Source organism: Phoenix dactylifera, unplaced genomic scaffold, assembly GCF_009389715.1.
Source record: "Phoenix dactylifera cultivar Barhee BC4 unplaced genomic scaffold, palm_55x_up_171113_PBpolish2nd_filt_p 000188F, whole genome shotgun sequence".
NCBI lineage: Eukaryota > Viridiplantae > Streptophyta > Magnoliopsida > Arecales > Arecaceae > Phoenix > Phoenix dactylifera.
The window spans coordinates 313,288-457,031 of NW_024067715.1; the positions used below are offsets into that span (position 1 = coordinate 313,288).

General features: G+C 43.0%; 4 protein-coding genes, 4 long non-coding RNA genes and 2 other non-coding genes across 14 annotated transcripts; 4 read left to right on the forward strand and 6 right to left on the reverse strand.

The window, feature by feature from the left end:
- The first annotated feature begins 14,495 nt into the window (after positions 1-14,495).
- Positions 14,496-35,462, forward strand: LOC103698458 (protein WVD2-like 1). 3 transcript variants are annotated; one of them, XM_039117163.1, is made up of 7 exons: positions 14,496-14,591; positions 15,947-16,516; positions 17,290-17,378; positions 17,486-17,579; positions 17,685-17,756; positions 34,221-34,331; positions 34,943-35,462. In XM_039117163.1, the coding sequence occupies exons 2-7, from the start codon at positions 15,950-15,952 to the stop codon at positions 35,201-35,203; spliced, it is 1,194 nt and encodes a 397-aa protein (XP_038973091.1). In that variant the 5' UTR covers positions 14,496-14,591; positions 15,947-15,949; the 3' UTR covers positions 35,204-35,462. The 3 variants fall into 3 exon arrangements, with proteins under 3 accessions (XP_038973091.1, XP_038973093.1, XP_038973092.1); XM_039117165.1 differs by having other exon boundaries at positions 34,888-34,966; XM_039117164.1 differs by lacking the exon at positions 17,685-17,756 and having other exon boundaries at positions 34,943-35,336.
- A 1,322-nt stretch (positions 35,463-36,784) lies between these two features.
- On the reverse strand, positions 36,785-75,707 carry LOC120105082 (65-kDa microtubule-associated protein 3-like). The gene is made up of 8 exons (XM_039117167.1): positions 75,204-75,707; positions 74,848-74,999; positions 59,080-59,167; positions 53,886-53,960; positions 53,730-53,804; positions 53,309-53,595; positions 53,189-53,231; positions 36,785-37,380 (listed from the first exon to the last, which is right to left on the reverse strand). Exons 4-8 carry the CDS (start codon positions 53,895-53,897, stop codon positions 37,288-37,290), a joined length of 510 nt encoding a protein of 169 aa, XP_038973095.1. The 5' UTR covers positions 53,898-53,960; positions 59,080-59,167; positions 74,848-74,999; positions 75,204-75,707; the 3' UTR covers positions 36,785-37,287.
- Positions 44,491-81,432, reverse strand: LOC113461992 (kinesin-like protein KIN-10B). Of its 2 annotated transcripts, XM_039117166.1 has the most exons (8): positions 80,265-80,469; positions 80,077-80,167; positions 79,782-79,972; positions 79,645-79,691; positions 78,759-78,780; positions 78,606-78,674; positions 78,459-78,497; positions 77,788-78,299 (listed from the first exon to the last, which is right to left on the reverse strand). In XM_039117166.1, the coding sequence occupies exons 1-8, from the start codon at positions 80,319-80,321 to the stop codon at positions 78,261-78,263; spliced, it is 555 nt and encodes a 184-aa protein (XP_038973094.1). In that variant the 5' UTR covers positions 80,322-80,469; the 3' UTR covers positions 77,788-78,260. The 2 variants fall into 2 exon arrangements, 1 of the variants encoding a protein (XP_038973094.1); XR_005507472.1 differs by lacking the exons at positions 77,788-78,299; positions 78,459-78,497; positions 78,606-78,674; ... (2 more) ...; positions 79,782-79,972; positions 80,077-80,167 and adding exons at positions 44,491-52,389; positions 81,050-81,432 and having other exon boundaries at positions 80,265-80,315.
- On the forward strand, positions 61,049-74,375 carry LOC120105083. The gene is made up of 2 exons (XR_005507473.1): positions 61,049-62,260; positions 73,437-74,375. It is a non-coding gene; the product is annotated as an uncharacterized LOC120105083 (long non-coding RNA).
- A 157-nt stretch (positions 81,433-81,589) lies between the features above and the next one.
- Positions 81,590-89,694, reverse strand: LOC120105084. Of its 2 annotated transcripts, XR_005507474.1 has the most exons (4): positions 89,621-89,694; positions 86,933-86,998; positions 81,747-81,821; positions 81,590-81,665 (listed from the first exon to the last, which is right to left on the reverse strand). It is a non-coding gene; the product is annotated as an uncharacterized LOC120105084 (long non-coding RNA). The 2 variants fall into 2 exon arrangements; XR_005507475.1 differs by lacking the exon at positions 86,933-86,998 and having other exon boundaries at positions 89,621-89,691.
- Positions 89,695-91,371: 1,677 nt separating this feature from the next.
- On the forward strand, positions 91,372-92,743 carry LOC103698725 (lysosomal beta glucosidase-like). The gene is made up of 3 exons (XM_008780772.4): positions 91,372-91,621; positions 92,075-92,257; positions 92,393-92,743. The coding sequence occupies exons 1-3, from the start codon at positions 91,499-91,501 to the stop codon at positions 92,573-92,575; spliced, it is 489 nt and encodes a 162-aa protein (XP_008778994.1). The 5' UTR covers positions 91,372-91,498; the 3' UTR covers positions 92,576-92,743.
- On the reverse strand, positions 92,559-93,127 carry LOC113461572. The gene is made up of 2 exons (XR_003383850.2): positions 93,077-93,127; positions 92,559-92,911 (listed from the first exon to the last, which is right to left on the reverse strand). It is a non-coding gene; the product is annotated as an uncharacterized LOC113461572 (long non-coding RNA).
- An 800-nt stretch (positions 93,128-93,927) lies between these two features.
- LOC113461573 lies at positions 93,928-98,007 on the reverse strand. The gene is made up of 4 exons (XR_003383851.2): positions 97,628-98,007; positions 96,837-96,996; positions 94,881-95,004; positions 93,928-94,584 (listed from the first exon to the last, which is right to left on the reverse strand). It is a non-coding gene; the product is annotated as an uncharacterized LOC113461573 (long non-coding RNA).
- Positions 98,008-103,329: 5,322 nt separating this feature from the next.
- On the reverse strand, positions 103,330-103,435 carry LOC120105091. The gene has a single exon (XR_005507485.1). It is a non-coding gene; the product is annotated as a small nucleolar RNA R71 (small nucleolar RNA).
- A 28,341-nt stretch (positions 103,436-131,776) lies between these two features.
- Positions 131,777-131,882, forward strand: LOC120105088. Its single transcript, XR_005507482.1, has one exon. It is a non-coding gene; the product is annotated as a small nucleolar RNA R71 (small nucleolar RNA).
- Positions 131,883-143,744: the final 11,862 nt, after the last annotated feature.

Below are 143,744 nucleotides of genomic sequence, written 5' to 3' on the forward strand. Positions count from 1 at the left end.
CTTCACTTTCGCCGGCGCCCGAAACCTCATCGAGACGGTGCTGCTGGAGAGGGACCGTAGGCAGGTCCAGCAGATGAGCATCTCTGAAGTCGGAGCTGCCAGCTGCGTCTGTCTCATGTCGGTGAGTGTTCTTTTGGTCGCTTTCGTCATTTATAAGCTCTGTTGATCCCCGTCTGACGCTCTCATTTTTCCTATCTCTTAGCTCGCCCAGTACATGATCCGCCTGGAGGAGAGCCACGAGGAACAGGCGAGGCTTCTGGCGAGGACCGAGAGCCGACTGAAAGCTGTAGAGGAGGGAGGCCAGGCTGCGGCGGGGAGGACGACCAGGGACCTCGAAACGAGGCTCCAGGTGGCCGAAGAGCGGGCACTCGGCTTCGCCGTCCTCGAGAGGCAACTGTTGGATGCTCAGGAGCAACTCAAGGTTGCCTCGGGTCTCGAAAGCGAGATCAGGAAGGCGGAGGAGCGGGCCGAAAAGCAGTCCCGGAAGGCTGCCGACTTCCGGGAGAGGTGGGAGAAGGCCCAGCAGTCGGCCGACAACGCCCGCAACCGAACCCGATCTCTTGAAGCCAAGCTGGCCGAATTGGAGTCGGCCTTGGAGGGGACTCGTGCGAGCAACCAGGAGCTTCATTCGCGCCTGGAGGAGGCTGAGGCTGCTCGCGTCGCTGCCGAGGCGAGGCACATGGAGGCTCGGGCCGATCTGCTGAGGGTCTCCTCCGAGGCGGACGACCGGATTGTGGCGAAGGTCATGGAAGCGAAAGCTCAGATTACGGAGCGAGCGGAGGCTGCGCTGGCCGAGAAGAGCGCGGAGATCGGGCGTCAGGCGGTACAGGCCTATCGTCAGTCCGCCGAGTTCATCCGTGACATGTCGGACGCGGGGTCCGACTCCTTTGCCTTAGGCTTCGATGAAGGCCTGGCAAGAGTGTCCGCTAAATACCCCGGAATTGACCTGAGTGGGGTCTCCCTCCTCGACTCCCCTCCGATGCCATTGCCTGCCGATTCTCCAACCGTCTCCCCACCCTTCGTGGACGTGCTCGCCGTTCCCGACTCAGGGGTTCCTCCAAACTGACTCTCTGTACTTTTCTTTGTATGTTGGCGTTTTGCCATGTTGTATGGGTCTCGGCCCTGATGCAACGAAAGTTAATGCAAACAGAGTGTTTCCTCATTTCACTTTCGTCCTTCCTCTTCTTAACTCTTGGTAGCGTCTCGCCGACTCCTGACTCTTGAAGTTCTTCCGGCGCTAGGCCAGGCATCCGAGGGTTAGGCCTCAGGAAATTCTTCCGGCGCTAGGCCAGGCATCCGAGGATTGGGCCTCAGGAAATTCATCCGGCGCTAGGCCAGGCATCTGAGGGTTGGGCCTCAGGAAATTCTTCCGCTGGTCGGCCAAGGCTGGCGCAAGCCGAGGCGACCGGTCGGGGCTTCAGGCTAGTCTGCTCCCGGGATGATCATCGGGTTAGCCTGGCATCCGAGGGCCGAGCCTCGGGGAATTCCGCTCGTTGGTCGGCCAAGGCTGGCGCAAGCCGAGGCGACCGGTCGGGGCTTCAGGCTAGTCTGCTCCCGGGATGATCATCGGGTTAGCCTGGCATCCGAGGGCCGAGCCTCGGAAAATTCCGCTCGTTGGTCGGCCAAGGCTGGCGCAAGCCGAGGCGACCGGTCGGGGCTTCAGGCTAGTCTGCTCCCGGGATGATCATCGGGTTAGCCTGGCATCCGAGGGCCGAGCCTCGGGGAATTCCGCTCGTTGGTCGGCCAAGGCTGGCGCAAGCCGAGGCGATCGGTCGGGGCTTCAGGCTAGTCTGCTCCCGGGATGATCATCGGGTTAGCCTGGCATCCGAGGGCCGAGCCTCGGGAAATTCCGCTCGTTGGTCGGCCAAGGCTGGCGCAAGCCGAGGCGACCGGTCGGGGCTTCAGGCTAGTCTGCTCCCGGGATGATCATCGGGTTAGCCTGGCATCCGAGGGCCGAGCCTCGGGGAATTTCGCTCGTTGGTCGGCCAAGGCTGGCGCAAGCCGAGGCGACCGGTCGGGGCTTCAGGCTAGTCTGCTCCCGGGATGATCATCGGGTTAGCCTGGCATCCGAGGGCCGAGCCTCGGGGAATTCCGCTCGTTGGTCGGCCAAGGCTGGCGCAAGCCGAGGCGACCGGTCGGGGCTTCAGGCTAGTCTGCTCCCGGGATGATCATCGGGTTAGCCTGGCATCCGAGGGCCGAGCCTCGGGGAATTCTGCTCGTTGGTCGGCCAAGGCTGGCGCAAGCCGAGACGACCGGTCGGGGCTTCAGGCTAGTCTGCTCCCGGGATGATCATCGGGTTAGCCTGGCATCCGAGGGCCGAGCCTCGGAGAATTCCGCTCGTTGGTCGGCCAAGGCTGGCGCAAGCCGAGGCGACCGGTCGGGGCTTCAGGCTAGTCTGCTCCCGGGATGATCATCGGGTTAGCCTGGCATCCGAGGGCCGAGCCTCGGAAAATTCCGCTCGTTGGCCACGCGCCTGTCACTTGCCGCTCGACGGGGTTTCTCCATGGCCAGCTGCGATCGTGTTTCTCCCCCTCTCGAAGCGTCGCCTGGGGAACACTAGAAGGCCATTAAATGCTAATTGAGGCGTTACCTGGGAAATCGGACCGGCCAGTTGCTGCTTGCGAGGAGTGCCAGTTAAGCGGCCGCGATACGCGCGTTCTTCGAGGCGGATGCGGCCTGGGCGCGTGCGGAGATACGTGGGCCGCGGGATACACGCCGTCCGGAGTGTCCTGCACGAAGAATGCAATTAAGGAGAATGATGCCTAGGAGATCATGGGGGGATAAACCTCGAGAGCCGGAACGGCTCCGGATTCGATGTGCCCGCATTTATTGGAGCCACCCGCATCGGAACGACCGGGGGGCCACAGTTTGGCTATAAATATAAGCGCAGGTGCGGTGGAGCCTGCCAAGCCGGAGCTGTTCAGGTTGCCATGGATCGTGGACCTCCTCTCCGGCGCGTGGCTGGGAAATCCCAGCCGGAGGAACGGGAGGCGCGCCCCTCGCGACTTCCACCAACTAGCCGTTTCATCTGGGATCAACGGGAGGATTCTCCCCGGTGGAACTCCGCTCTAGGCGTTTCATCCAGGATCACGCCTCCTCGCGCTCTTCTCCCTTATATTCCTTTCCTCCCCTTCTCCTGGGGAGGACCGGAATTTCTCTTGGAGGTGGCGTTCCTCTAGAAGCAGTGTGAACTTCTTCTTCGTCCGCGCCGGCTCTTCGTCTTTTGCGTGAGGCGTCGATGGCGCCTCCGGGGGGAAGCACCCACGGCCAGTGGGATTGCAGCTGCTTCGTGCGGAGGGTTCGGGATCCCAGATCTTCAGCTCCACGGAGTCCCCACCTCTTCCTTAGTTTCTTTACTCCCCAATCCCCCTCTGGGAATTCTTTGTAATCACACGAACACGCCATTGTAACCAGGAATTATTGAAATGAAAAGAACTATATATTTTTTGAGCTGTCTTTCTGGCTTTGTCTTTCTACTGGTAATATACTCGCATGTTAGCGAAATTCCAGCTCCTTGGAATTTCTCGACCATCTAGTGCCTCCAACTGGTAGGAGCCAGGTCGGTTTACCCAGCGAACCCTATACGGGCCTTCCCAATTCGGCGCCAGCTTCCCACCTTCCGCGGGTTGAGATGCTTTGGCCCGCCTTAGCACCAGATCTCCGATTCTGAAAAGTTTTGGTCGGACCTTGGAGTTATAATACCGGGCCACCCTCCGCTGATACATCGCCATCCGGACCTGCGCCATTTCCCTCGCTTCTTCCAAGAGGTCCAGGTTTCCTCGGAGCTGCTCCGAATTGGCCTCGGGTCGGTGCGCGGCCACCCGGGGCGAGGGGAGTCCGAGCTCCACGGGGACGACCGCTTCCGTGCCATAGGTTAGGCCGAAAGGCGTCTCCCCGGTAGGGGTCCGATGCGTGGTCCGATACGCCCAAAGGACGTTCTCGAGTTCTTCGACCCAAGCTTGCCTCGTCCGACTGATTCGCGCCTTAATTCCTTGGAGGATTGTCCGATTTGTCACTTCGGCCTCACCGTTGGTTTGGGGATGCGACACAGATGTGAACCGATGCTCGATCCCGAACTCCTCGCAGAAGTCACGGAAATGCTTGTTGTCGAACTGTCGACCATTATCCGAGATGAGGACCCGGGGTACCCCAAATCGGACAATGATGTTTTTCTTTACGAACTTCCGGACTTGCGCCTCCGTGATAGTGGCCAGCGGCTCCGCCTCCACCCACTTGGTGAAGTAGTCGATTGCAACAATCAAGAATTTCCGCTGGGCGGAAGCGACGGGGAACGGTCCGAGGATATCCATTCCCCACTGTGAGAAGGGCCAGGGTGCGGTGATTGGTGCCAAGGGGACAGAAGGAACTCTCTGGACGTTGGCGTGGCACTGGCAGGCGTCGCATTTCCGTACGTAATCCTTTGAGTCCTCCAACAAGGTAGGCCAATAATAGCCTTGCCTCATGATCTTGTGCGCCAAGGACCTAGCCCCCGAGTGCAATCCGCAGACGCCCTCGTGGACTTCGCCGAGGACGTAGGCCGCCTCCAAGGGGCGGAGGCACCTTAAGAGGGGGGCGGTGAACGAGGTCTGATACAGCCTCCCTTCATAGAGTACGTAGTGGGCGGACTTCCTGACAAGTCGCCGAGCTTGATCTTCGTCTTCAGGGAGGATCCCTTCGGCGAGGTAGGCGACGAGCGGGTCCATCCAAGACGGCTCCGGGTCAATCGCCATCACCGCCCCAGCCTCGCCGATGCTCGGGGCATCCAGGGTCTCCAGGTAGATTGCCCTCGACAGGTTGCGCGCCTCTGCGCCCACCAAGCGGGACAACCTGTCGGCCCTGGCATTTTCGCTTCTGGGGACCTGCTGGAGGTCGACGCTGCCGAGGTCGGGAATGAGTGCTTGCACCTTCCGGACGTAGTTCTGCATGGTCGGGCTCCGGGCCTCGAACTCCCCACGGACCTGCCCGACCACCAGCTGGGAGTCGGTGAAGACCTTCAAACGCCGGATGCCGAGCTCCCCGGCGAGTTTGAGTCCCGCGACTAGGGCCTCGTACTCCGCCTCGTTGTTGGCCACTGGAAATCCAAATCTCAAGGCATACTCGGCTATCACTCCATCAGGACTGGTAAGGACCAGCCCGGCCCCTCCACCCTCGGGGTTCGACGACCCATCGATGTGAAGCGTCCAGGTCGGGAGGTCGAGGCTGGGCGTTTCCAGCGGTCTAGGTTCCGCCACCTGCACCGTGCACTCAGCGAGGAAGTCCGCGAGCACCTGGGCCTTGATGGCGGGCCGAGGCTGGTAGCGGATGTCGAACTCACCGAGTTCTATTGCCCACTTCACCAGCCGTCCCGCATTCTCGGGGTTGCTGAGGATCTGTCGTAGTGGTTGATCAGTTAAGAGGGTGACAGAATGGGCCTGGAAATAGGGGCGGAGCCTCCTGGTCGCGGTCAGCAACGCGAAGGCGATCTTTTCAGCCTTCGTATACCGCGCCTCGGCATCCCGTAGGACCCGGCTGATGTAGTACATGGGCTTCTGGAGCTTTGCCTCTTCCCGAACCAGCACCGCACTGACCGCGGTTGGGGAGACCGCCAGATAGAGGTAGAGCATCTCCCCTTCTTGCGGCTTGGACAGCAGGGGAGGAGACGCCAGGTATTCCTTGAGCTGGTCGAATGCTGCTTGACATTCGGCCGTCCAGAGGAAGTCTTTCGGGCGTTTTAACACCTTGAAGAATGGTTGGCAGTGTTCGGCCGATTTTGCCACAAATCGTCCGAGCGCGGCGACCCTTCTAGCGAGCTCCTGAACCTCCTTCACTTTGGTCGGAGGGGACATACCTTGGATGGCCTTGATTTTGTCCGGGTTGGCTTCGATACCCCGCTGGTTGACAATGAAACCGAGGAACCTCCCGGCCGAAGCGCCAAAGGCGCACTTCGCTGGGTTCAGCTTCATGCGAAACTTCCGCAAGGTGGTGAAAGTCTCCTCCAGATCCACGATGTGCTGGTCTGCCTGGCGGCTCTTCACCAGCATATCGTCCACGTACACCTCCATATTTCGGCCGATTTGCTCTTTGAAGATTTTGTTGACGAGGCGCTGGTAAGTGGCGCCAGCATTCTTCAGACCGAAGGGCATTACCTTGTAGCAGTACAGCCCCCGGTCTATTATAAAGGCAGTTTTCTCCTCGTCCTGTGGGGCCATCATTATCTGGTTGTAACCGGAGAAGGCGTCCATGAAAGACAGCAGCTGATGTCCGGAAGTCGCGTCGACCAGTTGGTCTATCCGCGGAAGCGGAAAGCTATCCTTGGGGCACGCCTTGTTCAGGTCGGTATAGTCGACGCACATCCTCCACTTCCCGCTCGCCTTCCGGACAAGTACGACATTTGCCAGCCACTCGGGGTAACTTACCTCCCTTATGAATCCTGCCTCCAAGAGTTTGTCTACCTCCTGGTCGATCACCCGGATCCGATCCGGGGCACAGTGTCTCTTCTTCTGCTTCACTGGCCGGTGGGTCGGGTCGACGTTGAGGGCGTGAGAGATGACCTCCGGGTCGATCCCAGGTACATCGGCCGCCGACCAGGCAAATACATCGGCATTGGCTCGGAGGAATTCCACCAACCGGCCCGAGCTCCCGGGTCGAGATTGGCGCCGACCCGGACCGCCCGGTCCCGGCGGCCTTCCTCGAGGGGAACTTCGACCACACCCTAGGCCGGCTCCCCCTGCCGCAAGGCCACCTCGTCTCTGGCATCAAGGGACTCGACGCTTAGGGCTTCTGCGGGCTTCTTCCCTTTGAGGGTCGCTAAGAAACATTGCCGTGCGGTCGGTTGGTCACCTCGGACCTCCCCGATCCCGACCGTCGTGGGGAACCGCATGAGCAAGTGGTACGTGGAGACCACCGCACGAAGGGCGTTCAGCCCGGGTCGTCCGAGGATAGCGTTGTAAGCCGAGGGAACACGGACGACCAAGAGCCCGAGTCGCACCGTGGCTTCTGCGGGTGCGACGCCCGCAGTCACAGGCAGCTCAACGACACCTTCCACCGGGACAGCGTCACCGGTGAATCCTACGAGGGGGGTGGACATTTTGTGCAACAATTGTCTGGACAAGCCCAGCTTTTGGAAGGCCTCGTAAAACAAGATATCAGCTGAGCTTCCACTATCCACAAGAACACGCCTTACATCATAGTTTGCCATGGTGAGGGAGATTACCATGGCGTCATCGTGGGGGGTCTGAACCCCCTTTACATCCTCATCACAAAAAGTGATTACGTTGCTGACCCTCTGCCTCTTTGCGACGGCCGCCCCCGACGCCTCCGTCGAGCCCCCTGCGTTCCTCACGGGTCGGGGGCAGCCCCCAGTGATAGTGTGGATCACGCCCGCAACGGGTCGATTCTGCTTCCGAGGCCCCGGAGGAGGCGGGTCGGCCGGACGCGGGTCTGCGGGGGGACGTCGGTCGCTCACATATCGACCGAGACGCCCCCGGCGGATGAGAGCCTCGATCTCGTCCCGAAGCTGGAAGCAGTCTTCCGTGTCGTGGCCGTGGTCTCGGTGGTACTCACAGTACGCCCGGGAGGGCCTCTTCCCAGGGATCTTCCGCATCTGTCTCGGGGCCGGGAGGTCCTCCCGCCCCTTGATCTCCATAAGGATCTTGGCCCGGGGAGTCAGGAGAGGGGTGTACCGGTTGAAACGTCGGGGCAGAGAACGAGGGCGTGGGGCGCCGTGGTTCTTCGCCAGCGACGGGCTTCTGCGCCGACGCTGGGGCGTCGGGCTCCTCCTCTGGCGTGCCTCTTTCCGCCTTTTCTTCCCAAGCTTTGGAGGGATCTCGGCGGCCTCCTTGCTCCAGTGGGCGGCCGCCTCCTCGGCATCCGCATACTGGTTCGCTCGGGACAACAGCTCTGGGAAGCTCCGCGGCAGGCGTTTGTCCAGGGAGAAGGTGAGTCTGCCCTTTCGGAAGCCACGCTTCAGGGCTGAAAGAGCTACCTCCTGACTCAGGCTCCGGACCTCCAGCGTAGCCCTGTTGAAGCGGGTAAGATAATCCCGCAGGCTTTCTCCCTCGTTTTGCCGGACATCAAAGAGGGAGTCGGAGACCAGTCGCCGCCGGCTACTGACGGCGAAATGAGTGACGAAGAGGCGAGTGAACTGGTCGAAGGACCGGATTGAGTCAGCCTCCAGCCCGGCGAACCATGCCCTCGCCGGGCCACGGAGGGTTGCCGGGAAAGCCTTGCAGAGAAGGGGATCTGATGCTCCGTGGAGGAGCATAAGGGTCCTGAAACTCTCGACGTGATCCCGCGGTTCCGCCGCCCCGTCATAGGGCTCGATCGCCGGCATTTTGAACCCCGGCGGATTCGGGGTCCGCAGGATCCTCGAGGCAAGCGCCGGCTGGGAGGAGATCTCTAAGTCGGCGAAGGGATCTTTGGAATGGCCCTTCAGGACCTGGAGTTGTCGGTGGAGATCGTCCACCCGCCGGTCCAGGGAGCGCGACCGGTGGGTGGGAGACAAGGAGCGGCGAGAGGGGGACCGACTGGAGCGCGGGTTCCTCGAGGATTGGGGGGTCTGGGAACGCGCCCGGGCCCGCCTCTCGGACCCCGCGCGGCTCCGGTGGGAGGGTCCCGGCAGAATGGAGCGTGCTCGAGAATCCTCCTCGCGCCGGCGCTCATCCCCATGGGAGAGGAAGGAGCGCGGGTTGAGGAGGACAGGCGAATGCTCAAGCCGCGGCGGCTCCTGAGCCCGCTGCGGCACCCGGGAAATCGCACCCTGCAGATTCTGCACCGCCTCCGCGAGGGTGCGAACCTGCTGGGTTAGTTGGTCGAACTGGGCGGCTTCGACCGTCTGAACGGGCGGTGGGGAGGTGGAGTGTTGCTAAGAGTGTGTTGGAGATGCAGCGGCCTTCCGGCCAGAGGCGTGAGAGGCCCCGCGACCGGAAGCATTGGAAGCTCCACGACCACCTCGCCGTGCCATTACGATCGCTCTGAGATCCGGGCCCCTCCTTCTAGCGCCAACTGTTGCTGGGGGTTCAAACCGAGAACGATTGGCACAGCGGTGTGAACGGGGTTCCCTTGGAATTGCTTCGGTTGCGCTCCACCTTCCGCCGGAAAACCTGCAAGCAAGCCTCGCACCACCACCGGGGTAGTGGGGGCCCTCTGATGATCAAGTTAGGGAAGATCGAAGGAGAAGGAGAGGTAGCAGGTAAGATGATACTCTGGAAAATCTTGCTTACCCTCCCCCTTCCCCCCCAGCCGCATATATACCAGGCTGGGGGGTTCTTTTGGGGATTGGTCATCGTGTGGCGCGAAGGGGTTGCCACTGACATGGCCGTTACAGGGCGTCGTGGGGCAGCGCTGGGTACGGCTATGGCAGGGCGTAGTGGAGTTCCGCTTTGTACGGCTGTTACAGGGGATCGTGAAACAGCGTCGGATACGGCCGTTGCAGGGAGTAGTGGAGCAGGGGGGCCGCGGCGTGCCTCAGGGGAACAGTCTGTTGTTGTCAGAGATTGCCGACTCGGGGTCGGATTGCTGGATCAAGGGGCAGCCGACTCGGGGTCGGGCTGCGGAGCCGAAGATATCCGACCCATGGTCAGATTGCTGGATCAAGGGGCAGCCGACTCGGGGTCGGGCTGCGGAGCCGAAGATATCCGACCCAAGGTCGGATTGCTGGATCAAGGGGCAGCCGACTCGGGGTCGGGCTGCGGAGCCGAAGATATCCGACCCGAGGTCGGATTGCTGGATCAAGGGGCAGCCGTAGTCTTTCCGGGCGCGCGTGCCGGTCACGTGAGGCATGGTGGCTAAGTTCCCCCGTAACAATACCTTTTTATTTTGAGGATTTTGATGATGCCTTGATCACCTTCTGTAGCCGTACATGCGTCCGGCCTCTACGGATAGTTCACGCGAAGCTCTAGGATGATCTACAACTGCAGAAGTGTTAGCTCGCACAGAGGTGCTGCAGTGGCTGAATTTTTCTCCCTCGAAGCACTCAACTTTTGATTCTTCTTTGAAAGGATAAAGGATGGAGATGAAGGAGAAGAAGGATCAGAGAAGGCGGCTGGCTCTCAGAATTTTTCCAGAATTTAGAACCCTTTCTAAAGACCATATTACTTAAACCCTAGGTGTGGGGGTCTTTTTATAGCCAAAAGACCACCCATGCCTTACACTTATTTTAGCCAATGAATTTGGCTGATAAAATTCTTAAAAAATTTTGATGAACCGGAAGCTAAGAGATGAACAAGTTCTCTTTTAATTTTGTGCATGAATCCCTAAAAATCAGGGGGTTCATGTGCCCCAAACTTCAGCCGCACGCCACCCTACTTCATGCGCCATGCTGTCCCTACAAATTAGGGATTTGATTCCAATCTTTTTAGGAAGATTTGAGGTGCCATATTTTTCTGAAAAATAGCCCACACCTTCTCTTTCCTCATGCCAAAAATTAGCCAAAAATAAAGAGGATAGGCACCACTAATTTTAGGGATAAGGATGAGATGTCTTTATTCTCCAAGAAAAAAAGCTACAGTCCTAAAATTTAGGAATTCTTCTTCTTATCAATTTCTAAATTTTTGAACTTAGAATCTGTATCAAATAAGGACTTTTAATAGGCTCGGATCAAGCCCAATCCAATTGGGTCAAGTCCGATTAATTGGGTCGAGCCTAATCAACTCAAATCGAACCCAATCCAATTAGGTCAAACCCTGATGTAGCCTAAATTGAATTTTATCTAATTTGGCTTAACCTAAGTTCAATCATTCAATCAATTGAGTTTATTAGCAATCTAATTTCTAAGTAATCCTTCATTAATTCAATAATTATTTTACTGCAACTTTTGCTTAGGATAATTTGTTAATTGAATTGACCGATGTACCCCTGAATGATTCTTAATCGTCGATCAGCCATTTGATCAACCTAGAAACTTCTATGCATGTAACCCCATAGGTTCGAATCTAAACCGGTAGCATAAGAACGACTTTCTGTACTAATCGAAGTGACTATCTAGCAATGGTATCCGACGTCCGGATAGGCCGAATAATCGCAAAGCAATATTCTGGAACCCTTGAACTATGGTTACCGTATAATTAATCCCTATGACTTTAAATGCCTAGGATGATTTTAGAGTTCTGTCAACTCTTTAATCAGTGCCTCCAAAATGTGTTTCAACTTTACAAATATTGTGACTCCTCACAAGAATTACCCTGGCCAAGGTTTTGCTAAATTGAACATAAGGGCATTATCTCCTGTCACCAAGAGGGGTCAATTCCATCTTGACTCACGCACCGACTTCGCAAGTACTTAATTGCACCCAATAACCTTCCATCACTGAATTAGAAATTCAGATAGTCTGGTACCAAAGTTCAGTGAGTTGCTTGCAAGTCACCGTGGTGATCTCAGGTCTGAGGGATACTTATACTCATATCCACTTGGAACGTCTGTTGACAGCAGAGCGTTTCGGAACTAGTAATGTTCAGTGAAGTTTACTCCTATACTTCACTTGTATGACATATCAGTGTCTCTACACTATTTGGTTAAGAAAACAACCAACGTATATGGGACACAACGACCTATTCTTGATAATGCTATTGTCCTAGTGATAGCATATCGTTTGGTCGCGAACTAGTTTAAGGACTCGTAGATAAATCCTCCTTTATCATTTAATAGTCCTAAAGACTTCATTACATTACTTGAGTTCACGAAGATGCAAAATATGTAATGAAACATTGCCAAATAATTTTATTAATTCATTAATTCATATACAATTCAATCATCAACAGGCTGACGATTGTCTTTCAGGACACAATTTCCAACATCATGGCCTATTGAAGTTTTTCCTACACATTGATGTAGCCTAGTCCGATGATGGCATTTTGCTTAGTTGGGAAAAAAATACACTCTTGATAATTTTTGGGGGACTAGGCTTATTGGCTCCAAACTAATAAGATTTTTCATTCAGTTGCACCATCGTCTAGTCGATTACATTGGACAATTGTTATTTGATTCTAGCCCATATCATCGACTTGTTGGATGACCAATCTATTTCACAATTACTTTTCCAAACAATAACCTATATAGTCTATATCTTAAGTCAATTTATGCACTAGCCTCATACTACACATTTTGGTGCTTCTCATCAAGTCTTGCGATGCTTGATGGGTTCGTCATCTTAAAAGATCTTAGTATTTTCAAATTTGTATTTACAATTTTTTGCTTATAAAATTTTAGATTGGACTAGCTATCCTATGAGTAGGCATTCAATGTCCGGTTATATTATCCTTTTTTTGGCAACAATCCCATCTTATGGAAAACTAAGAAATATAGCATCTTTTCAATTTTTCACCTTGGTGAAACGGACACTACCTCGCCGATAGATTCTTGTCATCTAAAGAGTATCCACCTCTAGAGTAGTGGTGCATGCACAACTTTTTTTTTTTCTTATTTTTTTGAGCAACCATGCACAAAATGGTTCTTCCTTAAAATCGCTAACCAAAAACCCAACTCCAGTTTTCCTTTTACTAAATCATCTTTGAAGTTGACATTGAAGTTTTTAATTAGTGGATACCTTTCTTGAAGTAACAAAGACTTGTCAACTTCGAAGTCCTCATGAGCTTTTCTTCCCACTTAGCCTAAAGTTCCTTAGATGTTTGATCTTCTTATTTGTGTGATGATTACCATCAAAAGGATAATTAGAATAATAACATTTATAGTCTTGGTACATATCCAATTTGACCAAATATCAGCTTGGGACATGTTAATCCAAACCCAGTGGATATCTTGATTAGATTGACTTATAACCAACTCTGCTTTACATGACCCAACTCTATCATTTTACTCAATTGACTGAAGCTGACCAAAGCCATTCAGTCTTCACCCCACTATTAGTGTTTTCCAAGATAAATAAATAACTAATAATAAAAAATCTAAAAATACCTAACCACTAATTAAACCTGATCTTAGTGGTTTAATCCAATCCAATCTAAACCAAGCCCAATATGATAGATTTAACCTATACAACAACTAATTTGTATGGTAAATCATATAATGCGAATGCTCAAGTTACAACTCCGCTTGAGCATTTGACACTATTTATCTTATTCCTTGTTTTAGGAGAGAGCCCTGCAGCACCTTGATTTCTTCCTCCACGTAATAATATGCATAAAACATGCAAAAATCTAGTACAATATAAATTGAAGATATAAAATTGGAAAGATTTTAATTTGGCAATTCGGATTTGATCTGATTCTAAAACCATATGGTAAGAACCTAGATTGTTTAGATTGCAAATCCCATACTAACCTACTTTTACATTATTTTTATAAAAATTGACCTATCCTGGTTCTAACCAAACCAGAAGGCCATGTAATGAGGACCAGATTGGTGGAATCTACATATGCAGCTTCTTTCCCTTTTGAATTTCAAAATCTCTCTCTTTGCTTTGTTCTTTTTTTTTCCGTTTTTCCCCTACAAGGTTGAGTAGATCTCTCATTCAGACAGTCATAATAGTGTTGCCATCCTCATCTTTGGACTACTTGATAAAACAACCATTCTAGGGTGATTGGAGTGGTTCATTGCTCTTGATGCAATTAAACAAAGATGCCACAGACAAGGTAAGATAAGGAAAGAATGACCTCCAATATCCAACACTCAAGACTCAAGTCCAGGGTGGGCAAGTAAGGCCGCCGTCAGAGAGCACGCTGCCAAGGAGGTAACACGACACCCACCAAAATATTGGGAGCGAGAAGAAGTTTCTGAGCAGGATGGCGATACATGCAAGGGAGGTTATTGCGGCTGCCGTTGTGTTTTCTTCTTAGATGGCTAGGGAGTACTCTTCACACTGTTTCAGTGCCCCAGTTTGTTCTTGTTTCTTGGGTACCCCCACTTCTTAGCTATATCAAAGTAAACTTCGACAGTAGTAGGTCAGTGGATGGTGTGATTGGATGGGTTGGTTTTATGATCAGAAACCACCTTAATAGGATGATAGCAGTAGGAGGACAGCGCACGCCAGGTCTTACAGTAGTTGGGGCAGAGCTGCGGGCAGCCTGGGAGGGTATGTCCTATGCGAGATTGGTCTTGGTGCCAAGCGAGTGTACCTCGAGGGAGACTCATCTATGATGATCGATTGGATCCAGGAGACGGATAGGTATGGTGATGGTCATCTTCTTATCCGGAAAACTTGCAGGATGGCTCAGATGATGGGCTTTCAGGCAGCACACGTATTTAGGAAGACGAACAGGGCAGCAGACTGGGTCGTCTTCTTTATCGTCTAGCACTCCGGAGATTTTCTCTGGACGTCTGCTTCAGATGTTTCTCTTCTTTTATATTTCTTACTTTTTCATGATTTGACAGGATGTACTCACGTTAGGGTTATATGATATAAGTAGCCGCTTTTATCAAAAAAAAAAAAAAGAAAAAGAAAAAAGAAAACAAGAAGGAGACTCCGAGAGAAATAAATCGAACGGCTCTGTTTACCTAACGCACGTCTGAAAATCGCCGTCATATGACGCCGTTGGTGGGCGGCCGGCTATAAAGACCGTAACGGCTATTAATTCCGTAACCGAGACCACCCTGAGAGCGACGAGTGGAGAGAGAGAGAGGAAGCGAGTCCTCTCGGATCGAAATTTGGCTGGAAGAGCGTAAGGAATCGCCAGCACTCCTCTCTACTTTTCCCGTTCTTTCTTTTATTTTTAGTTCTTGATCTCATTGTTGTTTTGGTACTGTAATGTGGGAGAAATTTCTCAGAGAAAGTTGGTGATTTGTGTCGGTTTTCGGGGATCGATCGATGGGGTTGTGAGATTTGCTGTCTTTTCTTAAATTTCATGTGAATCTGGCCGAAAGCTTGGTTTTCCTGTGGTTTTGGTTGGGGTTTCGGTTAAGGGATTGTCCATCAGTGTATTTTCGCCATTAGAATCTTGCATTCTCTGCACTTGGTTTACGTTTTAAGAAAGATTATTTGTGGCTCGAGCGATTGATGGTCGATGTTCTTGATCAGTTTTTTTCCTCTTCTATTAGTAGAATCTTGTGTGTGACGGTTCATGTTCTTCTCTTTTTTATCTTTTCGATATTTTCAGTGAAAATGAAATGTGCATTATTTCTTGACTGTTACAAAATTGCTAATTTCTCTGTTTTTATGTAATGTCATACATTTTTGTAAAAAATAAAAGTGAGATTTCCATTTCACTTCATTAGTCTGTTTCTTCTGGTAGAACCTTACATATATTTTGAAACTCCAGGTGTATGTTTAATCTGATTAGAAATGATGGAGCTTCACTTTTTTGGTTACTTGTGCCTCCAACAAAAGAAAGATTTTCGATTCTCTAGTGAAAGTGCCTTGTTTATTTGCATTCATTCCTTTGGTAGGATTGCTGTCTTATATCCACAGCGTGTTTGATATGCATGCTGCAAACTCATTACTCTTCATGATTTGCTTATGTCATTGTAATGCTTAATGATGCATTCCGAAGTAATGTTAGTGAATCTAGTTGTTGACATTTCTAGTTAGTTATGTTCTTTACAGTGAACAGTTTTGTCCACTTTATTTATTTTTTTTTGTTCTATGATTCTGAACATATAGTGATTGGACTGTGTGAATTGATTGTTAAGGAATTGTCATTTCTTTGAATCATTAAAAATCTGATAAAAAAATCATTATGGATCAAATCAAAACATGGACGAATTCGAACATCATCGGCTTTAGTGATTGCTTACTTTAGCCCAACAGGCTGGTGTTCATCATTGAATGGTACAGATTAAAAGTTGTGTAACTGGGGCACATATAGGTGATGTTGGTTTCCAGTATCATGCTTTATTACTTTATGCATGCATGCTTTGTATATCTCTATGTATGTGCCCCATGTATAAGTTTATTTTCTGAAAACATTAGTCTTGCTGCAAGAGTAACTCTACATGCTGAAATAGTTTTGGCACTGTCTCTCCATACCAAGGCATTTGATCTGCAGACAATATGATATTTCTGTAATGTTCCTTGTAGTTAATGGGAAAGAAAATTTTAGATGTTTGTACTGCTGAAGAGTCAGAAGGCTTTGTCATATGTTCAACCAGAGATGATCCTGGGAACCCTGACGACCATCCTAATAAACATCTGGAACCTTCTACATTTGATGAAACTAGAAAGGACATTCCTGATCCTCAAGATTCTCATGCAAATGGACAAATAAAAGAACACAGAGTACATGGGGATATGATAGATGTTTTTGTTGAGAATTCCTTTGTCTATCAAGATGCGGATTCTCCCAAGGAAGACAAAATGCCCTGTTATAAATACTCAATTTTAGATGCTGTCACATTGAAGAAGGAAAAAGCGAACTGTGTAGATCAGAAGCCAGGTAATCACAAGAAAATTGATTCTCCCATTAAAACAGTCAAATCTGCTAATGTTGGAGCAATACATTCCAAACACACTTCTCGTCAACCATTGGCTCTTGCAACCAATAAGCGTGCTTCTGGTGGGAATGATTTTGCCGGTAATATTGCTGGGAATGGGAATGGATCTGCTAATTTGAACAATCAAGATACCCGTAACATGCCAAAGAAGATTCAGGTAATTCTGAATATTCAGATTTTTCTTCCATGTTCTAGTCAATCATTTCTTATGTCCATATGAAAATATACTCCTAGGAGATTATCAATGTTATATAATGCAACAATTCCAGTTTATGCATCGATGATTTAATGAGTTTAGTCTTAATCTATCTTGCTTAAAGTTATCAAGTTATTATGCTTACTTATGTTGATAGGTGATACTGATCATACAAACAGATAATTATTGTGGCATGTTTTGATTTTATTCTAGTCTTGCTCCTGCAAAAAATAATTTTTTGTCTGTTTCTTGATTTTGTGGCAGAAAAGTATCCTTTATGTTGAGGCTCCCTTTTAATTTCTTGTTGATTCTATTCTGGGTTGTGGCCATCATTTATTGCATACTCCCAATCAATGATGATTGTGAAATGAGCATTTCTGAATCGTATAGGAAGGCTGCCAGTTGCCACTTAAGAATTTTTGTGTATGAGGATATGTAATATTTGTAGATAAGTGCTACCACAACTCAAAAATGTCATCCTCCCATGTTGGGCACTGATTTGATATAATTTAGAGCTCTTCTTTGAACTGAAATGATACAAGCTGTCTGTGATAGGGGCAAACGTTTGGTATCATGCCAGTTTGACATTTTTCAGACACATCCTTAATTTACTGATTATCACCAATATGATTATATATTTTTGAACTTTAGTTCTCAGATTTATAGAAACTCATAAGTTTACTGCAAATAGAGAAGATTCTGAATTTATGATAGTTTTCTCTAATATGTTACAGACTGACTCAACTCTCACATCAAGGAAGCCTCTGCAACCTGATAATACAAAGCACCCAGATGAGGAGGATGCTTGCTCTGTTGCCTCTTCGTATCCTCTTGATATTTCTGTTTGGTTTTTGTCTGATGATTTTTTTATTTTTATTTTTCTTTTTTTTCCTTGTAAGGATTGGTATGAGCTTCTTAAATAGTATACAGAACTTCTGCATCAGTGAGAACATTAAAAGGCAGGTTTACTGTGGCATCTGTGCCTGTTTTCAGATGCAGTGAGCGTGCAGAGAGGCGGAAAGAGGTAGTCATTTTCTCATCTCCTAGTATCTGAGCATTTGAATATTTGTAGTGGGCCTAGTGGCTATGAAGAAAAACCTTATGTGTTATTTTTCCTCGTTCTTTTTAGTTTTATTCAAAGTTAGAAGAAAAACACCAAGCTTTGGAGGCCGAGAAAAACCAGCGTGAAGCTAGGACCAAGGTTTTTTCTTTTTTCTTTTGTATCTTTGAAAGAAAGCTGTATCCCAAGGTTTAACTTATGTTCCCTTTACCTAGACCCCTTGTATGTTTTTTCTTTGATAAATTAACAATTTTTATGTTGTCTGTGTTTGGGAGTAACACAATCTTTACTAAACTTCTGATCTTACAGATTCACAACTTTCTTTTTTACCATGTTTGCATTTAGAAAAATCTTAAAATATTTAATTTGTGGAGTATCAATATACCTGAATTTTTGATAGAACTCTGCGACAACTTGTTTATCATGAATACAATTAGATGAAGTATAGGTTTCTGTATTCTAGTGCTGTAGATGTTGATGTTATCACCAATCCCAGGTGTTATCTTTTAGTATTGACTTATATTTTGACTTTTGGAACTGATGTTTTGTATGACCTTTTGCTCTAGAAGTTCAAGTACAGTCTTGTTCATTCTACATCATTTTTCCAATTCCGTGATTAACAATGAGATGATGTTTTTTGGGTCATATATGAGGTCATTGGTTGTTTAGGTTGTCTTTAGCAGAAAGTCTATGATGAGTTACGCCCCGTTCGATGCGACGTTCACAACGGAATTCGAACGGGACATCGTTCATCGTATGAACGCATCTCGGATCGGAGAATTCAAAAATTTTTCTGGATCCAAATCCAGAGGATCTTTGAACTCATTAGGGAGGGGAGATTAGGATCTGAGGAGGGTTGATTAAGATTTATAAAACTAAAACAAAAATCAAAAGTTTTAGATTTGAAGATTTCATCTTCAAAAATTCTGCAGGTGTAGAACACCGTAGCCTGATGATCTATTCTAGGTTCCTGTTTGAGCCGCACAATTGTCCGGTCTCTACAGGTATCCACACGAGAATTTAATCATCTGAGAATAGGTTTTATCGGAGTGCTAGCTCCTTGTAAAGACCTCTCATGACTATCATAAGTTGGAATAAGAATCTGCAATTTAGCTCCTTAAAATAGAACCTTTTCTTCTTCAACCTTGCTTGCGATGGAGGAAGAGGAAGGAGGAACCTTGCATGTGGATCTTCCTTGCCTTGCTACTGTGGAAGTAGAGGAGGATGAAGACCCCTTGCTGCCGTGGAGGAGGAAGAAGAAGGGCTATGTGGTGTGAGGAAGAACTCCTTCTTCCTTGCTGCCGTGTGGTCTTTCTTTTCTTCTCAAACTTCCAACACCTTGGTAGAGGAAGAAGGGAACTCCTTTGCTGCCCTGGAGGAAGAGGATGAAGGCTCCTCTTGCTGCCGTGGGAAGGAGGAAGAAAGGAAGAGGAGGCGTGGAGAGGAAGAGGAGAGAATTTTTTTTAATCCATAACGTCTCCCTTGCTACCCTTTTATAGATTGGGTTTAGGGCTTCTCCTAATCTTATTAGGAGTATGTGACTATAACCCACCTTTGGATTTATGCCAAGTGTCCAATCCTTGTGCTCAGAGATGCATGACATGTGTCCACTTAATCAATTGATTAATTCCTAATCACATTAGGACTCCTAATCTCATTAGGAGAATTAATTTATTTGGGAGCATGCATCCAATGACGCCATGTGGACTTTAAAGTCCGCATAGTGTGAATACAACTTAAGTCATTACATCCTACGATGACATAAGAACTTTAAAATCCGCATAAATCCTGGTTTAATCCTATTGACCAAATCATGAACCCAAATCAATTTGGATCAAACCCAATTTGATTTGGCTCATTAAATCAGCCCAATTGCAATCCAATTGCAATCAATTTCACTTAATTCTTCTTCCATTAACTTACGAACACTTGGTGGGTTAATTCAATCACCAATTATATTGATGATTGATTTATATTGTGATTCCAAATCACAATAATGATAGTCTGACTAATTAAATTCTCTATGTGTGTGATCCCGTAGGTTCTATTCTGACTGGTAGTGAGACATATTGAGATCTCCATCTCAATATCACTGAAACTCCTTTCAGTGGACTGAAACAATTTCAGTTCTACTCTTAGGATTCACTGATCACCAAGTGAATGCCTTCGAGTCTCACAATCCACTAGTGACACTTAGCAGTATATGATAGCAACCCAGCAGAATGGAATGTCTAAATCTCTAGGTGCAGTTAGCGTATGATACAGTTCCTCTATCATGGATCCCGACGTGACGGAGATTATGGATATCTCGTCAAACCCCTTCTTCCGTCATATGTTAAATTTATTCGACTTCCAGTTCGAGATATGGAAAACTCTTTTTCCAAAATACCTGGCCAGTAATTTATCGAACTCAGTCTCATAAATCACATTGGATCACTTCTAATCTATCAAGGTCGATAGATCCCATCTAGATGCAACCTCATTCCAAAATGAACCTACTACATCCAATCCGCACTACAAGGACCCGAATGGCTAGGGCCTAAGTTCACATTCTCGTCAAAGTACAACAACCTCACAGTGAATAGCTGAGGCATCGCAGGTCAAAGGATCGGTCATACAACTGCAGCATAAGTAGTCACTGACGAGTGGATAAACATTCATGTGACTACTATCTTTGGTCACGCTCAGCACCTTGTTCTCTAACAAATACTCGCATAATGACTCCAGTGTCTCTACACTGTGGACTCGAGACTCGTCCATCTGACTAAGTGATCTGTGCACTAATCTTAGTGGATCAATTACCGTCCCTTGTGATGGATCCATCGATCAGGAGCATTTAGAAATTAATCTCTAATGACACATGCCTCAAATTCTCAACTCCTTAAGAATATGTGTCATCATATATTAATTCTTGGACGATTCATGAACACATACAAACATGAATGAAAAACAAATTGCCCAATCTTATTTATTGATAAGAATCAATTATAAATTTGTGCTCCAGATTACAAATATGCGTCAGCCACGTTAGCTTTTAGGGCATACTTCTAACAATCTTCCACTTGCACTAAAGCCAATCAGACATATATTTAAGTCCCATTTTCTCAAGATGGACTTTTAATTTCTTCTGACTCAGCTGCTTAGTGAATGGGTCCGCCATGTTATCAGTGGAGTCTACTCTCTGCACCTCTACAACTTGTTTTCGGGGTAGTCGCGAATTAGATGAAATCGCCGTTCTATGTGCTTGGACTTCTGGTGAGACATCGGCTCCTTAGCCAGTGCTATGGCGCCGTTGTTGTCGCATAAAAGGGTTATGGCATCTGATGACATGACTCCTAGTTCTTTGAAAACTTCTTGTACCAGAACGCTTCCTTCGCAGCATCCAATATAGCAATGTACTCTGCTTCCATGGTAGAATCTGCAATAATCGGTTGCTTGGAACTTTTCCAATTTACCAATCCTCCATTGCATAAGAATATGTATCCTGATGTAGACTTTCTATCATCAGGGTTAGTCATGAAGTCTGAATCAGTATATCCTTCTACTTTTAACTCTATGCCTCCCCCAAAGATCAAAAACATATCCTTGGTCCTTCTCAAGTACTTAAGGATATTTTTCACAGCTATCCAGTGTTCCTCGTCAGGATTCGACTGATATCTGCTCGTGACACTCACAGCATGTGCTATATCAGGTCGAGTACATAGCATGGCATACATGAGGCTCCCTATTGCCGATGCATAAGGGATCCTACTCATGCGCTGAATCTCTTCAGATATTTTGGGGTACATTTTCTTGGAGAGATTTATCCCATGCCTTAGGGGTAACAATCCCCTCTTAGAGTTTTCCATGCTGAACCTCTTCAGCACTTCCTCTATGTACATTTTCTGTGATAGGCCAAGCATCCTCTTAGATCTATTTCTATAGACCTTAATCCCCAAAATATAAGATGCTTCACCTAGGTTTTTCATGGAGAACTTTTTAGACAACCATAACTTGACCGATGTGAGCATAGGAATATCATTCCCAATCAGGAGTATATCATCCACATATAATACGAGAAATTTAATAGCCCTTCCACTGACCTTTTTGTACACACATGGTTTCTCTTTGTTCTTGATGAAATCAAACGATTTGATTACATCGTTGAAACAAGTGTTCCAACTTCAAGATACTTGTTTTAATCCATAAATAGATCTTTGCAGCTTGCTGACCTTGTGATCACTATCACTGGAAGTGAAACCCTGAGGCCATGGTCTGCCGTACCGGTCCGGCCTGGGACCGGTACCGGATCAGCGTAAAATTCGGTACCGGTAATCTATTGTTGAAGAACCGGTACGGACCGGTACGGGACCGGTTCGGACCGGTATGGGACCGGTACGGACCGGTACGCCACCGGTACGGACCGATACGGGACCGGTACGGGACCGGTTTCGTACTGGTCCGGGCCGCCACCGGTACGCCGATCGGTACCGGTACGGCGGACCTTGCCTGAGGCTGTTCCATATAGATATTTTTCTCAAGATATCAATTAAGAAATGCAGTTTTCACATTCATCTGCTATATCTCATAATCATGATAAGCTGAAATGGCAAGCAACGTTCGAATGGACTTCAGCATGGCTACCGGTGAAAAGGTATCCTGATAGTCAATGCCTTCGCGCTGACTATAACATTTTGCCACCAACCTTGCCTTATAGGTCTCTACCTTGCCATCCGAACCCATTTTTCTTTTGTAGATCCATTTACACCCAATAGGTACTATACCTTCAGGCGGATCTACTAAGGTCCATACTTGGCTGGAATGCATGAAGTCTATTTCTGACTTCATCGCATCCATCCATTTTTTGGAGTCAATGTCTAACATTGCTTCGTTGTAGGTCTTGGGATCATCACTATAATCTCTTTCTCCCATGAGGAACTCTTCCTCTATTTTCTCTGTAAGCATGCCTAAGTATCTTTCAGGAGGATGGGAGATTCTACTGGATCTATGAAGTGGACGAGGTTCTTCATGTATTGGCTCAATGTGAATAGGTTCACTAGGCTCAATTGCTCGTTGCTCTTCAGAGATTTTTTTTTCGAGCTCAATTTTTCTTCCACTGCCTCTATCAAGGATAAACTGTTTTTCCAAGAAGATGGCATGTCGGCTCACAAACACTTTGTGATCTTTTGGGATGTAAAAATTGTATCCTAACAACTCTTTAGGATATCCAATGAAACGAGCACCAATTGTCCTAGACTCTAACTTGTCCGCCTGTTGTCGCTTGACTTGGGCTGGACATCCCCAAATCTTGAGATAACCAAGACTTGATTTCTTACCATGCCATATCTCATACGGTGTAGTAGGATCCGACTTAGAGGGAACTCTATTCAATACGTAGATAGCTGTAAGTAGGGCATCTCCCCACAAGAATAAAGGTAAGTCAATGAAACTCATCATGGACCTGACCATATCAAATAGGGTCCGATTCCTCCTTTCTGACACTCCGTTGAGTTAAGGTATTCTAGGAGGTGCCCATTGTGAAACTATACCATTTTGTTTGAGATAATCGCGAAACTCTCCACTAAGGTATTCTCCTCCTCGATCTGATCGAAGAACCTTAATGAGTTTTTCTGTCTGTTTTTCTACTTCAAATCTGAATTCTTTGAACCTTTCAAATGCTTCAGATTTATGTCTCATAAGATAGACATAGCCATACCGTGAGTAATCATCGGTAAAAGTAATAAAGTAGAAAAATTGATCCCTAGTCTGCACATCGAATGGGCCACATAAATCAGTGTGTACTAGGGCAAGTATTTCAGTGGACCTCTCCTCGTGTCCAACAAAGGGTAATTTGGCCATTTTTCCTTGAAGGCAGGATTCACAAATCGGATATGACTCAGAAGTTAATGAACTCAAAAGCCCATGTTTCTTCAGTTTGTTAATTCTGTCTTCTCCTATATGACCAAGTCTGAGGTGCCACAAATACTTTTGATTTATCTCATCTTTAGATCTTTTAGATCCTATGGTACTCACTGTATGCTCAGATATGTTCACAAATACATCCATATGTAAGTGATAGAGACCGTCAATCATAAAACCACGTCCAAACAGTTTATTTCAAAAATAAATGAAAATGTAGTCTTTATTGAAATTGAATTCATAATGTTTCTGTGCTAAACAAGATACAGAAATTAGATTTCTGCTAGCACTAGGTACGAAATAACAATCTCTAAGTATCAAACTAAATTCCGATGGTAAATGCAAAGAAAATGTGCCCACAGCAACAACAACAACTCTTGCTTCATTGTCAATCCGTAGGGTTACCGCACCTTCCGTAAGCCTTCTACTTTCCTTTAGACCCTGCATGGTAGTGCACAAGTGAACACTAGAACCAGAGTCTATAACCCAACTGAAAATAGAAAAAATCATTAGATTAGTTTCAATAATGAGCATATTAGACATATCTTCAGAAGGCGTGTCACTCTTCTTGCTCTTTATGTTTCTCATATAGATAGGACAATTCCTCTTCCAATGCCCGTCTTCATTGCAATGGAAACATTTTCCTTTGGATTCGGCCTTCTTCTTAGGAACTTCCTTCTTCAGCTTTTTCTCGATCTTCTGCTTCTTCGCAGGCTTCTTCTTCTTCTTCCCAGTAGACTTTCTCTTAGAAGTAAAAGCTAGCTCAGCAGCGAGAACTGTGCCCCTTGAACCTTTCAAGGCTCCCTCATTTGTCACTAACTGTTGGGGGAAAACCCAAGTCGCGTCGACCAGAAGGCGCCTGACCAGGGAGCGCTGACCAAAATGCGCCGACCTAGCGACGTTTGAGTTCAAGGCGCCCAACTGGGCAACTGGCTTGGCTCGGCACCCGGCCAACCCCAAAATGCCTTGTCCAAATATTCGACCCCGGCCTGATTCCTTAGAGAGAACCTGACAACTAGATATCTAACTCCACCGTACTCTGCTACCGTCGTCAAGCCATTAAGGCACATGGCCTTCGCAGGCCTCCGGCACACCCGATCATTAATGCGTGTGGCCTCTGCAGGCCTTCAGTGCACTCAACCATTAATGAACACGGCTCAAGATGATCTCCGGATCACTTGACCATCAAAACGTATGGCTTTTCCTGATCACCGGTTCCCTCAACAATTAATGCGCTTGTTATCTACGGACCCCAGGCCCTCCACAGCAGGCGGTTGAACCACTCCACCAGGTCCGATCAACCACGACAATTCGCTGACTTCGGTCTGATCCGGTCTCATCCTCCACAACGCCATTAATGAACATGATCGTGCTCAATTATCACGAAGAGGACAATCTGCCCTGTCACCTCCCAGGTAATATCATATCCTTCTATAAAAGGAAAACCCGGGGGGGAGGGACGACAAGAACAACAGAAAATAAGAAGAGAAATATTCTCCTCCTATTCTCCCATCTACTGCTATCTCCACTCATATACTGCCCCCCTTCTGACTTAAGCGTCGGAGGGCCGGCGCCGGGAACCCCGACCACCGGCTTCTTGCAGGTCTCGAGGAGGACGCCACCAGCCGACGTACCGCCACCCACCGTTCCAGCAGCGGAGCTCCTCCCCCCTCAGCCGACGGTCGCCCCCGGGTCCAATTTCCAGCAACACTAACATATTCAACAATTCAAGATTGGTGCATTTAATTTTATTCATATGGTAGTTTACAATAAACTGCCCATATGAAGATGGCAACGATTGTAGGATCAAATCCGTTTGCAAATTCTTGTGCATGGTCATGCCAAGCTTCTCAAGTTTCTCAAGATCCTTGATCATGGTCAAACCATGTTCATGGACGGACTGCCCATCACGCATCTTGGCTTTGAAGAGTCGCTTGGACACTTCAAACCTCGCTGCGCGATTCTGTTCACCATATAACTCTTGTAGGTGATCAAGTATGTCCTTAGCAGTCTTCATGCTCTCATGCTGGCATTGCAATTCGTTGGACATGGATGTCAAAATGTAGCACCTAACCTTATTATCGTCATCCAACTATTTTGCATGCGTCTCACGCTGCTCATTGGTTGCACGGGCTGGTAACATCGGAAGTTCATGGTCAAAAACATAAGCTATCTTCTCGCAACTCAAGACGATCTTCAAGTTGTGGAGCCAATCTTTGTAGTTTGGTTTGGTCAACCTATTGTTACCTAGAATTCGAACTATCAGGTTGGAAACCATTGACATCTGCAGAGAGTAAAGATTCTAATTAAAAATTTGTATTTGACATTAATTTGTTTTAGGAACTTTTAAAACAAAATTGGAATAAATCTCGGATCTCTCACACTCCCCTGGTAAAGATATGGAAACCTGCGACTTAGGGTTTCGAGTGGGGTGTTGCGGTCCCACCAATCTACATGTCACCTCACCTAACAGTTACTAGCCCACTGTATCCAGCTGAGACTAATCAACGCCGGAAAGATCTTAGCAATTCTACTATGGTGGAAGACCAATCGACTTATTATTGGATAATCAGATCTTAGTGATTCCAACTTTGAGCTTTCCATAGAAGGTAGTCGATCAATTGGCCAGGTAAGCAGGTGGGAGGCTCTCCTTACTCAGAGAGTAAGGTCCTAATTAAGTAACCACCTTTAAGCTTTTCTAGACACCAATTAGATCAATTAATCAAATATGGCTAGCTCAATGTATCATTCACTCTCGATTGATTTAGGAAGGTTTTAGGTTTCTTGGGATTTACATCTAATGTAACCATCTACCCCATACCATATGTTATTCGATTTACATCTTATGTAAATGTCACATTAGTTCAAATTTACATCTTATGTAATTATGAAACCCTTTCATATATTATGTGATTACATCTTATGTAACGTGACCTACAGCTCGGTCTTCGCTTTTTGAGACTTCCTCTACCCACATCTCTATGTGCCCGCAGCACTTCCATATGGAGAAAGATGGGCTTACCATGTTCCATCAATAGCACCTAACCTATGCCGACATAATTGTTTCAGTTTACATCTTATGTAAATGTCCTATTGTTTAAGGGTTTTATTTACATCTCATGCAAATAAATTTTGTTTAACTAATACATACATCTCATGCATACATTGTTTTAAACATATCCTTAAACAAGTATGAACATTATGATTACCACATGCATCTCATGTATATTTTCAGATCTGAAACTTTAAACCTATTATGCTATTCTCTAGATTTTAGATCATGCATTACTTGATTTCAAACATTGTAATCTAACTGCAATTCTAAAATAATTTGCAAGATCAAAGCAAATAAAAAATCTGCATGCTGAAAATTTCAGCAACTTGAAATTTCAGCACGCAGAAAATCCAACAAGCATAATTGTTTTAAACATATCCTTAAACAAGTATGAACATTATGATTACCATCTAGATTTTAGATCATGCATTACTTGATTTCAAACATTGTAATCTAACTGCAATTCTAAAATAATTTGCAAGATCAAAGCAAATAAAAAATCTGCATGCTGAAAATTTCAGCAACCTGAAATTTCAGCACGCAGAAAATCCAACAAGCATAATTGTTTTAAACATATCCTTAAACAAGTATGAACATTATGATTACCACATGCATCTCATGTATATTTTCAGATCTGAAACTTTAAACCTATTATGCTATTCTCTAGATTTTAGATCATGCATTACTTGATTTCAAACATTGTAATCTAACTGCAATTCTAAAATAATTTGCAAGATCAAAGCAAATAAAAAATCTGCATGCTGAAAATTTCAGCAACCTGAAATTTCAGCACGCAGAAAATCTAACAAGCATAATTTCTTTAAAAATTAGATTAAAAATGTGGTAATCAATCCTTAAGTCCTAATCATGCTCCCTAGAATCATAGCTCTGATACCATTGATGAGTTATGCCCCGTTCGATGCGACGTTCGCAGCGGAATTCGAATGGGATGTCGTTCATCGTATGAACGCGCCTCGGATCGTAGAATTCAAAATTTTTTTTGATCCAAATCTAGAGGATCTTTGAACTCATTAGGGAGGGGAGATTAGGATTTGAGGAGGGTTGATTAAGATTTATAAAACTGAAACAAAAATCAAAAGTTTTAGATTTGAAGATTTCATCTTCAAAAATTCTGCAGGTGTAGAACACCGTAGCCTGATGATCTATTCTAGGTTTCTGTTTGAGCCGCACAATTGTCCGGCCTCTACAGGTATCCACACGAGAATTTAATCATCTGAGAATAGGTTTTACCGGAGTGCTAGCTCCTTGCAAAGACCTCTCATGACTATCATAAGTTGGAATAAGAATCTGCAATTTAGCTCCTTAAAATAGAACCTTTTCTTCTTCAACCTTGCTTGCGATGGAGGAAGAGGAAGAAGGAACCTTGCATGTGGATCTTCCTTGCCTTGCTACTGTGGAAGTAGAGAGGATGAAGACCCCTTGCTGCCGTGGAGGAGGAAGAAAAAGGGCTATGTGGCGTGAGGAAGAACTCCTTCCTTGCTACCGTGTGGTCTTTCTTTCTTTCTTCTCTTCTCAAACTTCCAACGCCTTGGAAGAGGAAGAAGGGAACTCCTTTGCTGCCGTGGAAGAAGAGGATGAAGGCTCCTCTTGCTGCCGTGTGAAGGAGGAAGAAAGGAAGAGGAGGCGTGGAGAGGAAGAGGAGAGAATTTTTTTTAATCCATAACGTCTCCCTTACTACCCTTTTATAGTTTGGGTTTAGGGCTTCTCCTAATCTTATTAGGAGTATGGGACTATAACCCATCTTTGGATTAATGCCAAGTGTCCAATCCTTGTGCTCAGAGATGTATGACATGTGTCCACTTAATCAATTGATTAATTCCTAATCACATTAGGACTCCTAATCTCATTAGAAGAATTAATTGATTTGGGAGCATGCATCCAATGATGCCATGTGGACTTTAAAGTCCGCATAGTGTGAATACGACTTAAGTCATTTTCATCCTACGACGACATGTGGACTTTAAAATCCGCATAAATTCTGGTTTAATCCAATTGACCCAATCATGAACCCAAATCAATTTGGATCAAATCCAATTTGATTTGGCTCATTAAATCAGCCCAATTGCTATCCAATTGCAATCAATTCCACTTAATTCTTCTTCGATTAACTCACTGACACTTAGTGGGTTAATTCAATCACCAATCATATTGATGATTGATTTCTATTGTGATTCCAAATCACAATTATGATAGTCTGACTAATTAAATCCTCTATGTGTGTGACCTCGTAGGTTATATTTTTCTTCCATTAACTCACTAACACCTAGCAGTATGTGGTGGCAACTTAGTAGAATGGAATGTCTAAACCTCTAGGTGCAGTTAGCGTATGATACAGTTCCTCTATCATGGATTCCGACGTGACGGAGGTTGTAGATATCTCGTCAAACCCCATTGTCCGTCATATGTTAAATTTATTCGACTTCCGGTTCGAGATATGGAAAACTCTTTTTCCAAAATATCTGATCAGGAATTTATCGAACTCAGTCTCATAAATCACATATGATCACTCCTAATCTATCAAGGTCGATAGATCCCATCTAGATGCAACCCTATTCCAAACCTACTGTAGCCAATCTGCACTACAAAGATCCGAATGGCTAGGGCCCAAGTTCACATGCTCGTCAAAGTACAACAACCTCACAGTGAATAGCTGAGGCATCGTAGGTCAAAGGATCGGTCATACAACTGCAGCATAAGTAGTCACTGACGAGTGGATAGACATCCATGTGACTACTATCTTTCGTCACACTCAGTACCTTGTTCTCTAACAAGTACTCGCATAATCACTCCAGTGTCTCTACACTGTGGACTCGAGACTCGTCCATCTGACTAAGTGATCCGTGCACTAATCTCAGCGGATCAATCACTGTCCCTCGTGATGGATCCATCGATCAGGAGCATTTAGAAATTCATCTCTAATGACACATGCTTCAAATTCTCAACTTCTTGAGAATATGTGTCATCATCTATTAATTTCTTGGACGATTCATGGACATATACAAACATGAATGAAAAGCAAATTGCCCAATCTTATTTATTGATAAGAGTCAAATTACAAATTTGTGCCACAGATTACAAATATGCGTCAGCTACGTTGGCTTGTAGGGCATACTTCTAACAATCTATGCTTCATTCTGTGAATTATTTGTACCTTTCTTCTTCTACTTCTTTTATTGGATCATCTATGAGGTCATTGGTTGTTTAGGTTGTCTTTAACAGAAAATCTTTGCTTCATTCTGTGAATTATTTGTACTTTTCTTCTTCTTCTTCTTCTTCTTCTTCTTCTTCTTCTTCTTCTTCTTCTTCTTCTGCTAAGCTGGATATATTATACATTCCATGTTGCCACCCAATCGGCTGCACTGTTTTCCTCTTCTTCTTCTTCTTCTTCTTCTTCTTCTTCTTCTTCTTCTGCTAAGCTGGATATATTATACATTCCATGTTGCCACCCAATCGGCTGCACTGTTTTCCTCTTTGTATGTGTGGACCACCTCAATGAATTCTAGGCCTATCAGCATTTGCCAATAGTCCTAAAGCAGGGAGTGAGCGCAGCCATCACTAGATGCTAAAGTTGGACAGCCATTTGATCACCATTCTATGTGTAGACCACCTCAATGCATTCTAGGCCCGTCAACATTCGCCGATGGTCCTAAAGTAGGGAGTGAGTGCAACCATCACTAGATGCCTAAGTTTGACAGCCATTTGATCACCATTCTAGAGTCCCATGTTAGCAAAATGTTGGATGCCCCCAAGACCTTGGTTGCATAAGTCACCCCTTCTCAAGCTCCATGAACTTCGGCCCATTGGAATAGATGTATCGGAGATATGTGAGTCACCTGCATGAAGGAAGGAGTAGCTGTGACACTTGACAACAAAATCGGCTCCACCAAAGGCTCCTTTCTTGTGCACACTGCTATCAAAGTTAATCTTGAGGAAGCAAGGGGGTGCTGGCTCCCATAAAAAGTAATTTTGGTAACCTGTATCTTTCTTTTTTAGGATAGAGTTTTATAGCATTACTAATTTGCATGAAGCCATGGTTGTATGCCAAGCACCTCATCCATTTTATTAACCATTAATGTCCATCATTGTCATTAACTTGTTTTGGACATACTGCAAATTCTATTTCTATTCAAGATATGGCAAGCGGGTGCTCTATTTAATTGTTCTTTTAAACTGAAAGTGATCTTTTCTTTTTATTAACTTTTTAATGCATATACCTAAATGACTCTGTAGTAGTAACTCCAACAGCATATACAAAGCTTAATTTTAAAAATATCTAATGCAACAAAAGTATTCCGAGCATCTGTCATCTCAGAAATGCTAAATTATGATCTTCAAGTTATGGCTTACATATGAAGTGAATGATAAAGAAGACTTGGTTAAGCTAACTTCAAAGAATTGAAATACGTTCTTAACCTAGGAAGAAACTACTCAACGTTGGATGTGTATATGGAAGCTCTTTTTTGTTGCTGTATAGGGAATCTAAAGTTAACATTCACGTCTCCCCTTGGAGAGTGTGAATTACAGTGGGTGCAGGAAATTGCAAAATCCTCTGAAAAAGGAGCCATTATCTCTATTTGTGGAACAACCTTGACTTTTCTGTTACAGAAAGTACCATCTCGGTATCTTAGATCTGAGAAAGATTGCATCTTACATGCTTTTATCCACATCTGTAATGCTGGGCGTGCTCCAGACCATTCAATAGTAAGCTGCCGTAATACTGGGCATAATTGGAGTTTTTTTTTCACTTGTATATTTTAGTTGCTACTTGCAATAGGCTACAAACATCCAAGCTTCTTTACTGCTTTCATCAGTAACTAGTAAGTGTTTTCTTTTGTGACCTTTCATAATGTCAAGCTTAACAAGCCTTGTCCTGTTGATACAGGATCCACTTTAATGGTCAATGTATGATCCATTAAAGTTCAAGAAAGCTTAATCACTGGCTTGCAGCTCATATTAAACTTGCTTAACACATTAAATTAGAGTTGAATTCTGGAAAAGGTGGCTGCTTGCTTTGAAAGATAAAGGCCATTTGTAAAGTAGAGAAATATGCCTACTTGGTGTGACAAATTAATATGATGCAATTAGGAAACAACCATCTGGGATTGCACAGCTAGGATAGAGCTCTGAGAGGGATGAAGGCTGGTTTAATGTTGGAAACAACTTTCACTGCTAAGGCACGGATAGCTAGTATTGACCCTGCTATAACATTTGCTCTAGTATCATATTACCCATCCATACCATAATGCACAATTGGAGTTTTCACTTGTATATTCATATTTTAGTTACTGCTTACGATAGGCTACAAAAAATCCAGGCCTCTTTACTGTTTTCATTAGTAACTACTAAGTGTTTTCTTGACCGGCTATTGACCTTTCATAGCGTCAATCTTAACAAGCCTTGCCCCATTGATAAGGGATGCACTTTAATGATCAATATATGATCCATTAAAGTTCAAGAGAGCTTTAGTACTGGCTTGTGACTCATATTGAACTTCCTTAACACATTAATTTAGTGTTGAATTCTGGAAATGACAAATTAAAATCATGCAATTAGGAAACAGCCATCTGGTATTGCACAACCAGGATAGTTGCTCTAAGAGGGATGAAGACATGTTTAATGTGGGGAACTGCAGTCATTGCTAAGGCACAGACAGCTAGTATTGTGACCCAGCTCTAGTATCATATTGCATGTGCTACTGTCTCAAGACATGCAGCCTGTATGCAAAGTTTGAAAAACAAGGTTTCAGTTTTGACAAAATGAGAAATATCTCGATCAAAATCAATCTAGAACTGATGTTGATTTCAGGTTTTTTGGTTTTGACTGAAAGCAACCATTATGAGTCCCTTTTATCTGTTTTAGCAGCAGAAGCTAATAGAAATTGATGAACATCTAAATAGCATCACAAGTTTGCGTGTTTTCCTATTTTATTTGTGCATGCATGCTCCTGCTCACGTGTGTTGGCTGGGTGTGATTTTTTGTAGTTTGTGGTTAATCAGCCTGTGGGAATATATTTGCAAGATCAAACTTAATTTTTGCCAAGTTAAGATTAGGTTCTAAAATTTCTGGAAACGGCAAAACTTTTCTTAAACTTGTCTCTGTTAATGGGCATATATATGCAATTTAAGCAAGATCTCGTGGATATTATATGGCAAGGATTTCATAAAATTCTCAACTACTTTGTAGGAAAAAAATGCTAAGATTCAAGAATAAATACATTTTTTAATCCAAAGTTTGCTGTACCGGTCGGTACTATATCATACTGGGTATATTGTATCGTACTAGTTCCAAAATGGTATGCAGTCTCGTATACCTCTCTATCTCGTACCGTACCATGTACCGATATTGCAATAGGATGGTACTGGTACGGGATCCGATACCGAGACGGCGAACCTTATTCTAATCATTATCATTCTAATTTTCATGAAGAAAACTTTTGTTACATCTGTAGAATTTGTTGGTTATGTGACAGAAATCAAATAAAAATGATGTCACAGGTTTGCAAACCAGCTTGAAGAATAAACTGAGTACAAAATGGGTTAGGTGGTAAAGAGTGATTTAAAGACTACAAGGAGATTTGAGTCTCGTGAAAGAGATTCAGGGTCTGTAAGAATTCATAAATACAAATAGAATGACCATGCATAACGTGATGAAAAGGAAAAAAAGATATCTTGCAAGAGTTTGGAGGATGATACTACAAACTAAATAAATAAAATATTAGATCAGTAAGGTATCAAGACCTGATGGATCCTCCAAATAGGGACATCAGAAATCTGAAGTGGTAATTTATTGTGCATTTGATGGAGAAAATTTGGGAAGTTAAGGGACAACAGTGGGGCCGACGATGTTACAAAAAGTACTGGTAATTGAGACTGAGACAATCTTACAATATTCATAAGATGTTAGTTTTGGATAAAAATGCCGAGGCTGAACCTGTAGTAAATCAGGAAGGAAAAAGTATCAACAAGTACATTTAGAAGATGCTTTGAAATTGCATGTACAGAGAAAATAATGACTGCATTGTAGGATTTGCACATGCTCGGTGCTTTATGGAAGGGTCAATAAAGTAGAAAATTTACCTATAAAAATGGGGTTGACAGTTATAATAAAACCTATGAAAGATTGGGTAACAGACGATGGTTTATAAAGCTGATACCAAATATATTAAATTGGCTAGTTGATGTTTCACTTAAAACCTTGTCCTTATGTTTACTTTTTGTACCATTATCTGACCATCGTAAGTGAGATTGTTTTTTCTTTTTTCCTGGGCGGGGGGCGCAGAGGTGGGCGGTGTTCTAATGAATTGAAAATAAGTAGCATAAATGGTTTGAATATCTTAAATTTGATTGAGATAAGTGAGGAGAAAATAAGATCAGTTGTGCCATAAAAGTTCTATTGTGTATAACTTAATCCATTTAATGATATCTAGTAGCTGTGTACATTACTTTTCCTTGCTTAATTCATAATATTGGAACTGTTGTTTATGAGCTTTTCATCAGAACTGTATTAAATATGAGATTGGGAATATTCAGGGCCTATGATTTCTGTATTAATCTTGGTACATAAAATCAACTGAAGCTGGATTTGATAAGAACTTTTTATTCACCTTAGTATTAAGTGTGCCTTGTTTTCAGGAAGAACGAGAGGCAGCACTTAAGCAACTTAGAAAGAGCCTGACTTTCAAAGCTATGCCTATGCCGAGCTTCTACCGTGAAGGTCCTCTACCAAAGGTTGAGCTTAAAAAGGTACTAATCTAAACTAACTGCTTCTATGCAACCATTTGTCTAGTCCATTAGAAAGAGATATATGCTGGCTCTGTACTATGTAACAGATTTTGAAGCTTTCATTATTCATGGATATGGTTCTCAACAGGCCATGATTTGGCTGCTGTAGATGTCTAACCTCTATGACTTTTTATCAGTGAATTTGTCCAATAAATGCACAGGTTATACATCTGTAGCATAATTAAGGTTTGTCAGATTGTAGTTCTTGAGTGGCTACAGCATACTGAAGTCTTTGAGAGCTCTAGGTGTTGCAGTTGAATTTTTTGCCATGATGGGCTATGGTAAAAACGAAAAACATGCTTCTTAGTAGCTTGCTGCTTGACTTGTTATAATTCAGATATATGCTCTTCCACCCAACCCACTTGAAAACCTGTTTAAACTTGGAAAATTAATTTATGAACTGTTAAACTCAAGTTCAATATAGACTTTAGTGATGATCGGGTGGCTTTCGGGCTACAAATTATGTTGACATATGTGGTCATAGTCCCTTATATTGAATTGCTATGCAACCGTTCAGATTTTAATGCTAGATAAATAAGGCTGTTCTACTTCATTTCCTACTTCATTTGAAGCTACCTACAACTCGTCCAAAGTCACCAAAACTTGGTCGAAGGCAAAGCTGTAGTGATGTGAACAATCCATCCAATGGAGATAACAATGATGGAGCATGCGGTCGAGTGAACCGTCACAGCTCAGGGAGTTTCAAGGAAGAGACCAACAAACTGCAGAGTGGTGTGAAGTATGGAAATGCTAAAGATAAAGAAGAGACCAAACTGGTGAGGGAGAGTTCCAAGCCCCTTTCTCAGAAGGCTGATATCACTGTGCATTCCTAGCATGTGAATTTCTCCTATATTCTGTTAATTTGTCTTACGTGACATAAACGGACCCTTTTTCTGGAAGATGTAGTGTCGTTATGAGAACTTGTTGCTAGAATTTGTGAGATTTATGATGGGGTAGATTTTGTAAGTCATACAGAAAGATGCTGATATCATTTTTGAAGCCGTCTGAGTAGCAATGATTTTGGTTGTAACTTGCGACAGTTATGTAGTATATGTTGTTATCATTATAATTATAGTTGTGATTGCTGTTATAGTGGTAGTAGTTGTTCTTTTGTTGTTATTGCCTTGGTTATTATTGCACATTTTAGATTATTACTCATTAGAGCATATGAGAATTAGATTATCGGTGCAATCACCTTTTACTTTTGCTTTGCTTATTAAATATACTTTCTTTCTAAGTAAACCTTGATATTTCTTTAAGTTGCCATTGAAGAACATCACGTGTGATCTTATCAACATTAAACTTGGACTGTCTGAAGTTCCCTTCAGTCTTGGCTTTTGTACCCATGATAGATTCATGCTTGGTCCTTTTCTTGTTTTAATTTTGGGAGATGCCATGCTTGGTCTGCTTAAGATGGATCGGACTGTCTATGCGCCACCTATTCTGCAGCTTGATCTGTCAAATCTTCCAATTTTGCAGCCATTCAATCCCATTATAACTCAGTCAAATTCCTTTCTCTACTTCCTATCATTGACCCTCCTGTAAATTTACTGCAAGAATTATGTTAATTTTCATTTTTCCTCATCTGTGATGGTACCTCTGTACTGTACCAACTTTATCAGATGTCTCCCAAGAGAGAATTTATGATGGTGATTTTAACATTCTCTTCATTTTAATTGCTGGCCAGTTTGGAATGTGGGCTCAGATGTGGAGATTCATCACTAGTTTGTCGCCCGTTTTATTATCTATCCAATGGTTGAACATCTAGATAATCCTTCTTGATCAGGTTCCTGGATTATCTTGATTGAAGAAATCAATTCTATCCATATTATGCTCCTTTCTTCTGAATAAGCCTTAGCCACGTGCATTCTAGTGGGACGGCTTTCTAGTCTACTTTTATACTTGATGAAGTTATTGTGGCTTGCTTCGCATTAATATCTGGTGCTAATGATAGCCCAAAAGAGGTCATTTGGTAGATGGATCACTCATCCGATCCATGTTGCCAAAACCTATTTAGTGAATAATGGAAATAGTTGTATACAAGCTAAAATATGGTAGTGATAACAAGTATTCCTTTTTTTTTTGCGGGTGCGTGTTTTCAAGACAAGACTTTCTAAACTTTTTGGATTAATTGATTTATCAGCTAAATGAGAAATAAGATATTTGTTTTACTAATGGTTAAGTAAAGCAAATCCTAACAAGCATTCAAGAGACATCACCATCTGAGTTCTTTTTCGTTGCTTGCTTCTTGATGAGAGATTATTTGGGTACCAATGGTCTGGCAATATATTATGTTGAACTTTTCAAGAATTTTCCTTTAGTATACTATTCTTGAGATAGAAGCATGTTTTCCTTGCAGACCTTCTAATCTAGTAAAGTTATTGAGCTTACTAAGGTGTTTTTTTCCAAAATAAATTGCATGTGTATCTTTTAACCTACCAACTTCTTGCTTATTGTCTCCTATAATTGTCATATCATCCACATATGACAATATTTTATACCAAATTTGTCTCATTACTGAATGGTTTAGCATTGGCATTTGAGGCAGCATAACACCAGTACCAAAGGGGCCAAGTTCTAGCTATTTTATCATACTATGTCTGTGGCTCTTGATTGAGTACATAAAAAGCATTTTTCAATAGGAGTATATAATGGGGAATCTCCATGCATGAACCCGGGTGGCATAGGAGGGTGGGTGAGACAGGGTTCGAAGATGGTTTAGCCAGAAAGGATGGCGCTTTGGCTAGAGTTAGGCCGAGCTATTCGAGCGGATTTGGCTTGATTAATAGCCTTGAAGAGCCAAATAGTAAATTTGAATGCCTTCGTCCTCCTCTCTAGGGTTTCTTGGATTGGAGGAGATACCATCTTCAGCATGGTGGATGTGGTGCCGCCGTAAATCATTCGAGGGAGATCGACCCTAGGGTCCATTCCAAAAATTCCCATTTGTATATTCCTCCTTGCTTTTGATCGTTTTGAGGGCTAGAGGAGTCTTCAAATCGGGGAGCTTGCTCTGAAATATAATTAGCAGATATTAGAACCGAATAGGTGAATAAACTAATAGCTACACTAACGTCTTCTAGGATGTTTTTGAGCTGTTCGTAGAAGAAAACCACATCCAAGCGAAGAACCGAGGGTCCTGCAGCACATGAATCTGAGACCTGGTACCTAGCTACCATATAAATTGGAATTGATTATGTGAAGCAGCAGCCACTATTTTCCAACCATATGATGGAACTTTGTTGGGGCTGTTGGTAGTTGTACCATGAGCTTGCAAAGTGGCATTTAGCAGCCTCTAGTTTAGCCCACAATGATTCCGATTTAAATACTAATTGGCTAGCAAACTTACGCATGAATGCTTGCTACCGGACTCGAAGTGACTTGAGGCCTAGTCCTCCTTTTGATTTAGGAAATTAGGAGAGCACATCACATTCCAAGAAATCAGGTGGAACCCTCTCTTGTCAACTTCGTGGCCCCACAAGAAGTCTTTAAGGTCCTTCTTGCAGCCGCTGAAGTATACTGGTGGGGACATGCACGGCAGCCATTAGTATATATACAGGCGATGATGACGAAACTGAGTGCGGCAAAGTTGCTGCGCTCGCAAAGGATAGATAGAGCGTCCCATTGCCGCACCCCTTCTTTTATCGGAACTTGGAATGGTCGCAAATTTGAAATTTTAGATGTGTTACGAGTGAGAGACTTGAACTTGATGTAGGATTTTGAGGCATTAATGGCCTGCTTCAATAGGTTGCACTACAGGCTAAGCAACATCTTCAAACACAGAGTCCCTGATTGTTGCTCTAGCCACCAATAAGCAGTTATCACGCCAAAAAAAAAATAAGGGAAATTGAAGGCCCCATCCAGCCTAGCATATAAACTTGAAGAGCATTTGCTTCTACTGCAAACTGCGTCAATCTAGACAAGATTTCAGAGTAGACAATAAATAGATATGGCGAGAGAGAGCAACCTTGTCATAGGGCCCATTGATAGGTTGAACCGGAGGGCAGGTGTGCCATTAATTAATAGTGCAAACCTAAGAGCACACATTTCTGGATCCACTTAATAAATCTTGGATGAAAGCCGATATTGGTTAACACTAGGAAGAGGAATTGCTAATTTCTACGATCATATGCCTTTACCATATCTACCTCGATGGTCATAAGGCTTCTAAAACTAGGTGCTTTCATCAAAGAATGCATAAGCTTTTGTACAAGCAATATATTTTTTGGGCGACAAAGATATGATTTTGATGCCACTTCAATGTAGGGACTGATGAAGAAATTTGATATTTGTATTGCCCTCCTTAGGCCAAGGTCATCCTGGATTTCTATCTCCAGAAAGTTTTCTGCATTATTAGGTTCTTATGATAGACTCGAAGGACCTTTAGTAGCTGCATGTCCTCTTGTTTTTTTGACCCTCCAGGCTTGGCCTCCTTAATGCTTCATAGAAGGCCCCGCCATTTCGGAAGATATGTCTTCTATTCCATCTCCAAAGTCCGGCCCTTGTATTCCATAGCTTGAGCGAACCCTTGGAAAGTGGTCACCTGCACATGTCCATGCTTGTCGAACCACTTCACGGGTACCTTCACATACTAACCAGAACTTTTCAAATTGAAATGGCTTAAAGCCTAGTATTGTATGATCCATTATAGATAACAACACTGGGCAAGGCCTATAGTCGGCACCATATAGATGTGCCACAAAGGGCCAAGCACACATTGTACTCAGGGTATTGACCCTTGTGACAATCATATCTCCAAAAAGAAACAGATAATTGGGTTATGAGTACGTAACACATTTTTAGTGTAACTTACAAAGGAGTGTTTGGTAGCTCCTCTATATTTCTAAAACAGCCCCTTCATATTTGCAGATCGGTGGTTTGCCTTGGGCGACTCATGACCCACTCTATTATCATAGGTTTTGCTTGCTCAATAGGCCCAAGGGCCTTTTTTTTGAGGCTCACTAGACCCAAATACTCGTTGTGAACCATACATTGCGCACCCCTAAATAGATAACTGATCTAAGTACATGGATGCATGTCAGAAACATTACCCTCGTAGTTGACTCGCCATGGGGAGCTTGGAGATATAGTGGCCCCATTTGTGATCTTCTGCTGAGTCAATGAGTTCCTTTCTTGGCCAGCGGGGGAGGCTATGGTCCCTTCTTGCTCTGTCGTTGGTTTGGAACCCTTCATTGTTGTCGTAGCAGCAGAGCTGCAGAGGTAACCTCAACCAAGGATGATGGCTGCACACCTGCCTGGTTTTTACACTCCTCCAAAATGAGAACATTGGCTTGTGGGAAGGATTTGAAACCTCGCATGCGCACAGCCCCCAAAGATTTAACCTCTTTTTCTTTACCCTTGCCTGCCATTTGAAATCTAGACCCTTGCAATAGCTGTAATAATCCAGAATCTCATCCAAAATTGCTAGTCGGAAGGTATTATTTGAATTAGGACATATTTGATTTTAGTCCTAATTCAATTAGGACTCTATTTGAATCCGAAGTCCTAATCCGATTAGGACTCTAGGAATCCTACTCCAAGTAGGAATCCAATTTTGATTCAAAACTCCTAATCTCATTAGGATTGCAGGAATCCTATTCCAAGTAGGAATCCCAGTCCTACTCCAACTAGGATTCCCAGTCCTAATCCAATTAGGACTCTAGGAATCCTACTCGAAGTAGGACTCTTGTTTCAAGTCCAATTAATTAATTCCCTTTCCTTCTTCAACTTCTTATCAATCGAATTGATTACTCGTGATTCATAATCACTTTTCAACCATCGGATCGGTCAATACTTCTAGTGTGTGTGACCCCATAGGTTCTATTCTGACTGGTAGTGAGATATATTGTGATCTCTATCACTATATCATTGAAAACTCCTTTCAATGGGTTGGAACGATTCCAACTCAACTCGTTAGGGTTTATCGATCATCGAGATAATCCCTGTGAGTCCCACCATCCACCAGTGACACCTAGCAGCATGTAGTGGCTACCCAGTAGAATGGAATGATGAACCTCTAGGTGCAGTTAACGTGTGATACAGTCCTACTATCGTGGATCCCTACAGGACGGAGGTCATGGACAACTCGTCAAACCCCATCGTCTGTCATATGTCAAGATTTATTTGACTCGAGTTCGATAGTGGAAAACTCTTTCTCCACTTTATATTACTGCCCTGGCCAAGGTCTTAGAACTCAGTCTAACAAATCACATAGGATCACTCCTCTTCTATCAAGGTCGATAGATTCCTTGTAGGTGCATACCCTACTCCTACAGTGAACCTACTGCAGCCAATCTACACTGCATGGACCCATATGGCTAGAGACCATGTATATGTGCAGTCAAACTACAATAACCTCACTGTGAGTAGCCGAAGCACCGCAGGTCAAAGGACCAGTCACACTACTGCAACATCAAGCAAGTCACTGACGAGTGAATAGACATCCAAGCGACTTCTTGTCTTGGTCACGCTCAGTACCCTTGTTCTCTAACAAGCACCTGCACTATTACTTCAGTGTCCCTACACTGTGGACTCAAGTCTCGTCCATCCAGAAGGAAAGTGAACTGTGCACTGATCGGATCAATCACCGTCCTCGTGATGATCCATTGATCAGGAGCATTTAGAAATTAATCACCAATGATACATGGCTCAAATTCTCAACTCTTGAGAATATGCATCATTTTATTAATTTCTTGGACGATTCATAGACACATAAATAATATGAATGAAAAGATGCCTTTTATTTATTCAATAATAAATAGTCAAGTACAAAATTATGTCCCTAGAATTAATAATGTGTCAGCCAGATTGGCTTCTAGGACATACATCTAACAAAAGGCACCCCTCGGCCGCAGTCGCCGGAGCGGTTGCAGGCCGAGGAAGCGTCGGCCTCCCCAGGGGAGCTCCCAGGGGCTCGGCCCCACCTCGGGGACCCCGTTCGACTCCTCCGGCACCACTTCGGAGGAGGTCCAGGACCTTCCCTTCTGCCGCTCCGAGGTGGGAGCATCTCCCAGAGGAGGCTCACCCCATGGTGGCACGGCGAGAGGGAGAAGAGGAGGGGGGAAGCAAAAAGAGAGGAAGGATGGGAGAAGGGCTCGGCCGGAGGTGAAAGAAGAAGAAAGAAAGGGGCTAGGGCTTCCGGTGGAGACGCAGGGGGAGAGAGAGAGAGAGGAGAATGGAGACGAAGAGGCGAGAAATCACTTGTACTACTAAAAAATGGAATGTCTACAGACAATCCACTGTTGCCTCTTCCTAAGAAGGCCAAGAAGATCCTTGTAGCTGGGAGCCATGCCGACAACTTGGGCTGTCAGTGTGGAGGATGGACTATCACTTGGCAAGGACGCAGTGGAAACAATCTAACAATTGGTAAACATTCTGAACACCTTAGATTGACTTTGTTTCTTATTTCTTTCAGACATTGCAGAGCATGGTAATGTTTTGAACTTCGAGCGATCCTTTGCAACAGGAACCACAATGCTTGATGCCATCAAGGCCATTGTTGACACCACCACCAAGGTTGTCTACTCTGGAAAATTATCGAAGTGGAATCTAGATTAAGCTACAAGACCTAACAAGTGTTCACGTATGAGAAGGAAAACACAAGCAACAGTGCACTTTTCTATTTTTCCCTTTTTTATTGAGGTTAACAAGAAATGTCACTAACATCTCTTTTCTTCGTTAGAATCATAAAGTATAAATTCGACTGTCTAACAAATGTCTGTCCTTTATATAATCAAACAAATCGATCTGATTTTTCTTTCCCCCTTTAATGGTAAAACACCAAAAATACTGTGTTCAACAAGAATGTCAAATATAGGAGATAGTAGATATGATACTACCATAAAGTTTTCCTCCGAATAAAAAAAGAAAGATAGTACCATAAACTAGAAAGCATGAAAAAAATAATTAGCTGTCACTTCAAATACTTACTAGAAGCCCTAATTGTGAGAGAAACTTGAATACGAAGAGCATTTTAAGCCCTTTCAATCTAATTATTTCAACACAAATTTCTTATCTTATTTCAGACTATAAACATGCAGCGAAGGGGAAAAATATATAAGACTGCCTGTTGCTTTCGCATTCAAATGAAAAATAAAAATGTAAGGTCTCGCAGGCCTGAATGAGGCGAAGGTTAATAGAGTCTTCTCGTGGGTTGCTCAAAAAACAAAAAGAAAAAAGAAAAAAACTAAGGTGGTTCATAGGAGGAGGCTTGCAGGTTTACTTTCCATGTCAATTGCCCAGTGATTTGTCATTTAACTATAACTAGCCTATGCACAAGGTTGATACAGTGGCAGTTCACTTAATATCCCGCATGCACACATATGGCAGCAGATATCAGGAGGTATTCCCATAGACTGTAGGAGTGACATCATTGTTGATTTCTGAACTAATTCGGCCAAAGATTGAAAAGTCAGCTATATCTTTTTATATGATTCGTGAGTGCCATTAATTATTCGATTACTGTTAAAACTATTCACAAATCACAATCAGCACAACATTTTAGAATGGGGCTGTCTCGTAAAAATATCAGCTCAATGTGCTATAGATGGCCCTGTCCAGATTGGGTTGAAAAGTTTTTGTTCACATGAAACAGACATCCCTCTAACATTCTAGTTTTCTCTAACTGTTCCACTATCATATCTAAATATTATGGCGTTATAAATGCGAAAGATCTTAACATTAGCATTTCTTATTCGTCAGTGTCAAAGTCCCTCATAGTTGTATGGCCTCATCTAGCATATATCGGTAGAAACAAATTTGACATTTTCTTTGTTGTTCAATTTAAAGCCCTTCTTGGGTCCTAAATCTTAGATACAGAAACCAGCTTTGTAGCAAACCAGTGTCCTTTTAGCCTAAATGGCTTCTCCCCTCTATTTCAATGGTGAAACAGAGGGAGAAAAGAAAGGAGAAGCCGAGCCCAACCAGGCCCGTCCCAGGCCCAGTGGCCAATCCGGGCTCGGCCTGCAGGAACCCAGGGCACCGCAGGCTCAGCCGCGGTTGCCCTAGGATACCCCAACGCGACCGCAAGGCCGTCAGGCCCTGGCCGAGTCCAACCTCCCTCCGGTGAGGAGGTGGTGGCGCCACCACAGAGGGAAGAGGTGAAAAAGAAAATAAAGAAAGAAAAAGACGAGGGCAAAAAAAAGGGAGGATCGTACCTGGGTCTTTCGCGCCTCCTTCTCAGTCACGGTGGTTCTCCTCCTCCGCCGTGGTCGGATCGGGGTAAGGGAGGTTCCCGGAGGCTAAAACTCACTCCGACATCACTTCGGAGGAGGTTTAGCCCCTCCCTCTCCCACTACTCCCACCCTGGAGAAGGGCACCCCTCGGCCGCAGTCGCCGGAGCGGCTGCAGGCCGAGGAAGAGTCGGCCTCCTCAGGGGATCTCCCAGGGGCTCGGCCCCACCTCGGGGACCCCGTTCGACTCCTCCGGCACCACTTCAGAAAAGGTCCAGGGCCTTCCCTTCTGCCGCTCCGAGGTGGGAGCATCTCCCAGAGGAGGCTCACCCCACGGTGGCACGGCGAGAGGGAGAAGAGGAGGAGGGGAAGCAAAGAGAGAGGAAGGACGGGAGAAGGGCTCGGCCGGAGGTGAAAGAAGAAGAAAGAAAGGGGCTAGGGCTTCCGGTGGAGACGGAGGGGGGGAGAGAGAGAGAGGATAATGGAGACGAAGAGGCGAGAAATCACTTGTACTACAAAAAAAATGGAAAGTCTACGGACAATCCACTGTTGCCTCTTCCTAAGAAGGCCAAGAAGATCCTTGTAGCTGGGAGCCATGCCGACAACTTGGGCTGTCCGTGTGGAGGATGGACTATTACTTGGCAAGGACGCAGTGGAAACAATCTAACTATTCGTAAACATTCTAAACACCTTAGATTGACTTTGTTTCTTATTTCTTTCAGACATTGCAGAGCATGGTAATGTTTTGAACTTCGAGCGATCCTTTACAAATGGAACCACAATCCTTGATGCCATCAAGGCCATTGTTGACACCACCACCAAGGTTGTCTACTCTGGAAAATTATCGAAGTGGAATCTAGATTAAGCTACAAGACCTAACAAGTGTTCACGTATGAGAAGGAAAACACAAGCAACAGTGCACTTTTCTATTTTTCCCTTTTTTATTGAGGTTAACAAGAAATGTTACTAACATCTCTTTTCTTCGTTAGATCATAAAGTATAAATTCGACTGTCTAACAAATGTCTGTCCTTTACATAATCAAACAAATCAATCTGATTTTTCTTTTCCCCCTTTAATGGTAAAACACCAAAAATACTGTGTTCAACAAGAATGTCAAATATAGGAGATAGTAGATACGATACTACCATAAAGTTTTCCTCAGAACAAAAAAAGAAAGATAGTACCATAAACTAGAAAGCATGAAAAAAATAATTAGCTGTCACTTCAAATACTTACTAGAAGCCCTAATTGTGAGAGAAACTTGAATACGAAGAGCATTTTAAGCCCTTTCAATCTAATTATTTCAACACAAATTTCTTATCTTATTTCAGACTATAAACATGCAGCGAAGGGGGAAAATATATAAGACTGCCTGTTGCTTTCGCATTCAAATGAAAAATAAAAATGTAAGGTCTCGCAGGCCTGAATGAGGTGAAGGTTAATAGGGTCTTCTCGTGGGTTGCTCAAAAAACAAAAAGAAAAAAGAAAAAAACTAAGGTGGTTCATAGAAGGAGGCTTGCATGTTTACTTTCCATGTCAAATGCCCAGTGATTTGTCATTTAACTATAACTAGCTATGCACAAGGTTGACACAGTGGCAGTACACTTAATATCCTGCACGCACATATATGGCAGCAGATATCAGGAGGTATTCCCATAGACTGTAGGAGTGACATCATTGTTGATTTCTGAACCAATTCGGCCAAAGATTGAAAAGTCAGCTATATCTTTTTATATGATTCGTGAGTGCCATTAATTATTGGATTACTGTTAAAACTATTGACAAATCACAATCAGCACAACATTCTAGAATGGGGCAGTCTCGTAAAAATATCAGCTCAACGTGCTATAGATGGCCCTGTCCAGATTGGGTTGAAAAGTTTTTGTTCACATGAAACAGACATCCCTCTAACATTCTAGTTTTCTCTAACTGTTCCACTATCATAAATAAATATTATGGCGTTATAAATGCAAAAGATCTTAACATTAGCATTTCTTATTCGTCAGTGTCAAAGTTCCTCATAGTTGTATGGCCTCATCTAGCATATATCGGTAGAGCCAAATTTGTCATTTTCTTTGTTGTTCAATTTAAAGCCCTTCTTGGGTCCTAAATCTTAGATATAGAAACCAGCTTTGTAGCAAACCAGTGTCCTTTTAGCCTAAATGGCTTCTCCCCTCTGTTTCAATGGTGAAACAGAGGGAGAAAAGAAAGGAGAAGCCGAGCCCAACCAGGCCCGTACCAGGCCCAGTAGCCAATCCGGGCTCGGCCTGCAGGCACCCAGGTCACCGCAGGCTCAGCCGCGGTTGCCCTAGGACACCCCGATGCGGCCGCAGGCCGTCAGGCCCTGGCCGAGTCCCACCTCCCTCCGGTGAGGAGGTGGTGGCGCCACCACATAGGGAGGAGGTGAAAAAGAAAATAAAGAAAGAAAAAGACGGGGGCAAAAAAAAGGGAGGATCGTACCTGGATCTCTCTCGCCTCCTTCTCGGTCACGGTGGTTCTCCTCCTCCGCCATGGTCGGATCGGGGTAAGGGAGGTCCCCGGAGACTAAAACTCACTCCGGCATCACTTCGGAGGAGGTTTAGCCCCACCCTCTCCCACTGCTCCCACCCTGGAGAAGGGCACCCCTCGACAGCAGTCGCCGGAGCGGCTGCAAGCCGAGGAAGCGTCGGCCTCCTCAGGGGAGCTCCCAGGGGCTCGGCCCCACCTCGGGGACCCCGTTCGACTCCTCCGGCACCACTTCAGAGGAGGTCCAGGGCCTTTCCTTCTGCCGCTCCGAGGTGGGAGCATCTCCCAGAGGAGGCTCACCCCACGGTGGCACGGCGAGAGGGAGAAGAGGAGGAGGGGAAGCAAAGAGAGAGGAAGGACGGGACAAGGGCTCGGCCGGAGGTGAAAGAAGAAGGAAAGGGGCTAGGGCTTCCGGTGGAGACGGAGGGGGGGAGAGAGAGAGGAGAATGGAGACGAAGAGGCGAGAAATCACTTGTACTACAAAAAAAAATGGAAAGTCTACGGACAATCCACTGTTGCCTCTTCCTAAGAAGGCCAAGAAGATCCTTGTAGCTGGGAGCCATGCCGACAACTTGGGCTGTCAGTGTGGAGGACGGACTATCACTTGGCAAGGACGCAGTGGGAACAATCTAACAATTGGTAAACATTCTAAACACCTTAGATTGACTTTGTTTCTTATTTCTTTCAGACATTGCAGAGCATGGTAATGTTTTGAACTTCGAGCGATCCTTTGCAACAGGAACCACAATCCTTGATGCCATCAAGGCCATTGTTGACACCACCACCAAGGTTGTCTACTCTGGAAAATTACCGAAGTGGAATCTAGATTAAGCTACAAGACCTAACAAGTGTTCACGTATGAGAAGGAAAACACAAGCAACAGTGCACTTTTCTATTTTTCCCTTTGTTATTGAGGTTAACAAGAAATATTACTAACATCTCTTTTCTTCGTTAGAATCATAAAGTATAAATTCGACTGTCTAACAAATGTCTGTCCTTTACATAATCAAACAAATTGATCTGATTTTTCTTTCCCCCTTTAATGGTAAAACACCAAAAATGCTGTGTTCAACAAGAATGTCAAATATAGGAGATAGTAGATATGTTACTACCATAAAGTTTTCCTCCGAAAAAAAAAAGAAAGATAGTACCATAAACTAGAAAGCATGAAAAAAATAATTAGCTGTCACTTCAAATACTTACTAGAAGCCCTAATTGTGAGAGAAACTTGAATACGAAGAGTATTTTAAGCCCTTTCAATCTAATTATTTCAACACAAATTTCTTATCTTATTTCAGACTATAAACATGCAGCGAAGGGGAAAAATATATAAGACTGCATGTTGCTTTCGCATTCAAATGAAAAATAAAAATGTAAGGTCTCGCAGGCCTGAATGAGGTGAAGGTTAATAGGGTCTTCCCGTGGGTTGCTCAAAAAACAAAAAGAAAAAAGAAAAAAACTAAGGTGGTTCATAGAAGGAGGCTTGCAGGTTTACTTTCCATGTCAAATGCCCAGTGATTTGTCATTTAACTATAACTAGCTATGCACAAGGTTGACACAGTGGCAGTACACTTAATGTCCTGCACGCACATATATGGCAGCAGATATCAGGAGGTATTCCCATAGACTGTAGGAGTGACATCATTATTGATTTCTGAACCAATTCAGCCAAAGATTGAAAGGCAGCTATATCTTTTTATATGATTCGTGAGTGCCATTAATTATTGGATTACTGTTAAAACTATTGACAAATCACAATCAGCACAACATTCTAGAATAGGGCAGTCTCGTAAAAATATCAGCTCAACGTGCTATAGATGGCCCTGTCCAGATTGGGTTGAAAAGTTTTTGTTCACATGAAACAGACATCCCTCTAACATTCTAGTTTTCTCTAACTGTTCTACTATCATATCTAAATATTATGGCGTTATAAATGCGAAAGATCTTAGCATTAGCATTTCTTATTCGTCAGTGTCAAAGTTCCTCAAAGTTGTATGGCCTCATCTAGCATATATCGGTAGAGCCAAATTTGTCATTTTCTTTGTTGTTCGATTTAAAGCCCTTCTTGGGTCCTAAATCTTAGATACAGAATCCATCTTTGCAGCAAACCAGTGTCCTTTTAGCCTAAATGGCTTCTCCCCTCTGTTTCAATGGTAAAACAGAGGGAGAAAAGAAAGGAGAAGCCGAGCCCAACCAAGCCTGGCCCAGGACAAGTGGCCAATCCGGGCCGAGCCCATTTAGGCTCGGCCTGCGGGCACCCAGGGCACCGCAAGCTCAGCCGCAGTTGCCCAAGGGTACCCCAACGCGACCGCAGGGCCGTCAGGCCCTGGCCAAGTCCCACCTCCCTCAGGTGAGTAGGTGGTGGCACCACCACAGAGGGAGGAGGCGAACAAGAAAATAACAGAAAATAAAGAAAGAAAAAGTGGGGAAAAAAAAAGGAGGATCGTACCTGGGTCTCTCGCGCCTCCTCGGTCACGGTGGTTCTCCTCTTCCGCCGTGGTCGGATCGGGGTAAAGGAGGTCCCCGGAGACTAAAACTCACTCCGGCATCACTTCGGAGGAGGTTTAGCCCCTCCCTCTCCCACAGCTCCCACCCTGGAGAAGGGCACCCCTCGGCCGCAGTCGCCGAAGCGGCTGCAGGCCGAGGAAGCGTCGGCCTCCTCAAGGGAGCACCCAGTGGCTCGGCCCCACCTCGGAGACCCCGTTCGACTCCTCCGGCACCACTTCGGTGGAGGTCCAGGGCCTTCCCTTCTGCCACTCCGAGGTGGGAGCATCTCCCGGAGGAGGCTCACCCCATGATGGCACGGCGAGAGGGAGAAGAGGAGGGGGGAAGCAAAGAGAGAGGAAGGACAGGAGAAGGGCTCGGCGGACGTGAAAGAAGAAGAAAGAAAGGGGCTAGGGCTTCCGGTGGAGACAGAGGGGGAAAGAGAGAGAGAGGAGAATGGAGACGAAGAGGCGAGAAATCACTTGTACTACTAAAAAATGGAAAGTCTACGGACAATCCACTGCTACCTCTTCCTAAGAAGGCCAAGAAGATCCTTGTAGCTGGGAGCCATGCCGACAACTTGGGCTGCCAGTGTGGAAGATGGACTACCACTTGGCAAGGACGCAGTGGGAACAATCTTACAATTGGTAAACATTCTAAACACCTTAGATTGACTTTGTTTCTTATTTCTTTCAGACAGAGCAGAGCATGGTAATCTTTTGAACTTCGAGCGATCCTTTGCAACAGGAACCACAATCCTTGATGCCATCAAGGCCATTGTTGACACCACCAAGGTTGTCTACTCTGGAAAATTATCGAAGTGGAATCTAGATTAAGCTACAAGACCTAACAAGTGTTCACGTATGAGAAGGAAAACAGTGCACTATTCTATTTTTCCCTTTTTTATTGAGGTTAACAAGAAATGTTACTAACATCTCTTTTCTTCGTTAGTGCCATTAATTATTGGATTACTGTTAAAACAATTGACAAATCACAATCAGCACAACATTCTAGAATGGGGCTGTCTCGTAAAAATATCAGCTCAACGTGCTATAGATGGCCCTGTCCAGATTGGGTTGAAAAGTTTTTGTTCGCATGAAACAGACATCCCTCTAACATTCTAGTTTTCTCCAACTGTTCCACTATCATATCTAAATATTATGAAGTTATAAATGAGAAAGATCTTAACATTAGCATTTCTTATTCGTCAGTGTCAAAGTTCTGCATAGTTGTATGGCCTCATCTAGCATATATCGGTAGAGCCAAATTTGTCATTTTTCTTTGTTGTTCAATTTAAAGCCCTTCTTGGGTCCTAAATCTTAAATACGGAAACAAGCTTTGTAGCAAACTAGTGCCCTTTTAGCCTAAATGGCTTCTCCCCTCTGCTTCAATGGTAAAACAGAGGGAGAAAAGAAAGGAGAAGCCGAGCCCAACCAGGCCCATCCCAAGCCCAGTTGCCAATCCGGGCCGAGCCCAGATGGGCTCGGCCTACAGGCACCGCAGGCTCAGCCGCGGTTGCCCTAGGGTACCCCGACGCGACCGCAGGGCTGTCAAGCCCTGGCCGAGTCCCACCCCCCTCCGGTGAGGAGGTGGTGGCACCACCACAGAGGGAGGAGGCGAAAAAGAAAATAAAAGAAAATAAAGAAAGAAAAAAAGCGGAAAAAAAAGGGAGGATCGTACCTGTATCTCTCGCGCCTCCTCGGTCACGGTGGTTCTCCTCCTCCGCCGTGGTCGGATCGGGGTAAGGGAGATGCCCGGAGACTAAAACTCACTCCGGCATCACTTCGAAGGAGGTTTAGCCCCTCCCTGTCACACTGCTCCCACCCTGGAGAAGGGCACCCCTCGGCCGCAGTCGCCGGAGCGGCTGCAGGCCGAGGAAGCGTCGGCCTCCCCAGGGGAGCTCCCAGGGGCTCGGCCCCACCTCGGGGACCCCGTTCGACTCCTCCGGCACCACTTCGGAGGAGGTCCAGGGCCTTCCCTTCTGCCGCTCCGAGGTGGGAGCATCTCCCGGAGGAGGCCCACCCCACGGTGGCACGGCGAGAGGGAGAAGAGGAGGGGGAAAGCAAAATGAGAGGAAGGACAGGAGAAGGGCTCGGCCGGAGGTGAAAGAAGAAGAAAGAAAGGGGCTAGGGGTTCCGGTGGAGACGGAAAGAGAGAGAGAGAGAGAGAGAGAGAGAGGAGAATGGAGATGAAGAGACGAGAAATCACTTGTACTACAAAAAAATGGAATGTCTACGGACAATCCACTGTTGCCTATTCCTAAGAAGGCCAAGAAGATCCTTGTAGCTGGAAGCCATGCCGACAACTTGGGCTGTCGGTGTGGAGGACGGACTATCACTTGGCAAGGACGCAGTGGGAACAATCTAACAATTGGTAAACATTCTAAACACCTTAGATTGACTTTGTTTCTTATTTCTTTCAGGCATTGCAGAGCATGGTAATGTTTTGAACTTCGAGCGATCCTTTGCAACAGGAACCACAATCCTTGATGCCATCAAAGCCATTGTTGACACCACCACCAAGGTTGTCTACTCTGGAAAATTATCGAAGTGGAATCTAGATTAAGCTACAAGACCTAACAAGTGTTCACGTATGAGAAGGAAAACACAAGCAACAGTGCACTTTTCTATTTTTCCCTTTTTTATTGAGGTTAACAAGAAATGTTACTAACATCTCTTTTCTTCGTTAGAATCATAAAGTATAAATTCGACTGTCTAACAAATGTCTGTCCTTTACATAATCAAACAAATAGATCTGATTTTTCTTTTCCCCCTTTAATGGTAAAACACCAAAAATACTGTGTTCAACAAGAATGTCAAATATAGGAGATAGTAGATATGATACTACCATAAAGTTTTCCTCAAAATAAAAAAAGAAAGATAGTACCATAAAGCATGAAAAAAATAATTAGCTGTCACTTCAAATACTTACTAGAAGCCCTAATTGTGAGAGAAACTTGAATACGAAGAGCATTTTAAGCCCTTTCAATCTAATTATTTTCAACACAAATTTCTTATCTTATTTCAGACCATAAACATGCAGCGAAGGGGAAAAATATATAAGATTTGCATGTTGCTTTCGCATTCAAATGAAAAATAAAAATGTACGGTCTCGCAGGCCTGAATGTGGTGAAGGTTAATAGGGTCTTCTCGTGGGTTGCTCAAAAAACAAAAAGAAAAAAGAAAAAAACTAAGGTGGTTCATAGGAGGAGGCTTGCAGGTTTACTTTCCATGTCAATTGCCCAGTGATTTGTCATTTAACTATAACTAGTCTATGCACAAGGTTGACACAGTGGCAGTTCACTTATTATCCTGCATGCACACATATGGCAGCAGATATCAGGAGGTATTCCTATAGACTGTAGGAGTGACATCATTGTTGATTTCAGAACCAATTCGGCCAAAGATTGAAAAGTCAATTATATCTTTTTATATGATTCGTGAGTGCCATTAATTATTGGATTACTATTAAAACTATTCACAAATCACAATCAGCACAACATTCTAGAATGGGGCTGTCTCGTAAAAATATCAGCTCAATGTGCTATAGATGGACCTGTCCAGATTGGGTTGAAAAGTTTTTGTTCACATGAAACAGACATCCCTCTAACATTCTAGTTTTCTCTAACTGCGAAAGATCTTAACATTAGCATTTCTTATTCTTCAGTGTCAAAGATCTTAGCATATATCGGTAGAGCCAAATTTGTCATTTTCTTTGTTGTTCAATTTAAAGCCCTTCTTGGGTCCTAAATCTTAGATACAGAAACCAGCTTTGTAGCAAACGAGTGTCCTTTTAGCCTAAATGGCTTCTCCCCTCTGCTTCAATGGTGAAACAGAGGGAGAAAAGAAAGGTGGCTTCTCCCCTCTAGAATCTTAGATTCTGCATTAGTAGCAATGGGTGACACGGAAGTTTCCTGCATAAAATTCTTTCAGAAATTGCCAGCAGTTGAAGAAAAACTATGCATGTAGAAAAGTGCAATGCTCAATACATATTTGGAAACTTAACCACTAATTTGAAATAACAAAATAGTATCAAATATACGTCACTTTGTGTAGAAGTGTCGCCACATGTAGAATCACTTAAAGCATTCTTCTGGGGAAAAGAAAAATCAATGGGCATGCAATGTTAAACAAAATTTCCTCTCTAACAAGCTGGTTTTATCCATACCGCACTTAAAAAGCTGGTTTCACACAAAAAAAAATATATGGATTGACCACATCTAATGTATCCACATTCATAGCAGCATTTGATAAGACATCATCCTTCATTACAATTTTATAAATTATTCAATTAAAATATGGATCCTAAAATATAAGAGAACACATACTCTCCAAAAAATTATTTTTGAAATACATTCTCCCTGCAGCATTAAGGTTGTTCTAAGTCATGAATTCCAACTCAGTAAAGTTATGCCTCTATATAGTTTATTTGTCTCGATAATATAGATCAAAGGAATTTGTTGCACAAAATTTGTTTAAATCAAATTAAAAATAAGCATATAAATACTACTGCAACTTCAATTTTATTGTGGTAAGGTAATTCATTTAATGTGCAGAATTACCATGTCTAAATATCTGCAGATTTTCAAAAAAAAAAAAAAGGCACACCTATTTTCCGTATAGCATGAAAGAACTAATTTGAGAATTAAGTGGGTTTATTACCTTGATAGATTTGGTGCTAGGACTTGTAGCATTGAACGGCTTCCTAAGAGCATGGCAAAACCAAAAGTTACTTCTGATGGATCATGTGAAAGGACAAATTAAATAACTCTAAACACATACCTTCCTTTTGTCAGAGATGTACTATTCTTTGTTTTCTTCTCAAATGAGCTAAATTGGGAGGGTCCAGGTTTCTTCATAGAATTGCTCAACGGTTGGGGCCTGTGTGTATAAGGGTAGCCGAGCCAAGGTGTTGAGACACAACGAGAAGTCAATGTCCCAGTTACCATGTTCGCGTTGGAGCTCTGACCCAAAGGCTTCTTCCCTGTTACCTGCTGCATTGGGCTGGGCTTACTCCCAAATAGTGCTTCGTGCTTGGCAGCAAACTGCTCCCGCAGTCTCTTTTGTTCCTACATAAAATGATGGCCGAAGGAGTAAGCACAGATATTTCTTGGCACTAGCAGATAAAATACATAAAATACAAAATATAGAGCATCTAGCAGATAGACACTGGAAGCAAGAAAAACAGAAAATGAAAGCCCACCCATATTCGCCGCTTCTCCTCCTCTCTCTGATGCCTGAGCACAGTATGTTCTTCCAAGGTCTCTAGCAATCTTACCTGAAATATCAAAAGGACAGGCTTTAAATAAATCATAAGCTGTCACTAATTTGGCATATGTTTCCGGAGATCAAATTCTACCTTGTCATACATGAACGGGATTCCTTTTTCCTTTTCCCAGGCTTTTATTTTTTGCAGAGAGGTTCTCTATCAAGGCTACACAATGATAGGGTTAGTTTGTCAGAGAACTAACACTGCAGGAAAAGACAAGACAGAAAACAAACATATGAATTAAAAAACAAAAGATGTACAAATATTACAGCCCTCTTTGCTAGCATTTTGTGAAAATGGAATGGTCGAGTAGCAGCTCTCTTTGCCTAATTAATAGATAGTAGTAATAACCTTGAATCATGGCATGAACATTACTTCATTGAAGGCATTGCATCTGGAAGGCTTTTAAAACTGAAGTATGCAAACAAATTATTAGCTTTTAGAGATTCTATACAGTGACAAATCATCCCCTCGGCCTCTTTGTATATGCCATTAATGGATATGAAGCGTGTTGGGAGCCAAAGATAAGCTTGATGATACACTCTAAAAAAGTAAATTTGTTCTGTACTAGCTCACTAGAGATGATTGCTCCATGGATGTCCAAATAACCATGCATCATTCTACCCTATGGAGTTTCTCAGCTAGTTAAGGATGATGCCTGTGCCTTGGATATAGACTTTTTAAGACAAATGGAACAGCCATTCGCATACATTAATCTTCTTAAAAGAAAGTTCTAAAGAGAGACACATTGGGAAATCATATGCTATACCATATCTAGAAGGGCAAAAAATTAATAAATATCTATATGAGATGGAAATACCATTATAACAATACTGCATAATAAAAAGGAAAAAAAATAGACTACTACTATATGTGTGTGGACATATGTAAGTTCTAATATTAAACATAAACTCGAGTGTCCGTGAGGCATTATCTCATATGATTGTCTCCACACTCCTAACAGCACTCCCATCTCAAATTAACATAACCCCACTTAGTACATTTGTTACTTTTCGGAAAAGGTACAAGAGAGGTGAACCTATAAAAGTTGCGGGAATATGTATCGAACTAAAATAGTAAACTAGGATTGGAGGATGATCGTTATCCGCAGAACCTCGCACATGCATAGCATGTGCCAAACTCTAATGCATGGAAATATGTTCTAACAGCCTCATTTCCCCATTCTTGCTGCCATGCTGGCTTCTCTACCTTCTCCACCCCTATCTTCCTATTTCTAATTTTAATGGTCTATTGCCAATTTTCTACTCATTGATATCTATTATATCGTTTCTTATTTTATAAATAATGATTGATTACAAACAATGTGGTGCCTGCCAAACCCCATGTCATATCCCAGCCCCCTCCATATCACAACTGCTATTTAGAACCTTGATTGTATTCTACTTATCCTTTATAACAAAAGATAAGTAGCTAATAACTTTTAAACCAATCAATCATTTTTTAAGATATTTTCATTAATTTAATTTGCTATGGAAATTAAACTAAATTATGCTGGATTATGTAATACTACATTACCATGAATCACTTGAAGCTATCTATCTATGTGTAAAGCAAAAGGCTTTGGAGCCCAAATGCATATTTGGACTCAAAATCCTTCCACTTTCCTTAATAAACATTGTACCTTGAAAAGAATCTTTAAGAAATCTGGTATGCTTATATTCTGCAAGTTGCCAATTCTCATATAAACTAGCATTTATACAAATATATTAATAAACTAGGTGTTTGTGCATGTCTACATACATGTATACACATAAGTATGTATGTACATTAACATAACAAATTCATGACTTAGACATATTTGACAATAAAAACAACATAAACAAACACATCACAAAATCCACACACAATAAATAACTTCAGCCACATATGCACATAGTGACAAAAATGTAAACACAACACACTTGCACAATAACAAAATCCAATACAACATGAAAATCTGCATATGAACATAATAAAAAATTTCAGCCACACCCAACAAAAAGATATAAAATTGAAAATACAAGCACACAAAATAGTTATACAAACAAAACAATCATCATATACACAATATATTTGCTACAATCCACAGTCAAAACAAACAATCATAAAGGCACTTTTTTGTGCCTTGGTTCATAAGCAAGGTGCGCGCAATGCTCGCGTTTATGTGCCTAGATGAAGTCACCCTGCTTGAGGTAGGCAAAGTGCCGAGGTTGATCCTAGGTATGCCTTGTGTGACGGACCGTGCATTTCATCAAACAATTGGCACACACTTTCCTCTCTTGAGCACATGTACCAAAAGGAATCCTAAAAACTAAATTTCTGGAGACTCATGGAATTCACTTGAAGCTTATGGATTTAGCTAGAAGCTAGATATTTTTTAGTATGTTTCTAGGTATTTCTGGTCAAGGAGGTGGGAAAGTTCTAAAGAGTGATCTTGAATGATCATAGCTGTTAGATTTGTGATAAATGTAGATAATCCTAACCATTCATTGTACATGGTAGTGCCTATAAAGAGGAACGCCTTATTTCGCCAAACCACCAAACAAAGAATAAGCAAACAAGAAAAGAAGCCTTGTAGAGAGTTCTCTAGTGCCATACAACTCTCCATTCACTCAATCTCTCTCTCTCTCTCTCTCTCTCATGTGCTCTCCCTAGCTTTCTAGTATTCTAGCTTGTGGGGCTAGCTTGGCAAGTTGACTAAGAGGCAAGTGTAGACCAAGATTCGCCGTCTCGGTATCGGACCTCGTACCGGTGCCACACTAGTGCGCCCGGTACCATCCGGTTCAGGATGGTACAGCATACCATGGTGTAGACTAGCAAAGCTTCCATGTGTCGTATGGTGTATTTGAGGAAAAGCAAGCCCATGACAAGTCATACAAGAGAAAGGCAAGCCTACTTAGCTTGTTGTGGGAAAAGGTGGAGCATGATGGCTTCAAAAGTTGTCAAGGTGCAACATGATGTGGTGGAAGAAAACACCAACATGGTCTAAAAAGGGGAAAGGGAAGTCAAGACAAGTCTTACAACAAGGTGAGAAATACATAGGCAAAGATCGCGAAGGTAGAGCTGGTCATGGCCAATATGAGGGATCGGTTTAATGAGTTCAAGCAAGGCATGGAGCTTGATGAAAACTTCGGTAGGCAAGTCGAGGAACTCCGCTAGGACATGCTTAGTGTCATCAACCACGTGGGGGAAGCTCAACATCAAGAACATCTCACATTCCAAGCCTAATTACTAGAAGCCTTGATCAACCTTCAAGCTCCATTTGATGAGCTGAAGAAGAGCATAGAGACCAAAGCCAATTGGGCCACATGCAAGAGTACTGTGGTTAGTGGGTTATTGTTGCACCTACCATGGGTATCAATCCAGGGGTTGAAGCTCCTGAGCCTAAGGAGTATGATGGCAAGAGGGATGCTGCAGCATATTGAGAGGAGCTTTGAGGCACTCAACTATAACGATGAAAAGTGCAAGATGAGGATTGCTACCCTTTTCCTGATTGCTACTATACTGTGGCAGAGGAAAAATGCAGAGATGGAGAAGGGTATTTGCTCAATTTGACACTTAGGATGAGCTAAAATGGGAAATTAAGAAGCGGTTCTATCCTAAGAATATCACCCATGAGGCACGAAAGAGAATGAAGGAGTTGCAAAAAAACAAGTTCGATTAGGAACTATAGGAAGGAATTCTCCTCCCATATGCTTCAAATCCCTAACATAGGGAAGGGGGACCAGCTGTTCAACTTCATGGATGATCTCAAACCACGGGCTGCCATTGAATTGCAAAGGCGTTGTATGAAGCGTATCTTAACTGCCCTCAACCAAGGTGAAGTTTAAAAGGCCAAAGTCTTCTAAGGGTCCAAAGGGTGATCATGCCAAAGGTAGAGGAGCAAAGGGGTTTAAGCCCTCTCTCATGGCAAGGAAGATGGCCATTCTAACACTGAACACCCAAGGGTGGAGGCAAGCCACCAAATGGCAAGAAGGTTGATAAGGAAGCCTTGAGGTAATAGTTTTCTATATGACAGTCCACATTGGACTAGATATTGTCCTAACAGGGGTGCACTCAATGATATGTTTGAGGAGCAAGAGCTAAGATAGTGCTCCAATGAGTTGTCTGACTACTAAACACCTTGAAAGGCTAATCCGATGCCCGAAACTACAAAGTTCAAACCTTGATGTATATCAAGACCTGGAAAGTCCACCCATGTGATGGTGGACACAGATGTGTCACCATTCTATCAAATTAGATGAGGTAAAGCAGCTTGGGCTTAAGGTGGGCAAGGGGAAGGGCTGGGTAAAGATGTGGGGTAGCCCATTGATGGTGTAGAGTTGCACCTAGGCTCGTGGAGTAGATTTGCGCCTAGGCACATGGACCGATAAGGTTGATTTCTTGTAGATGCCCATCAATAACTTTGAAACGGTTGTAGGCATGGAGTCCCTAAAGCAATTCAATGAGATGTCCTTGCCTCATTACAACTCAATGTCCACTTGAGGGAGGACGCACCATCGTGCCAACAATGGCCAAGCTTAGTCCTAGTGCAAAGCTTCACTTTGCAATGCAAGTAACCAAGGGTTAAGTGGAAGCGGAAGTGGAAGTCACTTATTTGGCTACATTGAGAGGTCATAGTATGATGGTGCTAATGAGAACTCCATGGAGCTTCTAAGCAAACTAAGGGAGTTCCATGATCTAGTTCAACAGCTTTCAAGGAGGCAAAATCTTGGCATAAGCAAGCAAATGCCGCACGCTCCTACCTTGACAAAGCTACAAAGAAGACAACCATCACTTGGGCTATATCTTTGTACCTTTTGACAGTTAATTATGACTTTCAACAGATTAGATTCTTCGCATTTGAGATTTTTTTGTCGTTTTTTATTACTTTCAGTAGTTAAGGTTAATTTTAAGCAACCATCATGCAACTCTACTATGGTATAGAAATTTTTGCCATTAACAACAAGAGAAACTTGTTTCATCTGATATACAATTAATTCGAAGTTAACACAAAGTTATCAAATAAAGATTCAAGACCATAAAACTACTCCAATGTTAGATAGTTGGATTATGAACTAAGATTATTCCAAAAACTAGGTTTAAATATCTCAATTAAAACAATTTATAGCATAAGCAAGTTTAAATGGTTGCCCCTCATGCCTACAAAACTAATACTAGTGAACCAATTACCATACAGTCCATGTGGATTAAAATGTAAAAATCAAACAAAAAGAGAATATATAATCTACTAGGAGTCAAATAAAATTTAACTAATTCACTTCATGAAATAGATAACACTCACAGGGTATTTTGCTAACAAGTACCCGAGCTTTTTCTGCGTGCTTCAGATTCTTATATGCTCCTCGACAAGCATTATAACGATTTTGATCCTACAAAAGCATTGAAATGAGGGCTCAAAATAAAGAAAAGAAAAGAAATTCCATAAGCTTCACCTATCATTCCTAAAATAACTAAGATGAGTCCAATTGTGGAGTGATCGATTAAAACCCCGTTTGATTTTGATGAGCTCAAAGCATTTGAGTATATCTTGTGATTACTAATGAATTCAATTGAGTGTTTCAGTGAAAATCCTGTCCAAGTGTCTCTAGACTTGGTTCATAGCATTTTGGATAAGTTAAGAAGTCTGCATGAACCAATGTCTGAGATACGAGTCGACTCCCGAGTTTCACGAGTCGACTCCAAGCGTATCAAGGTCACTGGCACGAGCTCGAGTCGACTCCTGATCAGTACGAGTCGACTCCGACTGAAAACAGACAGAAGGACAGAAGAGCAGTTTTTCAGGTCTGAGATTCGAGTCGACTCCAGTGGAATGCGAGTCGACTCCCAGCGGTACACACAGAAAAAGTCAGAGAGCGTTTTATGGACTCTGAGATTCGAGTCGACTCCAGTGGAACGCGAGTCGACTCCCAGCGGTATACAAAGAAAAAGTCAGAGAGCGTTTTATGGACTCTAAGATTCGAGTCGACTCCCGCAGTACGCGAGTCGACTCCGAGACTGTGCGACCATCGACAGACAGAAGACCATGTTACTGCCTCTGAGATTCGAGTCGACTCCCAGACAGCTCGAGTCGACTCCAAGACAAGCTTCACGTCAAAAGGCAGAAGACCAACTTTCGGAAACTGAGAGCCGAGTCGACTCCAAGGAAGTTCGAGTCGACTCCAAGACTGGATGAGCCAAAAGACAGAGAATCGGGAGTTCGGGCTCTGAGATTCGAGTCGACTCCCAGGACAGTCGAGTCGACTCGAGTGGACAAAATTCAAATTTGGATCCACGGACTACAGAGGATGAGCCGACTCCAAAATTGCCAGGTCAGCGCCAGAAGTTGGCGAGTCGACTCCGGGTCAAGACGAGTCGACTCCCAGTCAAGACGGCAACTTTAATTCAAACTGGGAACAGTTGCCGAGTCGACTCCGGAAAAGCTCGAGTCGACTCCTGCTACAGCCGAGTCGACTCCTGATCGCGCGAGTCGACTCCAACCCACCAACGGTCACATTGTCAGGCTGCGCAGAGTGTGCAGAACGGCCAGAAAAAGCAGAGTAACGGCTAGTTTCCGTGGGGGTTGACTTAAATAGCCACAGAAGACTGTAGCAAGGTAGAGAACACATATTCCACTCCTAGCATTCAAGTCTTCAAGCTCTCTAAGTGCTCTTCAACGAGAAAAAGGAAAGATCTGCATTTACTACTCCACCAACATCTTCCCAGCATTCAAAGCTTCCTCCTCCTGCTTTCAAGTCGATCACTCTTTCAAGAGGAGACCGGAGTTCCAGAAGCCACACCTCTTCACCATCTTAAAAGCGTTTGAGGGCTTCTAACTCCTTTACGATTATATTGTTTTAAATCTGCTTTTTGAGAAGCTATTTTCTGTTTTCTTCTATCTCGTGTATTTACTTGATTCAATCGGGGGATTGAATCAAGGGGATTAAGGTTGGTTGGTGAGCCAGTTTAAAACCAACGAGTGTAAGGGTTTGATTGTGAGCCCGGAAAAACAATCGGGGTTGGTTCTAGTCGGTGAGCCTGGGAAAACCGACCGAGTTCGTTGTGAGCTCGTAAAACAACAAGTTCGGTTGTGAGCTTGCAAAACAACCGGCTGTAATCCAAGGGGGTTATAGTGAAATTTCCAAGTGAGACTTGGGGAGTGGACGTAGGAGCAAGGGTTAGCTCCGAACCACTATAAAACTTTGTGTTTGTAGTGCATTGTCTCTCATCTTCTTCCCCACACATTACTCACAGCACTTAGCTTTAATTAAATAACTGGCTATAGTATTTCGTTAATCATCCACAAAGTTTTAATTAGCTAAGTTAATTTAAAAACCCAATTCACCCCCCCTCTTGGGTTGTCTATCTGGGCAACACCAATATCTAACTGATTAAAGATTGTTGTTAGGGGAGCATACAAAAGTTCAAACTAATAGATTTCTATTTGATACCAAGATATTCTATACATAGGTCACATATATTTTTTAAATCTCTAAAATTTTGTATATGTACATTATATGGCATTTTGCTTATTGAAGTACTAACTTGACTTATCGGGCATTTTAGTATATATGTTTGCATGGAAGGCTCGGGTTCTCTTTTTTGTATTCGCATGGCATGTAATTGAGATGTGACCAAGGTTTTATCCTCAACAGCCTATCTCATGACAAGAAAAGAATTTATTCAAAGAACTCATGACGAACTAGTAGCAATCATCTATCTGACTATCTCCACACAACATGGATTATTTCATGGGCAGCATAGTTTGTGCCTATGGCAATGAGAACTCGCAGTATATTGACAATTTTCGGAAGACATTTGTTTGCCTCATTTACAAAAATTACTGGCAATAAGCCTACTTCTGATAACAATTCTGTATCATTTTAAGAGAAATATTCCAAAAACATGTGTCCCATTAAGCTAGGCAAAGGCTCCTACTTCCTATTAACCATAAAGCCTCTTAGACATACTACCTCTTTCAAGAGATAAAAACCTCTTGGTCCTATTTCATAGAATAACTTTAACAGAGAATAATGCCAAAATAAGGATTTGAAAAAGAGCAGGGTGTTGACAATTGTGAAAAAAATATAATTTAAGAAATAAGAAGCATAAAGCATTGTCCGAACTATATATGCATCAAAACTATCCAAAATTTACCTGGTTAAGAAGATCATAATCATCCAATAAATAAACATAGATTTAAACTAAACTGGAGAAATCCAGCATCATAAATCATTCTAGACTGTCTTGTTGTTTGTTATTTAACATGTCGACTTCAGAGTTCCAACTTCCAAGTAACTCATCATGCAAACTAGTATTTCACAACTAATTTTACACATTAACAGCATAAGTAAATAAATTTCATGGCGAAACCTAGAAGGGACACAATAAAAACATATCTTAAACTCCATCCGTGGGGCCCTACAGTGTTTATTATATATTTCTTGTTCATTTGAAAAAGCATATTTCATATAAACATTTAATAGGTAAAAAGGACTTGGGGAGTGGACGTAGGAGCAAGGGTTAGCTCCGAACCACTATAAAACTTTGTGTTTGTAGTGCATTGTCTCTCATCTTCTTCCCCACACATTACTCACAGCACTTAGCTTTAATTAAATAACTGGCTATAGTATTTCGTTAATCATCCACAAAGTTTTAATTAGCTAAGTTAATTTAAAAACCCAATTCACCCCCCCCTCTTGGGTTGTCTATCTGGGCAACAAGTGGTATCAGAGCCAAAAACTCTTCCACTCAAGAGTTAAAAGATCAAAATAACAACCCCATTTGGATCTTCTCACATTGAGGGTCAGTCCACCCAAAGACCTCCTTTCTTCAATGGATCCGACTACTCATACTGGAAGGCTAGGATGAGAATATTCATCCAAGCCCAAGACTATGAGATGTGGACCATTGTAGTGAATGGCCCATACATCCCATCCACATATGTAGAGGGTGTTAAGGTACCCAAACTAGAAACGGATTGGGATGAACATGACATGAGGAAGGCATAACTAAACTCTAAAGCAATGAATGTGTTTTATTGTGCCTTAGACCGTAATGAATTCAATAGAGTTTCAACTTGTAATTCTGCAAAAGAAATTTGGGACAGACTTGAAGTGACCCATGAGGGCACGAATCAAGTCAAGGAATCCAAAATAAACATCTTGGTTCATAAATATGAACTATTTAAAATGGATTCAAATGAAACAATCACAAGCATGTTCACTAGGTTTACTGATATTGTCAATGGCCTAAAAAGCCTTGGCAAGAACTATACTAACAGTGAACTTGTCAGGAAAATCCTTCGGTGTCTACCAAGGTTGTGGGAAGCCAAGGTGACGGCGATCCAAGAAGCTAAAGACTTGAACAAGCTTCAACTTGAAGAGCTCCTTGGATCCCTGATGACGCATGAGCTTACCATGAAACAACACAACGAGGAAGAGTCCTCCCATAAGAAAAAGGTAATAGCTTTAAAATCTACTTCTTCTAACAAGGACCTGTCTTGCAGCAGCAGCAGTGAAGAGGAAGAAGATGAGGAAGATGGTGGTGAGGCACTTCTTGTGCGCAAGTTCAAGAAGTTTATCAACCACAAGAAGACGTATCATCAAAGGAGAGGTCCCTCAAATTCCTACCGCAGAGACAAAGGTAAGGAAAGGGAAAATGAGGGGATTGGGTGTTACGAGTGCAAGAAGCCGGGACACATAAGAGCAGAGTGCCCCTTATTGAAGAAGGGGAGTAAGTACAAGAAGAAGAAGGCACTTGTCACCACCCTATCGGACTCCGACACATCATCTTCATCATCGGATGAAGAACAAGAAGAGAAGGCCAATTTCTGTTTCATGGCCAACGAAAATGAGGTAATTTCCGATACGCATTTTGATTTTACATTTGATGAACTTTATGATGCGTTCAATGAATTAATGATTGAGTATAAGAATATAAATGTTAAAAACAGAGAACTAAAAGTAACTAACCAAAGTTATATTCATAAGCATGATTCATTAATTAAGGATAAAGATAATCTCACCAAAGAAAATCTAGAACTTAAGACAAGCAACCAACTCCTAATTAAGAAGACTAACACCTTAACGAAAGATATTGAGAAACTAACAAAGGAATTTTCAGATCTCAAAAACCATAAACAAGTCTTAAACAAGGATCTAACTAAAGAGCTAAATGATCTAAAAACCGAAAATCAGACATTAACTAAAGAACTAAACAAATACAAACCCTTAGTTGAAAAATTCACATATAGTTCTGAAAAGTTAAACATGATACTTAATAATCAACGAGCCGTATTTAATAAAGCGGGTTTAGGGTATAAACCAAGGAATAAGCAAAAACTTCTTAGTAACTTCTTTGTTAAAGCTGGGGAAACTAAAATTAAGAAAATAACTTGCTTTTGTTGTGGAATAGTAGGACATAAAGCAAATGTATGTAATTTTAGGAAAAAGTAAAACTAAAAGAAAAAATAAAAGGGTATGGGTTCCAAAAGGAACCAACTTGACTAACCATGAAGGACCCAAGAAAACTTAGGTACCTAAGATGACATGATTTGCTTGTGTAGGAGTGTCTTGCAGCCAAGGTCAACAAAAACTGCTGGTATTTGGATAGTGGCTGTTCAAGGCACATGACGGGTGATAAAGATCAATTTTTCACCCTTGAAGCTAAGAAGGGAGGTGCTGTGACTTTTGGAGACAACAACCAAGGTCACATCATTGGTATTGGTAAAGTTCAAATCACCCCTTCTACCTTTATAGATAATGTTAGATATGTTGATGGTCTTAAGCATAACTTGTTAAGCATTAGTCAATTATGTGATAAAGGATATGATGTTATGTTTAAACCATCACTATGTATTATAACAAATCCTAATGATAATAGTTTAGTTTTTAAAGGGATGAGACGTAGAAATGTATATGTGGTAGATCTAGAAGACCTTACAAAACATAACCAATGTTTAGTTGTTAATGAAACTAAAGAAAATGATGCTAGTTGGTTATGGCACCGTAAGTTAGGTCATGCAAGCATGGACACAATAACTAAACTAGTTAAAAGAGACTCCGTGATAGGTTTGCCAAAATTAAAATTTGAAAAGAACAAAATATGTGAAGCATGTCAATTTGGCAAACAATCTAGAAACTCTTTTAAATCCATAAAATGTGTCTCTACTTCTAGGCCTCTAGAATTACTACACATGGACCTATTTGGTCCAACTAGAACAACAAGCCTAGGTGGAAATAAATATGGTCTAGTTATAGTAGATGATTACTCTAGGTACACATGGGTCATGTTTCTAGCGCATAAGGATCAAGCATTTTCTATGTTTAAGAAGTTCCATAAGGAAGTAACAAATGCTAGAGAGTCCTCAGTTATAGCTATTAGAAGTGACCATGGTACCGAATTCGAAAATCAATTATTTGATGAATTTTGTAGTAAAAAGGGGATAACCCATAATTTCTCAGCACCAAGGACACCACAACAAAATGGAGTTGTGGAAAGGAAAAATAGAACCCTAGAGGAAATGGCTAGAACGATGTTATGTGAAAGTAACCTCCCTAAGTACTTTTGGGGAGAAGCCATTAATACTTCTTGCCATGTATTAAATAGAGTTCTATTAAGACCCATCATAAAGAAAACACCATATGAACTGTGGAAAAACAGAAAACCAAAGGTTAACTATTTTCATGTTTTCGGATGTAGGTGTTTTGTACATAATAATGGGAAAGATAATCTAGGGAAATTTGATCCAAAATCTGATGAAGGAATATTCCTAGGTTATTCTACAACTAGTAAAGCCTATAGAATCTTTAATAAAGAACCCTAGTTATAGAAGAATCTATACATGTTGTTTTTGATGACTCTAGTGACATCTCATCTAGTAAGAAGGTTAATTTTGATGATGATATTGAAATACTTGAAGAAAAGATAGATGAGATGGATTACAAGATGATAATCAAAAGTTGATTGAAGGAGAATCATCAAACCAAGAGCCTATAGTGGATCATGGCTAACTAAAGCTTGGAGGTATGCTCATGGGCATCCTAAGGAACTAATTCTAGATGATCCATCCCAACCCGTTAGGACTAGAGCATCCCTTAGAAATTTGAATAACCATCTAGCTTTTGTTTCACACTTTGAGCCCAAACATATAGAAGAAGCCGAAAATGATGTAAATTGGATAAATGCAATGCAAGAAGAACTAAACCAATTTACTAGAAACAAAGTGTGGGATCTAGTAGAGAGACCTTCTGAATATCCAATTATAGGTACAAAATGGATATATAAAATAAGCTAGATGAAAATGGAATTGTTATAAGGAATAAGGCTAGACTAGTAGCAAAGGGTTATAATCAAGAAGAAGGTATAGACTTTGATGAAACCTTTGCTCCCGTAGCTAGACTTGAGGCTATTAGACTATTATTAGCATATGCCATGCTCTAAGGACTTCAAGCTATATCAAATGGATGTAAAAGTGCTTTTCTAAATGGGTTTATTAATGAGGAGGTATATGTGGAACAACCTCCTGGTTTTGAAAATCATCAATACCCCAATCATGTGTATAAACTGAACAAAGCACTTTATAGTCTAAAACAAGCACCTAGAGCATGGTATGAGAGACTTAGTAAATTTCTATTAGAACATGAATTCTCTAGGGGAAATGTAGATACAACATTATTTCTGAAAAGAAAATAAGGATATGTTATTAGTACAGATTATGTTGATGATATCATTTTCGGTGCTACTAACAATCGCCTCTGCGAGGAATTTGCTGATTTGATGCAGAGTGAGTTTGAGATGAGCATGATGGGAGAGCTGAACTACTTCCTCGGGCTTCAAATCAACAATCTGAAGGAGGCATCTTCATCAATCAAGCCAAATATATCAAGGAGATGCTCAAGAAGTTTGATATGGAGGGAAACAAGTCAATCAGCACCCCCATGAGCTCATCATGGAAGTTAGACCAAGATGAATCAGGTAAATCTGTAGATCAAAAACTTTATAGAGGTATGATAGGTTCTTTACTGTATCTTACTGCAAGTAGGCCTGATATTATGTTTAGTGTGTGCATGTGTGCTAGATATCAGGCTAATCCTAAAGAATCACACCTAGCTGCAGTTAAGAGAATCTTTAAATACTTAATAGGAACTAAGAACATAGAGCTGTGGTACTCTAAAGAATCTAGCCTAAACTTAATAGGGTACACAGATTCAGACTTCGCTGGATGTAAGCTTGATAGAAAAAGTACCAGCGGGTCTTGTCAATTTCTAGGAGAAAACCTAATCTCATGGTTTAGCAAGAAACAAAACTCGGTTGCATTATCCACTGCAGAAGCTGAATATGTTGCAGCCGGGAGTTGTTGTGCTCAAATCTTGTGGATTAAACAACAATTAGAAGATTATGGCATTAAACAAGATAAAATCCCCATTAATTGTGATAATACAAGGTGCCATAAACCTAACTAAAAATCCAATTCAACACTCAAGAACTAAACACATTGAGATAAGACATCACTTCATAAGAGATCATGTATTGAATGGTGATGTGACTCTCCAATTTGTTTGTACTGATAATCAATTAGCAGATATTTTCACAAAACCCCTAAGTGAAGAGAGGTTCAGTGTACTTAGGAGGGGATTAGGAGTGATTGACCCATCCTAGTGGGAGTTTCCACTAGATTAATTGATTTTGATGGTTAAAATGAGGTTAAAATAGAGTTTCTATTCAATGATCATCAAATCAGATCCCAACTAGGTGATTTTCCCTCATTTGGCACGGTTATAGCATGATTTTTAAGTGCGTGCCAAGGTTAGAGACGACTCGAGTAAGTTTCAGAGCCGGCTCCTAAGGGGGAGTCGACTCGCGCATTTGGGGAGTCGACTCGCAAAGTTGGCAGCTGAGGGGGAGTCGACTCGCACATTGTCGGGAGTCGACTCGAAGTCTACAGGCGCATAAGGAGAGTCGACTCGCGCATTTTCTGGAGTCGACTCGAGGTCGAGTCGACTCGCGACTCAGGGGGAGTCGACTCGCAGTCGGGATCCGACTTTTTAACCCTAGGTTTGTCGTTTCGCAAACACTTTTTCTCAAGCCGCCACTGTTCACAAAGCCCTAGAGCCGACTCCTAGGTCATCCTCGATCGTCTCCAAGCCCTTTTTCCGTCGATTCTTCGCCGGACATTGAGTTTCCGTCCGTTCCTAGGTCTTTTCAGGTCAGTCCCAAGCTTCCTCTATCGATCCTCCTTCGTTCTCTAGGTTTTCATCTCGTTTAGGTCAAGATGCCTCGCAAGGGAGTTGTTAGAAAGAGGTCCCGTCCCGTGGCCGGTCCCGAGCGGCGCTCCAAGGCGCGGCACGATCCCGCGAGGCAACCTCCTCCGGATCGTTCCCCGCCTAGGGTGGTTCATGTTAGGCCGTTGGCCAGGAAGGCCGTCACCTCCGGGAGGTGTCACTTTCGACTATCTCTCCCGGGAAGGATTCACCATAGGCGATAGGCTTAGAGCCCAGGGTCTAGAGTACTTCCTCACCTTGGACCTTCCCACCTATCCTGGCCTAGTTCAAGAGTTCTACAGTACCGTCCATCGGGGAGATGGAGGTATTGAGGGCACGGTATTAGGTGTCCCATTGCGTGTCACAGAGGACCTCATTGCCCATATCCTCCACCTTCCATTAGTAGGGGTGGCTCCTGCACATCCTGAGGATAGATTTGAGGCCCTTACGATCGTCTTAGGGCATCCACCTCAGTCTCCCCTAGATGAGGTATCTGCTAGCTCACTTCCTATTGAAGTGAGAATCCTTTTGAGCATTTTGTCCAGGTCCATCTTCCCTAAGACAGGGAGATTTGATTTTGTGAATGAGAGGGACCTAGCTATTATGTCTTACATTCTTCAGGACACCCCGGTCAACTTCCCCAAGCTCATTTATAGGTATATGTGTGAGCCCCTGGATAGACCTAGGCTCTCCCTCCCATATGGAATGTTATTCACTCTTCTCTTTAGGCAGTACGAAATTTCCATTCCTGAGAAGGAACCCTCTCGTGCCTTGCGATGGACTGATCGCTTGGGTACGGGGACCATGCACAGGATGGGATTTCAGAAGAGAGAAGGGATCTGGGTTAGGAAGTCCACTCTCACCGCTCAGACCACCAGACCATCACCCAGTCCTGAGCCAGATTCTGACTACCCAGAGTCCCAGACCATCCAGACCTTCCATCCACTCCTCCTGCTCCTACCACCTCTGCCGACCTTCCTCCTCAGCTCCACCATCTATGGAGGTCCGTATTGATCCAGAGCAGCTCCGGGAGCTGCGGCAGGAGATCGTCCGAGATTTGAGGGACGAGCTGCTCCGGGAGCTCCGAGGTTCCGTGCCAGCTCCCACTCCTGCACCCACTCCATCCTCAGCACTGGTCCCATCCTTGACAGCCGTGACAGACATGACGGCTGAGGTGCGGCAGGAGATCTACAACATTAGGACCCTGGTGCAGGCCCCCACAGCATGAGCGAGGTCACGAGCACCACGAGGAGGATGCGGGATGACATCCGCCGTGACATGCACACCACCACCGAGGGGGCCGAGCGCTTGTCGAATGTGCTCATCGACAAGCTGGACGCACTTCAGACCTCGGTGACTGGGCTTCAGACGTCGGTGACTGAGCTCTCCACTACACATAGCAGAGCCACCACGTCTATTATCACGCAGCTGGGCCATGTTACAGAGGCAGTCGCCCTCCTCATGGAGCAGAGCCGATTGAGAGGAGGAGTCACATCCTCGAGAGGAGGAGCTACATCCTCCAAAGGAGGAGATGTATCCTCGAGAGGAGGAGCTACATCCTCCAGAGGAGGAGATGTATCCTCGAGAGGGGGAGGCACATCCTCGAGGAGGTCATAGATGATTTTGAGTTGTGTTTTGTCTTCTTTTGTATTGTTCTTGCTTTACCTATTGTATGCTCAAATGTATTCACCTTCATATCAATACAATGAGTAGACATCTTATCTTCATTTCTGTGCCATTTGATGATTGACTGTGCCATTTGTGCCATTGATTGTGTGTGATTACCTCCTTTTTGGTATGATGACAAAAAGGGGGAGAAATGTGTAAAATATGTAAATGGGGAGAAATATTAAAAAATATGTAAAAGAAATCAATGGAAATAAATAAAACGATAAACTCTTAAAAACACACATAAATTTGTTCTAAGTGGATTCGGTACCTCGAGGCTCATTATCTCTCTTTTGGGGCTCCTAATGGAGTAATCTCCAGAATCTATTCAAGGGATATTCGGAGATTAGCTGAATCCTACTCAAGAACAAATTGACAGATTTTCCCTCTAAAAACAAAAATTTTAGTTCAAAAATTTCAAAGCATTAAAAGGAAATTCAGAAAATCAAAACATAGTTGAATGCATATGTTGAGGGGAGAATCTGAATTTTAATCAAGCTAAATCATTAATGTCATATAAGCCAAACAATTGATTGCAGAATATGAAGGCTTATATAATTCCAAATGAAAGGGGGAACTTTAACTCCGAAATTTAATGTTTCACTCCTTTCAAACTTGGATAAATTAAATTATCAAGACATTTGAATTCATTTATGGAGTTTATTTCATTATTTACTGAGCAACTCATTTTACATATACTCAAAGTTTTGTCATCATCAAAAAGGGGGAGATTGTGGAGTGATCGATTAAAACCCCGTTTGATTTTGATGAGCTCAAAGCATTTGAGTATATCTTGTGATTACTAATGAATTCAATTGAGTGTTTCAGTGAAAATCCTGTCCAAGTGTCTCTAGACTTGGTTCATAGCATTTTGGATAAGTTAAGAAGTCTGCATGAACCAATGTCTGAGATACGAGTCGACTCCCGAGTTTCACGAGTCGACTCCAAGCGTATCAAGGTCACTGGCACGAGCTCGAGTCGACTCCTGATCAGTACGAGTCGACTCCGACTGAAAACAGACAGAAGGACAGAAGAGCAGTTTTTCAGGTCTGAGATTCGAGTCGACTCCAGTGGAATGCGAGTCGACTCCCAGCGGTACACACAGAAAAAGTCAGAGAGCGTTTTATGGACTCTGAGATTCGAGTCGACTCCAGTGGAACGCGAGTCGACTCCCAGCGGTACACAAAGAAAAAGTCAGAGAGCGTTTTATGGACTCTAAGATTCGAGTCGACTCCCGCAGTACGCGAGTCGACTCCGAGACTGTGCGACCATCGACAGACAGAAGACCATGTTACTGCCTCTGAGATTCGAGTCGACTCCCAGACAGCTCGAGTCGACTCCAAGACAAGCTTCACGTCAAAAGGCAGAAGACCAACTTTCGGAAACTGAGAGCCGAGTCGACTCCAAGGAAGTTCGAGTCGACTCCAAGACTGGATGAGCCAAAAGACAGAGAATCGGGAGTTCGGGCTCTGAGATTCGAGTCGACTCCCAGGACAGTCGAGTCGACTCGAGTGGACAAAATTCAAATTTGGATCCACGGACTACAGAGGATGAGCCGACTCCAAAATTGCCAGGTCAGCGCCAGAAGTTGGCGAGTCGACTCCGGGTCAAGACGAGTCGACTCCCAGTCAAGACGGCAACTTTAATTCAAACTGGGAACAGTTGCCGAGTCGACTCCGGAAAAGCTCGAGTCGACTCCTGCTACAGCCGAGTCGACTCCTGATCGCGCGAGTCGACTCCAACCCACCAACGGTCACATTGTCAGGCTGCGCAGAGTGTGCAGAACGGCCAGAAAAAGCAGAGTAACGGCTAGTTTCCGTGGGGGTTGACTTAAATAGCCACAGAAGACTGTAGCAAGGTAGAGAACACATATTCCACTCCTAGCATTCAAGTCTTCAAGCTCTCTAAGTGCTCTTCAACGAGAAAAAGGAAAGATCTGCATTTACTGCTCCACCAACATCTTCCCAGCATTCAAAGCTTCCTCCTCCTGCTTTCAAGTCGATCACTCTTTCAAGAGGAGACCGGAGTTCCAGAAGCCACACCTCTTCACCATCTTAAAAGCGTTTGAGGGCTTCTAACTCCTTTACGATTATATTGTTTTAAATCTGCTTTTTGAGAAGCTATTTTCTGTTTTCTTCTATCTCGTGTATTTACTTGATTCAATCGGGGGATTGAATCAAGGGGATTAAGGTTGGTTGGTGAGCCAGTTTAAAACCAACGAGTGTAAGGGTTTGATTGTGAGCCCGGAAAAACAATCGGGGTTGGTTCTAGTCGGTGAGCCTGGGAAAACCGACCGAGTTCGTTGTGAGCTCGTAAAACAACAAGTTCGGTTGTGAGCTTGCAAAACAACCGGCTGTAATCCAAGGGGGTTATAGTGAAATTTCCAAGTGAGACTTGGGGAGTGGACGTAGGAGCAAGGGTTAGCTCCGAACCACTATAAAACTTTGTGTTTGTAGTGCATTGTCTCTCATCTTCTTCCCCACACATTACTCACAGCACTTAGCTTTAATTAAATAACTGGCTATAGTATTTCGTTAATCATCCACAAAGTTTTAATTAGCTAAGTTAATTTAAAAACCCAATTCACCCCCCCCTCTTGGGTTGTCTATCTGGGCAACACCAATATCTAACTGATTAAAGATTGTTGTTAGGGGAGCATACAAAAGTTCAAACTAATAGATTTCTATTTGATACCAAGATATTCTATACATAGGCGACATATATTTTTTTAAATCTCTAAAATTTTGTATATGTACATTATATGGCATTTTGCTTATTGAAGTACTAACTTGACTTATCGAGCATTTTAGTATATATGTTTGCATGGAAGGCTCGGGTTCTCTTTTTTGTATTCGCATGGCATGTAATTGAGATGTGACCAAGGTTTTATCCTCAACAGCCTATCTCGTGACAAGAAAAGAATTTATTCAAAGAACTCATGACGAACTAGTAGCAATCATCTATCTGACTATCTCCACACAACATGGATTGTTTCATGGGCAGCATAGTTTGTGCCTATGGCAATGAGAACTCGCAGTATATTGACAATTTTCGGAAGACATTTGTTTGCCTCATTTACAAAATTACTGGCAATAAGCCTACTTCTGATAACAATTCTGTATCATTTTTAAGAGAAATATTCCAAAAACATGTGTCCCATTAAGCTAGGCAAAGGCTCCTACTTCCTATTAACCATAAAGCCTCTTAGACATACTACCTCTTTCAAGAGATAAAAACCTCTTGGTCCTATTTCATAGAAAAACTTTAACAGAGAATAATGCCAAAATAAGGATTTGAAAAAGAGCAGGGTGTTGACAATTGTGAAAAAAATATAATTTAAGAAATAAGAAGCATAAAGCATTGTCCGAACTATATATGCATCAAAACTATCCAAAATTTACCTGGTTAAGAAGATCATAATCATCCAATAAATAAACATAGATTTAAACTAAACTGGAGAAATCCAGCATCATAAATCATTCTAGATTGTCTTGTTGTTTGTTATTTAACATGTCGACTTCAGAGTTCCAACTTCCAAGTAACTCATCATGCAAACTAGTATTTCACAACTAATTTTACACATTAACAGCATAAGTAAATAAATTTCATGGCGAAACCTAGAAGGGACACAATAAAAACATATCTTAAACTCCATCCGTGGAGCCCTACAGTGTTTATTATATATTTCTTGTTCATTTGAAAAAGCATATTTCATATAAACATTTAATAGGTAAAAAGGAAACTACTTTAAGGTTACATCTGACACCAACTAAAGCAAAAAATGAACCTAACTAGCATTGATATAAGAATATGCCCCTTCATACAATAATCTATCCTTTCAAATTCTATGTCTTTTCTTGGTCATTTTTTTTTTTTTAATTCAATCCGTATGATTAAATCCAATTAACATGAGACAGCTAAGAGTGCAAACCATATACCAGCCATGACAAGAAAATATTTGTTATCTTGGCTCAAACAACTCCGATCGAAAAATTTAATGACTACAACTTGCAAAAAGAAAACAAGGGAAAAATTCTGATCCTTTTCCTAGAACATACTAAGATTGGTAATTCATTATTCCGGGGGTTCCCAAAATATATTGTACCTAGCTCCCTATCACCAGCTAATTTTTTTTAAGATGAAAAGCCAATCAAGTGCTTACAAGCCTTCCTGGTCAAATAAGATAATATTCACCTTACATGCAACTTGATGATAATGTGGTGTGACATTATGTGGAAGTTTGGCATGTCCTTGACACACAATGGTTTGTGGCTGACATGGAAAACTTTGAGCATGAAAAAATATTTATACCATCAAGGTTGAGAGGGCAAAAACATACTCTACAATGTATGAGACTTGCAAGGCCAAAAAACACAAGTAGATGTAGGGTCTTATGCCCTTACCAAAAAGCTAGAAATATAATTTAGTGAAACCCATTCGTTTTAGGTCGAGTCTTGCAACACAAGAATAAAAATGAGAAGCACACATTAGCAAAAAAGCAAGATTGAGGCACAATTTGTTTGCTATTCTCTTCTACAGGTATGAGAAGAGAAGAACATGTAGGTAAATAAAAACTTCTAGACAAGAATTTGGGAGCCAAACAGCAGGAAAAACTGGCTGCTAACAGATAATCTGCAGCTTGAAAAGAACATGTAGGTAAATAAAAAAAAATACGGATCTTGTCCAGCTATCCCCATTATTCCATGTCTCATATGCTTAATTTAATTTCTTTCATTAGGTGTAATTAATTAGCTTTACTTTCAACTAACTGTTATGTAAAAGATTAACCTAATAGATAAGTAAACAGAAATAAAAATATGTTATGTAATTGAATGCATTAGTGTAATGTATGGCAATAGAATATAAAGCCAAACTATGAATTTGTGGGTTATACAACCATAAACTAAGACAACATGACATTGAACTAGCAATACCAGTAGGAGGCAGTAAAGCTAGATAACATAGCTAGAATATTATCATGGCTGATGAAAGAACATATATGAAGAGATTTTTGTCCTCAGGGAGAGCCAAAAGGCCTACCTCTTCACATATGTTCTGGTGAGATTAGAAAAACCATTCTGCAGAATCCCTACTACATTTTAATTCACCACAATCAAGGTATGAAAATAATGCAAGGTTACCCTCTCATGGTCATCAAGCCATTTCTCTTCCTCTGATGCGAACACCCATTTCTCCACCTTCTCCAAAATGTCTTTCCTGCTAAGGGCTTGCTCTTTGGCCTTTGCAATCTGATCATCCATGTCTGATAAAAGCTCAGAGAGATCTACTTTCCCTAGAATTCCATTAAAAAATAAATGTTACTCATTTTTAAACTATATAGTGATTATTTGGTTAGGAAATATGTTATTAATCTGATCAATAACCGTAAGATCAATATCGACAAAAGAAAAAAGAAGAAGAACAAGAAATAAGTCTAGGTTATGAAAAAGAAAATAAAGAAAGAAAAGAGGGGGGCAAAAAAAAGGGAGGATCGTACCTGGGTCTCTCGCGCCTCCTTCTCGGTCACGGTGGTTCTCCTCCTCCGCCGTGGTCGGATCGGGGTAAGGGAGGTCCCCGGAGACTAAAACTCACTCCGGCATCACTTCGGAGGAGGTTTAGCCCCTCCCTCTCCCACTGCTCCCACCCTGGAGAAGGGCACCCCTCGCCCGCAGTCGCCGGAGCGGCTGCAGGCCGAGGAAGCGTCGGCCTCCTCAGGGGAGCTCCCAGGGGCTCGGCCCCACCTCGGGGACCCCGTTCGACTCCTCCGGCACCACTTCGGAGGAGGTCCAGGGCCTTCCCTTCTGCCGCTCCGAGGTGGGAGCATCTCCCGGAGGAGGCTCACCCCACGGTGGCACGGCGAGAGGGAGAAGAGGAGGGGGGGAAGCAAAGAGAGAGGAAGGACGGGAGAAGGGCTCGGCCGGAGGTGAAAGAAGAAGAAAGAAAGGGGCTAGGGCTTCCGGTGGAGACGAAGGAAGGAAGGAGAGAGAGAGAGAGAGAGAGAGAGAGAGAGGAGAATGGAGGCGAGGAGGCGAAGAGGCGAGAAAATTCTGGAAGAAAGACCCTTAACGGGTCCGGCATAACGGGGCGGATCCTGGTTCGGGTCCGAAACCCGTTAATCGCAATAAAAAGTAATTGGCTTAGCCAAATCTGACTAAGCCCAATCCCAATCAGATTGGGCTAAAACTGGACGAGCCCAAATTGCAGACCAGGTTAAGTCCGAATTAAATCAAGCCCGAATTCAGTTGGGTCCGAACCCAATTAAACTGAGCTAGTCCCAGCAGGCCCAATTCAATCTGAATCAATCCCAATTCAACTAATTAGAGACCAAATTGGCCTCGGGCCGACCCTAATTCAAGCCCAAATGATTTAAAATGATCCTGGACCAAGGTTAGACCCAATTAGACCTTGAGCCTAATGACCCAATCAGAAGAACAATTTGACAAATAGTCTACATTTTGCGCCAAAACTGTAAATGAATTATTTAGCAATGAAATCTTATCCTTGCCAAAAAATCAAAATCTGTTTGCAATGAAAATTATTTAGTCACCATATATAAAAAAGATCGGTGATGAAACTAATTTGTCACCAAAAAATTGTAGATTTTTTTTTTTTTTCGTTTTTGCATCCACATATAAACATTTGGGAACAATTCGTTTTGCTTTGCAAGTCTTGCAGCCATGCGCCATATTTTAAGACCTGTCAAAGTAATGGGCCAAATAATGTACTTTGTCTGCAGATGCACCTTTTTTTCCCCTCACAACCAGCTTAATGTGTTGCGAGTGGCCCTGCAGGAACTTCAGAAGAGGGAACAATCTACACCAGCAGTGGTGCCATACATCTGCAAATAAACTGAAAAGAGCATCTCTAAATCTTACTGAGTTGCACCCCCAATTGATTGAGCCACCCTTATATTTATTTATATAAATAAAGACATAGTATATATCCTCTATGTAGATCATAGGATCACTCTATGAATAGGTCAATTCTATAAGGCCTTCGCATTCCTAATCCTGTAGGGCCGGACGGCTTTGTTTGCCCCAGCTTAGCGAATCGTATCCCACCCCTGCTTTTCGACGACTTTCCGTTTTCCTTCCTATTTTCTTCCTATTTGACTGATTGGACTCCCTCGTCACAGTCTTCTTTTTTCGGAGTAAGAATTGCTTGCCTCGACTAGTGTGAAAGAGTGAGACAAACGAGACCAAGGCCATATAGAGTAACAGCCGATAAAAGAAGCTATCATGTCCATTCGGAAATCAATGGTCGCTTAATTGCTAAATTGACTCAAATCGAGCAAAGAAAGATAGGATCCCAAGTAAGTTTAGAAAAAAATATTTTAATAGTATTTTAGTCATTTTGAAAAGGCAATACCTGCACCACTGCTTGCTATCATCAAATAGTGTCAAAAACTTCTCATGGTTGTAAGGCCGTATCCAGCATATGTACTGGTAGCACTGAACTTACAGTTGCTACTTGTTCACACTGTGGATGAAATGACTTGAAACAATCAGTGCATTGTTGCCAGTTCAGCATTTTGGCAGCTCAAGTGGTTCTAGATATTTTCTTTCCTAAAGTACAGCTTAATTTAGTGGTCAGAATAGTTACAAAGGATAATCAAATTAAGTAAAGCTGCTTTTATTCCATAGCGTTTTCTTTATATGTTCATAATCTTTGTGCTCTCGTTAAAAATGTATTTTTTTTTTTTCTATTAGAGAACCAGCACTTGTGGAGAGAATTGGGGCTGCAACTGCTGTTGAAGTGAGAGCAACGGGCATTCCTTATGTTTTTGCTCCATGTGTTGCGGTAACAATGACATAAAACCATCCTGTTGCTGTGAATTTTGGTTCTTACAGAAAAGATATTCGAGTCTACTTAGAAGGGCTAGCTATGGCTGACAATGTCCAACACTATGTTTGTGCTCACCCATTTGGCCAGCTAGCAATAACAGGGGCAAATCCATCTTGGAAGTTCTACCAACAGATTATTGATAAATTTGGGAATTATTCAACACTGATGACATTTGAGAGTGCATCTAACTAATGGTGACCAAATGAGAAATAGGAACTGATTTGTAAGTAGGCATCTAGTCTTTATCAACTGAACTTCTTGCTTTACCAATGCTTAATCTAATAGACTTTATTGATTTTTACAGGCTGTGATTGTTCTCACCCCAGCCAACAGTAAAAGCATTATTGTATCAAGCCAGACGATTGATCATCAAGCCAGACATCTGATTTTGCAGTTTGACGTCCGTGCTGCAATCAGTAGAATTAAAATCACACTGCAACTTTGCGGTCTCCAATGCATCTTCATCCTTGTAAGTCAGCTGACCATTAGCTCTTGACTTATCGATACTGCAATCTTGTGCAAGGCCTGAAGCATCAAGCACCATTTGTCCAATCACATCTGTATCCGTCCTTTTGTTACCAATGCCATTGCTCAATATCCGATTATAAATAGGATTAAAGCTATGGTTCTGTTTCTGATCCTCCAATTTCTGTTCAGATTTGTCTGAGCTTCCAAAGTCTGAGAACTTTGGGTCTTTTTCAACATCATTCTAAAAAGTTGTGAGTATTCCTGGCATCATTTCATTGATCTGTAAAAGTAGAACCATAAGTAGCTGGAGTCATATCACTGTTTAACGATTAGTATCAAATAAACTTAATAAAAGATGATAAGAATCTTCTGAGAATACAGGATGATTTATCTTGACAAATTCCATAAGGTGTGAATCTATCTAAAATGGTATAATTACCTGCTTCGAAGATAGTCCTAGTTCCTTAAGATCTTCTATCTGCCCATCAAAACAGTCCATCTGATTAAATTGCTCCAATAACAGGGAAAAGGAGAATTAAATTGAAATGGTTTTCTTTTCAATGATAATGGTTTTCACTTTGCTTACTTCCTTAAAGGGCTCTGGAGTTTCCTCGCGAAGTTCGAGTATGTAGGTAGCTCTCTTCTCTCCAATCCACTGAACAAAGAACAGGAATTAGCATACATCAAGCCAAAATTAGGAGCAACAGACAGAAGTACAATCTAAGATCTTGAAACTGACCTTCAATTGTTTAAGTTCCTCCCTATAAGAAAAAGGAAAAAGAAAAGGAATAGATTAGAGAGAAAAAGGAATATATTAGAGAGACATTGTTTCCTATAAAAAAATCATCTAACTCTAAATAAAAGCAATTAAGGGAATTGTAGATCTTAACCATTTCATGATAATTTGTGTTCATCTGATGGCTTGCAGATCTTATACAAAAGGGGTGGTTGATAAATAACCTATGTATCTGACAATACAGCCTTGTGAATTTTTTTAATGCAGCTTTCTAGGTTTGCAAATATTAGGTCTTGAAATATAAAAGAATGAACAAGATGACACCCTCTAACTGTAGTTACATTGATGTTATCCACATTTCTTGTTGAAATAACTATCGCAAGTAAACAAGGATAAATTAGTTTTCTAAAGAAAGTCAAGGTTAATCAGTTCTTAACTTCCATGTGAGAATTGAAATCAATAAAACCTTCGGCAATGTTTTCTTGAAGTGATAAGTTGTGAAAATGGTTAACTAGTTAACCACATACGTGACCCAGACCAAATTTTTACATGGCAAGAAATACCAAAACAATCCACCATTTCATGCAAAAGAAGGAATTCCTAACATGCTGCCAAATGTTCCGTCTGATCCAGCATCATGTCATGCAAAACTAATGCTAAACCCCAACTTATAAGTGTTAATATAACTAGACCATTTTTTTGTTGCATCTCCTGAAGAGGATGATTTTTCACTGTATATACGAAGATGCTCCATGCAACCGCTTGCAACATCCAAACTTGTACTTCCCCACTAAGTGTACCCCATGCCTTTTGGACTCCACATTGCAAAAAGAGGATATAAGGGTTCTGGACTTACTTATTTCTCCTTGAGAGGAAGAAAGCGACTTACTTATTAGCCCTGTTAAGGAAAGATAGACATGCCTCGACCAACGATTTCTGTAACCATGAATAAGGAAAAAAGTTACGCATAATCAAAATGACAATACTCATTAACAACTTGCCATAAAAAAATGAAAAATACAAAACCTTGTCCCCTATACTATGAGTTCTGAAGATCTCTTGTGGAGGTTTGGTATGATCGAATGTTCCTATTCTTATCTCTCGAGTACTTAAAGATTTCAAGTCGTTCGATATCTTTCTCAACTGTTCACTTAGCAGTGGAGAGGAGGACTCAGCCATATCGACAAGAGAGTCATGGCTCTCCTTCATAATGCTTTCTGCAAAAATCAAAAAAATAGAAACCAAAAAAACAACTCTGGTAAGAAACTGTCCTCCACCTCTGTAAAGATACTTAGAAACTTTGCAGCCATATGATATATACCTTCTAAATCTACAGTTGAACCAATATCAGGTCCAGTCTCACTTTCATAAATATCATTGTGCTCATCTGGAACAGAAACATCCTTGGGAGACTGGATAAAAAGTTTAATATAAATTTAAATGGCATCCCTTATGATGTAATAATATATCATAATCATATAAAGCTTCCGACTCAGAAAAAAAACCAACCTCTGGAATCTTAGATTCTGCATCAGTAGCAATGGGTGACACGCAAGTTTCCTGCATAAAATTCTTTCAGAAATTGCCAGCAGTTGAAGAAAAACTATGCATGTAGAAAAGTGCAATGCTCAATACATATTTGGAAACTTAACCACTAATTTGAAATAACAAAATAGTATCAAATATACGTCACTTTCTGTACATGTAGAATCACTTAAAGCATTCTCCTGGGGAAAAGAAAAATCAATAGGCATGCAGTGTTAAACAAAATCTCCCCTCTCACAAGCTGGTTTTATCCATACCGCACTTAAAAAGCTGGTTTCACACAAAAAAAAAAAATGGATTGACCTCATTTGATGTATCCACATTCATAGCAGCATTTGATAAGACATCATCCTTCATTACAATTTTATAAATTATTCAATTAAAATATGGATCCTAAAATATAAGAGAACACATACTCTCCAAAAAATTATTTTGGAAAAACATTCTCCCTGCAGCATTAAGGTTGTTCTAAGTCATGAATTCCAACTCAATATAGTTATGCCTCTATATAGTTTATTTGTCTCGATAATATAGATCAAAGGAATTTGTTGCACAAAATTTGTTTACATCAAATTAAAAATAAGCATATAAATACTACTGCAACTTCAATTTTATTGTGGTAAGGTAATTCATTTAATGTACAGAATTACCATGTCTAAATATCTGCAGATTTTCAAAAAAAAAAAAAGGCGCACCTATTTTCCGTATGGCATGAAAGAATTAATTTGAGAATTGAGTGGGTTTATTACCTTGATAGATTTGGTGCTAGGACTTGTAGCATTGGACGGCTTCCTAAGAGCATGGCAAAAGCAAAAGTTACTTCTGATGGATCATGTGAAAGGACAAATTAAATAACTCTAAACACATACTTTCCTTTTGTCGGAGATGTACTATTCTTTGTTTTCTTCTCAATTGAGCTAAATTGGGAGGGTCCAGGTTTCTTCATAGAACTGCTCAACGGTTGGGGCCTGTGTGTAGAAGGGTTGCTGAGCCAAGGTGTTGAGACACAGCGAGAAGTCAGTGTCCTAGTTACCATGTTCGCGTTGGAGCTCTGACCCAAAGGCTTCTTCCCTGTTAACTGCTGCATTGGGCTGGGCTTACTCCCAAATAGTGCTTCCTGCTTTGCAGCAAACTGCTCCTGCAGTCTCTTTCATTCCTACATAAAATGATGGCCGAAGGAGTAAGCACAGATATGTCTTGGCACTAGCAGATAAAATACACAAAATACAAAATATAGAGCATCTAGCAGATAGACACTGGAAGCAAGAAAAACAGAAAATGAAAGCCCACCCATATTCGCCGCTTCTCCTCCTCTCTCTGATGCCTGAGCACAGTATGTTCTTCCAAGGTCTCTAGCAATCTTACCTGAAATATCAAAAGGACAGGCTTTAAATAAATCATAAGCTGTCACTAATTTGGCATATGTTTCCGGAGATCAAATTCTACCTTGTCATACATGAACGGGATTCCTTTTTCCTTTTCCCAGGCTTTTATTTTTTGCAGAGAGGTTCTCTATCAAGGCTACACAATGATAGGGTTAGTTTGTCAGAGAACTAACACTGCAGGAAAAGACAAGACAGAAAACAAACATATGAATTAAAAAACAAAAGATGTACAAATATTACAGCCCTCTTTGCTAGCATTTTGTGAAAATGGAATGGTCGAGTAGCAGCTCTCTTTGCCTAATTAATAGATAGTAGTAATAACCTTGAATCATGGCATGAACATTACTTCATTGAAGGCATTGCATCTGGAAGGCTTTTAAAACTGAAGTATGCAAACAAATTATTAGCTTTTAGAGATTCTATACAGTGACAAATCATCCCCTTGGCCTCTTGTATATGCCATTAATGGATATGAAGCGTGTTGGGAGCCAAAGATAAGCTTGATGATACACTCTAAAAAAGTAAATTTGTTCTGTACTAGCTCACTAGAGATGATTGTTCCATGGATGTCCAAATAACTATGCATCATTCTACCCTATGGAGTTTCTCAGCGAGTTAAGGATGATGCCTGTGCCTTGGATATAGACTTTTTAAGACAAATGGAACAGCCATTCGCATACATTAATCTTCTTAAAAGAAAGTTCTAAAGAGAGCCACATTGGGAAATTATATGCTATACCATATCTAGAAGGGCAAAAAATTAATAAATATCTATATGAGATGGAAATACCATTATAACAAAACTGCAAAATAAAAAGGAAAAAAAATAGACTACTACTATATGTGTGTGAGCATATGTAAGTTCTAATATTAAACATAAACTCGAGTGTCTGTGAGACAGTATCTTATATGATTGTCTCCACACTCCTAACAGCACTCCCATCTCAAATTAACATAACCCCACTTAGTACATTTGTTACTTTTCGGAAAAGGTACAAGAGAGGTGAACCTATAAAAGTTGGGGGAATATGTATTAAACTAAAATAGTAAACTAAGATTGGAGGATGATCGTTATCCGCAGAACCTCGCACATGCATAGCATGTGCCAAACTCTAATGCATGGAAATATGTTCTTACAGCCTCACTTCCCCATTCTTGCTGCCATGCTGGCTTCTCTACCTTCTCCACCCCTATCTTCCTATTTCTAATTTTAATGGTCTATTGCCAATTTTCTACTCATTGATATCTATTATATCGTTTCTTATTTTATGAATAACGATTGATTACAAACAATGTGGTGCCTGCCAAACCCCATGTCATATCCCAGCCCCCTGCATAGCACAACTGCTATTTAGAACCTTGATTGTATTCTACTTATCCTTTATAACAAAAGATAAGTAGCTAATAACTTTTAAACCAATCAATCATTAATTTAATTTGCTATGGAAATTAAACTAAATTATGCTGGATTATGTAATACTACATTACCATGAATCACTTGAAGCTATCTATCTACGTGTAAAGCAAAAGGCTTTGGAGCCCAAATGCATATTTGGACTCAAAATCCTTCCACTTTCCTTAATAAACATTGTACCTTGAAAAAAATCTTTAAGAAATCTGGTATGCTTATTTTCTGCAAGTTGCCAATTCTCATATAAACTAGCATTTATACAAACATATTAATAAACTAGGTGTTTGTGCATGTATACACATAAGTATGTATGTACATGAACATAACAAATTCATAACTTAGACATATTTGACAATAAAAACAACATAAACAAACACATCACAAAATCCACACACAATAAATAACTTCAGCCACATACGCGCATAGTGACAAAAATGTAAACACAACACACTTGCACAATAACAAAATCCAATACAACATGAAAATCTGCATATGAACATAATAAATAATTTCAGCCACACCCAAATAAAAGATATAAAATTGAAAATACAAGCACACAAAATAGTTATACAAACAAAACAATCATCATATACACAATATGTTTGCTACAATCCGCAGTCAAAACAAACAATCATAAAGGCACTTTTTTGTGCCTTGGTTCATAAGCAAGGCGCGCACAATGCTCGCATTTATGTGCTTAGATGAAGTCACCCTGCTTGAGGTAGGCAAAGTGCCGAGGTTGATCCTAGGTATGCCTTGTGTGACGGACCATGCATTTCATCAAACAATTGGCACACACTTTCCTCTCTTGAGCACATGTACCAAAAGGAATCCTAAAAACTAAATTTATGGAGACTCATGGAATTCACTTGAAGCTTATGGATTTAGCTAGAAGCTAGATATTTTTTAGTATGTTTCTAGGTGTTTCTGGTCAAGGAGGTGGGAAAGTTCTAAAGAGTGATCTTGAATGATCCTAGCTGTTAGATTTGTGATAAATGTAGATAATCCTATTCATTGTACATGGTAGTGCCTATAAAGAGGAACGCCTTATTTGGCCAAACCACCAAACAAAGAATAAGCAAACAAGAAAAGAAGCCTTGTAGAGAGTTCTCTAGTGCCATACAACTCTCCATTCACTCAAACTCTCTCTCTCTCTCTCATGTGCTCTCCCTAGCTTTCTAGTATTCTAGCTTGTGGGGCTAGCTTGGCAAGTTGACTTAGAGGCAAGTGTAGACCAAGATTCGCCGTCTCGGTATCGGACCTCATACCGGTGCCACACTAGTACACCCAGTACCATCCGATTCAGGATGGTACGGCATACCACGGTGTAGACTAGCAAAGCTTCCATGTGTCGTATGGTGTACTTGAGGAAAAGCAAGCCCATGACAAGTCATATCAGAGAAAGGCAAGTCTACTTAGCTTGTTGTGGGAAAAGGTGGAGCATGATGGCTTCAAAAGTTGTCAAGGTGCAACATGATGTGGTGGAAGAAAACACCAACATGGTCTAAAAAGGGGAAAGGGAAGTCAAGACAAGTCTTACAACAAGGTGAGAAATATATAGGCAAAGATTGTGAAGGTGGAGCTGGTCATGGCCAATATGAGGGATCGGTTTAATGAGTTCGAGCAAGGCATGGAGCTTGATGAAAACTTCGGCAGGCAAGTCAAGGAACTCCACTAGGACATGCTTAGTGTCATCAGCCACGTGAGGGAAGCTCAACATCAAGAACATCTCACACATGGTATGCTGTACCGGTCGGTACCAGACGTACCGTACCTATGCCAATGGATACCGGTATCGGTACGCCTAGCGTACCGCATACCGTACCGCACCATACTGACACTCGGTACGCCTATGCTAGTGCGGCACCGGTACGGGGTTCGGTACCGGTACGGCGAACCTTGATCTCACATTTCAAGCCTAATTACTAGAAGCCTTGATCAACCTTCAAGATCCATTTGATGAGCTGAAGAAGAGCATGGAGACCAAAGCCGATTGGGCCATGTGCAAGAGTATCGTGGCTAGTGGGTTGTTGCTGCACCTACCATGGGTATCAATCCAGGGATTGAAGCTCCTAAGCCTAAGGAGTATGATGGCAAGAGGGATGCTGCAGCACATTGAGAGGAACTTCGAGGCACTCAACTATAACGATGAAAAGTGCAAAATGAGGATTGCTACCCTTTTCGATTAGGAACTATAGGAAGGAATTCTCCTCCCATATGCTTCAAATCCCTAATATAGGGAAGGGGGACCAGCTGTTCAACTTCATGGATGATCGCAAACCACGGGCTGCCACTGAATTGCAAAGGCGTTGTACGAAGCGCATCTTAACTGCCCTCAACCAAGGTGAAGTTTAAAAGGCCAAAGTCTTCTAAGGGTCCAAAGGGTGATCATGCCAAAGGTAGAGGAGCAAAGGGGTTTAAGCCCTCTCTCATGGCAAGGAAGATGGCCATTCTAACACTGAACACCCAAGGGTGGAGGCAAGCCACCAAATGGCAAGAAGGTTGACAAGGAAGCCTTAAGGTAATAGTTTTCTATGTGACAGTCCACATTGGACTAGATATTGTCCTAACAGGGGTGCACTCAATGATATGATTGAGGAGCAAGAGCTAAGATAGTGCCCCAATGAGTTGTCTGACTACTCAACACCTCGAAAGGCTAATCCGATGCCCGAAACTACAAGGTTCAAACCTTGATGTATATCAAGACCTGGAAAGTCTACCCATGTGATGGCAGACACAGATGTGTCACCATTCTATCAAGTTAGATGAGGTAAAGCAGCTTGGGCTTAAGGTGGGCAAGGGGAAGGGTTGGGTAAAGATGTTGGGTAGCCCATTGATGGTGTAGAGTTGCACCTAGGCTCGTGGACTAGATTTGCTCCTAGGCACTTGGACCGATAAGGTTGATTTTTTGTAGATGCCCATCAATAACTTTGATATGGTTGTAGGCATGGAGTCCCTAAAGCAATTCAATGGGGTGTCCTTGCCACATTACAACTCAATGTCCACTTGAGGGAGGACACACCATCATGCCAACAGGGGCCAAGCTTAGTTCTAGTGCAAAGCTTCTCTTTGCAATGCAAGTCCCAAGGGTTAAGTGGAAGTGGAAGTGGAAGTAGAAGTTACTTCTTTGGCTACATTGAGAGGTCATAGTATGATGGTGCTAATGAAAACTCCATGGAGCTTCTAAGCAAACTAAGGGAGTTCCATGATCTAGTTCAACAGCTTTCAAGGTGGCTAAATCTTGGCATAAGCAAGCAAATGCCGCACGCTCCTACCTTGACAAAGCTACAAAGAAGACAACCATCACTTGGGCCATATCTTTGTACCTTTTGACAGTTAATTATAACTTTCAACAGATTAGATTCTTCGCATTTGAGATTTTTTTGTCGTTTTTTATTACTTTCAGTAGTTAAGGTTAATTTTAAGCAACCATCATGCAACTCTACTATGGTATAGAAATCTTTACCATTAACAACAAGAGAAACTTGTTTCATCTGATATACAATTAATTCGAAGTTAACACAATGTTATCAAATAAAGATTCAAGGCCATAAAACTACTCCAATGTTAGATAGTTGGATTATGAACTAAGATTATTCTAAAAACTAGGTTTAAATATCTCAATTAAAACAATTTATAGCTTGAGCAAGTTTAAATGGTTGCCCCTCATGCCTACAAAACTAATACCAGTGAACCAATTACCATACAGTCCATGTGAATTAAAATGTAAAAATCAAACAAAAAGAGAACATATAATCTACTAGGAGTCAAATAAAATTTAACTAATTCACTTCATGAAATAGATAACACTCATAGGGTATTTTGCTAACAAGTACCCGAGCTTTTTCTGCGCGCTTCAGATTCTTATATGCTCCTCGACAAGCATTGTAACGATTTTGATCCTACAAAAGCATTGAAATGAGGGATCAAAATAAAGAAAAGAAAAGAAATTCCATAAGCTTCACCTATCATTCCTAAAATAACTAAGATGAGTCCAATATCTAACTGATTATAGATTGTTGTTAGGGGAGCATACAAAAGTTCAAACTAATAGATTTCTATTTGATACCAAGATATTCTATATATAGGTGACATATTTTTTAAATCTCTAAAATTCTGTATATGTACATTATATGGCATTTTGCTTATTGAAGTACTAACTTGACTTATCGGGCATTTTAGTATATATGTTTGCATGGAAGGCTCGGGTTCTCTTGTTTGTATTCGCATGGCATGTAATTGAGATGTGACCAAAGTTTTATCCTCAACAGCCTATCTCGTGACAAGAAAAGAATTTATTCAAAGAACTCATGACGAACTAGTAGCAATCATCTATCTGACTATCTCCACACAACATGGATTGTTTCATGGGCAGCATAGTTTGTGCCTATGGCAATGAGAACTCGCAGTATATTGACAATTTTCGGAAGACATTTGTTTGCCTCATTTAGAAAATTACTGGCAATAAGCCTACTTCTGATAACAATTCTGTATCATTTTTAAGAAAAATATTCCAAAAACATGGGTCTCATTAAAATAGGCAAAGGCTCCTACTTCCTATTAACCATAAAGCCTCTTAGACATACTACCTCTTTCAAGAGATAAAAACCTCTTGGTCCTATTTCATAGAATAACTTCAACAGAGAATAATGCCAAAATAAGGATTTGAAAAAGAGCAGGGTGTTGACAATTGCGAAAAAAATATAATTTAAGAAATAAATAGCATAAAGCATTCTCCGAACTATATATGCATCAAAACTATCCAAAATTTACCTGGTTAAGAAGATCATATTCATCCAATAAATAAACATAGATTTAAACTAAACTGGAGAAATCCAGCATCATAAATCATTCTAGATTGTCTTGTTGTTTGTTATTTAACATGTAGACTCCAGAGTTCCAACTTTCAAGTAACTCATCATGCAAACTAGTATTTCACAACTAATTTTACGCATTAACAGCATAAGTAAATAAATTTCATGGAGAAACCTAGAAGGGACACAATAAAAACATATTTTAAACTCCATCCGTGGGGCCCTACAGTGTTTATTATATATTTCTTGTTCATTTGAAAAAGCATATTTCATATAAACATTTAATAGGTAAAAGGGAAACTACTTTAAGGTTAGATCCGACTCCAACTAAAGCAAAAAATGAACCTAACTAGCATTGATATAAGAATATGCCCCTTAATACAATAATCTATCTTTTCAAATTCTAAGTCTTTTCTTGGTCATTTTTTTATTTTTTTTAATTCAATCCGTATGATTAAATCCAATTAACATGTGACAGCTAAGAGTGCAAACCATATACCAGCCATGACAAGAAAATATTTGTTATCTTGGCTCAAACAACTCCGACCGAAAAATTTAATGACTACAACTTGCAAAAAGGAAAAAAAGGAAAAATTCTGATCCTTTTCCTAGAACATACTAAGATTGGTAATTCATTATTCCAGGGGTTCCCAAAATATATTGTACCTATCACCCTATCACCCGCTAATTTTTTTTAAGATGAAAAGCCAACCAAGTGCTTACAGGCCTTCCCGGTTAAATAAGATAATATTCACCTTACATGCAACTTGATGATAATGTGGTGTGACATTATGTGGAAGTTTGGCATATCCTTGACGCACAATGGTTTGTGGCTGCCATGGAAAACTTTGAGCATGAAAAAATATTTATACCATCAAGGTTGAGAGGGCAAAAACATACTCTACATTGTATGAGACTTGCAAGGCCAAAAAACACAAGTAGATGCAGGGTCTTATGCCCTTACCAAAAAGCTAGAAATATAATTTAGTGAAACCCATTGGTTTTAGGGCGAGTCTTGCAACACAAGAATAAAAATGAGAAGCACACATTAGCAAAAAAGCAAGATTGAGGCACAATTTGTTTGCTGTTCTCTTCTACAGGTATGAGGAGAGAAGAACATGTAGGTAAATAAAAACTTCTAGACAAGAATTTGGGAGCCAAACAACAGGAAAAACTGGCTGCTAACAAATAATCTGCAGCTTGAAAAGAACATGTAGGTAAATAAAAAAAAAAATACGGATCTTGTCCAGCTATCCCCATTATTCCATGTCTCATATGCTTAATTTAATTTCTTTCATTACAACAGGTGTAATTAATTAGCTTTACTTTCAACTAACTGTTATGTAAAAGATTAACCTAATAGATAAGTAAACAGAAATAAAAATATGTTATGTAATTGAATGCATTAGTGTAATGTATGACAATAGAATATAAAGCCAAACTATGAATTTGTGGGTTATACAACCATAAACTAAGACAACACGACATTGAACTAGCAATACCAGTAGGAGGCAGTAAAGCTAGATAACATAGCTAGAATATTATCATGGCTGATGAAAGAACATATATGAAGAGATTTTTGTCCTCAGGGAGAGCCAAAAGGCCTACCTCTTCACAGATGTTCTGGTGAGATTAGAAAAACCATATCTGCAGAATCCCTACTACATTTTAATTCACCACAATCAAGGTATGAAAATAATGCAAGGTTACCCTCTCATGGTCATCAAGCCATTTCTCTTCCTCTGATGCGAACACCCATTTCTCGACATTCTTTAATATGTCTTTCTTGCTAAGGGCTTGCTCTTTGGCCTTTGCAATCTGATCATCCATGTCTGATAAAAGCTCAGAGAGATCTGCTTTCCCTAGAATTCCATTAAAAAATAAATGTTACTCATTTTTAAACTATATACTGATTATTTGGTTAGGAAATATGTTATTAATCTGATCAATAACCGTAAGATCAATATCGACAAAAGAAAAAAGAAGAAGAACAAGAAATAGGTCTAGGTTATGAAGCTTTCTGGGAGAAGTGCTCAATGGGAAATAACAAGATGTCATATCTTCATGAGTAAAATGTCCATAGCATGGGTCCCTATGTTCGGGAAACTTGCAAGTTTCAAGAAACAATAGAATACTATTGGTTTATGAGCATCCTGGCTTTAGTTAAAAGAACTAATGCCTCATGATAAATTATGATTTCATTAACACTTGCCGAGTGACTGTAACGAATTTCTAACACCTGCATCCATGTGGATGGATCAACATTTTTTGCTCAGGCATGATTGTTGTTGTTTTGTTGGAAGGGTGCTAGGAAAGTCCTATTTTATTATCGTCAAAGAGAACTTAAAGTTCCTTACGAAATCAGAGTGTACTTTCCAACGATCATGCATTGCTCATGACAATGACAGCTTTCTTATAAATCATGATTAGACTTGTTCAATAGGCGGGCCAGGATCAACTAAAGATATAACTGAAATTAGATTCCAACGGCCGTCCTCCCTCCTCGGAGCTCCAAAAAGAGATAAGAGCCAGCAATGCATGAATGAAACACTAAATCTAACTAAAACCAATGCTTCCAGACAGTTCTGGCATTCAAATACATTAACGGTTTCAAAATCTTGAAAAATAAAGACCCGCGGAAGAGAAAGATCAGAAGATGGAAACTATGAGGGAAGCCAACTTCCTTCCCTTCATTCAGTTCTCAATACATCCAATCAATTCGAAAACCCAAAAAAAATGATAAAAGAATCCATCATCTACAGATAATCACAAGAAGAAAATGATCGGCGCTATAGCTTCCAATCTCTTCCAATCTCCAAGATCATCAACACAGACTATATCGCATCAAAGAAACAATAGATGCAGAGGAAATCAAGATTCTTACTCGGTTGTTGCGATCAAAAAATCAAGATCAGCGCGAGAGAAAGATCGGGGAAAGAAGATGGAGAGGAAGACAGAAATCTGGCCTCCTTTGCTCTGTTCTCGATGAATCTGACGAGAAAACTGGATCTGTCTCCTCCACCGCCTCCGTCCTCCACCTCTCGTCTTTCTTTCGGAGCACCTGAACTGGCCACGGAGCAAACGCGCGCCACTGAGAGCGGTATTTATAGAGCCGTTTCCCACCTCGGTGGGGATGCGTGAGAACTAGGGATGCCGTGCACGTAGAACTTTGAGGTTTGTGCTTGAAAGATAAAACTGGATCAGAAAGTTGACGAAGCACCAATACAGTTTCCCAGACATAGTCCATTTCTCAGTTATCATCACAAGGCATTTCCAGGGCCGGCTCAACCCTTAGGCGACTGAGGCGGTCGCCTAAGGCCCCGGCCCCCCGGCCTGAATCCCTCTCCCCCCGTCTCAGGGCCTTCGAGTCCAGCGTCGGCCTCAGCCGCAAGGTCCACAGCGCCAACTTCCTGGTGGCCTGCCCCGCTGCCTCCTCTATCGGGGCTGCCAGGCCCCACCCCATGGAGAGCCTTTTGGAGAATAAATGTTCACTAAATATTATGATATTAGTCTAGCCAATTCCAATTTTGATCATTTCTTGCATTAACTTTTAATATTAATGTTACATTACTGAATGCTGAATGTTGAATGTTGATAAAATTTCAGGGCTTTGTCATATCAGATTGGCAGGGCATTGATAGGATTACTACTCCACCTGGTGCAAATTATACTTACTCTGTCCTGACTGGCGTCAATGCTGGTATTGATATGGTCAGTATTTCTTTCATCCGCTATAGAAAGTTAATAGCTGTTGTTACCATATTGCTGTTGACGGATAAAGAAAATATTACCACAATAGCTTCTTGCAGTACTATAGCTCTAATTTATGTTCTTTTTAGTGCAATGCGGGGCGCTGCCATTTGCATCAATTTTTGAAAACTCGAATGGTGTTGAGGTGCCCAATGCCGCCCGTTGACCTGTCTGGAGTAGAAAAGTTGATGACTCAATATCGCAGCAGAGAATGCTAGAAGATTAAGGATTTTGCTATTTGTTTTGTTTTCTTTGAAACATTATTCATGAGGTTTATATGAGGAAATACTGGACATATATGTATCAACACTCAATCATGGAGCAATTTTTGTAGTTCCACATTCACCGATTAATTTTTCCTTTCCATCTATTATTTTTGTATCCTTACATTATTTCTTGCGGGGTGTCATGCAGATAATGGTTCCTAATGACTATGCTCAGTTTATTGACACTTTGACCTCCCTTGTGAACAAGAAGTTCATCCCCATGAGCAGAATTGATGATGCTGTAAGAAGGATTTTGCCGGTGAAATTCACCATGGATCTCTTTGAGAACCCCTTGGCTGATCTTAGCTTTGTTGGTCAGCTTGGGAAAAAGGTCCTGCTGTTTCTGTGTTATTTGATCATACCTAATTCTTCTTGTCCTTTACAAAAAAAACATCCTGATCATCAAGCTACTGCCACTGTTGAATGAAAATGCCCTTGTTTCTTACGACTATTGGATCTTGTACAGGAGCACAGAGATTTGGCAAGGGAAGCTGTAAGGAAATCACTTGTGCCGTTGAAAAATGGGAAATCTACTAGCAAGCCGTTGCTCCCCCTCTCTAAGAAGGCACCAAAGATCCTTGTTGCTGGGAGTCATGCTGATAGCTTGGGTTACCACTTACCAGTGAGTATAAGATACAAAAAGCCATGATTGCTGTTGATCTACTATTTATCCAAGGAACTAATGATAAACAACACAGAAGTACAATTTTTGCTATCCTACATCTTTCTTCTGTTTTTTAAACCCTAAACTCTCCTAAGGTGCATTACTAGTTATTGTTTTATATTGTTACCTCCTGGTTTAACACTGTGGTATTTATTTTATATCTTAGTTCTACTTGTCCTCATCATCGAAAATCCACCACTCAATATTGTAACCCTTACCAGAAATGTTTATTACTTGGAAACTGGCAAGATATTGATTTGGTGCTTCTCTAATCCAAGCTTAGATTGCAATTCACAGTGGTAATGTTTGCTTTTGAAGCACCTGTATACAGAACAAATCATTTAGCAGTTCCAGTAAGATTTTTCTGGCTGGTTCAGAGAGTCGTCGTTTTTCTCTTGTTTCAATAGCTTCAATGCTATCTATCTCACAAGAGTCTCATTTTGGAGATGTGTATGGAAAGCATGAAAAATCTTGTAGTAAACTTACCAATAAATTACAGGAACCACCATCCTTAATGCCGTTAAATCTACTGTGGACCGAGAACCCTGATGCCAACTTTGTCAAGAGTAACAACTTCTCTCATGCCATTGTTGTTGTTGGGGAACACCCCGACACCGAAATGTATGGAGACAGCCTCAGCCTCACCATTCCTGATCCTAGTCCAAGCACCATCCAGACGGTCTGCGACCAATGTTGCTTTAAGGAATTGCTATAGCAAAATTGATGGAAATTGCATAAGTGCTGATACGTTTCCCCAAGAAATTCCCTAAGAAGCTGGTAAACCGGTGCTGATAGCTTGTTTGGTGTTGCTTTTGATTTTCTTAAAAAAAATTAATCTCAGAAATGGATTCATTTATATTCTTAACTAAAAAAATTCTTTTATATCTTTAAAAATTTCTCATCTCATAAAAGAACAAGCTAGAAGTTAATTTTTATTTTGTCTTCTCTTAGAATATTATTTTAACTTCTGCTTCAAATAGAAAAAGAAAGTTCAACAACCTTCTTATAGATTCTTTCACTGCAGCCAAAATGTTAAATCACTTTCTTTCTTTTTTAGCATAAATGGCTGTTTTTTAAAAAAACTTGAGAACTGAAACTATGCTCCTATTTGTAAATTTAAAATATAAATATAATTTGGCATGGCCGATTATTTTTAAAAATTTTAAATATAAATTTTACAAATGGTGATAATAGTGGCGGTGGTGATAATGGTAGTGCCCATCGTGATAATGACAGCAGCTATGATAATTGCAGTCATAGTGATTGCAGCAGCATTAATAATGGCGATAGCGATGATAATGGCAACAGCACTAAAGGAGAGGAGGGATAGTAGCAGCGATAGAGTTGTGACTAGATAAAAATGAAGATATATCTAGCCCAATAAGACACTTCTCACATGCCAACAAGCAATATCAGGCCGAAGTATAAGAAAGCTAGAAGAATGTTTGGGTAGTGACGGAAAACATGAAGACAAGTTTCAAAGCTCGATAAAATAGACATATTTCCGATGCATATAGGTAACCAGCAGCTAACCATCTGTTATCCCAGAAAGTTTAATTGCATGCCAACATGTAGCAACAATAAGTATGACAAGCAAGAGAAATAAAAAAAAATAAAAATGATTTTTAATAACTTTCTCTTTTGTCAAAAACCATATGAGTTTTTAAAACTATAAAAAATGAAAATATAAAAAATACTCTATCAAATAACTTTTTTGTCTTGTTTTTAAATTTTAGTTTTTAAAAACTCAAAGTGAAAAAGTACAGTAATACTAAACATGGTCTTAATCCTTTTAAGAAAAATATTTTTCATAATTTAAAAGTTTCAAAAGAATTTTTTTTTAAACACCAAAATTGCTGTTAAGAAGCCCCTCCTCGTATGGAGTCGTGATGTGGCCGGAATGGACGAAGATCTCAGAGTCATTTCCCCAGGCTTCCATAAGTCTTTTGCGTACAGGAGAGTTGATTGATCCAGAAAAGAAGGCTAGTCTGGCCCTGGAATGTTCAGAAGAAAACATGCATTTGAGTCAATACTACAAAGGGTAGGTAGTTGAACAAAGGTTGGTACAATAACTTAGTACTACCCCAGTAATTCTACGTACACTAGTAGTTTCAGAACGGGAGAGCAAAATTTAATTGGGCAGGGAAAAGGATCACAAACCCACAAGGAAAAGGGGGAAAAACAGCAACAGAAGAATCACAAGAAAATCATCCACACAAATGACATAAAACAGCAACAAAACCTCAAAATTAAAAAAAAAAAAATTAAAAATTAAAAAAAAAAAACGCACCTTTTGAACCAAATTGGTGCCTAGAACTCGAAGACCGATCGATCCTGCCTTCCAGGCCGCTCCCATCCCAAAAAAAGGCGGCCCCTTTTTCGAACCTGGCGACCGGGGCACATTATAGTTGCAACTGTGAAAGAAAAATATGGACGAGTCAACTATATATGTTCGTTATGTGAAAATAGTTATATTTTTGGTGCTAAGCCCATAGATTATTTCCTAGCTGATAATGAGACATTATAGTTGCAAACATATATAGTGCGAATAGGTTAAATTAATGAGGCTCTAGATATTTTTTTTTTAAAAAAAAGCTGCACAATTTTATGTGCTGCGGTTCCTCTGTAATAAGGATATATGCACATACAGTGTGCATGGGCATGAGGATTTTCAAGTGGGTTTCATGTCAAAATTGTAAGACATGAGGACGCACAGCAAGAAGTGTCGCCCATGGCTCAGACTCCATTTGGTACTTGTTCGTCTCCAGCTAGTCATGTATTTCTGGTGTAGGTTAAAAATAAAAGATATGATTACGAAAAATAGAAAGAAAAGAATTAAAATAACAAAGTTATTAATTTTCTTAAAATAGATCCCAGATTGCTATAACTTACGATACCAACTTTAATCTTGTATGCAAGCTCACCACTAATCCCTTCCACTAATCACCTAAACAAGCATTTGCCTTCTCTAAAACTTTATAATGAGATTATCTTCTATTAATTACGTTCAAAACAAAGATGTGAAAAAAAAAAAAATAGTGTTGTCCTCATGTTAACAGTGACAACCAGTCACAACCAATTACAGAATAACATCATGAAAATAAAATGTATCAATATTCTAATCTAACCAATTAAATACATGGTTATTACTTAATACTCTAAAGTTTACAGATATTCAGAGATAATAAATATTAATTCAGTTTAGCAGCCGCCCATTCAGTTTGATATATCAATGCACACGATTACTTGTATACAACAATTCAAAGTTATCACTTATGTTATATTTAATAAAGCTAACCTTCAAAACCACAAGCAGGTGATTTTCATTCAAAGCTTATTTTTTCTATTTGTTCTTAAACTCAACCCAACTTGTCCAAGTCAAGAAAAAAACTGTTTTAACTAAATTATTAGCACGTCATCTGTTCTTAAACTTAACATTTTAGATGTCCAAGTCATTACAGACTCAGACTCAGCCATTTCATGCTCTCTTTCTCGAGACTATCAAGCCACAGAAATCTGACTCGCTAGACCAGGCCAAGTATTTCAAACATGAAAACCACATAATAGGCAGCATTAATGGAGAGCAAAATGATGGAAAATTGCAAAATAGGTTTGACCACAATTATTAACTACCTTGGTCACAGATCTCAGGTTTTTGAGTTTCGACCGATGATCCTGAGAACTGGCTATTAAGGTGGGTTGGGGCAAAAGCTAATTATAACGAAAGATATACCATGACTATAACCATAGCCACCAAGTTTGATTCTAACTATTTGGGGTCTGATTATGGATCCTCATTCACCAAAATTTCCTATTTAGGGCCAGTATCATAAACTAAGCTCCTAATTATTTTTTAACTAAAAATACATGAATAATGAGTCGGGAGTTTCGAACTAATAACAAAGTGAGCAAAACTAAGGAAGCAGAGAATTGTGTGAAAATGAAGATCCTAAAAACTATTATGTCAATAACAATAAATGGCAGATGAAGACCATCTGACCATGAAAGAAATTACAAAGTGAAAAATCTAAAGGGGCTGATCTATCTAGGATTTACTTTCCAGAAAAGCAAATAAATAAATAATTTTCTACCAGTGAAGAAAATAAAAATCTTCGAACCATAGAATGCTCTTTATGGTCCTTGGAAGGAAATAGGCAGAATGCCGCTAAGGGGTCATGTTCACTTCTCACGAGGTAACAGAAATATTACACATGATACGGTAATTCTTAAGAAAAGAATGACGAACCTTTGCCTTTGGAGACAGCCGGTTTCTGATGAAATTCCACCTTGCGTGCGTTAATAATAGTGTCTTCACGAAGAATTCTCTCTTGGGTCTGGTCATGCCCAAAGGGACGTTTACCAAAGAGCATTTGGTACAAAATTACACCAGCTGACCCAACATCCACCTGTGCACAAGCAACAGCAACAGTTTATAACATACCAAAATATGAGAAAGTAGCTGTAAATAAATGACTTATTTAATTAGTCCTCTAAGATGCTCTATCAGTTATTGCAGTCATAATTATTAAGTATTTATCCAAAATATCCAATTCACTCTGCATACTGTAATTACCTCCTGCACATTATTAAAGGAAAAGCTATATGTGTGTTTATACTTTATACAGATTTTTAATGTGTAAGCTGGGATTGATCTTCAATAACCCAAATAGTCTGCTCTGCTCAGAGAATAAGACAGTCACAACTCGGGTGACACTCAATCTTAGAGAATAAGATTTTATGTCAACAAAAACTTGAATAGGATAGGATAAACGTCAAAGGCTACGTATTTCAGTTTCTGAAGCTCTACACTGCCCCAATCGAAATATTTTGCTGCTACAAGGTTCGCGGAAGCATCGGAACCTGACTTTTTTTTAAAAAATAAAAATTAAAAAGGTATGCATTGAACTTGACATGACATGTTAGCTCAAAGAGAAAAGTCAGGGTCCCTCCTACAAGGAGGTTACCTAACCTAGAACTGAGAATCGGGCTGCCTAAAAACCGATATATGCTTTTAAGACGACCAGATGAAATTTTTACCATTGTTTATGTGGCAAGACAAACTTTGTTTATGTAGAAGCAAAATTTTGCATCCAGATGAAGCTTTCCTAGGGTTGGGATAGCCTCTTCCTAGAGGCACTTAACCTCAAGTGGCTGTGTGCAGCTCCTAAAATTTGTAGACCACATTGCATGGGAAGTATGCATGACTCTTTCCTATTTTAGAATCCTTCTTCCTCCTCTTCCTCTTCCCCTCCTTCCTTATCATGCAGTGGTTGCCTAATCGACCCTGTTCACCGGCAAGGCCCACCTCTTCCACAAAAACCTTGCCTTCACTGCTTGCCATCATTGCTATCAGCCAGTTACAATCCATGAACGTGTCAACTCTCAAATCCCGGTCATTTGGTTGCATATTCCCCCTCTCCTCCAGCTCCATTGCCTCTCAGAGAAACCGGCAATCTCTGAGTGGTGTTATCCACTTCTAGGAGGTGGTGTGGGCCACTGGTAGCGGAGGGGCAGCAGATTTTTACCAAAAAAAAAAAGTGGCAGCAGATGGGCAAGGAGGCAGGGCAGGGAGACCAAGTGGCAGAGATGGGCAGGGTATGGATGGAGGAGGACTGATTGAATAAAGTAATAATAAATAAAGAATAAAATGTACCATAGAAAAACTCAATATATTATAGACAACCATGGTGATATTATTAGTGGGATTGCAGAATTGAAGTATACATTTGGTAGATCTCTGGATGGTGTCACACCGCTGCTATTCGAAAAAAAAATTTAAATAAAGATAGAGAGATGAGATTTGTCAAAAATGCAAATAGACATGAAAGTAAAGTTTTTCTGGAAAACAAATATTATTAATAATGTAGCCGGTTTTGGATTTCTTTCTAATCTAAATAGATTAGTAATTGGGTATGTAAAATATGCTTAAAAAAAATATAAAAATATAAATCAATAAAATAAAAGCAAATAAATTTAACATATGAATTTATTAAAATAAAAATAAAGCAAAATGATAAGTATCTTTTAGGGATTTGATTTTTTATTTCTTGAATCTAACAATATGCTTAAAGGGGAATTTGAAAAACATAGTATGAAAAGTCAAATATTGTAGAATTTTAGAATGATATTTGATGGGGGGAAAAGTGGATCACCCCACACATACGATTAAAGCACCCGAATCCGACGGCAGGCGTAACCTCAGCAAGCACGACCTCGGCAGGCACGACCTCGGCAAGCATGACCTCGACACGCAAGGTCTCGGCTGAGCAAAGCCCGATTGACCTCGAGCCAACCCAGACTTCACCAACAGTCCAGCCGCTCCGCCTAAAGAAGGGATCACTAAATCCTCCATATCCGGGATCAAATCCCGCAGTCTCCGCCGTAACGGCTGTCAATATTTGAATCCTCACAATCTCAGCCGATCGCCAGCTAGCCTGATATCTCGTGTCATCTAAGGTAATTCATTTGACCCAAGATTTGCGCAATCACATACGATTGCGTGTAACCGTTACACCCCCTCCTATAAAGGTGGGGGGGACTCCGGGCTTCTCCCCCGAGCCAGAAAACCATCTCTCCATTAAAATACCTCCAAATCCCTCTCTGACTTAAGTATCGGAGGGCCTTCGCCGGATCTCCCGGCCCAGGCTTCTTGCAGGTCCGCTGGAGACCGCCGTCCGCCACCATCCGCCAGTGAAAGCTCCTCCTCCTTGGTTCGCAGTCGCCCCCGGGTCCAATTTCCAGCAACAGTTGACACTAGAGGAAGGGCCCGAGTCGTGATCATGAGGTTAAGGAGCAGAGGGGCTTCTAACGCCTCCAGACATCGCGCACCGAGCCCCAGCTGCTCGGTCCAGAATCCACCACCGAGGCCTTCGGCAGATCAAGTTCCGCAAATCCAGCCTGAACAGTTTGACATGCTGGTGCAGCAAGTCCAAGCACTAGCCACTGCAGTCCAAAGCCTGCAACAAGTGGAGGGCCCTCTTGTGCCGCCTCCGCGAGTTCACACTCGATCGGCATTCCTTCCAGATGGGCATGCGTCGCGAGGCCGTAATCCCCATTGTTCTTCAAGAATCAATAATGGGGAACGGCGCCGTCACCAGGATTCCTCCCGGGCGTCCCCTCGGGAGGAGCCGCTAAGGAGTCGCCAAGATAAAAGGCCGCAGCCTTCTGAAGCTGGATCGACCCCGGGTCAGTCAGTGCCGGGACGGACCACCACGGCGACTTCTCAAGGCGGGGAACTCGACAAGAAGGTCGAAGAACTCGAACGGCAAATCGAAGCGCTTCGGGATCAAAGAGTAAGGGGCGAGGACGACCCCGATTTCACCACCAAGTCGCCTTTCTCCTGCCTAATCGAGGATGAGCCAATCCCATCGAGGTTCAAGATGCCTCAAATAGAACCGTATAACGGGACAACCGATCCACTGGATCATCTGGAGAGTTACATAGCCCTCATGGCACTACAAGGATCCTCGGAGGCTCTACTATGCAATGCCTTCCCCGCAACCCTCCGAGGAACGGCCTGGCTTTGGTTCTCCGGGCTAAAGTCGAGCACCGTGTTCTCTTTTGAGCAGCTAGGCAGGCAGTTTGCTGCCAATTTTGCCGCCAGTCGGCGCCAGCGGCGAACGTCGGATTCTCTTCTCGACATAAAGCAAAAGGAAGGAGAATCCCTGAAAGACTACATCGATCGCTTCACCGCCGCTACTTGGGAGGTCCGTGAGATCAATCAATCGCCATGTCAGCATTGAAAACGGGAGCTCGATCCTATAAGTTTCTCTTCTCCATTGAGAAGAATTTTTCTGCCGACTTTACCGAGATGCTGGCCCAAGCTCGAAAATATGCAAAGGCTGAAGAAGCCATGGCCTTCCAGCGAGATGCCACCGAGCGACCCTCAAAGGGGCAGAAAAGACATCGCGAGGAGTGCGGCCGCCCAAGAAGTCGGTCGCCCCACCGAGAGAAGAACTTGCCTTGGTTGAGGAGCCCACCTCGTCTGCCAACCCCAGCCCATTCCAAGCTTCATCGAGATGAGGCCATCAACAGCCCGCACGCGGTTAACGTCGGTAATCCAGCAACCTCCCACGCCCGTCCGACTGCAAGCGGGATCCAAGCATCACGCCCAGCCATCCCGCCGTCCACGACACCTCCAAGCCATCCTCCGCAGCAGATCAGCCATTCTCCTAGTGATCCCGCAGGCTTTCAATTATTCCGTTTCTCGCCATCAAGGAACCGCACCAGATCAGCATCTCAGCCTTCCGTTGTCCATGATCGGCTCCCAGCAGCCGGTAACCCAGCGCGGCATTCATCTCTAGCTCCGTCCCCGTCTTCTCCGAGATCCAAACATTCCGCATTAGCCTCCCAGCGATCCCGTGGCGCCCTTCATCCGGAGCCACCTCCTTCCATTTCTAGCCATCAAGGAATGCGAGATTCAGCCATTCCCACGGATTCACGCCCTTCTCCAGCGATCCCGCATGCAACAATCAAGCCTCCGCGAGATCATTCCCAGCATCACGCCCTCCTCCTCTCTCAGTGGATCCATCAAGGGGGAGAATGGGTATAAAGAGGGTGGCCATCGGCTTTGAGAGGGGAGCTCAGTTGAGAAGAAAAAAAAACAGGGGAGACCCCTGTTTCAGTGAAGAAAAGAAGCCACCAGCCGAGAGAAAAGAGAGAAAAAGAAATTAAAAAAAAGAGAGAAAAAGGGGAGGAAAGAGAATAGTTTTGATATTTTGGGAATAATGGGAGTTGATCAATTTCATTTGAAGATGGGAGGTCGTCCGGGAGCCATGCTTGGCTAAACATCCAATCTAGGGCTGGATGAAGCCCTAGCAATGTATCAGGGCATTGTGGTTTTTATTTTTTTTATTATTTTGGAGCTTGTTTAAATTCTTATCTTCAATGAAATATTTTTTTTATGATGTTTAAACCTTGAGCATGCCATTTACTATTCGTGTTTGCTAAAGTAGTCTAAGATAATCCATGCCTAGGAAGATGAGGTGTGCTGCACCCTAGATTAGCATACTTAGGTAGACACTTCATGCTATACCGAAGATGGATTTTCCTAAAACTCTTTATGTTTTTATTTTAAAAGGCTTGTAGCCAATTTGCATGCCTCTCCAAAAGATAAAAATTAAGAACACAATCCCTAATGCCATGCTACGCGGTGGATTCCAAACTCTAGATCCATCTACTTTGATAAATTCTAATTCACACTCATAGTTTAATTTAGTTAAATTAAGTTAGCAAATTCTTCTTCTTGATTTACTTTTAAAAGAAAAATAACTTATTCTACAATCCCTGTGGACCGACACCCGTAATCACTATCCTACAGGATACGTGCTATTGCGTGGTTTATTTTTGAAATTGAAAGAACCGATCAATTTTTGGCGCCGTTGCCGGGGATTGCTAGCATAGTTATTTTTCCTATTATAAAAAAAATTAATTAAAAAAAAAACTTTCAAAAAATATATATATAAATAAAAAAAATTTATCTTCTATTATTGTTACTTTTCTTATCTTTTTTTTTCTCTTCTACTAATTTTTTTTTAAATTTTCTTTTGACCTTATTTGATCAGGAATCGACGGAAAAATCTGGGATGATCAAAAAGAGAACTGCTGGAAAAGGAATGCTGTAGAGGTTTGCCTAAAAAAAAAATTAAATTGCTAGGAAAATTCCCTTTGGTAACCTCTAAACCTTTCTTATTTAAATTAAGTATTAGCTTGAAATTTTGTGGTGATTGTTTGATTTTAATTTCAGCAAAAGTGTGAATGCATGCCTGATACACATACACCAATTAATTTGCACTTAGTAAGGGCAATCACCCCAACAAGATAAGAGCCGGATTTCATCACCGGACTCTTGCCCAATTTAGGTGAACTCAATCTCACATAGTGTCACTTTAATTAAAATCAATTAGACATTGGCCCCTAGGGACATTCGAGCTCAATAGGACGAAGATCGCCGAAAGTTGCACCAATTTTGCTCTGTGGCTTAGTTGATGTCTAGGCAAGCTTTGTCCCTATAAGGGAGACAGTTCATCTGTTCGAGGTAATTGGGTTTTAAGTGGGACCTTTAAGAACGCATCGTGACCCCTCCACTTACCTGGAAGCTTACCTGGTCAACTCGGTTCATTAGACCGGATTGGAGGCTTAGGTGCCCTCTTCAAACCAGTTAGGAGCTGTCTAGTAATTTTAGGACAAAGACTAGGATTGATATGCTTTTCTCTTATTGCATGCTTGATTGATCAAGTACTAGTGTATGCAAGGTAGTCGTTCTAGAGTACGAAACCTATTACCTTTTGACCCTGAAATAGAACGAATCCTTAGGAACATTCGAGCTAAGATCAAAACATTAGGATCATCCCCACCTCTTAAGATGGCTGAAGAACAACCCAAACTCCTGAGGGAGTACTTTACTCCCACTATTTACACTTCCCCATCTTGCATTCGATTACCTGAAGTAGCAGCTGTACAATATGAAATAAAATCTAGTGTGATCCAAATGCTCCCATCTTTTTATGGGCTCACCAATGAAGACCCATATAAACACCTAAATGAATTCCTTGAGATTTGCACCACTGTCAAGATTCAGAACTTTACTGATGATGCTCTAAAACTTAGATTATTCCCCTTCTCCCTTAAAGATAGAGCCAAACAATGGCTGAATTCTTTAGAAGCCAACTCGATTCGTTCTTGGGATCAAATGCAATAAGAATTCCTTAAAAAATACTTTCCCATAGGAAGAACGAACCAGTTTAGACGTGCCATTACAAGCTTCTCCCAAACTGAGGGAGAAGAATTTCATGAAACTTGGGAGAGATTTAGGGACCTAATCCGTAAATGCCATCATCATCAAATACCTAAGTGGCAACTAGTGCAATATTTTTATGACGGATTGACAGAACGAAACCGTCAGATGATCGATGTTGTATGCGGGGGCACTTTTATGCTTCAAAATGAGCATGAAGCATGGCAATTATTTGAAAATCTTAATGAAAACTCCCTCCACCATGCTTCATGTTCTCGTCAAGCACCCCCGAATTTTCAAAGAAAAGGGGTCATTTGTGAAATAAGTCATTCTATGGACCTGTCTAGCAAGGTAGATGCATTGTCCCATAAGATTGACCAACTGATGATAGGTGGGCATTACATGAACTCTTCCCAAGCACAAGTGTGTACTATTTGTTCTAGCCCATCCCACCCTATTCATGAGTGCCCCTCAGCGCCCCAATTCTCCGAACTCGTGCAAGAACACATCAATGCTGCTCAAACACAGCCCAGACCGGGTAATGACCCATTTTCCAATACATATAATCCGGGATGGCGAAATCATCCAAACTTTTTTTAGAAGCAGCAAGCTTCGAACACAGCCCAACCCTATTCCCAAAATTTTCAAAATCCTCAGAATTTTCAAACCCAACAAAGTATTCATCCCTACCGTCCCTCGACTCAATTTCAACACACTTCTCCTCCACCCCAAAGAAACACAGCCTTTGAGGAGAAAGTGTTGAACGCCCTTCAAGGTTTGGAAACCATTACACAATTGGTGCACTCTCACACGCAATCAATCGCCAAGCTAGAATCCCAGATGGGGCAACTAGCTAATGCACTGAACAAGCGAGAGGAAGGAAAGCTTCCAAGCCAACCGCTAAGTAATCCTAGGGGACAATACATAGCTCAAGAAAATCAATTAAATGCAATTCATCATGAACAAGCCAATGCTCTGACTATCCTAAGGAGTGGACGTATAATAGACAATAAGATTGGAAAGGACAACAATAAGGAAGGTGAAGAAGAGGATAGAAATGTGTCAAATGAAAATCTAAAACCTTCTTCTTCTTCTTCGGCTCGTCCATCTTCTGCCAAAACTCACATCCCAAAGGCCCCATTTCTTGAAGCTCTTACTTCACCCTCTCCATTTGGCAAAAAGGGAACTTCACTAGAGGAGATGATGGAGGTTTTCAAACAAGTGAAGATCAACCTTCCACTTCTTGATGCTATTAGATAAGTTTCCTCCTATGCCAAATTTCTTAAAGACCTGTGCACCCAAAAGCGAAAAAAATCTAGGACACATGTGCCTAGAAAGGTCTTCCTAACTGAGCAAGTGAGTTCTATTCTCCAACACAACACCCCTCCAAAATTCAAAGATCCTGGTGCTCCTACCATCTCCTGTGTCTTAGAAAATAATTTTATTGATCGAGCACTCTTAGATCTAGGGGCAAGTGTCAACCTTTTAACTTAGTTTATGAGAAGCTTGGGTTAGGTGAGTTAAAACCAACCTCAGTATCCCTTCAATTGGCTGATCGATCTGTAAAAACACCACGTGGGATAATTGAAGATGTTCTTGTCAAGGTAGATAAATTCTATTTTCCAGTAGATTTCATCGTTCTTGATATGGAACATGAACCTAATCCTAAGAAATAAATCCCCGTGATCCTTGGGCGCCCCTTTTTAGCAACAGCCAATGCGTGCATCAATTGTAGAACAGGGGTAATGAACATATCATTTGGGAACATGAAGGTAAAACTAAATGTGTTCAATGCGGCCGACCAACCCGCGAGGGAAGTTGAGTGTTTTATGATAGATAAAATAGATGACCTCATAAAAGGAGATGCAAAAACTACCTCACTGTGTCTGGCTGAAGACAATAAACTTAGCGCTTGTTGGGAGGCAACCCAATTCTCTTAGATTTCTTTAACATTGAGGACAATGTTAGGTTTAGGTTTGGGGGTATTTTTGAGTATTTTTAAGAATTTTTGGTTTTGTTTGCATCTCTTGCATTCGTTTTCACTTCACAATGTCAGGTTTAGGTTTGGGGGTATTCATCTTGATTTTCATCAAAAAAAATAATAAAAAAATTTAAAAATAATAAAAATTTTTTTTAAAAAAAACCTAATTTCTATACATTTATGCGAGAATGATAAATACACAAGGTATATAAAATCTAAAAAGCCCAATGACTAGTCGGAAGTAATACAAATTTAAGTTCTTTTTATTAAGTCTCTCTTAGGGAGTTGTAAGCTAATTAATACTTTGGAATTTCACTACACACTGGCCGACCCTTCTAAGGTCTAAGCTCGACATTATGTTGATAGTATAGTAGCAACCTTGGACCCTGATGAATCATATTTATCGAATCCAAAAAAAAAAAATCATCAATAATAATGGATTTAGTCAGGAACATCGAAAAGGGCTACCTATTGTCAAGGATCAAGTGGGCTTGTGATGAGTACTCTGAGCATAAGTCCGTAGGGGAGTCTTGATGCCTGACACCTTGTGCCAACTGGCGTGAGAGTTGTCGACTGATTGCTCGTTACACGGAGAAATCACCACAAGAGTAAAAGTGCACAATATATATATAAAAAGGAACAAAAAAAAAGAAGAAAAAACTCTGTATTGACCTTGAAAAAGACAATAGTGTGAAAGCCGTCGTTGTAAAAATTCGAGTAATCTGGAATATTATAGATAAAGCCCGTGAGGTACTAAAGTAAATATCCACAACTCTTGAAATTCTGCAGATAAAATGATTTTGAATCAGTGAACAGGTCCTTTTGACCAATCCTTGGAAACTACTAGTCTTTGCAATATTTTGTTGATCCGAACCCTTAGCTTGTGTACGGTCCAGATTTCACCGAGCACTCCAGTATAAATAAGTCTTACAACTCCCTAACGGAAACTTAATGACTTCAACTTGAATTGCATCTTGACCTAGGATTTGGGCTGACTTAGTAAATAAAACTATGTGTGCTTTGAAATTCTTATCATTTATGTATCTTAAATTAGATTAAAAAAAAAAGAAAAAAAGAAGAGAGCTCTCGAAATTCTTAGCTAGTATGCATTCGGAATTTGATTTTCACTTCATAGATCAATCGAATTTAAAAAAAAGGAATTAAAATAATAATAATAATAATATATATATAATAATAAAAAAATATAAAACAAACAACAGCAACAAATTAATCATAACAATGAATGATTTATTGAAGTTTGTGGGTATCTTCGCTGGAAACCCTCACGAGACTATAACTCGTCCACTAGGGTAACCTAGGGGTTTAAAGCCTTGTTGCATATGGTAAATGCAATCGCGATGCCTGCGAAAGTGAGTTAGAGTTTTTCTTTTCTAATTTTATTTTGCTCGAGGACTAGCAAAACATAGGTTTGGGGGTGTGATAAGTGCTTAATAATTTATAATTTAGTTATCTTTCTATAGCACTTATCAATGTTTTTAAACTGATAAATACATATTTTACCATGAAATTGAATAAACATTGAATTAAATTTAAATTATGGTAAGAGGTAAATAATTCTTTTCTTAAACCAGATTCTGAACTTGTCTCTCTCTTGATTGCAATCTTTAATGAAAACTATAGAAAAATATATAAGGAGATTGTGTTGACCCGGCTAAGGTTATAATTAAATGGGCTTTGGTCTTGATTAGATTAAAAGTTATAATTGTATAGGAAAATATTTGATTAACCCTCTTATTAAGTCACGATCCTGCTTTTAGCCCTGCACCGCATGGCGGATGAAGAGGCGGAGGAACGGGAGGCTGGCTGCACCGCGTGGAGGCTTGCGTGGAGGATCTCTTAGGCGACGCCATCTCGTGGCTGGAACGGGAGAATTGACGGGAATCTCGGCCGTAATGCACTGCGGGGGAGGGGGGGAAGAAGATGAACAATGGAGTTTTCATTTTATATATATATATTTTTGTAACACTGTTTATATGAACAGTGTTTTCACGGGACACTGTTCATATGAACAATGAATCGTGGATATTTAATTATTATTACTATTGCTGGTGGTCCAAACCGAGAACGATTGGCACAGCGGTGTGAACGGGGTTCCGTTTGAGTTGCCTTGGTTGGTGTTGATTGCGCTCCACCTTCCACCGGGAAACCTGCAAGCAAGCCTCGCACCACCACTGGGGTAGTGGGGGCCCTCCGACGATCAAGTCAGAGGAGATTGGAGGAGAAGGAGAGATAATAGTAGCAAGTAGGAGAATGCTCTGGAAGTTCTTGCTTACCCCCCCTTCTTCCCCCAGCCGCATATATACCAGGCTGGGGGGTCTTTCAGGGGGGTTCGTCATCGTGGGGCACGATGGAGCTGCCACTGACACGGCCGTTACAGGGCGTCGTGGGGCAGCGCTGGGTACGGACATGACAGGGCGTAGTGGAGCTCCGCCTTGTACGGCCGTTATAGGGGATCGTGGAGCAGCGCCAGATACAACCGTTGCAGGGAGTAGTGGAGCAGGAGGCTGCGGCGTGCCTCTGGGGAATAGCCTGTCGTTGTCGAGAGATGTCCGACTCGGGGTCGGGCTGCGGAGACGAAGATGTCCGACTCGGGGTCGGATTGCTGGATCAAGGGGCTGCCGACTCGGGGTCGGGCTGCGGAGCCGAAGATGTCCGACTCGGGGTCGGATTGCTGGATCAAGGGGCAGCCGACTCGGGGTCGGGCTGCGGAGCCGAAGATGTCCGACTCGGGGTCGGATTGCTGGATCAAGGGGCAGCCGACTCGGGGTCGGGCTGCGGAGCCGAAGATGTCCGACTCGGGGTCGGATTGCTGGATCAAGGGGCTGCCGTAGTCTTCCTGGGCGTGCGTGCCGGTCACGTGGGGCATGGTGGCTAAGTTCCTCCGTAACAGTAGCCCCCCACTTCCGAGCCTGGAACCAGAAGGGGAACGGGTGAAGGGAGTGATGCTTCGTGATTGCCGCCATCCCTCGAAGAGGCGCGCGCGCTTCGAGCTCCCCGCCTTCTTTATGGCGTATAGCGGTTGTTGCTGACCTGGCAGTCTGAGGATTTCGGCGGACATCCTTCCTTAATGGCGTCGATTCGCCTTTGGGGCGCGAGCGACCCTTCGGCAGCCAGGCGTCCTCTGGCGTCACCGTGGCGTCACCCACCTTTCCGCCTATTTAACCGGGGGCCCTCCTCCGTCCGCCTTTCTCTTTACAGACATCTCCGAGTTTCTCCTTTGCGCTGCCGTCATTGCCGTCGGACTGTCCGCTTGCTCCTCCTTTGACGCTCTCGGAGCCGTTCTTCCTTTTCTTCCGGTGAGTTGCCCCATTCTTCAATTTAAGGCTCTCCATACTTTCTCCTTTTGTATTAGGGTACTCCAGTCGTTCCGGTCCTTTCCCCCTTCTTAACCCCGTCCTGACCGTAGATTCACTGGCCATTAGGGATGGGCGAAGTGAGAGCAGACCGCATTAAGTCGGAGCTGGTCGCTGAAGACCTAGATAGGTTCGTGGCTCGATACCACCTTCCCGAGGCCTGCAATGTTACGCTCCCGGGGCCTGAGGAGAGGATGTCCCATCCTCCTCCAGGAAAGGTCGCCATCAATGAGGGCATTCTTCAGGCCGGGTTTCGCTTTCCCCCCTCGGACTTAGTCGTTCAGGTGCTTCGGGGTTTAAGAGTGGCGCCGACGCAACTGGTGCCGAACTCATGGCGCGCCCTGACGGCCTTTCAGGTTCTCTGCCGCATGCACGAGGTTTCCGCCACCCTGAATGTCTTTTGGGAATGCTACGGCCTGAGCGGCCACCCCCAGGACAAAGGGTGGTGGTGCTTTGCGGCGCGGCGAGGGTGCGGCCTCGTCAAGGAGGCTCCTACCTCCATTCACGGCTGGAAGGGGCGCTTCTTTTTCGTTGACGCAGATCCCTCTTGGGGAATCAGGGCTACCTGGGAGACGCCGATGAAATCCCCGATTGGCCTATCGAGGTTGTCGAGGGAGGAATCCGATGGCGTCGCCGTCTTGAAGGGGTTGGTTGCCGAGGGCCGGCTCCCCCCGGTGGCTCGCCTTATTTCCGAGGATACCTTGGTGAACGTCGGTCTGAGCTCGGTCCCCGCTGACCGTGAGCCCGCCACCATTTCTTTTTTAGCTCTTTTCTCCTATTTCGTTTCTTCTTTCCTTCAGTTTCTCAGCCTCCGACCATCTCGTCCTTTTTGCAGAGATCGACGACATCATGCGGTCGGACAAGGCAACAGCTGTCGGTAGGATGTCCCTACTGGAAGCGGTCCGGAGGAAGAAACGAGCTCCTCCGAGTGGGGCCCCTCCGGCGAAGAAGTCCCGCCGGCAGGCGACTTCGACGCCGACAGACGGGTCCGAACCCACCGATCAGGGGGACGCCGCGGGCGCGGACCGGCAGTTGACGCTATATCAGCCCTCCGATGCCGAGACTACCGTTTCTCCGGAGGCATCACCCGGGCGCGCCCGAGATGGACGGGTCGGACGTGATCGGTCCCCAGCCCAGCCTTCGACTCGGTCGGCTCCGGATGATACGAGGAGGGACGCGCCGAGGCCCCGGCCGAGCGGGACCCTGTCAATTCCAGGGGCGGTCCCCGCCCCGAGCATGGTCAGCATGACTCTTCCCCAAGCGATAGGTAAGGGTAAGGCTGCAGAACCACCGTCCGACTCTGGGGAGAAGTCGGGGTCGGCCTTCACTTTCGCCGGCGCCCGAAACCTCATCGAGATGGTGCTGCTGGAGAAGGACCGCAGGCGGGTCCGGGAGATGAGGGTCCCTGACGTTGGGGCTGCCAGCTGCGTCTGTCTCATGTCGGTGAGTGTTCTTTTGGTCGCTTTCATCATTTATAGGCTCTGTTGATCCCCGCCTGACGCCCTCGTTTTTCCTATCTCTTAGCTCGCCCAGTACATGATCCGCCTGGAGGAGTGCTACGAGGAACAGGCGAGGCTTCTGGCGAGGGCCGAGAGCCAACTGAAGGCAGTAGAGGAGGGAGGTCAGGCTGCAGCGGGGAGGACGACCAGGGACCTTGAGATGAGGCTCCAGGTGGCCGAAGAGCGGGCACTCGGCTTCGTCACCCTCGAGAAGCAACTGTTGGAGGCTCAGGAGCAACTCAAGGTTGCCTCGGGTCTCGAGGGCGAGATCAAGAAGGCGGAGGAGCGGGCCGAGAAGCAATCCCGGAAGGCTGCCGACTACCGGGAGAGGTGGGAGAAGGCCCAGCGGTCAGCCGACAACGCCCGCAACCGAACCCGGTCTCTTGAAGCCAAGCTGGGCGAATTGGAGTCGGCCTTGGAGAAGTTCCGCACGAGCGACCAGGAGCTTCATTCGCGCCTGGAGGAGGCTGAGGCTGCTCGCATTGCTGCCGAGGCGAAGCACAAGGAGGCTCAGGCTGATCTGCTGAGGGTCTCCTCCGAGGCGGACGACCGGATTGTGGCGAAGGTCTTGGAGGCGAAAGCTCAGATTATGGAGCGGGCAGAGGCGGCGCTGGCCGAGAAGAGTGCGGAAATCGGGCGTCAGGCGGTACAGGCTTATCGTCAGTCCGCCGAGTTCACCCGTGATATGTCGGAGGCGGTACAGGCCTATCGTCAGTCTGACGAGTTCGTCCGTGACATGTCGGACGCGGGGTCCGACTCCTTTATCTTAGGCTTCGAGGAAGGCCTGACAAGGGTGTCGGCTAAGTACCCCGAAATTGACCTGAGTGGGATCTCTCTTCTAGACTCCTCTCCGGCGCCATTGCCCGCTGATTCTCCAACCGCCTCCCTACCCCCTGCGGACGTGCCCGGCGTTCCCGACCCGGGGGTTCCTCCAAGCTGACCTTCTGTATTTTTGTTCTTTTCTTTGTGTGTTGGCGTTTTGCCAAGTTGTATGGGTCTCGGCCCTGAAACAATGAAAGTTAATGCAAATAGAGTTTCTTCATTTCACTTTCGTCCTTCTTCTTTTTAACTCTTGGTAGCGTCTCGCTGACTCCCGACTCTTGAAATTCTTCTGGCGCTACGCCAGGTATCTGAGGGTTAGGCCTCAGGGAATTCTTCCGGCGCTAAGCCAGGCATCCGAGGGTTAGGCCTCAGGAACTTCTTCTTGCGCTAAGCCGGGCATCCGAGGGTTAGGCCTCAGGAAATTCTTCCGGCACTAAGCCAGGCATCCGAGGGTTAGGCCTCAGGAAATTCTTCCGGCGCTAAGCCAGGCATCCGAGGGTTGGGCCTCAGGAAATTCTTCCGGCACTAGGCCAGGCATCCGAGGGTTATGCCTCAGGAAATTCTTCCGGCACTAGGCCAGGCATCCGAGGGTTAGGCCTCAGGAAATTCTTCCGGCACTAGGCCAGGCATCCGAGGGTTATGCCTCAGGAAATTCTTCCGGCACTAGGCCAGGCATCCGAGGGTTATGCCTCAGGAAATTCTTCCGGCACTAGGCCAGGCATCCGAGGGTTAGGCCTCAGGAAATTCTTCCGGCACTAAGCCAGGCATCCGAGGGTTAGGCCTCAGGAAATTCTTCCGGCGCTAGGCCAGGCATCCGAGGGTTAGGCCTCAGGAACTTCTTCCGGCGCTAAGCCAGGCATCCGAGGGTTAGGCCTCAGGAAATTCTTCCGGCACTAGGCCAGGCATCCGAGGGTTAGGCCTCAGAAAATTCTTCCGGCACTAGGCCAGGCATCCGAGGGTTAGGCCTCAGAAAATTCTTCCGGCGCTAGGCCAGGCATCCGAGGGTTAGGCCTCAGGAACTTCTTCCGGCGCTAAGCCAGGCATCCGAGGGTTAGGCCTCAGGAAATTCTTCCGGCGCTAAGCCAGGCATCCGAGGGTTAGGCCTCAGGAAATTCTTCCGGCGCTAGGCCAGGCATCCGAGGGTTAGGCCTCAGGAACTTCTTCCGGCGCTACGCCAGGCATCTGAGGGTTAGGCCTCGGGAACTTCTTCCGGCGCTAGGCCAGGCATCCGAGGGTTAGGCCTCAGGAAATTCTTCCGGCGCTAGGCCAGGCATCCGAGGGTTAGGCCTCAGGAACTTCTTCCGGCGCTAAGCCAGGCATCCGAGGGTTAGGCCTCGGAAACTTCTTCCGGCGCTAGGCCAGGCATCCGAGGGTTAGGCCTCAGGAAATTCCGCTCGTTGGTCGGCCAAGGCTGGCGCAAGCCGAGGCGACCGGTCGGGGCTTCAGGCTAGTCTGCTCCCGGGATGATCATCGGGTTAGCCTGGCATCCGAGGGCCAAGCCTCAGGAGATTCCACTCGTTGGTCGGCCAAGGCTGGCGCAAGCCGAGGCGACCGGTCGGGGCTTCAGGCTAGTCTGCTCCCGGGATGATCATCGGGTTAGCCTGGCATCCGAGGGCCGAGCCTCGAGAAATTCCGCTCGTTGGTCGGCCAAGGCTGGCGCAAGCCGAGGCGACCGGTCAGGGCTTCAGGCTAGTCTGCTCCCGGGATGATCATCGGGTTAGCCTGGCATCCGAGGGCCGAGCCTCGGAAAATTCCGCTCGTTGGTCGGCCAAGGCTGGCGCAAGCCGAGGCGACCGGTCGGGGCTTCAGGCTAGTCTGCTCCCGGGATGATCATCGGGTTAGCCTGGCATCCGAGGGCCGAGCCTCGGGAAATTCCGCTCGTTGGTCGGCCAAGGCTGGCGCAAGCCGAGGCGACCGGTCGGGGCTTCAGGCTAGTCTGCTCCCGGGATGATCATCGGGTTAGCCTGGCATCCGAGGGTTGTCAGGCCTCAGGAAATTCCGCTCGTTGGTCGTGCGCCTGTCGCTTGCCGCCCGACGGGATTTCTCCGTGGCCAGCTGCGATCGTGTTTCTCCTCCTCTCCAAGCGTTGCCTGGGGAACACCAGATGGGCATTAAATGCTAATTGAGGGGTTACCTGGGAAATCGGATCGCAAGTTGCTGCTTGCGAGGAGTGTCAGTTAAGCGGCCGCGATACGCGCGTTCTTCGAGGCGGATGCGGCCTGGGCGCGAGCGGAGATACGTGGACCTAGGGGTACAGGCCACCCGGAGTGTCCTGCACAAAGAATGCGATTAAGGAGAATGACGCTTAGGAAATCGCGGGAAGATACGCCTCGAGAACCGAATCGGCTCCGGATTCAATGCGCCCGCATTTATTGGAGCCACCCGCATCGGAACGACCGGGGGGCCGCAGTTTGGCTATAAATATAGGTGCAGGTGCGATGGAGCCTGCCAAGCCGGAGCTGTTCAGATTGCCATGGATCGTGGGCCTCCTCTCCGGCGCATGGTTGAGAGACCCCTATCGAAGGAACGGGAGGCGCGCCCTTCGCGACTTCCGCCAACTAGCCGTTTCATCTGGGATCAACAAGGAGGTTCTCCCCGGCGGAACTCCGCTCTAGGCGTTTCATCCGGGATCACGTCTCCCCTCCTTGAAGTTCAGCCTCCCGATTGAGCTCCGCACCAGACGCTTGATCCGGGACCGCGCCTCCATATGCTCTTCTCCCTTGTATTCCTTCTCTCCCCTAACACTGGGGAGGACCGGAATATCCCTTGGAGGTGGCGTTCCCCTGGAGGCAGCGGGAGCTTCTTCTGCGGCGGGTCCTCATCTTTTTCGTGAGGCGTGGACGGCGCCTCTGGGTAGGAGCAGTGTAGACTTCTCCTTCGTCCACTTCTTCTTCATCCGCGCCGACTCTTCGTCTTTTTCGTGAGACGCCGATGGCGCCTCCGGTTGGAAGCACCCACTTCCGGCGGGATTGCAGCCGCTTCGGATGGAGGTTTCGGGATCCCAGATCTTCAGCTCCTCGGAGTCTCCACCTCTTCTTTACTTTCTTTACACCCTAATTCCCCTCTGGGAATTCCTTGTAATCACACGAGCACGCCATTGTAACCAGAAATTATTGAAATGAAAAGTGTTATACATTTTTGAACTGTCTTTCTGGCATTGTCGTTCTACTGGTAATACATCCGCAGGTTAGCGGAATTCCAGCTCCTTGGAATTTCTCGACCATCTAGGGCCTCCAACTGGTAGGAGCCAGGTCGGTTTACCCAGCGAACCCTATACGGGCCTTCCCAATTTGGCGCTAGCTTCCCACCTTCCGCAGGTTGAGATGCTTTAGCTCGCCTTAGCACCAGATCTCCGATTCTGAAAAGCTTCGGTCGGACCTTGGAGTTGTAATATCGGGCCACCCTCCGCTGATACATCGCCATCCGAACCTGCGCCATTTCCCTCGCTTCTTCCAAGAGATCCAGGTTCCCTCGGAGTTGCTCCGAATTGGCCTCGGGTCGGTGCGCGGCCACCCGAGGTGAGGGGAGTCCGAGCTCCACGGGGACAACGGCTTCCGTGCCATAGGTTAGGCTGAAAGGCGTCTCCCCGGTAGGGGCCCGATGAGTGGTCCGATACGCCCAAAGGACATTCTCGAGTTCTTCGACCCAAGCTTGCCCCGTCCGACCGATTCGTGCTTTGATTCCTTGGAGGATTGTCCGATTTGTGACCTCGGCCTCGCCGTTGGTTTGGGGATGCGACACAGATGTGAACCGATGCTCGATCCCGAACTCCTCGCAGAAGTCACGGAAATGCTTGTTGTCGAACTGTCGACCATTATCTGAGATGAGGACCCGAGGTATCCCAAATCGGACAATGATGTTCTTCTTCACGAACTTCCGGACTTGCGCCTCCGTGATAGTGGCCAGCGGCTCTGCCTCCACCCACTTGGTGAAGTAGTCGATTGCAACAATCAAAAATTTCCGCTGAGCTGAAGCGACGGAGAATGGTCCGAGAACACGCCTGAGCTGAAGCGAAGGGGGGTGGATGTTTTGTGCAACAATTGTCTGGACAAGCTCATCTTTTGGAAGGCCTCGTAAAACAAAATATCAGCTGAGCTTCCACTATCCACAAGAACACGCCTTACATCATAGTTTGCCATAGTGAGGGAGATCACCATGGCGTCATCGTGGGGGGTCTGAACCCCCTTTACATCTTCATCACAAAAAGTGATTACATTACCGACCCTCTGCCTCTTTGCGACGGCTGCCCCTGACGCTTCAGTCGAGCCCCCTGCGTTCCTCTCGGGACGGGGGAAGCCCCCAGTGATAGTGTGGATCACGCCCGCGACGGGTCGATTCTGCTCCCGAGGCTCCTGAGGGGCCGGGTCGGCCGGACGCGGGTCTGCGGGGGGACGTCGGTCGTTCACATATCGACCGAGACGCCCTCGGCGGATGAGAGCCTCGATCTCGTCCCGAAGCTGGAAGCAGTCTTCGGTGTCGTGGCCGTGGTCCCGGTGGTACTCACAGTACGCCCGAGAGGGCCTCCTCCCAGGAATCTTCTTCATCTGTCTCGGGACCGGGAGGTCCTCCCGCCCCTTGATTTCCATGAGGATCTGGGCCCGGGGAGTCAGGAGAGGAGTGTACCGGTTGAAATGTCGAGGCGGAGAACGAGGGCGTAAGGCGCCGTGGTTCCTCGCCGGCGACAGGCTTCTGCGCCGACGTTGAGGCGTCGGGCTCCTCCTCTGGCGTGCCTCTTTTCGCCTTTTCTTCCCGAGCTTTGGAGGGATCTCGGCGGCCTCCTTGCTCCGGTGGGCGGCCGCCTCCTCGGCGTCCGCATACTGGTTCGCCCGGGACAACAACTCCGGAAAGCTCCGCGGCAGGCGTTTGTCCAGGGAGAAGGTGAGTCTGCCCTTTCGGAAGCCACACTTCAGGGCTGAAAGAGCCACCTCCTGGCTCAGGTTCCGGACTTCCAGCGTAGCCTTGTTGAAGCGGGTAAGATAATCCCGCAAGCTTTCTCCCTCGTTTTGCCGGACATCAAAGAGGGAGTCGAAGACCAGTCGCCGCCGGCTACTGACGGCGAAATGGGTGATGAAGAGGCGAGTAAACTGGTCGAAGGACTGGATTGAGTTAGCCTCCAAGCCGGTGAACCACGCCCTTGCCGGGCCACGGAGGGTCGCCGGGAAGGCCTTGCAGAGGAGAGGATCTGATGCTCCGTGGAGGAGCATAAGGGTCCTGAAACTCTCGACGTGATCCCGCGGGTCCGCCGCCCCGTCATAGGGCTCGATCGCCGGCATTTTAAACCCCGGCGGATTCGGGGTCCGCAGGATCCTCGAGGCAAGCGCCGGCTGGGAGGAGATCTCCAAGTCGGCGAAGGGATCTTTGGAGTGGCCCTTCAGGACTTGGAGTTGTCGGTGGAGATCGTCCACCCGCCGGTCCAGGGAGCGCGACCGATGGGTGGGAGACAAGGAGCACCGAGAGGGGGACCGACTGGAGCGCGGGTTCCTTGAGGACTGGGGGGTCTGGGAACGCGCCCGGGCCCGCCTCTCGTACCCCGCGCAGCTCCGATGGGAAGGTCCCGGCAGAATGGACCGTGCTCGAGAATCTTCCTCGCGCCGGCGCTCCTCCCCATGGGAGAGGAAGGAGCGCGGGTTGAGGAGGACAGGTGAGCGCTCAGGGAGCAGCGGCTCCTGGGCTCGCTGCGGCGCCCGAGACACCACACCCTGCAGGTTCTGCACTGCCTCTGCGAGGGTGCGAACCTGCTGGGCTAACTGGTCGAACTGAGCGGCTTCGACCATCTGAATGGGAGGTGGAGCGGTGGAGTGTTGCTGAGAATGTGTTGGAGACGCAGCGGCCTCCCGGCCGGAGGCGCGAGAGGCCCCGCGACCGGAGGCATTGGAAGCTCCACGACCACCTCGCCGTGCCATTACGATCGCTCTGAGATTCGGTTCCCTTCCTCTAGCGCCAACTGTTGCTGGTGGTCCAAACCGAGAACGATTGGCACAGCGGTGTGAACGGGGTTCCGTTTGAGTTGCCTTGGTTGGTGTTGATTGCGCTCCACCTTCCACCGGAAAACCTGCAAGCAAGCCTCGCACCACCACTGGGGTAGTGGGGGCCCTCCGACGATCAAGTCAGAGGAGATTGGAGGAGAAGGAGAGATAATAGTAGCAAGTAGGAGAATGCTCTGGAAGTTCTTGCTTACCCCCCCCTTCTTCCCCCAGCCGCATATATACCAGGCTGGGGGGTCTTTCAGGGGGGTTCGTCATCGTGGGGCACGATGGAGCTGCCACTGACACGGCCGTTACAGGGCATCGTGGGGCAGCGCTGGGTACGGACATGACAGGGCGTAGTGGAGCTCCGCCTTGTACGGCCGTTACAGGGGATCGTGGAGCAGCGCTAGATACAACCGTTGCAGGGAGTAGTGGAGCAGGAGGCTGCGGCGTGCCTCTGGGGAATAGCCTGTCGTTGTCGAGAGATGTCCGACTCGGGGTCGGGCTGCGGAGACGAAGATGTCCGACTCGGGGTCGGATTGCTGGATCAAGGGGCTGCCGACTCGGGGTCGGGCTGCGGAGCCGAAGATGTCCGACTCGGGGTCGGATTGCTGGATCAAGGGGCAGCCGACTCGGGGTCGGGCTGCGGAGCCGAAGATGTCCGACTCGGGGTCGGATTGCTGGATCAAGGGGCAGCCGACTCGGGGTCGGGCTGCGGAGCCGAAGATGTCCGACTCGGGGTCGGATTGCTGGATCAAGGGGCTGCCGTAGTCTTCCTGGGCGCGCGTGCCGGTCACGTGGGGCATGGTGGCTAAGTTTTCCCGTAACAATTATTATTATGATTATTTTATTTTTAAAATTATAAATTTTATATGAAGGCAGGTAAGGAATTGGTTGGGAATTGGCTTTGGATTTGAGGTGGGTCATGATCGTTGATTTGCTTGAACTTGTTCTCGAGTCCAATGTCATTTAAATTTAATTCTTGCTGAACTGCTTCAGATCGGACTCGACAAGACTAAAAACAGGACCGTGACTTAATAAAAAGAGTTAATCAAACCTTTTTCCTCATACAAAAAATAATTATCTAATCAGGACCAAAACCTGTTTAATCATAGCCTTAGCTTGATTACAACTCCATCAGGTTACTAAACCGGATCAACACAATCTTCTCCTTATACGTTTTTCTGTAGTTTTCATGAAAGATCGCAACCAAGAGAGAGACAAGTTCAGAGTCTGGTTTAAGAAAAGAATTATTTACTTCTTACCATATTTTAAATTTATTTCAACGATTATTCAATTTTATGGTAAAATACGTATTTATCAGTTTAAGAACATTGATAAGTGTTATGGAAAGATAACTAAATTATGAATTATTAAGCACTTATCACACCCCCAAACCTATATTTTGCTAGTCCTCGAGCAAAATTAAAAAAAAAATGCTCTAACTCACTTTTGCAGGCATCGCGATCGCATTTACCATATGCAACAAGGCTTTAAACCCCTAGGTTACCCTAGTGGACGAGTTATAGTCTCGTGAGGGTTTCCAGCGAAGATACCCACAAACTTCAATATTAAAATGAATCATTTATTGTTATGATTAATTTGTTGTTGTTTTTTTATATATTTTTATAATTTTTTTTAATTTATTTTTATTTTTATTTTTATTTTTTTTAATTCCCCCTTTTTTTAAAAAAAATTCGATTGATCTATCAAATTCCAAATGCATACTAGCTAAGAATTTCAAAAAACTCTCTCTTTTTATTAAAATCTAATTTAAGATACATAAATGATGAAAATTTCAAAGCACACACGGTTTTATTGACTAAGTCAGCCCAAATTCTAGGTTAGTATGCTATCTAAGTTAAAGTTATTAAGTTTCCATTTAGGAAGTTGTAAGACTCATTTATACTGGAGTGCTCGGTGAAATCTGGACCGTACACAAGCTAAGGGTTCGGATCTCCAAAATATTGCTAATACTAGTAGTTTCCAAGGATTGGTCGAAAGGACCTGCTCACTGATTCAAAATCATCTTATCTGCAGGATTTCGAGAGTTGTGGATGTTTACTTTAGTACCTCACGGGCTTTATCTGTAATATTCCAGTTTACTCGAATTTTTACAACGACGGCTTTCACACTATTGTCTTTTTCAAGGTCAATACAGAGTTTTTTTTTATTTTTTTATTTTTATTTTTTATAAAAGATATATAAATTATGCACTTTTACTCTTGTGGTGATTTCTCCATGTAACGAGCAGTTAGTCGACAACTCTCACACCAGTTGGCATAAGGTGTCGGGCATCAAGACTCCCCTACGGACTTATGCTCGGAGTCCTCATCACAAGCCCACTTGACCTTTGACAATAGGTAGCCCTTTTCGATGTTCCTGACTAAATCCATTTTTATTGATGATTTTTTTTTTTTGGATTAGATAAGTATGTTGGTACTATACTATCAACATATTGTCGAGCCTAGACCTTAGAAGGGTCGGCCAGTGTGTAGTGAAATTCCAAAGTATTAATTAGCTTACAACTCCCTAAGAGAGACTTAATAAAAAGAACTTAAATTTATATTACTTCCGACTAGTTATTGGGCTTTTTAGATTTTATATACCTTGTGTATTTATCATTCTCACATTCATGTATAGAAATTAGATTTTTTTAATAAAAACAAAACTTTTTTTTATTTAAATTTTTTATTATTATTTATTAATTATTATTTTATGAAAAGGAACACACATTTTTTTTTGGATGAAAATCAAGATGAATACCCCCAAACCTAAACCTAACATTGTCCTCAATGTTAAAAAAAAATCTAAGAGAATTGGGTTGCCTCCCAACAAGCGCTAAGTTTATTGTCTTCAGCCAGAAACAGTGAGGTAGTTTTTGCATCTCCTTTTATGAGGTCATCTATTTTGTCTATCATAAAACACTCAACTTTCCTCGCGGGTTGGTCGGCCGCATTGAACACATTTAATTTTACCTTCATGTTTCCAAATGATATGTTCATTACCCCTGTTCTACAATTGATGCACGCATTGGCTGTTGCTAAAAAGGGGCGCCCAAGGATCACGGGGATTTGTTTCTTAGGATTAGGTTCATGTTCCATATCAAGGACGATGAAATCTACTGGAAAATAGAATTTATCTACCTTGACAAGAACATCTTCAATTATCCCACGTGGTGTTTTTACAGATCGATCAGCCAATTGAAGGGATACTGAGGTTGGTTTTAACTCACCTAACCCAAGCTTCTCATAAACTGAGTAAGGTAAAAGGTTGACACTTGCCCCTAGATCTAAGAGTGCTCGATCAATAAAATTATTTCCTAAGACACAGGAGATGGTGGGAGCACCAGGATCTTTGAATTTCGGAGAGGTGTTGTGTTGGAGAATAGAACTCACTTGCTCAGTTAGGAAGACCTTTCTAGGCACATGTGTCCTAGATTTTCGCTTTTGGGTGCACAGGTCTTTAAAAAATTTGGCATAGGAGGGAACTTGTTTAATAGCATCAAGAAGTGGAAGGTTGATCTTCACTTGTTTGAAAATCTCCATCATCTCCTCTAGTGAAGTTCCCTTTTTGCCAAATGGAGAGGGTGAAGTAAGAGCTTCAGGAAATGGGGCCTTTGGAATGTGAGTTTTGGCAGAAGATGGACTAGCCGAAGAAGAAGAAGGTTTTAGATTTTCATTTGACACATTTCTATCCTCTTCTTCACCTTCCTTATTGTTGTCCTCCCCAATCTTATTGTCTATTATACGTCCACTCCTTAAGGTAGTCAAAGCATTGGCTTGTTCATGATGAATTGCATTTAATTGATTTTCTTGAGCTATGTATTGTCCCCTAAGATTACTTAGCGGTTGGCTTGGAAGCTTTCCTTCCTCTCGCTTGTTCAGTGCATTAGCTAGTTGCCCCATCTGGGATTCTAGCTTGGTGATTGATTGCGTGTGAGAGTGCACCAATTGTGTAATGGTTTCCAAACCTTGAAGGGCGTTCAACACTTTCTCCTCAAAGGCTGTGTTTCTTTGGGGTGGAGGAGAAGTGTGTTGAAATTGAGTCGAAGGACGGTAGGGATGAATATTTTGTTGGGTTTGAAAATTCTGAGGATTTTGAAAATTTTGGGAATAGGGTTGGGCTGTGTTCGAAGCTTGCTACTTCCAAGAAAAGTTTGGATGATTTCGCCATCCCGGGTTATATGTATTGGAAAATGGGTCATTACCCGGTCTGGGCTGTGTTTGAGCAGCATTGATGTGTTCTTGCACGAGTTCGAAGAATTGGAGCGCTGAGGGGCACTCATGAATAGGGTGGGGTGGGCTAGAACTGTTGGGAACCCGCCCATGCCGCTGATATTTCAAAAATTTTTCAGATGGCAGCGGAATCGGCATGCACGGGTTCGACGTTCATCGCATGAATGTTGTTTCGAGACCTTTCGTAATTAGGTAAGAATTAAAACTTTTAAAACTAATAGGAAGATCAGATCTTCACCTTGCGCGGATAGATGATCACCGCAAATCTGAATTCGTGGTTTTGGAAGAGGGTTCGCTTGAAGCCATTCAAACGTCCGGCCTCTACGGGTATCCACACGAAGCAGGATCCGATCCAAGCTCTCTATCTCACCGGGGTGCTAGCTCCCTTGCAGAGATAGCTTTGATGGCTGATCTCCTCTCTTTCAATCAACCCTTGATTGTGCTTGAGAGGAGGAAGAAGAAGGATGAAGATGAGGAAGAAGAAAGAACCCCACGCAGCTTTCTTTTGTTCCTTGCGTTGGATGAAGGAAGGGAAGGGGAGGAGGCCGCCAACACTTGGAGATCCTTTTCCCTTGCTTGCGGCTGAACTAAGAGAGGAGAGGGGCTGGTGGCGGCAGCAAGAGGGGGAAGAGAGCACACACCTAGGGCGCCGGCCCTAGGTCCCTTTTTATAAGCATCAAGGGCTCCTACAAGTTAGGAGCCCTTGACAACCTTCTTTCTTTGGAGCGCCGGCCCCTTCTCTCTTCTTGTCGCCCTAACCAATTGGAGAGGGGCTGATGCACCTCTTACTTGGTTAGCCTAATCCTCTTCCAAAGAGGATTAGGTGCCTCTCTCATGGTTTAATCCTAATCTAATTAGGATTAGCCAATTTTGGGTTCAATCTATGCTAGTCCTAATCCAATTAGGACTTGAATGAACCATGACTCAATTGAACTCTTCAATCCTAATCCAATTAGGAGTCATGTTGATTCATTAGATTAATAATTAATTTAGACTTAAGGAATCCTAATCCAATTAGGATGTATTTAATTTTAGTCCTAATCCAATTAGGACTCTATTTGAATCCGAAGTCCTAATCCAATTAGGATTTCTAGGAATCCTACTCCAAGTAGGAATCCAATTTTAATTCAAAATTCCTAATCTCATTAGGATTGTAGGAATCCTATTCCAAGTAGGAATCCCAGTCCTACTCCAACTAGGATTCCCAGTCCTAATCCAATTAGGACTCTAGGAATCCTACCCGAAGTAGGACTCTTGTTTCAAGTCCAATTAATTAATTTCCTTTGTTCCTTTCTTCAACTTCTTATCAATCAAATTGATTACTTGTGATTCCTAATCACGATTTCAACCATCGGATCGGTCAATACTTCTAGTGTGTGTGATCCCATAGGTTCTATTCTGACTGGTAGTGAGATATATTGTGATCTCTATCTCAATATCATTGAAAACTCCTTTCAATGGGTTGGAACGATTCCAACTCAACTCATTAGGGTTTATCGATCATCAAGATAACATCCCTATGAGTCCCACCATCCACCAGTGACACCTAGCAGCATGTAGTGGCTACCCAGCAGAATGGAATGATGAACCTCTAGGTGCAGTTAACGTGTGATACAGTCCTACTATCGTGGATCCCTACAGGACGGAGGTCATGGACAACTCGTCAAACCCCATCGTCTGTCATATGTCAAGATTTATTCGACTCGAGTTCGATAGTGGAAAACTCTTTCTCCACTTTATATTACTGCCCTGGCCAAGGTCTTAGAACTCAGTCTAACAAATCACATAGGATCACTCATCTTCTATCAAGGTCGATAGATTCCTTATAGGTGCATACTCTACTCCTACAGTGAACTTACTGCAGCCAATCTACACTGCATGGACCCATATGGCTAGAGACCATATATGTGTGCAGTCAAACTACAATAATCTCACTGTGAGTAGCCGAAACACCGCAGGTCAAAGGACCAGTCACACTACTGCAACATCAAGCAAGTCACTGACGAGTGGATAGACATCCAAGTGACTTCTTGTCTTGGTCACGCTCAGTACCCTTGTTCTCTAACAAGCACCTGCACTATCACTTCAGTGTCCCTACACTGTGGACTCAAGTCTCGTCCATCCAGAAGGAAAGTGATCTGTGCACTGATCGGATCGATCATCGTCCTCGTGATGATCCATTGATCAGGAGCATTTTGAAATTAATCACTAATGATACATGGCTCAAATTCTCAACTCTTGAGAATATGTATCATCATCTTATTAATTCCTTGGACGATTCATAGACACATAAATAATATGAATGAAAAGATGCCTTTTATTTATTCAATAATAAACAGTCAAGTACAAAATTATGTCCCTAGAATCAACAATGTGTCAGCCAAATTGGCTTCTAGGGCATACATCTAACAATCTCCCACTTGCACTAAAGCCAATTGGTCATATATCTTAGGCCCATCTTCTCAAGGTGGGCTTCAGTCTTTTGCTGACTCAGCTGCTTAGTGAACGGGTCTGCCACGTTATCCGCGGAGTCTACTCTCTGCACCTCTACATCATAGTCGCGTATGAAATGGAAGCGCCGCTCTATGTGCTTGGACTTCTGATGAGACCATGGCTCCATAGCTAGTGCTATGGTGCCAATGTAATCGCAGTAAAGTGTTATGGCATCTAATGACATTACACCTAACTCTGCAATTAACTTTTAATCAGAAGGTTTCCACTGCACCCTTAGATACGGCTTAACATTCAGCTTCTAAGGTAGAATCTATAATGATCGGTTGTTTGGAACTCTTCCAATTTACTGAACCACAATTGCACATATTCTGATGTAGACTTTCTATCATCAATATGTGTGCATCTTTCTACCTTCAACTCTGATCTTCTCCCAAAGACCAAGAACATGTCCTTAGTTCTTCTCAAGTACTTAAGACTGTTCTTCACAGCTATCCAGTGCTTCTTGCCTGGATCCGACTGATATCTGCTTGTGACACTCACAGCAAGAGCTATATCAGGTTGTGCACACAGCATGGCATACATGAGGCTTCCTATTGCCGATGCATAGGGAATCTTGCTCATGTGTTGAATCTCTTCAGATGTGTTGGGGCACATCTTCTTGGAGAGATGAATTCCATGTCTTAGGGGTAAGAGACCCCTCTTGGAGTTTTCCATGCTGAACCTCTTCAGCACCTCCTCTATGTACATCTTCTGTGAAAGGCCAAGCATCCTTTTAGATCTATCTCTATAGACCTTTATTCCCAAAATATAGGATGCTTCCCCAAGGTCTTTCATGGAGAATTCTTTTTGACAACCAGACCTTGACCGAGGTTAGCATGGGAATATCATTCCCAATCAGGAGAATGTCATCTACGTACAGTACGAGAAAAACGACAGCACTCCCACTAACCTTTTTGAAAACACATGGTTCCTCTTCGTTTTTGATGAAATCAAACGTTTTGATTGCGTCATCGAAACGAGTGTTCCAACTCCGAGATGCTTGCTTTAGTCCATAGATGGACCTTTGCAGCTTGCAGACCTTGTGATCTCCATCACTGGAAGTGAAACCCAAAGGTTGTTCCATATAGATATCTTCATCAAGATATCCATTCAGGAAAGCAGTTTTCACATCCATCTGCCAGATTTCATAATTATGAAATGCTGCAATGGCAAGCAATGTTCGGATGGATTTTAGCATGGCTATAGGTGAAAAGGTCTCCTGATAGTCAATGCCTTCGCGCTGACTATACCCTTTCGCCACAAGCCTTGCCTTATAGGTCTCTACCTCTCCATCCGAACCTATCTTCCTCTTGTAGATCCATTTGCATCCAATAGGTACAATACCTTCTGGTGGATCTACTAAGGTCCAGACTTGGTTGGAATGCATGGAGTCTAACTCTGACTTCATAGCTTCCAGCCATTTCTCGGAATCGATATCAGATATCGCCTCGTCGTAGGTTTTGGGATCTTGTGTATGATCCCTATCTCCCACTAGGAACATTTCCTTGGTATCCTCTTCAAGTATACCTAAGTATCTATCGGGAGGATGGGAGACCCTACTAGATCTACGAGGTGGTCGAGGAACATCGTGTACTGGCTCTGTATGAATGGGTTCAATAGGATCCATGACTCGTTGCTTTTCAGAGACTTTCTCTTCAAGCTCAATTTTCCTCCCACTGCCTCTATCAAGGATAAACTGATTTTCCAAGAAGATGGCATGACGGCTCACAAACACATTGTGATCCTCTGAGACGTAAAAATTGTATCCTAATGACTCTTTAGGATATCCTATAAAACGAGCACTTATGGTCCTAGCCTCTAACTTGTCCGCCTGTAGTCTCTTGACATGGGCCGGACATCCCCAAATCTTGAGATGACCCAGACTTGGTTTCTTACCATGCCATATCTCATACGGTGTGGTAGGAACGGATTTAAAGGGAACTCTATTCAATAAATACATCGCTGTGAGTAAGGCATCTCCCCAAAGGAACATAGGTAAATCAGTGAAGCTCATCATGGACCTGACCATATCTAATAGGGTCCGATTCCTCCTCTCTGACACTCCGTTGAGTTGAGGTGTACCCGGAGGTGTCCATTGTGAGGCTATGCCGTTTTCTTTGAGATAGTCCCGGAATTCCCCACTAAGGTATTCTCCTCCTCGATCTGATCGAAGAGCTTTAAGAGGTTTTTCAGTTTGTTTTTCTACTTCATTCTTGAACTCTTTGAACTTTTCAAAAGATTCAGACTTGTGTCTCATAAGATACACATACCCATACCATGAATAATCATCGGTAAAGGTAATGAAGTAAGAATAACGTCCCCTGGCTAGCACATCGAATGGGCCACATACATCTGTATGTACTAGGGTAAGTATTTCAGTGGTCCTCTCCCCATGTCCTACAAAGGGCAGTCTAGCCATTTTTTCTTGAAGACAGGACTCGCAAACTGGATATGACTTGGAAGTCAATGAGCCGAGAAGCCCATCTTTATCCATTTTGTTCATCCTATCCTCTCCAATATGGCCAAGTCTGAGGTGCCACAAATATCTTTGGTTTATCTCATCCCTGGATCTCTTGGATCCTTTGGCATTCACTTCTTGCTCGGTAACATTTACAGATACATCCATATGTAAATGATAGAGACTGTCAATCATAAAACTACGTGCGACTATTTTATTTCTTAAATAAATAGAACAGCAGTCTTTGTCAAATATAAAAACATGACCTTCCTGTGCTAGACATGAAACAGAAATCAAATTTCTGCTAGCAACAGGTACATAATAGCAGTCTCTAAGTATTAAACTAAATCCAGATGGTAGTCGCAGATGGTAGGTGCCCACAGCCACAGCAGCAACTTTTGCCCCGTTGCCAACCCGAAGGGTAACCGTACCTTCCGCCAGCCTTCTACTTTCCTTTAGACCCTGCATGGTAGTGCACAGATGAGCACTAGAACCAGAATCTATAACCCAACTAGAAGTAGAAGAAACCGTTAGATTAGTTTCAATTATGAGTAAGTCTATACCTTCTGAAGGTGTGTCACCTTTCTTGTTCTTCAGGCTCTCGAGGTATGAAGGACAGTTTCTCTTCCAGTGGCCTTCGACATTGCAGTGGAAACATTTTCCTTTGTCGTTAGCCTTTTTCTTTTGAACTTTCTTCTTTGGCTTCTTGTCTTTCTTCTGCTTCTTAGCAGGCTTCTTTTTCTTCCAAGTAGACTTTCTCTTGGAACCAGAAGTCAACTCAGCAGCAAGGACATTGCCTCTTGAACCTTTCAAGGCTCCCTCAGCAGTTACCAACATGTTGATTAGTTCAGTCTTAGTGCATTCAATCTTATTCATGTGGTAGTTTACTATAAACTGACCAAATGAATCAGGAAGTGACTGTAGGATCAAATCCACTTGTAATTCCTTGTGCATGTCCATACCAAGCTTCTCAAGCTCCTCTAGATCCTTGATCATAGTCAGACCGTGATCATGGACAGACTGCCCTTCGCGCATCTTCGTCTTGAAGAGCCTCTTGGACACTTCAAAACGAGCTGTGCGACTCTGCTCACCATACAACTCTTGCAGGTATGCCAGTATGTCCCTAGCAGTCTTCATATTTTAATGCTGGCATTGGAGTTCATTAGACATGGATGCCATCATATAGCATTTTACTCTAATGTCATCATCCAACCACTTTTTATGCATCTCACGCTGAACATCAGTAGGACGTGTTGGTAGTGTGGGGATATCTGAATCGAGTATGTAGCCTATTTTCTCACAGTCCAAAACAATTTTGAGATTTCTAAGCCAGTCCTTGTAATTGGTTCCGGTCAGTCGGTTGGTCTCAAGAATACGGGTCAAAGGATTTGAAGCTGACATTGTATCTGCAGAGAGTAAAGATTCTAGTTAGACTTTTGTACTTGATCTTAATCTGTTCTAAGGTCTTTTAGAACAAATGTAACTCCCACTATTTTCTCGAATTCCTCACACTCCCTGGTAGGAAAACGGAAATTCCACACGACTAGGGTTTCTAGTGGGTACTGCGGTCCCACCGATTTACATGCCACCTCACCTAACAGTTATTGGTGACACATAGATGGATGAGTGTACAACTCTTGTACAATGCTTCTCAAGCATGTTGCAGTGTAACTTGGTCTCTAAGCCATGAAGACCTCACCTAACAGTTATTGGTCCCATTTCTTAGTTAAGTCAGACCCACCGTATAACCATAGGAATAAAGTCGTCATTGGGTCCTCACCTAACAGTTATTGGTGCCCAACCCCACCTTTACCCTACAACATCTCATGTCTATAGAGAGGTCCAGCCCCCCGATGCAACTTGACCACTGTGTCCAGCCGAGACAAATCAACATCAGAAAGGCCTTAGCAGCTCTACTACAGTGGAAGACCTATTGACTTAATATTGGTTAATCAGATCTTAGTGTTTGCAACTTGAGCCCTTCATAAGAGGTAATCGAACAATTGGCCAGGTAAGCAGGTGGGAGGCTCCCCTTACTCAGAGAGTAAGGTCCTAATTAAGTAACCACCTTTCATGCTTTCCTAGACACCAATTAGATCAATTAATCTAATATGACTTGCTCATGTCGGTTCACTCTCGACTTGATTGAGGAGGTTTTGATTTAGGTCTCAATTGGGTTTGCTACATCACATGTAAGCCTATCTACCCGACTCGCATTCACATCACATGCAAACGGTACATCACAGGCAGTTATAATCGCAGCATCAAATAAAGTTAAACCTTGAATAGGTGATGATCATGGATTCTAATTAGGTCGTATTACAAGCACATGCACATCAATCGATCAAGTGGTCTTCAACTCTTGAATTGGTTCCAAGCCTCCTTGATTCGATCCTTGATCAACTCTTGATCCCATCGCCATCAACCGCTTAGATCACCTTTCATCTCATGCCTTTGCTTCAACTTGATCGTTGATGTACATCACATCACAGAAATACAACCAGATGTAAAATAAAAATAAAAATAATTTACATCTCCTTTTAGGAGGCACGCAGGCCTCTCAAAACATCAAATAAGATGCATGCAAGCATCTGAAAAATTACATGACATCGCAGATCACATCGCAGGTCATTACATTTGATACCAAAAGGGTTTGAATCCTATGATCATCACCGTATGCAACAATTATAATTTTCAGATCTGAAAACTAACTGATTATATCATGACATAGGTCGCTGATCATGCTAATCATGATTCTAAACTTTGTAATCCCATTAACAATGTAATTAGAATCATCTTTTTATCACATAAAAATCAGCATGCAAAAAATCAGCACCCCTGAAAAATCTGCATGCAGAATTTTTCAGCATGCATGATCATTCAATTTTCAGATCTAATAAGCCTTTAGATAATTAATTCTTACCTTAATCTACGAAGCCTAGGCTCTGATACCACTGTTGGAAACCCGCCCATGCCGCTGATATTTCAAAAATTTTTCAGATGGCAGCGGAATCGGCATGCACGGGTTCGACGTTCATCGCATGAACGTTGTTTCGAGACCTTTCGTAATTAGGTAAGAATTAAAACTTTTAAAACTAATAGGAAGATCAGATCTTCACCTTGCGCGGGTAGATGATCACCGCAAATCTGAATTCGTGGTTTTGAAAGAGGGTTCGCTTGAAGCCGTTCAAACGTCCGGCCTCTACGGGTATCCACACGAAGCAGGATCCAATCCAAGCTCTCTATCTCACCGGGGTGCTAGCTCCCTTGCAGAGATAGCTTTGATGGCTGATCTCCTCTCTTTCAATCAACCCTTGATTGTGCTTGAGAGGAGGAAGAAGAAGGATGAAGATGAGGAAGAAGAAAGAACCCCACGCAGCCTTCTTTTGTTCCTTGCGTTGGATGAAGGAAGGGAAGGGGAGGAGGCCGCCAACACTTGGAGATCCTTTTCCCTTGCTTGCGGCTGAACTAAGAGAGGAGAGGGGCTGGTGGCGGCAGCAAGAGGGGGAAGAGAGCACACACCTAGGGCGCCGGCCCTAGGTCCCTTTTATAAGCATCAAGGGCTCCTACAAGTTAGGAGCCCTTGACAACCTTCTTTCTTTGGAGCGCCGGCCCCTTCTCTCTTCTTGTCGCCCTAACCAATTGGAGAGGGGCTGATGCCCCTCTTACTTGGTTAGCCTAATCCTCTTCCAAAGAGGATTAGGTGCCTCTCTCATGGTTTAATCCTAATCTAATTAGGATTAGCCAATTTTGGGTTCAATCTATGCTAGTCCTAATCCAATTAGGACTTGAATGAACCATGACTCAATTGAACTCTTCAATCCTAATCCAATTAGGAGTCATGTTGATTCATTAGATTAATAATTAATTTAGACTTAAGGAATCCTAATCCAATTAGGATGTATTTAATTTTAGTCCTAATCCAATTAGGACTCTATTTGAATCCGAAGTCCTAATCCAATTAGGATTTCTAGGAATCCTACTCCAAGTAGGAATCCAATTTTAATTCAAAATTCCTAATCTCATTAGGATTGTAGGAATCCTATTCTAAGTAGGAATCTCAGTCCTACTCCAACTAGGATTCCCAGTCCTAATCCAATTAGGACTCTAGGAATCCTACCCGAAGTAGGACTCTTGTTTCAAGTCCAATTAATTAATTCCCTTTGTTCCTTTCTTCAACTTCTTATCAATCAAATTGATTACTTGTGATTCCTAATCACGATTTCAACCATCGGATCGGTCAATACTTCTAGTGTGTGTGACCCCATAGGTTCTATTCTGACTGGTAGTGAGATATATTGTGATCTTTATCTCAATATCATTGAAAACTCCTTTCAATGGGTTGGAACGATTCCAACTCAACTCATTAGGGTTTATCGATCATCAAGATAATCCCTATGAGTCCCACCATCCACCAGTGACACCTAGCAGCATGTAGTGGCTACCCAGCAGAATGAAATGATGAACCTCTAGGTGCAGTTAACGTGTGATACAGTCCTACTATCGTGGATCCCTACAGGACGGAGGTCATGGACAACTCGTCAAATCCCATCGTCTGTCATATGTCAAGATTTATTCGACTCGAGTTCGATAGTGGAAAACTCTTTCTCCACTTTATATTACTGCCCTGGCCAAGGTCTTAGAACTCAGTCTAACAAATCACATAGGATCACTCCTCTTCTATCAAGGTCGATAGATTCCTTATAGGTGCATACCCTACTCCTACAGTGAACTTACTGCAGCCAATCTACACTGCATGGACCCATATGGCTAGAGACCATGTATGTGTGCAGTCAAACTACAATAATCTCACTGTGAGTAGCCGAAGCACCGCAGGTCAAAGGACCAGTCACACTACTGCAACATCAAGCAAGTCACTGACGAGTGGATAGACATCCAAGTGACTTCCTGTCTTGGTCACGCTCAGTACCCTTGTTCTCTAACAAGCACCTGCACTATCACTTCAGTGTCCCTACACTGTGGACTCAAGTCTCGTCCATCCAGAAGGAAAGTGATCTGTGCACTGATCGGATCGATCACCGTCCTCGTGATGATCCATTGATCAGGAGCATTTAGAAATTAATCACCAATGATACATGGCTCAAATTCTCAACTCTTGAGAATATGTATCATCATCTTATTAATTTCTTGGACGATTCATAGACACATAAATAATATGAATGAAAAGATGCCTTTTATTTATTCAATAATAAACAGTCAAGTACAAAATTATGTCCCTAGAATCAACAATGTGTCAGCCAAATTGGCTTCTAGGGCATACATCTAACAAGAACAAATAGTACACACTTGTGCTTGGGAAGAGTTCATGTAATGCCCACCTATCATCAGTTGGTCAATCTTATGGGACAATGCATCTACCTTGCTAGACAGGTCCATAGAATGACTTATTTCACAAATGGACCCTTTTCTTTGAGAACTCGGGGGTGCTTGACGAGAACATGAAGCATGGTGGAGGGAGTTTTCATTAAGATTTTCAAATAATTGCCATGCTTCATGCTCATTTTGAAGCATAAAAGTGCCCCCGCATGCAGCATCGATCATCTGACGATTTCGTTCTGTCAATCCGTCATAAAAACATTGCACTAGTTGCCACTGAGGTATTTGATGATGAGGGCATTTACGGATTAGGTCCCTAAATCTCTCCCAAGTTTCATGAAATTCTTCTCCCTCAGTTTGGGAGAAGCTTGTAATGGCACGTCTAAACTGGTTCGTTCTTCCTATGAGAAAGTATTTTTTAAGGAATTCTTATTGCATTTGATCCCAAGAACGAATCGAGTTGGCTTCTAAAGAATTCAGCCATTGTTTGGCTCTATCTTTAAGGGAGAAGGGGAATAATCTAAGTTTTAGAGCATCATCAGTAAAGTTCTGAATCTTGACAGTGGTGCAAATCTCAAGGAATTCATTTAGGTGTTTATATGGGTCTTCATTGATGAGCCCATAAAAAGATGGGAGCATTTGGATCACACTAGATTTTATTTCATATTGTACAGCTGCTACTTCAGGTAATCGAATGCAAGATGGGAAAGTGTAAACAGTGGGAGTAAAGTACTCCCTCAGGAGTTTGGGTTGTTCTTCAGCCATCTTAAGAGGTGGGGATGATCCTAATGTTTTGATCTTAGCTCGAATGTTCCTAAGGGTTCGTTCTATTTCAGGGTCAAAAGGTAATAGGTTTTGTACTCTAGAACGACTACCTTGCATACACTAGTACTTGATCAATCAAGCATGCAATAAGAGAAAAGCATATCAATCCTAGTCTTTGTCCTAAAATCACTAGACAGCTCCTAACTGGTTTGAAGAGGGCACCTAAGCCTCCAATCCGGTCTAATGAACTGAGTTGACCAGGTAAGCTCCCAGGTAAGTGGAGGGGTCACGATGCGTTCGCAAAGGCCCCACTTAAAACCCACTTGCCTCGAACAGATGAACTGTCTCCCTTATAGGGACAAAGCTTGCCTAGACATCAACTAAGCCACAGAGCGAAATTGGTGCAACTTTCGGTGATCTTCGTCCTATTGAGCTCGAATGTCCCTAGGAGCCAACGTCTAATTGATTTTAATTAAAGTGACACTATGTGAGATTGAGTTCACCTAAGTTGGGCAAGAGTCCGGTGATGAAATCCGGCTCTTATCTTGTTGGGGTGATTGCCCTTACTAAGTACAGATTAGTTGTGTATGTGTATCAAACATGCATTCACATTTTTGCTGAAATTAAAATCAAACAATCACCACAAAATTTCAAGCTAATAATTAATTTAAATAAGAAAGGTTTAGAGGTTACCAAAGAGAATTTCTCCAGCAATTTAAATTTTTTTTTAAGCAAACCTCTAAAGCATTCCTTTTTGATAGCCTAGATCTCCTCTTCGATTCCTGATCAAATAAGACCAAAAGAAAAATAAAAAAAAATTAGTAGAAGAGAAAAAAGAAATAAGAAAAGTAACAATAATAGAAAATAATTTTTTTATTTTATTTTAGATATATATATATATTTGAAAGTTTTTTTTATTATTTTTTTTAATGATAGGAAAAATAACTATGCTAGCAATCCCCGACAACGGCGCCAAAAATTGATCGGTTCTTTCAATTTCAAAAATAAACCATGCAATAGCACGTATCCTGTAGGATAGTGATTACGGGTGTCGGTCCACAGGGATTGAAGACAAGTTATTTTTCCTAATTGAATAATTACTTCAAAGGTGTGGAGTGATTGATTAAAACCCCATTTGATTTTGATGAGCTCAAAGCATTTGAGTATATCTTTTAATTACTAATGAATTCAATTGAGTGTTTCAGTGAAAATCCTGTCTAAGTGTCCCAAGACTTGGTTCATAATTGTTGGATAAGTTAAGGAGTCTGTTTGAACCAATGTCTGAGACTCGAGTCGACTCCCGAGTATCACGAGTCGACTCCAAGCATATCAAATTCACTGGCACGAGCTCGAGTCGACTCCAGATGAGTACGAGTCGACTCCGACTGAGAACAGACAGAAGAACAGAAAGGATCAACTCAAAACCTGTCAACGAGTCGACTCCTGAAGTGCGCGAGTCGACTCCAATGTTCACCAAGTCGACTCCAGGGAAGTAAGAGTCGACTCCAAACAGTCACAGGCAGAAAAGTCAGAGAGCAGTTTTCGGGTCTGAGATTCGAGTCGACTCCAGTGGAACGCGAGTCGACTCTGATGGTTGACAGGTCGACTCCAAAGAAAGCAAGAGTCGACTCTCAGCGGTACACAAAGAAAGTCAGAGACCATTTTATGGACTCTGAGATTCGAGTCGACTCCCGCAATACGCAAGTCGACTCCAAGACACCGCGACCCTAAGACATACAGAAAACCAAGTTACTGCCTCTGAGATTCGAGTCGACTCCCAGACAGCTCGAGTCGACTCCAAGACAGCTTCACGTCAAAAGGCAGAAGACCATCTTTCGGAAACTGAGAGCCGAGTCGACTCCAAGGAAGTTCGAGTCGACTCCAAGACTGGACGAGCCAAAAGACAGAGGATCGGGAGTTCGGGCTCTGAGATTCGAGTCAACTCCCAGGACAGTCGAGTCGACTCGAGTGGACAAAATTCAAAATTGGATCCACGGACTTCAGTGGATGAGCCGACTCCAAAATTGCCAAGTCAGCTCCAGAAGTTGACGAGTCGACTCCAGGTCAAGACGAGTCGACTCCCAGTCGTGAAGGCAACTTTAATTCAAATTTGGAACAGTTGCCGAGTCGACTCCGGAAAAGCTTGAGTCGACTCCCGCTATAGCCGAGTCGACTCCTGATCGCGCGAGTCGACTCCAACCCACCAACGGTCATATTGTCAGGCTGCGCAGAGTGTTCAGAACGGGCAGAAAAAGCACTCTAACGGCTAGTTTCCGTGGGGGTTGGCTTAAATAGCCACAGAGGACTGTAGCAAGGAAGAGAACAACGATTTCACTCCAACTAATCAAGCATTCAAGCTCTGCAACGTGCTCTTCAACGAAAAAGAGGAAGATCTGCATTTACTGCTTCCAACTACATCTTCCCAGCAATTAAAGCCTCCTTCTCCTGCATTCAAGTCGACTACTCTTTCAAGAGGAGACCAGAAGTTTAAGAAGCCATTCCTCATCTCCAATCTAAAAGCGTTTGAGGCTTCTTAACTTCATTTATTGTTCATATTGTTTTCATCTGCTTTTTGAGAAGCTCATTTTCTGTTTTCTTTCTACAACTTGTATTTACTTGGTTCAATCGGGGATTGAATCAAGGAAATTGAGGTTGGTTGGTGAGCCGAGTTAAAACCAACGTGTGTAAGGGTTCGATTGTGATCCCGGAAAAACAATCGGGGGTGGTTCTAGTCGGTGAGCCTGGGAAAACCGACCGAGTTCGTTGTGAGCTCGTAAAACAACAAGTTTGGTTGTGAGCTTGGAAAACAACCGGCTGTAATCCAAGGGGATTATAGTGAATTCCCAAGTGAGACTTGGGAAGTGGACGTAGGAGCAAGGGTTAGCTCCGAACCACTATAAAACTTGTGTTTGTGATTGATTGTCTCTCCTTCTTCTCATTTCATATTACTCACAGAACATAGTAATTAATTAAATAACTTGCAATAGTTTTTAATTAATCATCCATGACGTTTTAAATTATCTAAATTATTTTAAAACCCAATTCACCCCCCCCTCTTGGGTTGTCTATCTGGGCAACAAGTAGTATCAGAGCCTAAACTCTTCCACCCAAGAGTAAAAGATCGAAATGACAACCCCATTTGGATCTTCCCACATTGAGGGTCAGTCCACCCAAAGACCCCCATTCTTTAATGGGTCTGACTACTCATATTGGAAGGCTAGGATGAGAATATTCATCCAAGCCCAAGACTATGAGATGTGGACTATTGTAGTAAATGGGCCATACATCCCATCCATATATGTAGATGGTGTCAAGGTACCCAAACTAGAAACGGATTGGGATGAACATGACATGAGGAAGGCACAACTAAACTCTAAAGCTATGAATGTGTTTTATTGTGCCTTAGATAGAAATGAATTCAATAGGGTCTCTACTTGCAACTCTGCAAAAGAGATTTGGGATAGACTTGAAGTGACCCATGAGGGCACAAATCAAGTTAAAGAATCCAAAATAAATATACTGGTTCATAAGTATGAACTATTTAGAATGGATTCTAATGAGACAATCACTAGCATGTTCACTAGGTTTACAGACATTGTCAATGGCCTAAAAAGCCTTGGCAAGAGCTATACTAACAGTGATCTTGTCAGGAAAATCCTTCGGTGTCTACCTAGGTCGTGGGAAGCTAAAGTGACGGCAATCCAAGAAGCCAAGGACTTGAACAAGTTACCACTAGAGGAGCTTCTTGGATCCCTAATGACGCACGAGCTAACCATGAAGCAACACAACGAGGAAGAGTCCTCCCATAAGAAAAAGGTAATAGCTCTAAAATCTACTTCATCTAACAAGGACTTATCTTGCAGTAGCAGCAGTGACGAAGAAGAGGATGAGGAAGATGATGGTGAGGCTCTTCTTGTGCGCAAGTTCAAGAGATTCATCAACCACAAGAAGTCCTATCATCAAAGGAGAGGCCCCTCAAATTTCTACTGCAAGGACAAAGGTAAGGAAAGGGAAAACGAGGGGATTGGGTGTTACGAGTGCAAGAAGCCGGGTCACATAAGAGCTGAATGCCCTTTACTGAAAAAGGGGAGCAAGTACAAAAAGAAGAAGGCTCTTGTCACGACTCTATCCGACTCCGACTCATCATCCTCTTCATCGGATGAGGAACAAGAGGAAAAGGCCAATCTCTGCTTCATGGCCAATGAAAGTGAGGTAACATCCGAATCACCTTTAGATTTTACTTTTGATGAGCTTTATGATGCTTTTAATGAATTAATGATAGAATATAAGGCAATAAATCTGAAGAATAAAGAACTAAAAATAGCTAATCAATCATACATACTTAAGTACGATAAATTAGTTAAGGATAAGGACTTAATCACCAAAGAAAATATGGAACTTAAGACAAGCAATAAACTTTTAACTCAAAAGACTAATACCTTAACTAAAGAAAATGAAAGGCTAAATAAAGAAACATTAGAACCCAAAAACCATAAACAAATCCTAAACAAGGATCTCACAAAAGAACTTAATGATCTAAAAGCAGAAAATCAAACACTAACTAAAGAACTTAACAAATACAAACCCTTAGTTGAAAAATTTACCTATAGTTCTGAAAAGTTAAACATGATACTTAATAGTCAACGAGCCGTATTTAATAAAGAGGGGTTAGGATATAAACCAAGAAATAAACAAAAACTTCTTAGTAACTTCTTTGTTAAAGCTGGGGAAACTAAAACTAAGAAGATAACCTGCTTTTGTTGTGGAACTATCGGACATAAGGTAAATGTATGTGACTATAGGAAAAGTAAAACAAAAAGGAAAATAAAAAGGGTATGGGTTCCAAAAGTAACCAACTTGACTAACCATGAAGGACCCAAGAAAACTTGGGTACCTAAGATGACATGATTTGCTTGTGTAGGAGTGTCTTGCAGCCAAGGTCAACAAAAACTGCTGGTATTTGGATAGTGGCTGCTCAAGGCACATGACGGGTGATAAAGATCAATTCTTCACCCTCGAAGCTAAGAAGGGAGGTGCTGTGACTTTTGGAGACAACAACCAAGGTCACATCATTGGTATTGGTAAAGTTCAAATCACCCCTTCTACTTTTATAGATAATGTTAGATATGTTGATGGTCTTAAGCATAACTTGTTAAGCATTAGTCAATTATGTGATAAAGGATATGATGTTATGTTTAAACCATCACTATGCATTATAACAAATCCTAATGATAATAGTTTAGTTTTTAAAGGGATTAGGCGTGGAAATGTATATGTTGTAGACCTAGAAGATCTTGCAAAACATAACCAATGTTTAGTTGTTAATGAAACTAAAGAAAATGATGCTAGTTGGTTATGGCACCGTAAGTTAGGTCATGCAAGCATGGACACAATAACTAAACTAGTTAAAAGAGACTCCGTGATAGGTTTGCCAAAATTAAAATTCGAAAAGAACAAAATATGTGAAGCATGTCAATTTGGCAAACAATCTAGGAACTCATTTAAATCCATAAAATTTGTCTCTACTTCTAGACCTCTAGAATTATTACACATGGATCTATTCGGTCCAACTAGAACAACAAGCCTAGGTGGAAATAAATATGGTCTAGTCATTGTAGATGATTATTCTAGGTACACATGGGTCATGTTCCTAGCACATAAGGATCAAGCATTTTCTGTCTTTAAGAAATTCCATAAAGAAGTAACCAATGCTAGAGATAACTCAGTAATAGCTATTAGAAGTGACCATGGTACCGAATTCGAAAATCAGTCATTTGAGGAGTTTTGTAGTAAAAAGGGGATAACCCATAATTTTTCAGCACCTAGGACACCACAACAAAATGGAGTTGTGGAAAGGAAAAATAGAACACTAGAAGAAATGGCTAGAACTATGTTATGTGAAAGTAACCTCCCTAAGTACTTTTGGGGAGAAGCCATTAATACTTCTTGCCATATATTAAATAGAGTTTTGTTAAGACCCATTATAAAGAAAACACCTTATGAACTTTGGAAAAACAAAAAACCAAAAGTTAATTACTTTCATGTTTTTGGATGTAGGTGTTTTGTTCATAATAATGGGAAAGATAATCTAGGTAAATTTGACTCTAAATCGGATGAAGAAATATTCTTAGGTTATTCTACAACTAGTAAAGCCTATAGAGTCTTTAATAAAAGAACCTTAGTTATAGAAGAATCTATACATGTTGTTTTTGATGACTCTAGTGACATCTCGTCTAGTAAGAAGATTAATTTTGATGATGATGTTGAAATACTTGAAGAAAAGATAGATGAGATGGGATTTCAAGATAATAATCAAAAGTTGATTGAAGGAGAATCATCAAGCCAAGAGGGTATTGTAGATCATGGGCTAACTAAAGCTTGGAGGTATGCTCATGGGCATCCTAAGGAACTAATTCTAGATGATCCATCTCAACCCGTTAGGACTAGAGCATCCCTTAGGAATTTGAATAACCATCTAGCTTTTGTTTCACACTTTGAGCCCAAACATATAGAAGAAGCCGAAAATGATGTAAATTGGATAAATGCAATGCAAGAAGAACTAAACCAATTTACTAGAAACAAAGTGTGGAATCTAGTAGAGAGACCTTCTGAATATCCAATTATAGGTACTAAATGGATATATAAAAATAAGTTAGATGAAAATGGAATTGTTATAAGGAATAAGGCTAGACTAGTAGCAAAGGGTTATAATCAAGAAGAAGGCATAGATTTTGATGAAACCTTTGCTCCCGTAGCTAGACTTGAGGCTATTAGATTATTATTAGCATATGCATGCTCTAAGGACTTCAAACTATATCAAATGGATGTAAAAAGTGCTTTTTTAAATGGGTATATTAATGAGGAGGTATATGTAGAACAACCTCCTGGTTTTGAAAATCATCAATATCCCAATCATGTATATAAACTAAACAAAGCACTTTATGGTTTAAAACAGCACCTAGAGCATGGTATGAGAGGCTTAGCAAATTCCTATTAGAACATGAATTCTCTAGGAGAAATGTAGATACAACATTATTTCTGAAAAAGCAAAATAAGGATATGTTATTAGTACAGATTTATGTTGATGATATCATTTTCGGTGCTACTAACAATCGCCTCTGCGAAGAGTTTGCTGATTTGATGCAGAGTGAGTTTGAGATGAGCATGATGGGAGAGCTGAACTACTTCCTCGGGCTTCAAATCAAACAGTCTGAAGGAGGCATCTTCATCAATCAAGCTAAATATATCAAGGAGATGCTCAAGAAGTTTGATATGGAGGGAAACAAATCAATCAGCACCCCCATGAGCTCATCATGCAAATTAGACCAAGATGAATCAGGTAAATCTGTAGATCAAAAACTTTATAGAGGTATGATAGGATCTTTACTGTATCTTACTGCAAGTAGACCTGATATTATGTTTAGTGTGTGCATGTGTGCTAGATATCAGGCTAATCCTAAAGAAACACACCTAGCTGCAGTTAAGAGAATTTTTAAATACTTAATAGGAACTAAGAACATAGGGCTATGGTACTCTAAAGAATCTAGCCTAAACTTAATAGGATACACAGATTCAGACTTCGCTGGATGTAAGCTTGATAGAAAAAGTACCAGCGGGTCGTGTCAATTTCTAGGAGAAAACCTTATCTCATGGTTTAGCAAGAAACAAAACTCGGTTGCATTATCCACTGCAGAAGCTGAATATGTTGCAGCCGGGAGTTGTTGTGCTCAAATCTTATGGATTAAACAACAGTTAGAAGATTATGGCATTAAACAAGATAAAATTCCCATTAATTGTGATAATACAAGTGCCATAAATCTAACTAAAAATCCAATTCAACATTCAAGAACTAAACACATTGAGATAAGACATCACTTCATAAGAGATTATGTATTGAATGGTGATGTGACACTCCAATTTGTTTGTACTGATAATCAATTAGCAGATATTTTTACAAAACCCCTAAGTGAAGAGAGGTTTAGTGTGCTTAGGAGGGGATTAGGAGTGATTGATCCATCCTAGTGGTAGTTTCTACTAGATTCATTGATTTTGATGATTACAATGTGGTTAAAATAGAGTTCCTTTTCAATGATCATCAAATCAGATCTTAATTAGGTGATTTTCCCTCATTTGGCACGATTATAGCATGATTTTTAGGTGCGTGCCAAGGTTAGAGACGACTCGAGTAAGTTACAGAGCCGGCTCCTAATGGGGGAGTCGACTCGCGCATTGGCGGGAGTCGACTCGCAAAGATGGCAGCAGAGGGGGAGTCGACTCGCATATTGTCGGGAGTCGACTCGAGGCCTACAGGCGCATAAGGAGAGTCGACTCGCGCATATTCTGGAGTCGACTCGAGGTCGAGTCGACTCGCGACTCAGTGGAGTCGACTCGCAGTCGGGATCCGACTTTTTAACCCTAGATTTGTCGTTTCGAAAACACTTTTCTCTCAAGCCGCCACTGTTCAAAAAGCCCTAGAGCCGACTCCTAGGTCGTCCCCGATCGTCTCCAACCCTTTTTCCGTCGATTTTTCACCGGTTCTTAGGGTTTTCGTCCGTTCCTAGGTCGTCTCCGGTCCGTCCCAAGCTTCCTCCGTCGACCCTTCTCCGTCCTTTAGGTTCTTCATTCCATTTTAGGTCAAAATGCCACGTAAGACCGTGGTTAGGAAGAGGTCCCGTCCCGAGGCCGGTCCCGAGCGGCGCTCCAAGGCGCGGCACGATCCCGCGAGGCAACCACCTCCGGCTCGTTCCCCGCCTAGGGCGGTTTCCGCGAGGCCATTGGCCGAGAAGGTCGTCTCCACCGGGAGGTATGTCGATTTCGACTTCCTCTCCCGGGAAGGGTTCACCATAGGTGAAAGACTTAGGGTCCAGGGCTTAGAGTTCTTCCTTACATTGGACCTCCCCACATATCCAGGGCTCGTTAGAGAGTTTTACGGTACCGTCCATCGGGGAGATGGGGGTATCGAGGGCACAGTAGCCGGTGTCCCTGTGTTTGTCACGGAGGATCTTATTGGCCACATCCTCCACCTTCCACTAGTAGGGGTGGCTCCCACACATCCCGAGGACAGAGTTGAGGCCCTTACGGCCGTTCTCGGGCATCCACCCCAGTCACCCGTAGACGAGGTATCCGCCAGCTCACTACCGATTGAGATGCGGATCCTCTTGAGTATACTGTCTAGGTCCATCTTCCCTAAGACAGGGAGATTTGATTTTGTAAATGAGAGGGACCTAGCTCTTATGTTCTATATGCTTCATGACACCCCAATCAACTTCCCTAAACTCATATATCGATACATGTGTGAGCCCCTAGATTGACCTAGGCTCACCCTCCCATATGGCATGATATTCACCCTTCTGTTTAGGGAGTACGAGGTTCCCATTCCTGAGGGGGAGCCCTTTCGCACTTTGCGATGGACTGATCGCACGCGTGCGGGGACCCTACACAGGATGGGGTTTCGGAAGAGAGAGGGGGTATGGGTTAGGAAGTCTACCCTCACCGCTCAGACCACCAGACCTTCACCCAGTCCTGAGCCCGATTCAGACTACCCAGACCTTCCAGACCATCCAGACCTTCCATCCACTCCTCCTGCTCCTACCACCTCCGCCGGACCTTCCTCCTCGGCACCACCCTCTATGGCGGTCCGGATTGATCCTGAGCAGCTCCGGGAGCTGCGACAGGAGATAGTCAGAGAGGTGAGGGATGAGCTGCTTCGGGAGCTCCGAGGTGCGGTGCCTGCTCCCACTCCTGCACCCGTATCTTCTTAGTTGGTCCCTTCCTTGACAGCCGTGACTGACATGACGGCTCATGTACGGGAAGAGATCTACAATGTCCGGAGTTTGGTCCAGGCCTAGTTCCAGAGCATGAGTGAGGTCACGAGCACCACTCGACAGATGCGAGAGGACATAGGTCGTGACATGCACACCACCACCGAGGGGGCCGAGCGCTTGTCGAATGTACTCATCGACAAGCTGGACGCACTTCAGACGTCAGTGACTGGGCTTCAGACGTCGGTGACTGAGCTCTCCACTACACATAGCAGAGCCACTACGTCTATTATCACGCAGCTCGGACATATTACAGATGCAGTCACCCTCCTCATGGAGCAGAGCCGATTGAGAGGAGGAGCACCATCCTCGAGAGGAGGAGCCACATCCTCGAGAGGAGGAGCCACCTCATCGAGAGGGGGAGATACATCCTCGAGGGGGGGATCTTCATCCTCGAGGAGACCATAGATGTTCTTTTTGTTTTGTTTTGTATTGTTTTGCTTTACTTATTGTATGCTCAAATGTATTCACATTCATATCAATACAATGAGTAGACATCTTATCTTCATTTCTGTGCCATTTGATGATTGGTTGTGCCATTTGTGCCATTGATTGTGTGTGATTACCTCCTTTTTGATATGATGACAAAAAGGGGGAGAAATATGGATAAAATATGTAAAAGAAATTAATAAAAAGATAAACTCTTAAAACACACACAAATTTGTTCTAAGTGGATTCGGTACCTCGAGGCTCATTATCTCTCTTTTGGGGCTCCTAATGGAGTAATCTCCAGAATCTATTCAAGGGATATTCGGAGATTAACTGAATCCTACTAATGAACAAATTGACAGATTTTCCCTCTAAAAATCAAAAAAATTCAGTTCAAAAACTTCAAAGCATTAAAAGGAAATTCAGAGAATCAAAACATAGTTGGATGCATATGTTGAGGGGGAGAATCTGAATTTTAATCAAACTAAATCATTAATGACATATAAGCCAAACAATTGATTGCATAATATGAAGGCTTATATAATTCCAAATGAAAGGGGGAGCTTTAACTCCGAAATTTAATGTTTCACTTCTTTCAAGCTTGGATAAATTGAATTACCAGACATTTGAATTCATTTATGGATTTTATTTCATTATTTATTGAGCAATTCATTTTACATATACTCAATGTTTTGTCATCATCAAAAAGGGGGAGATTGTGGAGTGATTGATTAAAACCCCATTTGATTTTGATGAGCTCAAAGCATTTGAGTATATCTTTTAATTACTAATGAATTCAATTGAGTGTTTCAGTGAAAATCCTGTCTAAGTGTCCCAAGACTTGGTTCATAATTGTTGGATAAGTTAAGGAGTCTGTTTGAACCAATGTCTGAGACTCGAGTCGACTCCCGAGTATCACGAGTCGACTCCAAGCGTATCAAGTTCACTGGCACGAGCTCGAGTCGACTCCAGATGAGTACGAGTCGACTCCGACTGAGAATAGACAGAAGAACAGAAAGGATCAACTCAAACCTGTCAACGAGTCGACTCCTGAAGTGCGCGAGTCGACTCCAATGTTCACCAAGTCGACTCCAGGGAAGTAAGAGTCGACTCCAAGCAGTCACAGGCAGAAAAGTCAGAGAGCAGTTTTCGGGTCTGAGATTCGAGTCGACTCCAGTGGAACGCGAGTCGACTCCGATGGTTGACAGGTCGACTCCAAAGAAAGCAAGAGTCGAC

Bases quoted from the DNA above. Each gene is read 5' to 3' on its own strand.
- LOC103698458 (XM_039117163.1), top strand. From the start codon at position 15,950: ATGGGAAAGAAAATTTTAGATGTTTGTACTGCTGAAGAGTCAGAAGGC. The intron at 17,580-17,684 runs GTAGTCATTTTC...CGTTCTTTTTAG, and splicing joins GTGCAGAGAGGCGGAAAGAG to TTTTATTCAAAGTTAGAAGA. The intron at 34,332-34,942 runs GTACTAATCTAA...CTTCATTTGAAG, and splicing joins CAAAGGTTGAGCTTAAAAAG to CTACCTACAACTCGTCCAAA.
- LOC120105082 (XM_039117167.1), bottom strand. The intron at 53,596-53,729 runs GTGGGCTTTCAT...CATTTTATGTAG, and splicing joins AGGAGAAGCGGCGAATATGG to GAACAAAAGAGACTGCGGGA. The intron at 37,381-53,188 runs GTAATAAACCCA...ATTATATTTCAG, and splicing joins CTAGCACCAAATCTATCAAG to AGCAAGCTCCCCGATTTGAA.
- LOC113461992 (XM_039117166.1), bottom strand. From the start codon at position 80,321: ATGCAGGAAACTTGCGTGTCACCCATTGCTACTGATGCAGAATCTAAG. The intron at 78,498-78,605 runs GTAAGCAAAGTG...TTTGATGGGCAG, and splicing joins CTCCAGAGCCCTTTAAGGAA to ATAGAAGATCTTAAGGAACT. The intron at 78,300-78,458 runs GTAATTATACCA...CTACTTTTACAG, and splicing joins TAGGACTATCTTCGAAGCAG to ATCAATGAAATGATGCCAGG.
- LOC103698725 (XM_008780772.4), top strand. From the start codon at position 91,499: ATGTTGATAAAATTTCAGGGCTTTGTCATATCAGATTGGCAGGGCATT. The intron at 91,622-92,074 runs GTCAGTATTTCT...GGTGTCATGCAG, and splicing joins TCAATGCTGGTATTGATATG to ATAATGGTTCCTAATGACTA. The intron at 92,258-92,392 runs GTCCTGCTGTTT...GATCTTGTACAG, and splicing joins TTGGTCAGCTTGGGAAAAAG to GAGCACAGAGATTTGGCAAG.